This window comes from Gopherus evgoodei, chromosome 1, assembly GCF_007399415.2.
Source record: "Gopherus evgoodei ecotype Sinaloan lineage chromosome 1, rGopEvg1_v1.p, whole genome shotgun sequence".
In the NCBI taxonomy this organism is placed as follows: Eukaryota; Metazoa; Chordata; order Testudines; family Testudinidae; genus Gopherus; species Gopherus evgoodei.
Genome location: NC_044322.1, coordinates 15,263,530 through 15,384,577, shown reverse-complemented (window position 1 = coordinate 15,384,577; position 121,048 = coordinate 15,263,530). Strand labels below are relative to the sequence as shown.

At 45.4% G+C, this 121,048-nt stretch overlaps 2 protein-coding genes and 1 long non-coding RNA gene across 11 annotated transcripts; 2 read left to right on the top strand and 1 right to left on the bottom strand.

Annotated features, from left to right (window-relative positions):
- Positions 1 to 658: 658 nt before the first annotated feature.
- Positions 659 to 19,973, bottom strand: DDIAS (DNA damage induced apoptosis suppressor). 6 transcript variants are annotated; one of them, XM_030558409.1, is made up of 6 exons: positions 19,890 to 19,973; positions 15,380 to 15,508; positions 13,860 to 14,021; positions 6,016 to 6,133; positions 5,792 to 5,917; positions 659 to 3,451 (listed from the first exon to the last, which is right to left on the bottom strand). In XM_030558409.1, the coding sequence occupies exons 2-6, from the start codon at positions 15,490 to 15,492 to the stop codon at positions 917 to 919; spliced, it is 3,054 nt and encodes a 1,017-aa protein (XP_030414269.1). In that variant the 5' UTR covers positions 15,493 to 15,508; positions 19,890 to 19,973; the 3' UTR covers positions 659 to 916. The 6 variants fall into 6 exon arrangements, with proteins under 6 accessions (XP_030414269.1, XP_030414262.1, XP_030414279.1 ...); XM_030558402.1 differs by lacking the exon at positions 19,890 to 19,973 and adding an exon at positions 19,775 to 19,858; XM_030558419.1 differs by lacking the exon at positions 19,890 to 19,973 and adding an exon at positions 18,989 to 19,102.
- A 254-nt stretch (positions 19,974 to 20,227) lies between these two features.
- On the top strand, positions 20,228 to 97,174 carry PRCP (prolylcarboxypeptidase). 4 transcript variants are annotated; one of them, XM_030558372.1, is made up of 10 exons: positions 20,228 to 20,638; positions 66,339 to 66,479; positions 68,204 to 68,305; positions 68,724 to 68,905; positions 72,801 to 72,958; positions 74,955 to 75,127; positions 80,711 to 80,875; positions 81,894 to 82,081; positions 93,543 to 93,751; positions 94,976 to 97,174. In XM_030558372.1, the coding sequence occupies exons 1-9, from the start codon at positions 20,477 to 20,479 to the stop codon at positions 93,745 to 93,747; spliced, it is 1,476 nt and encodes a 491-aa protein (XP_030414232.1). In that variant the 5' UTR covers positions 20,228 to 20,476; the 3' UTR covers positions 93,748 to 93,751; positions 94,976 to 97,174. The 4 variants fall into 4 exon arrangements, with proteins under 4 accessions (XP_030414232.1, XP_030414228.1, XP_030414244.1 ...); XM_030558368.1 differs by having other exon boundaries at positions 93,543 to 97,174; XM_030558384.1 differs by lacking the exon at positions 20,228 to 20,638 and adding an exon at positions 31,148 to 31,223 and having other exon boundaries at positions 93,543 to 97,174.
- Positions 40,219 to 45,108, top strand: LOC115649460. Its single transcript, XR_003999822.1, has 3 exons — positions 40,219 to 40,295; positions 41,634 to 41,639; positions 45,097 to 45,108. It is a non-coding gene; the product is annotated as an uncharacterized LOC115649460 (long non-coding RNA).
- Positions 97,175 to 121,048: the final 23,874 nt, after the last annotated feature.

Genomic DNA, 121,048 nt, shown 5'->3' with positions numbered 1-121,048 from the left:
TAGGGCAGGTGGAATTTCCATGCTGAAAATAAAGGAAAGCTGCTGTTCAGGCAGATTTGGAACAGGAAGAGATCTGCATTTACACACTGCTCAGTGGCTGAGTTGTCTTTTGCAGATTGAAAAATCTAAGGCCCATAGACAGTGGATGCCTTGGAGCTCATTCCACTAGCCCCTGAAATAATGAAAAAAGTCTCCTACTGACTCATCTGACTGGGCTGGATACAGTTCCTGGTGCCAAGACAGGTGCATTATAAATATCATAATGACCTCCCTCAAAAAGACAAAAGCTAAATTGGTAGCAGAGATGGAACTGAATACAGGTCATCTGATGCCTAGTTCCAGTCACAGTACAATGTTTTAGAATGGAATTTATTCCCTCCTGTGACTTATTTCCTAACAAGTCCTAAAACAGCAAAGTCAGCCTTCCACAAAAGGATTTCACTGAAAGCAGAATCCAAGGCCTGTGTTTTGAACAAAGCAGGAGAATAGACTCAGACTCAAGGACTGGAAGGGACCTCAAGAGGTCATCGAGTCCAGGCCCCTGACCTCATGGCAGGACCATGGTGCATTCCTAGGGCTCTCTCTCTAGGGAAGATACAATTATTGGCAAAACAAGCCTTTGCTTGAACAGGCTTGAAAAGTAAGGTTGCATAGCCTATTAATGTTAAACTTTTTTTTCACTTTTTTTAGCTTAGTCATTTCATCCACAATAAAATAATGTGACAGCAGGGTTCTGTGTTCCCCAACCTCCGTGTAGGACAAAAGGCTTTGCAGTTAGGTAGAATTCATCTTAAAACGAGAGATGCCGAGACACATATGAATAATTAAACTTTTTTAAAATGTCTCTTTTCCTTCTCCGGCAATGCTGACATACTTCCAAAAATTAAACAAAATGAGGTTTTCCAAGAGCCACATACTAGAAATAGTATTTTTCTGTAAACAGTTCAGGAGACCAGCTAACTGCCTCATCCAGTCCACCCACTAAGTAAGTTGCACATGAACGGCTCTTCTGGGTTTCTGAGCAGGCACAAGTTCCAGAGACCGCATCTTTTAGAAGCAAGGCCTTAGCAGCATTTGTAGGTATAGGAGTTGTTGGAATTCCAGCTCTATTCATAGGATTTAATTTTCTGCTTCTTAAACATGTATCAGTTCTTGACTTTCCACTGCTGACTTTGTTTTCAGAAATAGTCTTTTTGTCAATGGGTTTGCAGATAGCTTGGCTCCTGGCTTGCAATCCAACTGTTTTAAAATTAGAAAATGCAACTGGCTGTAACAATTTTGTTGCTGATGGAGGGATCCATTCTTTAGAATCATTCTCTGGCACCTCGCTGTTGATAAATGACTGCTGTGAAACAGATTTACTAAGGGCTGTGTTACTTGATCTTTTGTGTTTCAGGAACTTGCTGGTAAGTTGTCTTACTAAAGTATTTTTAGTAGACGGCCTAGACTGTTTAGATTTGCAGCAGATTTTAGTAGGACTTTTAGATGTCAGTTTAGGGAGAACTGATTCTCTCCCCCTCTGGGATCTAAATTTTTGAAGAGGTCTTGCAACAGGAGTTGACTGTGAGTAAGGAACAAAGTTCTGGGTATCTACCAGATCAAGTTCTGAATCATAAAGTGAATAACTTATGGGTGTACTGTGTTTACCAAAAGGAGGTGGTAAACTAAGTGAGGATCTGCTCTCTGAATAGGTGCAGCCAACATCTAAAGGACTACACACTAATTCAGATGCTGTGTACTTTTCAGTCGAAACATTTTCCTGTGCTGAAGAGTTGTGAGACTTATTTGAAAATTCTACCATAGTTTCCATCTCTCTGGCACTAGCCTCAAAGAGGTCAGCAGAAGCATTATAGCTGCTTTTGGAGTGATTGGAGTTGTTTTGTAGCATGTCATTCTGGTTTATAGCTCTAACAGTATTTTCTTGCAATTCAGTTAATAGTTCTAATTCTCTCTTACACGTATTTTTAGCTTTGTAGGGAGCTGCTAAATCACAGCCCAGTTCCTGAGAGCTTGTAAGATCTGTTCTTAGGTTTGGTGGATAACTACAATTTTCTTTATTTTCCCAATCAGCTATGCAGCCATCATACAGAGAGTGTAAATGGGCGGGGTGTTCTCTCCTTTGTAAATATGAGATTTCTGCATCTTTCATAGTACACTGAAGGTTGGTGAAAGAATGGGCATTGTTTGAAATATTAACATTTGCTTTCTCAGATTGTAGAAAACTGCCCGCTGAAAGAACACAAGTTGCTCTAACTGCTGAGGACTGCGACAGCACTAGCAGAGGTGGGTCAGGTATAAAGTCAGACTCTCTGCCTCCCTTAGTACTTGTAGATAAAATGCTGTACAAAGGTTCACACTGTGATGCTTGGCCATTTACAGGAGTGAGGTGTGATTGATGGCAGGAGAGAATATGCTCTTTGCAAGTATTCACATTCTCTGCTAGTGGTGGGAACCTCCCTGTTGTGGTGGTTGATTTGCAGGCAACATGTACAATGCCTTGCCTACAAGATGTTTTGCTATGATTCTCATCCAACTCGTTTCTTTCACGAAGGGAACATTTATGAGCATTGAGGCCTACTGCGGATATGGTGCTCTGGTTTTCAATTTTGACTATGAAATCATTTAGACTTTCAGAGAACGGCAGCTCGTCCCAAATCATAGGGTCATCCTGAGAAGTTCCAGCTATACTTCCATGATTAAGAGACACTGCTGAGGAGCAAAAGGAATCATCTTTTATCTGACAAGGCAAGGAGTTCCAAGATTTTTCTTGACAGTAATCATGTCTGCTGATAATCTCTAGGCAAGAGTATTTTACCCCCAAATCCAATGGACTTTGTAACAACCTAGAGCTGTTCCTGGCAGGTGACCACTCTCTCTTTAAATGAGAGCAGCTCTCTAGTTTTTCAGTCGCAGTGATTGTGTCTGACCTACTGGATAGTGAACTAAATTCACTATCTTGCTGTTCATTTCTCTCATTCATAGAGTTACAGAGCTGCAAATCTTGAATGGTTTGGTCTCTCTCATGTAGTTTACACTGTTCACCAGCAGCCTTGCTCAGTTCTAAAGATGAAAAATCTTCTGTTGTTACCCACTCAACAGATGAAGAAGTCAGGCCAAAGGACTGCTGCCAGGGTACTGAAAAACTCTCTCGGCCCCTTGACTGAACAAAACATGAGTTGCTGCCAGAGCTACACAAGCTGCTGAGCTCACTGCTAGGCTCATCTATTGCAATGAAAGGACAATCGGGTTGCTGTGAGCTGCTGTGACTGCTCCGGAAATTAGCAGATTGCAGGAGCTGATGAAAGTAGCTGATAACAGTAAAGCCGGCAACAGCAGCGTTTGGCAGGAAGATCTGGCAGGCTGTAAGATCTCTTGTAAGTCTATTAATTCTGGAGCAGTTTGGCAAAATGCTGTCAGAAACAGAGTGCCCTCCATCATGGTTTTCAGAACTCTGCAAAAGAATTCATTACGTTTATTAGTGTAATGATTTGTCTGGATACAGAGGAAAATTTTATGGGGTTTGAAAGCAAGAAAGATCCAAACAAGTCCAGTCCACAGTTCATTTTAAAGAACTTCTCTTTTCATCAGGGTCTTTGGGAAAGAGAAAAACCTGCTGTCTCACAGCAGCACACCCTAGCAAATGAGCGCTACTGAAGCCTATAAAGGACATCCCACCCAGAAGGCCTTAGTTGCAATGATAGAAGGAATTTTCAGAGTGCTTGGTGAAAACTCAGTAGGAATTCGGGCAGAAGAAAAACTACTTCACTAGAGAAGGCCATCTTGTGAGGAGGGATGTACTGCATAACTGACTAGATGGCCACTAGACAGCAGCTCCCTTCCTTTGAACTATGACATACTGAGCAATGTTCAAAGCTGGGCACCCGTATACCCAGGGGCATGGAGGGGAGAGGAATATTACCTTGACCCCTTCAGTTAGGTCTAAACAGTGCTGGAGTTTAATAGTAAGATTATCAGAGGCGCCTCACCTGGAACTCTATTTGCACCCTCGTTTATCATACACTGGATGTAAACTGCAGGTTCAAATTTAGAGGCATTCTTGGAAAAAGAAAGGCATAAGGCATGTAGCGATTAAAACACCTTTAGTGTCTAGAGGAAATGCAATGCCACAGCTGAGCAACTGCCCAAATTATAGCTACCTGCAAGTACTTTGTGTCAGAAAACCCCCAGACTCTGCAGTTCTGCTTGTGGTGTTTAATACCACACTTAGAGGGAGGAGATATGGTTCAGAAGAGAGAAGTATGTGTATGTATGTATTGGTGGAAAGCACAGACTGCAGAATGATTCACAGATTCCAAGGCCAGAAGGGACCATTATGATCATTTAGTCTGACTGCCTCAATAGCACGGGCCTGAGAACTTCCGCAAAATAATTCCGAGAGCAGGTATTTTAGAAAAACATCTAATCTTGGATGGTCAGTGATGGAGAATCCACCATGACTCTTGGTAAGTTGTTCCAATGGTTAATTACTCTCACTGTTAAAAATACATGCCTACTTCCAGTCCGAATTTGTGCTGCTTAGTAGACTGAAGAGTCTATTATTAAATGTTTGTTCCTCATGTACATACTTATAGGCTAGGGTAATCCCTTTGTATTTGAGTCTTAGTTTTAACACTGCAGAGTTTAATACTGGTGTTTTGAGTTGGGAGCGGGCATAGTTGTGTACACAACTATACCCAGTCAGACACTCCTTAAACATCAGAGTGATTCTTATAATGTGAGCAGCCTCATTCCCATCAAAAGGACTGTTCAGGTGCATAAAGAGTACTCACATATATAAAGGGCTGGATAACTGGAACCTTAGTGAATAGCTACTCTCATAAAGCTGCTCTCCCAACTTCCACTATTCAGATACCAGGGAGATAGGTGCACTAGAAATACACAGGTCACACAGAATTCCCAGCACATCTGTGGGAGTGGGAGCTAACCAGTATCTCTCAGGACTTAATCTAGACTGAAATGTCTGGACTAACAAAACCTGAGATTACAAAAGATATAAAATGTTTAAAATAAAAATATAACCAACACCTCGGAGGTTTCTATTGAGCTATCAGTTTATAGTAGTGTCTTCGGATCTGTGGAGATCTCTAAACACTCAGATGCATAAAGGTCTGTGAGTGCAGGTGCTAAACTGTAGCAATTATAATATATTTACCACTTTTTATCTTGCAGTGTTCCAATGTTAAACAAAACAAAAAACCCCAAACAAACGAGACATTTGGGGAGAGAGAGAGATAAAGTTATACTATAGTCCAGGGGTTAGGGCACCCACTTGGGAGGTGGGAGACCTCAAGTCCAGTCTCCTGGCTCCAATGACTAAGATATTTATTCAAAGTGGACTAGCTTCATCAGGAGAGACAGACACACATCCCACGGCCAAGTGGTGAGCGCACTCTGCTGAGAGGCGTGGGAGACCTCTGTTCAAATCCTCTCCCCCCATTAGGCAGGAATTGAATTGAACTTGTGTCTCCTACATCCTGGGTGTTTGCTCTAGCCAAGAGACTAAGCATTACAATGGCGGGTACCTCCCGGCAAGTTTTGAACGAGGCCTGATTCGGTAGGCGTGCTCTGAGCAGGCCAATTGCATCAGACCCCAACAGGCGAGATTGTTCTCCCAGTTGGTGGACTGAAAATTTAGGTGCCAAGTGGCCTAAGGTTCTACAGACAGCAGCCGAGTGGGGTTTTGTGGATGGAAGTAGTGCCTAACATAGATGCCTAAATCTGGGGTTTAGGCTGCTAAGTATCTTTGTGAATCTGGGCCTTACTCAATTACATGGGAAGTTAGTAGCAGAACTGAGAGTGGCACACAGGTCTGATTCCTCATCTTGTGGCCTAGCCCCACTGCCTTCTTTGCTGGATATTTCAGTCCCCAGAAGACATCATACATGCTGCTCTGCTTCTATCAGTGAGAGCGCAAGATACATTAGACTCTCAAGACTGCTTCGTAAAATTTGCATGATTCAACTGGAAGCTAATGGATCAAATGTGGAAAGTTACCTTCACTCCAAATATAAATCTTCTCCCAATGAAACAAGTTTTGACTGCTTGAATTAACACATGTGGAGATGCATCTCTATCCAGCTCTCCTGATACTTGGTTAAAATCTTGAATATACCTTGAATGAAGAAAGCTAAATGTTAAGTACTGACATGGGACAGAGAAAGCTTTATGTAGTATTTAAATTGCAATGATTAGGGCACCCACACTAAAGATGGGGTATTGGGTTAGGTTTTTGAGCTACGCATAGAATGAAAAGATGAAATCTGAATAGGAAGTTAACAGTGACAAAGCAGTGATCTGCAGAGAATCAACTTAACTATCTGTCAATTCCAGATGATTCAGAAGAAAAGAAGTGACACACGCAACTGGAAAAAAAAAATCAGGTAGGGAAATAATGGAATAAGCAGAATCAGACAACTACATAAATTTGCTTTAGGACTGGCCTGTATGCAATTTTTATAGTAGTATAAGTATTTCTGTTAAGGGTGTGCTTTTACTGATAATTAGATTGGTACCACCCACAGTGTGGATGCAGTTATACTGGTATAAAGGTGACATACCAGAGTAACTTGTTGCCTTTCTGGTATAGGAATAGCTATACTGGTATTAAGCACACTTAGCGTATGTCTACACAATGGGATTATTCTGATTTTACATAAACCGGTTTTGTAAAACAGATTGTATAAAGTTGAGTGCACATGGCCACACTAAGCACATTAATTTGGCGGTGTGCGTCCATGTACCGAGGCTAGCGTCGATTTCTGGAGCATTGCACTGTGGATAGCTATCCTGTAGTTATCCCATAGTTCCCGCAGTCTCCCCTGCCCATTGGAATTCTGGGTTGAGATCCCCATGCAAAAACAGTGTCGCGGGTGATTCTGGGTAAATGTCGTCACTCAATCCTTCCTGCGTGAAAGCAATGGCAGACAATTATTTCGCGCCTTTTTCCCTGGATTGCCCTAGCAGATGCCATAGAATGGCAACCATGGAGCCAGTTTTGCTTTTTGTCACTGTCATCGTATGTGTACTGGATGCTGCTGACAGATGCGGCACTGCAGTGCTACACAGCAGCATTCATTTGCCTTTGCAAGGTAGCAGACAGTTACCATCCCTATTGCACCGTCTGCCATGCCATTGTAAATTGGCGATGAGATGATGGTTATCAGTCGTTCTGTATCATCTGCTGCTGTCATGGGTGCTCCTGGCTGGCCTTGCTGAGGTCAGCCGCAGGCGCATGGACAAAAATGGGAATGACTCCCCGGGTCATTCTCTTTATGTTTTGTCTAAAAATAGAGTCAGTCCTGCCTAGAATATGGGGCAAGTTTACTAGAGAACCAGAGAGCACAGCCGCTCCATGTCAGAGTCCCAGAGATCCCGCAGAAATGATGAGCTGCATGCCATTCTAGGAAGTACCCCTGCAACAACCCCACTTGTTGCTTCCCTCCTCCCCCAATCCTCCTGGGCTACCGTGGCAGTGTCCCCCCATTTGTGTGATGAAGTAATAAAGAATGCAGGAATAAGAAACACTGACTTTTTAGTGAGATAAAATGAGGGGGAGGCAGCCTCCAGCTGCTATGATAGTCCGGGCAGTACAGAAACTTTTCTTTAGACATGAAAGGGGGTGGGCTGATAGAGCTCAGCCTCCAGTTGCTATGATGAGGACGGTTACCAGCCGTTCTGTACCATCTGCCAGGAATGACCGGGAGTCATTCCCATTTTTACCCAGGCGCCCCCAGCCGACCTCACCGAGGCCAGCCAGGAGCACTCACAGGCTGATGATGATGATAGCAGACAGTACAATATGACTGCTATCCACCGGGAAGGGGATACTGGTGTTCAGCGCTGCAGCACCCTGTCTACCAGCAGTATGCAGTAGATATACGTTCACATTGAAAAAAGTTGAGAAATGTTTTTTTTTCCCCTTTTCTTTCTGGGGGGGGGGCGGAGGGGGGGGCGGGGAAGGGTGTAAATTGACAACATATACCCTTAAACACCCGGGAAAATGTTTTTGACCCTTCAGGCATTGGGAGCTCAGCCAAGAATGCAAATGCTTTTCGGAGACTGCGGGATAGCTGGATTGCTCAGTCCCCCCTCCCTCCCTGAGCATCCATTTGATTCTTTGGCTTTCCATTACGCTTGTCACACAGCACTGTGCTGTGGACTCTGTATCATAGCCTGGAGATTTTTTCAAATGCTTTGTCATTTCGTCTTCTGTAACGGAGCTCTGATAGAACAGATTTGTCTCCCCATACAGCGATCAGATCCAGTATCTCCCGTACGGTCCATGCTAGAGCTCTTTTTGGATTTGGGACTGCATCGCCACCCATGCTGATCAGCACACCATGCTGGGCAAACATGAAATGAAATGCAAAAGTTCGCAGGGCTTTTCCTGTCTACCTGGCCAGTGCATCCGAGTTCAGATTGGTTTCCAGACCAGTCACAATGGTGCACTGTGGGATAGCGCCTGGAGGTCACTACCGTCGATTTGCAGCCACACTAACCCTAATCCGACATGGTAATACCGATTTCAGCGCTACTCCTCTCGTCGGGGAGGAGTACAGAAACTGGTTTAAAGAGCCCTTTATATCGATATAATGGGCCTCATTGTGTGGACAGGTGCAGGGTGAAATCGGTTTAACACTGCTAAATTCAGTTTAAACGCGTAGTGTAGACCAGGCCTTATACTAATATAACTTTATCCGCACTAAGAGGGGGTGGGAGTTCTGCCATTTCAGGTAAAACAATATAGTAAAAGCAGTACAATGTTCTATTGTAGACAAGGCCAAAAATTAAAGCTAGCACCAAGCTTGAAATATAGCAATAAATTCACACCACACCGGGTGGATTTTTTAAAACAAAGTATTAAGGATACATTCTTCTGCTACAAAGTAATCAAAATGTACAGAAGCATGTGTGCACACAGACTGAGCCCTGGTCTACACTACAAACTTGTCAGTATAACTGTGTTGCTCAGGGTGTGGAAAATTCACACCCAAGTGATATAGTTATACCAACTTAACCCCTAGTATAGACAGTGCTATGTTGACGGGAGCGCTTTTCCTGTTAACATAATCATCGCCTCTCGGGGAGGTGGTGTACCTACGCCAGTAGTTCTCAAACTTTTGTACTGGTGACGCCTTTCACATAGCAAGCCTCTGAGAGCGACTCCCTTTACACATTAAAAACTTTTAAAATATATTTAACACCATTATAAATGCTGGCTGCAAAGTGGGGTTTGGGGTGGAGGCTGACGGCTCACGACCCCCCCATGTAATAACATTGCGACCCCCTGGAGGTCCCAACCCCCAGTTTGAGAACCGCTGACCTACGCCAATGGGAGAAGTTCTCCCATTGGAGTAATAAGTGCCATTGTGGCACTGTGAGTGCAGACAAGCCCTGAGACACTCTACACTCCCTATTCATATAAACTACTGCTGATAAAGGAACTAAAAAACATGGAATTGAAGCATGAGAATGTCAGTTGGTAAAAAGATGGTACCACATATTACTCTAATGATGATGTCTGCCTGACGGAAAGGTTATTTCTGGTGGAATTCTATGCCAAAAAATTAAAAATTCTGCGCACAATACTTTAAAATATGCAGAATTTTGCAGACTTTTATTTGTCAAAACACCACAATATCATCACACCAATTTCAATTATTTTTGGCCATTTATTTCAAAATACCTATCAGCAAGTATGTCTGTAACAACATAGACAACAAAAAAGATTCAGGAAATTGTTTTTGACAAATAGATTCCTTACTAGGCATATTAATACAGAACTCTGAGTAATTCATTTAAACTACAGTACAGAACCATTTTCCCCACACCCCTCAGAAGCAACGCAAAGGTTTGCGGGAGTCAGAGGTAACAGAGGAGCTGAGGAAGAGGGAAGTAAATTGCTGGGAAGGAACCTGGGTGTGAATCTGGAGGGTTGTTGGGTATGGGTGGGAAAAGTATGGAAGAGGTTTTTTGGGGGGGGTGGGAAGGGATTGTTAAGGAGTTTCTCCATACAAACCCTGGCTGACTCCTAGCCTCTCCCATTCAATCAGGCACATTTGCCTCTGCCCCAGGTGTCTCTCTGTCCCCATGTGTGTCTACACCTCCCTCCCCGCTATGGCCCTGTGCCTCCACTCCCATTCAGCCCCTGCCCCAGTCTGTACTCCCCCACTAACCCTTATGAGCCCCCTGTCTGACTCCCCACCTATACCCCATGCTGTCTGCCTTCCCACAGCCCCTGTCTCCTGACCTGGCCTGACAAGCTCTGCAAAGAAGGCAGCTCTCTTTCTTCCCTTGCTGGCCATGAGCTGTAGCTTTGTTCTATTGCCACAGCGCACTCAGGTGGGCAAAAGCTGGAATTGCAGAAGTTATTTTCTGCAGGGAGCTGGGGCTGTTCTTGCGCCATAGTGCCCTCTCATGGGCAAAAGGCAGAATGGCAGCAATGTTTCAGCAGAACCTTTTTTCTGCGCAAAAAATTAGAAATTTACAGGGCTTGTTAATTATGCACACACACAGTACTGCACAATTCCCCCAGGAGTAACAGGTGCCAGATTGGGATAAAAAGAAAGAATATTTTCCTAACCATTCAGAACATAAGACAAAGCGGGGTGCCACCACAACTTGTGTGTGAAATTTGAGAGAGGGAGAGCTCACATGATTGTTCATCAGCTTCAAGACTAACTGTAAGTACGTTATTAGAGAGTTAGCAAAAGATAATACAAATCAGATGGGTGGGAACGTATTCCCTACCTACGGGAGCTATTAAGGTGGTGGTTTCAGAAATGCTTGGCTTAGGTCCAACTCTGCTCCTATTGATCACATGCATAAAATTCTCATTCAAGTCAAATCCCATTATAAGATTTTTGTGGGCAGGATTTTTTATGCCCAAAGGGTGAAGCTTGTAGGGCTGGTGGTTCAGTTCTCAGTAGCAAGCCTGGGAATTCATTTCTTGCTAAATGCAAACCTGACCACTTCAGTGAAGAGCTACAAGACATTTTTTATCTCCATGTCCAAAACACAAGGTAGTGCAAGAGAGATATCCCCCAATGAGGCATCTAAATGATGCAGAAGTGTCTAAAAACCTGAAGAAAGCTATGTTAATTAGCAACTTGCCATCAGACCAGGAATGATCACTAATGATAAAGGGACATAAGGGACCAAAACTCTAAATGCAATGTGAGCCTCACAAAGGGCAGATAATACCTACCTTTGACAGAGATCCTTCAGGTCTCTCTCCTACACTTTGGCAACACTTGTACACCTGTCATACCAATAAATTTCATGAAATGAAATTGTGAGGTGCACCTCTTTGACAAGATCTTCTCAAATGTTAATGCCTAGTTTCCTAGTAGATGGATTAAGTTGCAGACAGTCAGATTCATGGGATTTGGTCTCTTAGGCCTGGTCTACACTATGCATTTGAACCGAATCTAGCAGCGTTAAACCGATTTAACCCTGCACCCGTCCACACAACGAGGCCCTTTATATCGATATAAAGGGCTCTTTAAACCGGTTTCTGTACTCCTCCCCGACGAGTGGTATCCCACAGTGCACCATTGTGACTGCTCTGGAAAGCAATCTGAACTCGGATGCACTGGCCAGGTAGACAGGAAAAGCCCTGCGGACAATTGAATTTCACTTCCTGTTTGCCCAGCGTGGAGCGCTGATCAGCACGGGTGGCACTGCAGTCCCAAATCCAAAAGAGCTCCAGCATGGACCGTACGGGAGATACTGGATCTGATCGCTGTATGGGGAGACAAATCTGTTCTATCAGAGCTCCGTTACAGAAGACGAAATGACAAAGCATTTGAAAAAATCTCCAGGCTATGATAGACACAGGCCACAGCAGGGACTCAGCACAGTGCTGCATGACAAGCGTAACGGAAAGCCAAAGAATCAAATGGACGCTCATGGAGGGAGGGAGGGGGACTGAGCACTCCAACTATCCCACAGTCCCTGCAGTTTCCAAAAAGCATTTGCATTCTTGGCTGAGCTCCCAATGTCTGAAGGGTCAAAAACATTGACTAGGGTGGTTCAGGGTATATCTCGTCAATTTACCCCCCTCCCCTCCCCGTGAAAGGAAAGGGAAAAAAATCGTTTCTTGCCATTTTTCAATGTCACCGTATGTCTACTGCATTCTGCTGGTAGACACGGTGCTGTGGCGCTGAACAGCAGCATCCCCTCCCCTTCCTTTCCCGATGGCAGACAGTACAAAATGGTGAAAAACCATCATCGGCCCGTGAGTGCTCCTGGCTGGCCTCGGTGAGGTCAGCCGGGGGTGCCTGGGTAAAAATAGGAATGACTCCCTGTCATTCCTGGCAGACGGTACAAAATGCTGGGTAACCGTCCTCATCATAGCAGCTGGAGCCTGAGCTCCATCAGCCCCGCCCCCACCCTTTCGTGTCTAAAGAAAAGATTCTGTACTGCCTGGACTATCATAGCAGCGGGAGGCTGCGCTCCTCTTCCCCCCACCCTTTAATGTCCTGCCTGGATTATCATAGCAGCTGGAGGCTGCCTTCCCCTCATTTTATCTCGCTAAAAAGTCAGTGTTTCTTATTCCTGCATTCTTTATTACTTCATCACACAAATGGGGGGACACTGCCACAGTAGCGCAGAGGGGTGTGGGAGGAGGGAAGCAACGGGTGGGGTTGTTGCAGGGGTACCCCCTAGAATGGCATGCAGCTCATCATTTCTGCGGGATCTCTGGGACTCTGACATGGAGTGGCTATGCTCTCTAGTAGACTTGTCCCATATTCTAGGCAGAACTATTTTTAGACAAAACAAAGAAGGGAATTACCCAGGGAGTCATTCCCATTTTTGTCCATGAGACCCCGGCCGACCTCAGCGAGGCCAGCCAGGAGCACCCATGACAGCAGCAGATGGCACAAAATGATTGATAACCGTCATCTCATCATCAATTTACAATGGCAGATGGTGCAATAGGGATGGTAACCATCTCTGCTACCTTGCAAAGGCAAATGAATGCTGCTGTGTAGCACTGCAGTGCCGCATCTGTCAGCGGCATCCAGTACACATACGGTGACAGTGACAAAAGGCAAAACAGGCTCCATGGTTGCCATGCTATGGCCTCTGCCAGGGCAATCCAGGGAAAAAGGGCGCAAAATGATTGTCTGCCATTGCTTTCACGGAGGATTGAGTGACGACATTTACCCAGAATCACTTGCGACACTGTTTTTGCACCATCATGCATTGGGATCTCAACCCAGAATTCCAATAGGCGGGGGAGACCGCGGGAACTATGGGATAGCTACAGGATAGCTACCCACAGTGCAATGCTCCAGAAATCGAAGCTAGCCTCAGTACATGGACGCACACCACCGAATTAATGTGCTTAGTGTGGCCGCGTGTACTCGACTTTATACAATCTGTTTTACAAAACCGGTTTATGTAAAATCGGAATAATCCTGTAGTGTAGACATACCCTTAGGAAGATCTTTAATGTCTCAACTGAAGTCTTTTAAAGTGTCCAGATAATATGGTGATAGGTGCCAAATAAATGCTTGTAACAAGTGGATATTTTCCCTGAGTTCTCCCTTACAAATAAATCACCATCTACCCAGATCTAATTTTTATCAGCTTACTGAGGAATACTGCTCAGATATCAAGTTGGCAAACAGGTCTAAGAAAATATTTTGAGCCACGAAACAGCCACACACACTGCAGAGCCACAAATATTAAAAGCCACAAATGTAGCCATACCCCGTCTATCCCCACGCACCCTTCTCCAGATTCTGCTAGGCTGAGGTTGGGGAAGCAGCTATATAATTAAAAAAAAAAAAAAAAAAAAAAAAAAAAAAAAAAAAAAAAGCATCCTTTACCTCTGCAGACATCCTGCCGTGACCCCAAAGAATGGCTCTAAAGAGCTTCCAAACACGGTAACGTCAAATAAATCACTAGTGCCAGCAACTTTTAGGGACAGCTTATACCTGTAGTTTGCATCCTTAGCTTTACCCGTGCAGCCACATTTTAGGCATTTAAACCTGGTAAGACAGTAGGAAAAATGAGCACACATTGTTAATTGATGGTATAGTAAGAAAGAATTTCTATCCATCAATAAATACTACCAGCATCATACACCTTGTACCAAATCAGAAATTTGGAGTTTTTTTCCCTTATTCTTTGCTCTTTATGGCCCCAATCCTGCAATAAGCTTAACAAAGGCAGATCCCTGTGATCATGCAAAGCCCCATGAACTTCAGTGAAGCTCCTTTAAACATTTAGTAAACATAAGCTTAATATACACTACCGGGGGGGTGGGGTGTTGGGGTTACTTTAATGGTTTTGGGGGGGGGGAAGGTTGCGGGATGACTGATTTCACTTTGAAATTCCTAGCACAGCAGTTTTTGTATTTTGAAATTTTTTTTTAATTTACTCTAGTATCTAGAGCTTTGGATAAATCAAAAAGATAACAAAACCCCTCAGATTTTAGAAACCTCCAATATCTGTCTTCAATATCTGACACTATGGAGATATTGAGCTTCCTAAAACTGGATGTGTCAATTTAGTATTTCCGGAATTCATTGTTTTCATGTGTTTCAGAGTCTCAGTGCCCAGGGTTTGCAGCACAGGAATCTGGATGTTCCACACATTTGTGGGAGTTTCTTGATTTTACAGAAATGGTACTGTGATTGCCAAATGCTGTGGAATAGGAAAGGGCAAAATTTGGGCACTGTCTGGATATATGGTGAGGAGGAGAAATCACACAGGAGGACCCCATGTTATGAGAGGAAGGATGGGGTTGTCTACAGTCACAGAATGAGGAAAGTCGAAAGGGTTCATGAAGTTCAAGAAACCAGCTCAGTTTTAGTCATCTTAAACTGAAGTTAAGACATCCAGGAGAAAGTGTCTATAGATGCATGATTGAACCCATAGTTCCTACTGGCATAAGAAAGCAGGAACTAGTGAATCTAGACTCCAAGAAACCTATGGAAAAGTAAACGTATTATGTGCTCAGTGCCCCATATTCTGCCTCTTTCAAATCCCGCCCCCCCAAAACTCTCCATTGCCATAATGCATACAAAAAACTTGACAACAGTTAAGCTACTAGTGTGCGCAGACCACTGTCATTGATGATCATGAGAATTTTCTCATTGTGCTCCCCTTCTATATTTTGTCTCCCCTGCTGTGTCATCTTATAATTACATTTGTAAACTCTTTGGGGCAAGGCCTGTTTTTGTATGGGGCTAAGAACAATCAGATCCTGGTCCATGACTAGGTTCCCAGGCACTAACATAATAGTTTTAAAGCAACTTTTTACAGACCACTTATGTATATAGCACCTGAAGTGTGCCAAGTGCTTTCCAATTTAACAATTAGCAATGCCTCAACCTGGACCTACCTATTAGAATCTAGTATCAGCTTAGAAAAGCAGTTTTGACAAGAAGGATACACAAAGCTGGAGTTTTGGACAGAAATTACAGAGGCAGCTAACAGTCTTCTCCTGCCATTCATGTGTTCACAGTGTCACCTGAAAAGAGAAACACAGAATGATCTGATGAGATTCTCATTTATGAAATTTTAACACAAACTTCTTTTTCTTAAAAATAAAGAACGATCAGGGGACAGGTGGACACTGGGCATTCAAGAGGCACTCGGAATATCACTAGGTTGTCCTTTCAATTGAGAATGAAGACCATAATTGTGCATTTTGATCTAACTGCAGACCAGCAAAGTGCACCACTAACTTCAATGAGGCACAGGTCTGTCCATGTGGATCTGATAGTAGTATGAGAAGCTAAATAGTTTCCTAACTAGTCTTAATTTTCTCTGCAGAATTACCAGTGTACTCTATAGTTCAGGAGTGGGCAAACTTTTTGGCCCGAGGGCCAAATCGGGGAATAGAAATTGTATGGCGGGACATGATTGTGCACAAAATTGGGGTTGGGGTGCAGAAAGGGGTGCAGGCTCTGGGAGGGGCTGGGGTTGAGGAGTTTGGGGTGTAATAGGGTGCTCTGGGCTAGGACTGAGGGGTTTGGAGACCAGGAGTGGGATCAGGGCTGGGGTAGGGGTGTAAGGAGAGACTCGGGGGGTGCAGCTTCCAAGCAGCACTTACCTCAAGCGGCTCCCGGACGCAGTGTATGTCCCTTCTCTGGCACTTATGCGGAGGCACAGCCAGGCAGTTCTGCACACTGCCCCATCCGCAGGCAGCGCCCCTGCAGCTCTCACTGGAGCGCGTAAGAACCAGAGCAGGGCCATGCCGCGGCTTACGGGAGCCGGGGGGTCCAGCAGCCAACCTAGCGCCCTGGCCAGAGCGGGACAGAGCCGCGTGGCATGGCTCATGGGCCGTAGTTTGCCCACCCCTGCTATAGTTAAATTACAGAAGGCACCTCTGTGATAAATCTATTTTTTAGGGGACTAACTCAAATATCCTTCTTTTGAGCAGACATTTGGCCCATGCAGTTTCAGTCTTGTGTTTCACCAAATTTAAACAATGCAGGTAAACTGGTTTGAATATACACATTTTTGCTCAGGTGCACTTTACTCTCAAAGCTGCTGTTTTCTCAAAGGGTCATTTAGCCATTCATATATGCTTCTTGTTATGCGGGTTTTTTAAAAATATAGGAATCTGTACCACAAGACTTCAATTCTGAAACTGCAGAGCACTCAAATCATTTCAGTGAGAGAGTCTATTTACAGAAATATTTCTTATGTATTTGACAGCAACAGCTCGTTTAAGAATAGGAAAACGTGATTGTAAAACTAAAGAGTTATCAGAAGGACTTATATAGATGAAGTCCTGCAAACTATTTTTAACATGAAATCAAATCAAGTTCAAAAAACAAGTTGAAGCATCTCTTTAAAATGTTTCATCATGATAAACATTTTTAATCCAACAGGGCAACACTTGGAATTTTAATGCTGCTTTTGTAAAGCAACCTCCTCAGTATACTGGCATAGAGAAAAAAAGAGCCTTTTAATCATATGGCACCATGAACACCTGCTTTTGACCCAGACAACAGTAAAATTCCAAATTAACATTTCAATATAGTTGGGGGCAAAGTTTTATCTACCCTAAAATATATTTGAGGATTTTTTTTTTAAGAAGAGTTAGCACCTTATACTGTGTACAGTTTTAATTAAAAACCCCAGTTCTTCTAGTTTTCTTCACTGAATTATCAATTTGTGGGTTACTACAGAGTAGAAATATCTTCTACTAATCAATATGAAAGACGTTGTTCCAAAGTTGTCAAATAGAAGTGGAAGACTTTGTTTAAGGGCCTTATTTAAGATGATGTATAGTTCTTCAGATTGTTAAAGTTCGTAGAATGGAGAATAGAGTGTGAATTTCTGAAACTGACAAACTGAAGTGTTCATATAACTGACATAAGCATTTGTACATTCAACCATTTAGGTATCCCCAGTGAGCTCCAAAGGTGCCATTTTTAAGCAAACAATTGATAATGGCAATGTTTAGGCATGATTGCTCACAATGAACAATACCCTTCACACCTTAAATAGTCTAATTAAAATCAAAAGGAATATCCAAGGGTATTCTGCTCCACAGAAGGGTAGAAACCATCTCATCTTATGCCTTCAAATAAAGGCACAGCCAAGCTACTTTTGAGCAGTGCGAGATGTAGAAATCAAGCTTCTTTAAAGGACTACACAGAGCTTTACAACTGCATCAGGAGAGGCCATAAAACTTCTCTATGCAAGATTCACTGTCATTGTACTATCCAAACCAATATAACCCTTTTGAAGATACACTAGCCACACCCCTCCCCCCAAAAACTTACAACTCTGAGAAAATGTTTTTAATAAATTCCCAGGTCCTACATTATCCACAGCATCAGCCTATAGCTCCTTCTGGTATGCATGTGTGTATGACTTCAAGGGCAGCGTTTGTAGATATAGCTATATTAAAATATTTCAAAAGAATATCTATTTTGTAAATATTTAAGGCCAAGTATCTAAATAATTGATGACACCTCCTCTGACCTTGGCCAGATCAGGCAGAGTGTATCTACCATTTTGGAAAAGTAAATCAAGATTTGGAACAAGCACCAGTTGTCATATTCAGGTTACAAGACTTGTTAACTTTGTTTTTGTATGCACAGACAACATGTCCAGTGCTGTGCAGATATCAAAGTGGTCCCAGCCCCAGAGAGTTTAAAGTTTAGAAAACAGACACAGAAAGACAAAATACATTGGGATATCAAATGACAGGACTGATATTATCCCTAGCATTAATGCACCAGAGAAAGATTTGACTGTATAAACATTATGTTCCATAAATGCTACCAAAACCACATAATAGTCTTGATTTCAAGAACAAATACACAAGAGAGCTACAGAACCACATAAAAGTCCAAACTTATTTTCTTGGTACATGGAATAAATTCGAGAGTTGACAAAAGAATGAGTCTGATCTTGTAACTACTTCAAATATGAAATTCAGATAGAAATCAATAGGAGTTTCATGCAGAGAAGTTGGCAGTATTGGCACCATGCAGTCAAAACACCGTTATCATCTATGCATTTTCAGTCTGCTAGGAAATAAACACAAATGCACACTCTGCACGGGAGACAGGGTGAGAGGTGGGGTGTAACATTTGCATTTTACAGGTTTGTTGTTAACCCCTCAGGTGCAGTTTATATAGAAAAACGTACAATCAGTATCAGAGGGGTAGCCATGTTAGTCGGGATCTGTAAAAAGCGACAGAGCCCTGTGGCACCTTATAGACTAACAGACGTATTGGAGCATAAGCTTTTGTGGGTGAATACCAACTTCGTCAGACACATGAGAGACTGAGTCAGCTTTAGTTGCTATTACCTGAATATCATTTTTGTCTCAGAGTGCTGTGCATCGAAAGGAACAGCCCTGGAGACGGCTGTATCACACAACTCTTTGACAGGCTTCAATAAGCATCCCCCTTCTCCAGGTATGTTATCCCCCCTTATAAATCAGTGTTTGGTGCCCTCTAGTGGATCAGTTCATTCCCCCCACCTTTCAGCCACGAGTTTATGGTGCTCATGAAGAAAGCAATACAGCTGAATCGGAACCTGCAGTACTCCTGCCATTCTAATCCTGAGACTCCTAAATGGGGCTCACTAGCTGCGCAGTTACCGTTTCTGGCATTTTAGACCAATCTGTTCCCCTGTTGTTAAAGTGAATGCTGATTAGGTCATGCAATGCTGCAATGCACGTCCTTCTCGATGCTGGTCATCCCAATTAACACACAGGTGAGCAAGCCACACAGCTAGGATCTGGCACCCCTGTAGCAACGGGCAGTGCGTCATTCTGACGCCCCATCTTCCTTACTGCCCAATGCTGCGGCTATACTGACAGTCGCTTTCTCTGCCGGAGATCCGGGCCGCGGGAGCGGTGGGGGGCACTTAACCCATGTCTGAGGGGACCGTGAGTGAACTGATGGGGGGGGGGGGTTAGGGAATTTGGACCCAACATCATCGGCTCCTGCCCGCGTTGGGCGCCCGCTCCCGCGCTGCCGGGGGAGGGACGGAGCCGTGGGGGTATGGCCGGGAGCCCCAGGCTGGAGCTAGCCACAGGCAAAGCCCGCGTATCCCGAAGGCGGGGGCGGCAAAGCCATTGCTGAGGCCAGGCTGGGCACAGCCCAGCTGAGGGAGCGGGGGCTCGGAGGGCGGGCGGAGAAGTTGGGGCGCTCCCGGGGTGGTAACGGCGGGCAGGAGGCGGGGTGCCAGGGACAGGCGCTGAGGGGGGCGCGGCGGGGCCGCTCCTAGGAGCGGGCAGACGGTTGGGGGTTGCTGGACTCACCCACTCGCGGCCCGGCTCAGGGTAAAGCCCCCCGCTCCTAACGCCCTCCATCCCCGCTGGCTCATTTAGCCTGAAGGGAAAGTGACGTAACACGCACACGCTCCTTCTCACACACCTATTATCGTGCAGGCCCTCGGCCTCCTGGGATAACACCACAGAAACTGATCACGTGAGTGAACGATCCACAAGGAGCCAATCGCTGCCTCCCAATGATCAGACCAGGTAGCCAATTGCTGCTCTTCACAGAGAACAGTCAAAGAATCAGCTGAGCCAAACACCACTTCCAAACGCAGCAGCCAATCAGAAGTAGCCATTCTCAGTTTTGCAGCCAATCACTGCAGTCAAGACAGAGAGACGCTCATTGCTCATCCCCGGAAATCCAACCACATCCTGGCATGCCCGGCCCGCGGACCAATCACAGCCGCAGAGCTGCGTGCCGGAGTAGGCCCCTCCCCCTGGGGGCGCCAGGGGCCCTAGGCTGATAGCTCCGAATCCCTTTCCCCCCCCAGGCATGGGGGCGGGGCGGGGCGCTGAGCCCCCCCAGCAGCCCCCCCGCCGACTCGCGCCTTCCTCCGCTCAGGTTCCCCGCCCCGGGATTCCCCTCTCGGCCTCTCCCTCCCCCATGCGGGGCCGGGCAGTGCCCCGGGGAGCTGCGGCCGGTATAAAGCGGGCGGAGCGCGGGCGGCGCTGCTCATAGTCGCTATGCTGGGGCTACCTTGGCTGCTCCTGCTGCTCGGCCTGGGCAGCGTCCGCTGCCCTCCGGGACCCCTCTCCGCCCTGCCCCTGGCCTCCCGGCGCGGCCCCCCGGGGAGAGCTCAGTCCCGCCCCGCCGCCCTCTACCAGACCCGCTACTTCCCCCAGAAGGTAAGCGCCTCCGCTCGCCCCGCCGGAGACAGCCCCGGCCTCTGCCGGAGAGTCCCCTCCGCTGGGCCAGGGTCACCCCAGCGTGAGGGTCTGGGGCCAGTCCCAGCGTGAGGGTCTGGGGCCAGGGTCACCCCAGCGTGAGGGTCTGGGGGGGTCCCCTCAGCTCTGGGCCGGGGTCACCCCAGCGTGAGGGTCTGGGGGGGTCCCCTCAGCCCTGGGGGGGGGTCACCCCAGCGTGAGGGTCTGGGGGGGTCACCCCAGCGTGAGGGTCTGGGGCCAGGGTCACCCCAGCGTGAGGGTAGGGGGGGTCCCCTCAGCTCTGGGCCGGGGTCACCCCAGCGTGAGGGTCTGGGGGGGGTCCCCTCAGCTCTGGGCCAGGGTCACCCCAGCGTGAGGGTCTGGGGCCAGGGTCACCCCAGCGTGAGGGTCTGCGGGGGGGGGGGTCCCCTCAGCCCTGGGCCGGGGTCACCCCAGCGTGAGGGTCTGGGGCCAGGGTCACCCCAGCGTGAGGGTCTGCGGGGGGGGGGTCTCCTCAGCCCTGGGCAGTCCAAGCTACCCCAAATCCGAGCCCCAGCAGGCGTCTCGTCCTGGAAGAGTTGCAGCCTGCCTGGGCTGGGGCCAACTAGCTGCAGGGGGGGCACTCTGGACTGAGTGCGGTTGGGGCCACCGGGGCTGTTTGAGGAGGCACAGCCTTCCTCTGCCTATTAGACATGCCGCCCATGGACATAACTTTAGTCTCCTTTTCCCACACACAAGCCCCCCCTCAGCTGTTTCTCCTTCTCCTTTCCTCCCTATGACTGGAGGGGAGTTAATGGGCCACATCACCTTGAATGGTCCTTTAAATATGTGTTAAGTATGTATCTAAACAATCTGTTTCATCTTGTATTGATCAGGGACACTCTGAGACTTTGTCTATACTAGAACTTACTTCAATATACCTTGCGTCACTCAGGGATGTAAATAATCCACATCCCTGAACAACATAAGTTACTCTGGCCTAAGCACTGGTGTAGATAGCGCTATATTGGTGGGAGAGCTTCTCTTGTTGACATATCTACCATCTCTTGTGGGAGGTGGAGTAACTAAGCTGACAGGAGAGCTATCTCCCGTCGGCTTAGAGCATCCTTGCCTGAAGCGCAACAGCAGTGCAGCTGTAGCACGTCTAGCATAGACATAGCCTGAGTGGCTTTCCCAGACCTGAAGAAGAGCTCTGTGTAAGCTCAAAAGCTTGTTTCTGTCACTGATAGAAGTTGGTCCAGTAAAAGGTAATACCTCACTCACCTTGTCTCTAATATCCTGGGACCAACCTGACTATAACAATATTGCATAGAAAATGGGGTGTCATAAACATACAACTAAGGGTAGCATAAAATCCCTCTTTACCCTGTAAAGGGTTAATTCCTCTTTTACCTGTGAAGGGGTAAGAAGCTTAGGTAACCTAACTGATGCTTGACCAAAAGGACCAATAAGGGGACAAGATACTTTCAAATCTTGGTGGGGGGGCTTTGTAGTCTGTTCCGTGTGCCTTTTCCTGGAGAAGCAGCAAAAAGTTCTGTGGCACCTTATAGACTAACAAACGTATTGGAGCACGAGCTTTCGTGGGTTAATACCCACTTCATTGGATGCATCCTGGAAACAGATCAAGGAAGCAAGCAATCCAACTCCATTAGTAGTAGCAGTAGTAGCAGCAGCGAAGGAATGTGTTAGTTTACTTTTATTTTGGCTTGTTATTTCCTTTGTAGGAAGAGGGAGGTTTATCCCTGGTTTTGTGACTTTAAGGTTTTGCCTAGAAGGGAGATCCTCTATGTTCTTGACTCTTGTGTTATTCTGTAAAGCACTTACCTTCCCGATTTTACAGAGGTGATTCTTTTACTTTAATTAACATTCTTCTTTTAAGAATCTGATTGATTTTTCATTGTTCTTAAGATCCAAGAGTTTGGGTCTGTGTTCACCTGTACTAAGTGGTTAGGATATTATTCTCAAGCCTCCCCCAAATATCCCCCCAAGTCCCTACACCCCCTTTCCTGGGAAGATAGCGCTCCAAGTGGCCTTCCCTAAATGTTTGTTTAAATCACTTGGTGGTGGCAGCATACTGTTCAAGATGGAATTTGTGCCTTGGGAAAGTTTTTAACCTAAGCTGGTAAAAATAAGCTTGGGGAGTCTTTCATGCGGGTCCCCACATGTGTACCCCAGAGTTTAGAGTGGGGAAGGAGCCCTGACATGGGGATAACAAGGTTTCACAACTTTATAGGACAAAGTATGTTTCTGTTCCCTATTTCTTATTTTAGCTTCTTAGCAACAAAGATCCTGTTTTGATCCAAATGGTCTCTAACACAGGATTGAGAGGAGAAAAACAAGTTTGGCATAATGACTTCCAGAATATTGTATAAAAAGAGAAAACTGAATTTGTGAATATGTCAACAAACGTCATAGTGTGAATCACAAAGCAGACTTTCATTTTTAACTCATTTTTGTATATTCACCACTTACAAAAATTCTCCTTTGTGGCTGAAACTTTCTATACTAGATCTCTGTCCAAAGAGGTACATTAAAAAGTTTGAGCAGAATCCGTTCAACAAGGAGTAAGTTCCATTGTCAGAGAACAAACTTGATACTTTAAACTTTAAAGAATATTTTATGGCATGTTGCAAATGGATAACTTCAGAAGAGCCACCTTGAAAAGTCTCAACTTTTCATATAGTAAGTTCTAACTAATCCCTTGGGTAAATTTTTTTTGTGGAAAGGCGGGAAAGACTATTAAATAAAAAGTTGCAAATGACCGTAGGGGAAAATCGCTTTTCTACAGTACAGTATTTCTGTGTTTAATATGAGTTTGACTGTGGAGCATATAAACACTTTATAGCACCGTTTGAAGCAGGATTTGTATCAGAAGCTTCACTGCTGAGATTCAACTATTGCTGAATCTGCTCTTTGTGCAACTGGGGAAGTATGCAATGGAATTATAAAGTTTAACATTAACTTCCTCTTTACCCATATTTTCTTACTTAAAGTGAGATCAAATGCAAAAAGCTTATGTTGATGGAGGCTGAAGTCCAGAATGTTGAGAAACAAATCAAGTAATGCAGAAGCTACTGTTGCTATGGGACCTTTAACTTGCATACCTTCCTTGTACAGTACTCAGAGTAGCAGCCGTGTGAGTCTGTATCTGCAAAAAGAACAAGAGTACTTGTGGCACCTTAGAGACTAACAAATTTATTTCAGCATGAACTTTCGTGAGCTACAGCTCACTTCTTCAGATGCACAGAATGGAACACACAGACAGGAGATATTTATACATACAGAGAACATGAAAAGATGGAAGTATGCATACCAACAGAAAGAGTCTAATCAATTGAGGTGAGCTATCGTCAGCAGGGGAAAAAAAACTTTTGAAGTGATAATTAAGATGACCCATAGAAGGTGTGAGGAGAACTTAGCATAGGGAAATAGATTCAATTAGTGTAATGCCCCAGCCATTCCCAGTCTCTGTTAAGCCCTGAGTTAATTGTGTCTAATTTGCATATTAATTCGAGTTCAGCAGTCTCTCTTTGGAGTCTGTTTTTGAAGTTTTTTTGTTGCAGAACTGCCGCCTTCAAGTCTGTCACTGAGTGGTTAGAGAGGTTGAAGTGTTCTCCCACTGGTTTTTGAATGGCGTGGTTGATGTGATTAGGTCCTATGGTGGCGTTCTGTTATTTTCTTTGTTGGGCCTGTCCTGTTCCACCGTGATTTTAACAATTTCCATCCCACCATCAACCTCAGCCTAGATCAGTCCACGCAAGCGGTCCATTTCCTAGACACTACTGTGCTAATAAGCGATGGTCACATAAACACCACCCTATACTGGAAACCCACTGACCACTATACTTACCTACATGCCTCCGGCTTCCATCCAGGACACACCACATGATCCATTGTCTACAGCCAAGCTCTAAGATACAACTGTATTTTCTCCAGTCCCTCAGACAGAGATAAACACCTACAAGATCTCTATCAAGCATTCTTAAAACTACAGTACCCACCTCCTGAAGTAAAAAAACAGATTGACAGAGCCAAAAGAGTACCCAGAAGTCACCTACTACAGGACAGGCCCAAGAAAGAAAATAACAGAATGCCACTAGCCATCACCTACAGCCCCCAACTAAAACTACTCCAGCGCATCATCAAAGATCTCCAACCTATCCTTAAAGATCATCCCTCACTCTCACAGATCCTGGGAGACCGGCCAATCGTCACTTATAGACAGCCTCCCAACCTGAAACAGATACTCACCAGCAGCCACACACCATACAACATAAACACTAACCCAGGAACCTATCATTGCAACAAAGCCAGCTCTGTCCACATATCTATTCAAGTGACACCATCATAGGACCTAATCACATCAGCCATGCCATCGGGTTCGTTCACCTGCACATCTACCAGCATGATATATGCCATCATGTGCCAGCAATGCCCCTCTGCCATGTACATTGGCCAAACTGGACAGTCTCTTTGCAAAAGAATAAATGGACACAAATCTGACATCAGGAATCATAACATTCAAAAACCAGTGGGAGAACACTTCAGCATCTCTAACCACTCAGTTACAGACTTGAAGGTGGCAGTTCTGCAACAAAAAAACTTCAAAAACAGACTCCAAAGAGAGACTGCTGAACTCGAATTAATATGCAAATTAGACACAATTAACTCAGGGCTTAACAGAGACTGGGAATGGCTGGGTCATTACACTAATTGAATCTATTTCCCTATGCTAAGTTCTCCTCACACCTTCTATGGGTCATCTCAATTATCACTTCAAAAGTTTTTTTTCTCCTGCTGATGATAGCTCATCTCAATTGATTAGACTCTTCCTGTTGGTATGCATACTTCCATCTTTTCATGTTCTCTGTATGTATAAATATCTCCTGTCTGTGTGATCCATTCTGTGCATCTGAAGAAGTGAGCTGTAGCTCACGAAAGCTCATGCTGAAATAAATTTGTTAGTCTCTAAGGTGCCACAAGTACTCTTGTTCTTTGTACAGTACTGTGCATATCAGTGGCTGTCAATCTTATTTGTTGAAAACCAGGCTTGGAATGGACTGGAGCAATGATGGCCATGTCCTGACACAGGTCTCTCTCTTTTTTGCTACCTATTATTTCTCCTTACTGTTCTTTTTCCCATCTTGTCTTTTATTTATTTTCTTATTCATTTTTGCTTTCATACGTATTTCTTTCTGACTTCTAGGTCTGATTAACACAGAATTTTATATCGGTTTAACTATTTGGGTTAGGTATGTGTCTTTTCTAGTGAAATAGTTAAAGTGATACACCACCCCCGCACCTCTGTGTGCACACATTTATACCAATATGAGGGTGCTAATAGCTTAATTCCCTTCCATGACAATAATAATAAGCTATATCAGCATAAGCACTCTTTTATAGTGGTATACTTGCATCCACAAGGGGAGATGTACTGCTTTAACTATATGGGTATAGTTAATACGGTACAATTTTTGTGTGTAGACAAGAACTTATCCTCCTTTCTTTGGTAGTTTTGAGCCCATTCTCCTACTCACTAGAAGGTTACATATTGAGAGTGTTCACTGATGCTGTCTGAAGCCGAGCTGAGTGTAATGGAGAAGGGAAGCTGGGGATGACAATCTGCAGTTTGCACCCACATTTGTGAGAGCTACTTTTATACAGCCAGCTATGTCAGAGGTCAAAACGAGAGGCAAGTGTGGCAGCTCTCAAGGAACCACTTACCACTTTTATTTGCAGATTGGCAGCAGCTTTGCCATGTGTTTGCGGGCCTGAGGGGTAGAGAATCTGGAATCATGCAGCTTTCCAGACCCACAGTGATCCTCTACTGCCTCCTAAAACTAGTCTGGCACCTTTCCCCTTCCAGGAATCCCACATCCTAGATTGGAAACACTGGAATGTGTATTAAAGTACTGTAGCCCTTGCAGGAGCTTGTAGCCTGCACAATGGTTATAAGGTGAAGGACTAGGAACATAACGCAGAAATGCAAGGGGCCCATAGGCCTAGACCTATGAGAAGAACTCAAGCAGTTAGCATGAGTGTAAGGCCAAACAGGCTGTGTAGGAGTAGTTGCTTAAAAGGGTTTGTGACCATGGTGCCTGGATGGGCCATGCTGAGAAAGGGCAGACAATGCCCAAGATTGGTGATTTATTCTATAATTAGATTCACCAATCCAGTAACAAAACAGCTTCTGTAATACCACACTGGTTAACCAGAAACCAAATGCAGTCCCCTTTCAGGCAATCTAGCCTTTGGCTTCCATCTAGACAGCCAACTCTAAGGGCTTGTGTACACTACCCGCCGGATTGGCGGGCAGCGATCGATCCAGTAGGGGTCAATTTATCTTGTCTATAGACGCGATAAATTGACCACTGAGCGTTCTCCTGTCGACTCTGGTACTCCAGCAGAAAGTGAAGCACAAGCAGAGTCGACGGGAGGGCATCAGCTATTGACTTACTGCAGTGAAGACACCACGGTAAGTAGATCTAAGTATGTCGACTTCAGCTATGCTATTCACGTAGCTGAAGTTGCATATCTTAGATCGACCCCATGTGGTAGTGTAGACAGCTCTAATATAGTGAGGGGTTACTAAAAACCTTATTCACCATAAAAGTTTTACTTATCCCAAAGGACTGGACACATTGCCCACCAGGCCAGTGAATTTTTCAGATTTCACCCAAATACATGCTACAGCCAATCCTTGCTAACTAAGAGTATGGTTACACTTGTAGCTGTACAGCGCTGCCGTGGGAGCGCTCCCGCAGCAGCGCTTTGAAGTGCGAGTGTGGTCGCGGCACCAGTGCTGAGAGAGAGCTCTCCCAGCGCTGCAGGTACTCCACCTCCCCGTGGGGATTAGCTTACAGCACTGGGAGCTGCGCTTCCAGTGCTGGGGCACTGTTTACACTGGTGCTTTACGGCGCTGTAACTTGCTGCACTCAGGGCTGTGTTTTTTCACACCCCTGAGCGAGAAAGTTGCAGCGCTGTAAAGCGCCAGTGTAGCCAAGGCCTAAATCTAAGATTTATTAATAAAAGAAAAAAGAGAGTTATATATGGCTTAGGGATCAATATAGATCCAAATGTGTGTAAAGTACTTAGGTCAGTTTCATAGCAGAGATGGTGAGGCTGCTGGTTTGTAAAAGACTTTCTGGAATCAATTTAGAAGGTCATAGTCCAATAGGTAGTCCATGAGAATTCCAGGGTAATCCAAGGTAACTTCTGTTTTATGGTTAAACCTTCCCTGTTAAAATTTAGGCAGACCTGAGATGTCAAGATCAGGCCCGGAGCTTTGTTTTATAACTCCCTAGCAAGCTGACAAGCCTCTTGTCACAGCAGGACCGCCCCAGAGGAAAAATAGGCAGTGCAGATGGTAGCTTTGAAGTTAATAGTCTGTTTCCTAGGCATACACAGATAAACTAGTTGCATTCATTCACATAAGGCAATTAGCCACTACTTCATTATGGCATAGATAATTAAGTTGAAGATAATATTGAGCACATCACCAGCCACTGACAATATCAGGAGGCGTGAGCCAGAGTGACATTGTTCTTTGACTACAAGAAAGGGACCAAGAGACTTTCTCTGTTAGATCATATGAACTGGAACTGTAAACTCCCTGAACATTACATCTCACCCAAATGAGGGTCAATCCATCCTCATCATCATATCCACTCATTATACTCCACACCCGAACATAGCCACTTTATGAACTTCATACCCTCGTATCTCTGTCTGTGCTTCGACCCATCAACCTTTTACCTCCAATTGGGGATATTGCAGATTATGTATTCCTTTTGCCACCTGTTCTTAAACCAAACTTTGCACCCTCGATAATCTGTATGTCATTCCCTGATAACCAGAAACTTCTGTGCTTAAACTCTGTACCGTCCACTCTTTTCTTAACATCATCGTAATAAAATTTTTAAATCTGTTCTTATTAGTTTCCTGCAGTATCTTATATCTTTGATCTTAAGGTTAACTGAACCATCCGCATGTATAATACAAAGCACTTAAGACATGAAAGGGAATTAGCATCTACAAGCTGACTTCTATTAGTGCAAATAAATAGATTAGTGATTGTTGGTCTAATATATTTTTTTTGAAATTCACATACAAGTAGATTGGCTTGATCACGTTTCAGTGCCTCCTTTAAGTTGTTATGGATGATACCCAAGTTGGCTGATCTGTCAGTATCACAGGGATAGCATAAGTAAACTATTAGTGACCTTAAACCACAGGATGGCATAAATACTTTGTTTCGCTTGTTTTGTAGTAATCACAAGTGCTGAAATTAAGGAAAACTGCTGACAGGTAACAGCAAGAAGCCAGTTTGTATCAGTTTAGGGTGTTTTTAGAGAGCATCTGCAGATGTCTCACTGCATGTAATCCTAGTAACCCAATCAGTGTATATGCTAATACATTTAAACTAATTAATATGCTAACCTATAAGATGAGGACACTCCAACATTATGAGGGTGAGGAATTTAAGATATGGCATGGGAGGAGCTACTTATACAAATGCATGAAGAACATCAGAGCCTATAAAACATCTGGTTTTTAGTACAAATTTAACAGCTGAACTGATGATCTAGAATGCCACTTATGGCTAGTATGGCTGAGGTGATGTTACTCTGAGAACTTTAACTTTGGTATTTCCTGATGAGCCTCTTTGCATAGTATTTAATAACTTTTAAAGTGTTCTCAGCAAAAGAGCTAATAAGATTTATGTCAAAGTTTTCTTTGCTACATAGTGCTTCTGGGGGATTTGATGCATATGTCTGATAGGCCCTGTTTCCCCTCATCACTCTTTCTGATTCCATCTTTCACAGATTTAAGCCTCTGTGCAATGGCTTGTACTGATATAATCAGGGCTTTGGAGCTGTGCTCCGGCTCCGCTCCAGCTCCAGGCAAAAACCTGTAGCTTCGCTTCTCCGGGCTCCGCTCCAAAGCCCTGTATATAATGCGTTATTTAAAACTTAAACTCTTTTCCAGCATTGGTTTGAAAGATCAGGTCCTATACATTCTATCAAGATCGTGAGACTACTATCTTTAGCAAAGGGTTTATATTTTCAAACTAATGCATGTAAATTGTGGGACAATTTTCAAAATGTGTTTTCTGCATGCAAGCAGCTTCAAGTGCTAATTCATACACGTTATAAAATAGACACACAAAGCCACCCAGTATGTGTGTAATTGGTAATGCTCTAAAACTCAAATGTTTGTGTCCATAAAATTGCATGTGCATAAAAGGGGAGAGTGCATTGAGACATGAAAATTTGGCTTTTTTTCAATGGGAACAATACAACTAATTCAGTTCCCGGCTGTATCAGATGCCTTCAGTACCATGGCTTACATTACAGTCAAAAATGCTGCTAAACCTAGAAGAGCTGGGGAAAGAAAGACCTTGAGGTCAGAACTGCAAAAGTAGGGAGGAAAGAAATTAAAGAGGAAAGGAGAAGACACACTATTGCTTCAGAAATAGTTCTTCCTGTCAGTCACAGAAGTTGCTCTGCCTCCAAGAGATGCATCAGGAACTCCGACACATTCACACTTAATGTGTTCCTTTCCCAACAACGCACAAGACCTAGCTACAATCTGGATTATTATTCATTATCAAGCCTTCACATTCACCTGGGGAAGCCTATGCATTCTGGGACCACCACCATGAGTGCTGGGATATGATGGTGCTAAGCATGGTCAAATGATTAGATAAAGAACGCAGTGTTGAAGTGTGACTGGCCGTTTAAGTCTCTGAAGCCTGGTCTGCTCTAAGAAATTTTGTTTTTGCTAGGGTTTTATTGGGGAAGAGAGGGGGAGCAAGGTTAAGCACATTTGTTTTCATTACAATGGTGCCTAGAGGTCCAGTGTTAGATCAGGGCCCTGTTGAGCTAAGCATTGTACACTTAGTAAGAAACTGTCCCTGACCCAAAGAATACAATATGAGTTGGTTTTGTTATTAAATTAGAAATTTCTATCTTTGTATGTGCCTGCATTAGGAAATTTCTACTAAAATTTCCCACTGGTGGAGCTCAAGTGGAGGGAAACTAAATATTTTTCTAGTTTAGGCACAGCTCAGGATGGGTTTTCTGTATATATATTTTTTAAGTTATAACATGATTAACCCTAAAATACCTTGTAAAATAAGTCATTGTGGGGAGGGAAGCAGGAAAACAGCCATTAAAAGGGTATGAAGCTTAATAGCTGTTGCCTATAAATTCCACAGTTGAATTGTATATGGCATGGAGAGTAGTGTATGTAGTAATCCTTCAGACTATTTGTATGGAAGGTAACTAAACATATCTTTCACTTCATTTTTGTCATCTGTTTCTGACTGTGAGAATTTGAACGCTTCTCTCAGATCTGGACCTTGCCACAGTCACTCCTGCCTTTCTGTCTTCCAGATTGGATTATTGCAGTGCTGTCAGTGTGGCTGCATTTGAAGCTCATTGGAAGTTACAGCTGGTTCAGAATGTGATAGCTACCTGCTATGTGATACTGTATTGGCCTCAAAGACTGTAATACACAATTCCTTGAGAGCAGCATTGGCTTCTTAATAATTTCTGGGTACAAGGTATGGACTCCATCTATCAAACCCAATATGGCATGAGTCATATCTACTTGAGAAACAGTCCCCTTTCCTATGGAGCGCTAAGTCTAACAGTTTCTTGACCTGCCTGTGTACTGTGTTCACAAGAAGGGAGTTCATAAATATGAAAACAAAAATGCCTTTAGCCCCAACTCTGGAATTCTCAATGCAGCATGATATTTTTGTGTGAATTAGTGTCTGGCTTTTTTTTTAAACAGAGCTGTATAATATAACTTGGCATGAATGTAGCACTTTTTATCCATGGATTTCAAACCAATTTACAAGGAAAGATGTGTGGGCAATACCTCCTTTTTGAACTGATAAAACTGAAGCACAGAGGCTAAGCCTGGGCAGAACAATGAATTGATGTAGGGTGTCCTTAAATCACATGTTCTTGAGATTAATTCTTTTAATTCCAGTAATTATGGTGCAATATTTAATTGGTACTGGTGATGGCATCTCAGAATAGTAACATGTTGAGAACAAATACGTTGGATCTCTTCATCACTGACAACATAATACAATAGGCTTTTAATTTTTTTGATAAAAAGGAAAAAAATCTGTGATTTTTGAAACCTACTTAGTGCTAATTAAAAGTAGTGTCACTGGTTAAAAAGAAGTGATAATTCATGTCTGTGACAAACACTATGTTGATTATATGTTTTATTCATCAAGTAGTTTATCGGAGTACTTGGCAACAGCTCTGCTGTGATTTCATAATGGGATTTAAACCAGGAGCTATAAGTGAATACGAGCTATAAGTGAATACAAGCTATAAGCAAAAACAATAGATTTTGTTCAGCAGATAGGCAAGTGCGGAAGTACTTGTTACAGCTTACCAGTGAATTTTTATTTTTATACACTGTTTATCTATGGGTCACAATGCAGACATCAACTTTTCAAAGTAAGCAGGAAACACTTAATTTCCTCACAACTTGCAGCCTCTTCCTTCAAGGGAGCAGTTAATACAGTAACTACAAAAGGCGGCAATAATCACCACTACCTCTTTGAAAATAAACACTTCCTCTTTCATGCACCAGCCGTTTTAATCATTAAAACTATAATAAGCAGAGGATGAGAATTGTGGATGACAGTGTCTTGATTAACGAAAGTTTAAAAAGCTAAACAAATGAAACTTCGAAGTGGAAAGAGGCCTTTCATGAACTCCACACACAAATTAGATTCTCAGATGATGTAAATCAGAATAGTTCTATTGAAGTTATTCTGATTTCCACCACTTGAGGATCATGCCCTCTGTTTAATGGTCAAACCAAAACTGAATTCCTATGTTGGTAGGGTTTCAGAGCCTGCTAGCAGTTCAAAGTGGTATTTAATGTCAACATGTTCTGTGTTGAATTCATTCTCCAACTGAGGGTATGGCTACATTTGGAATTTCAAAGCGCTGCCGTGGCAGCGCTTTGAAGTGTGAATGTAGTCGGAGTGGCAGCGCTGGGAGAGAGCTCTCCCAGCGCTGCATGTAAACCACATCTCTTACGGGTGTAGCGTGCAGCGCTGGGAGCCGTGCTCCCAGCGCTGCTGCCCTGATTACACTGACGCTTTACAGCGCTGTATCTTGCAGTGCTCAGGGGGGGTTTTTTTCACACCCCAGTTGCAGCGCTGTAAAGTGTGAGTGTAGCCAAGGAAGATCAAGGCCATATAACTGCTTAAGAACATGTTTGTGATGAGATATCATTGACTTAAATGTAGATGATTTGTAGCACATCCCAAATTGGGAAGAGGTTAGGGGCCACATGACTGTCTTTGAATCTGTTTCAAAACCTGAAGGAATGCAGAATGAAAAGAGAGAGATGGAATATAATTGAAACAGTGTTTGTTCTGCTTGATAACTTTTCTCCCCCCCTACATTCCCTTGGTCTGCCTGTTTAGCTGATCCCCTCTCAAAGAAAACCCGAACCAAAAAATTAAACCAAACAAAGGGTGAAAATATGGTGGCACTAACAGGATGTTTGCAAAACCTTCTTTGTTATATCCCTTTCTCCTTAATCTTTTGTCTGTTTTATCTGTTTAAATTGTAAACTCTCCAGGCAGAGATTCTCATTCTGTTTGTGTAATGCCTAGTGGAGTGAGGCCCCTGATCCCAGTGGCCCTTAAGTTATACCATGATATAAATAATAAAAATTTGACTCTAAGTCTGTTAGTAGTCAGGACAAAAATTATCTTAGCTATGCAGGAATTCAGTCACTTGAAATACCTGTGTTAGTCTGCTCTTTTCTGCAGTTTTACAGAAACTAATTCTTGCTTCTGAAACCTTGACCTGTACATTTTACATACTCACCTGCCCTTAACCAGGCACTCAATTACTGTATTCTGCAAACACTGCTCCACCTGTTGATTAATGCCACTCCCAGACTTCAGCTGTGCAATTATCTTTGTCTTATCACAAAATGAATTTAATCCCAAGATTAAAATGGAACACTTTGGAATTTATTGCTGATTTTCAAATAAGAGTAGGTTAGCTTTTTAGGACATTGTGATGGGTTCCTTCCGGGGTGCTGGCTGGAAAGGGATACCACTGAGCCCCTCGACCCACCAGCCTGGGCTCCCACTCACCCTGTAATGCTTTGACAAGCTGTAGACATGCTCCCAGTCTCCTACTTTCACTGGCACGCAGGGAGACACCGAGCTGTAGTAACATGGAGACAGGCTTTCTGACCAGCCCCTGCATGGGAAGGCTATACAGCTAGGCATTTACCAGCTTCTCAGACACACACCCTCTCTGGAGGCTAAACCCAAAATTATACCATCTTGAGCTGCACAGGGAACTGTACAGCATAAGCTCATAAAATTCGCCTCCTTCCCTCAGTGTGGAGAGGAATATACACAGCTTTCTGCCCCCAAGTTATGATTTCTACACACTGGTTTTAGACAAAACAAAAACAAGTTTATTAACTACAAAAGATAGATTTTAAGTGATTATAAGGGATACCAAACAGATCAAAGCAGATTACCTTGCAAATAAATGCGATCTAAGCTTAAAATACTAAAGAGATTGGATATGAGTAACAAATTATCACCCTAAATGATGATCGAGCAGGTTGCAGAGATTCTTAAAGGACAAACTGCACTTGCTTGCAGCTTGAAACCCCAGGTATTCCTTTCACAGGCTAGAAATCCCTCTAGCCTGGGTTCAGCCCTTTTTCCTCAGGTGTTTCCAGGAGTCTCTTTGGGTGGGGAGTCAGTGAAAAACCACAATGATGTCAATCCCCTGCCTTAAATAGATTTTGCACATGGCAGGAACCCTTTATCTCCAAACTTGGTTCCCCCAGCTGGTCAGTGGAAAAACATTGGTATTCCAAGATGGAGTCCAGTATCAGGTGACTTGGTCACATGCCCCTATAGGGTCACAGCAGCCATGAATCAGAGGCTGTTTGTTGCATCCTCAGGAAGGCTCCCCCATGGGAGATTAGCTTCTTCTAAGACCTATTGTTCTCCCTAATGGCCCTTCCCAACCAGCCATCTAGACTGATTGCATCCTGCCTAGTGAGCATTTCTCAGGTGTTAACACATTTGTAATAGATGCATAGACAATATTCCTAACTTCAGACACCAAAATGATACATGCATACAAAAAGGATAATCATATTCACTGAATCATAACCTTTTCAATAAAAGCAGCAAAGAGTCCTGTGGCATCTTATAGACTAACAGACGTATTGGAGCATGAGCTTTATCTCCTTTATGGCTTTAACAGAGCAATGTAGAGCCCTGCTGCAGCACTGCCAGAGTGGCAGCTGGTGATCTTTAATGTTGTATGGCTGTATGACTAATTGCTGCTTGCTTGTTGAATTTTATGAAACCCCTGTTTTAGCTGACTTGCCCAGTGGTTCATAGTCAAGCTGGAAGGGCATATCAAGAGGGGTCCTGCAGGCATTGGTCATGGGTCCTGTTCTGTTCAATGTCTTCATCAATGATTTAGATTATGCTATAGAGAGTACCCTTATAAACTTTGTGGATGATACCAAGATGGGAGGGGTTGCAAGTGCTTTGGAGGATAGAATTAGAATCAAAATGATCTGGACAAACTGGAGAAATGGTCTGAAATTAAATAGGTTGAAATTCAATAAGGACAAAGGCTAAATATTCCACTTAGGAGGGAGCAGTCATTTGTGCACATACCACATGGGAAATGATTGCCTAGGACAGAGTACTGCAGAAAGGGATCTGGGAGGTATAGTGGATTGCAGGCTAAGTATGAGTCATCAGTGGAAAACTCTTGGGGTGCGGGAGGACAGAATCATAATTTTGGGATGTATTAGCAGGAGTGTTGTAAGCAAGATACTTTAAGCAATTTTTCCACTCTGATCCATGCCAGTAAAGCCTCATCTGGAGTATTGTGACCAGTTTGGGGCATCACCTTTCAAGAAAGATGTGGACAAATTGGAGAAAGTCCAGAGGAGAGAAAGAAAAATGATTAAAGATCTAGAAAACATGACCCATGAGGAAAGATTGGAAAAAAATGGGTTTGTTTAGTTTGGAGAAGAGAAAACTGAATTGAGACATAAGATTTTAAGTACATACAAGGTTGTTACAAAGAAGAGGGGAAAATAGTGTTCTCATTGTCCTGTCCTCAAAGGTTAAGAAGTAATAGGCTTAAATTGCAGCAAGGGAATTTTAGGTTCGTACATTAGGAAACACTTCCAGTGTTTACCTACCCTGACATTTAGGAACAAATTGCCTATGGAAGTTGTGGAATCTCCATAATTGGAGTTTAAGAACAGATTAGACAAACACCTGTCAGGTATGGTCTAGCTATTACATAGTCTTGTCTTGAGTGGAGGAGACTGGACTAGATGACCTCTTGAGGTCCCTCCTACTCCTACACTTCTATGATTCTAAAAGTTTAGATTGCTAGACAGAACCAGCAACTGTTTTATAACTGATGTATCTGTTACTTGAAGAATCCTCCCTAAAGAAACTGGGATTCTGGGTCTAAAAGTTGTGTTGTGGAAAACCCAGTGCTGGAGCTTTAAGAACATATTAGTCAAATACCTGTCAGGGATGGTCTAGGTATACTTACTCTTGCCTCAGCACAAAGGGGTGGGCCTGATGACCTTTAGAGTTCCCTTCCAGGTCTATATTTTCATGATTGCACAGTACCTGTTCTGTGATTATACAATAAACTCTTCCTCATGATGCAAAGCAATTAACTTAATGGATATATGGGAACCTGCCATTTAAAATTCTGGTGATTCAGGTTTTGTAGGAGTGACAGCATTGCACGGTGTGTTCATAATGTGTGCCCCAGTCACTTACGAAACAATCCAGCTGAAAGGAAGTGTTTTACTACCCTAAACCTATGCTGATGTTTTTGGACCCATGTTTGTTAATCCTAGCTTGTAAAATTCTAGCAAAGCCTGGGAGTAATAATGTATCACACAACATATTTTCACCATGTCCAATTCGAAAAGATGCATTTAGGGAGACTATTTCTCTTTCCTGGTTTGTTTTGAAAGAGACTGTGTAGTGTGTATTACTATCTAATGATGTTATTTAACAATGCCTCCAACTGCTTCCCAAAACAAACAACGCATCCCTGTACCAAGATTACAGCTTTTATCAAATGTCACATCAAGGGTGAGGGGAGGGGTACCAGTTCACTTTCCTCATTCAAATCCATCCTTAAGACTTTCGTCTGTGACTCCCACAACATGAGCTTATCATTCCTAATATTAGCTATTTAGAAAAATACTGGTGATTGGTCGTGTCTCCATCTTGATTGTTCAATCTTCACATCAGTTGTCCCGGCTGTTCTGTCTAATATCAGATTGTAAGCTGTTTGGGGTAGGGGTTGAGTTTTTTCCCCACCTGTTGCCCGGTGCCTATTGCAGCTCTAAGCAATGCAAAATAATGCACCTTGATTAATCCAGCTTGGATGCAGGTAGGTTTTTTTTCTCCTTGTAGAAACACTTCTCTCTGGGGCCTTGTTATTTATTTTATATCAGACAGAATGTCCTAATTTAAAGTGTCACTGATGTGAATAGAAAGGAACATAAAGGCCATACTGGGTCAGACCAAAGGTCCATCTAGCTCAGTACCCTGTCTTCTGACAGTAGCCAATGCCAGATGCCCCAGAGGAAGTGAGCAGAGCAGGTAATCAAGTGATCCATCCCTTGTCGCCCATTCCCAGCTTCTGACGAACAGAGGCTAGGGACACCATCCCTGCCATCCTGCAAATAGCTGTTGATGGACCTATCCTCCCTGAGTTTATCTAGTTCTTTTTTGAACCCTGTTATAGTCTTGGTGTGACATTCCCCTGATGTTATCTGGACCGATGATCATCTAGTCACTCCAATCCTTGATTCTGGGAGCCAGCCTTAACCTGCTCTGCTGTGAGAACCCCCACTGCTGGGCTGTTCACGCACAGCCTCTGGCATGCAAGCTGCTTGGATTGTGCAACTGAATGACACTAGCCAATACCTCTGGTCCCAGACACAACCCTAGGAACCTCCTTCTTGCAGTGTCCAGTTATGCCTGCTGGACGCTGCAAGCTTATAAGAGTTCATCAGTTTAACATAGAAATTGATATGTACCAGGCTTGTTATCCCAAGGGAAGTCTGACACACTTCAGACCAAATGCACTGCTTAAGGTAGAATTAACAAACCAATTTATTAACTACAAAGATAGATTTTTAGTGATTATAAATCAAAGTACAAGTCAGATTTGGTCAAATGAAATAAAAGCAAAACGTATTCTAAGATAATCTTAACACTTTCAGTGCCCTTACAAACTTAGATGCTTCTCACCACAGGCTGGCTGGTTGCCCTTCATGCAGGCTGTCCCTTTTGATCAGTGCTTCAGTCACTTGTTGGTGATGTCTGTAGATGGAGGTGGAAGAGAGAGGAAGAACATGGCAAACGTCTCTCTCTTTCATCATGTTCTTTCTTCCCTCTTGGCTTTGCCCCTTCTCCTTCAGAGTCAGGTGAGCATTACCTCATCGCGGTCCCAAACTGAGCAAGGGGAGGAAGTGGGGGTGACTTGAGTCCAACAGATCCTTTGTTGCTGCCTAGGCCAGCATCCTTTGTTCCTGTGAGACTTGGCTGGGTTTGTCCCATACATGCCCTGATGAAGTGTGAACTGCCCCTCTGCTCTTGGAGAGTTTTTGCCTGGGCCTGTTTTAAGCCACAAGGACACATTTTCAGCCTCATAACTATATACATGAAATTCTCCCTGCCTGCCCTGGCCCGCACCACTCCTGAAAGCGGTCTGCACCACATCCCTGTGGCTCCTGCAGGGGGATGGGGTGGTGGAGGAGCAGAGGGCTCCATGCACTGCCCTCACCTGCAGGCACCTCCCCCTCTGCTCCCATTGGCTGGGAACGGGGAACCATGGCCAGTGGGAGATTTGGGGGTGGTACCCACAGGCAAGGGCAGTGCATGGCAGAGCTGCCTTCCTCACCCCAGCCCCAAGAGCCATTGCCGGACATGCTGGCCACTTCCAGGAGCAGTGCGGGGCTAGAACAGGCAGGGAGCCTGCCTTAGCTCTGCTGCATGCTGCTGCCACTCCAGAGCCACTCAAGGTAAGCGGTGCTGGGCTGGAGGCCACACCCTGTTACCCCTCCTGCACCCCAAACCCAATCCCCAGCCCTGAGCCCCCTGGTGCACCCATCCCGCCCCTGCACTCCAAGCCCTGACCCAGCCCTACGTTCATGGCCCTGCATAGAATCATAGAATCATAACAGCTAATTTAGACCCCATCATTTTATATATATATAGTTGGGATTATGTTTTCCAATGTGTGTTATTTTGCATTTATCAACATTGGATTTCATCTGCCATTTTGTTGCCCAGTCATCCAGTTTAGAGAGATCCTTTTGTAGGTCTTCACAGTCTGCCTGGGACTTACAAAACTACTCAGGATAGTTATCATCTGCAAATTTGGCCACCTCACTGTTTACCCCTTTTTCTAGATCATTTAGGACAAGGTTTCTCAAACGAGTCATGGCTTGTGTAGGGAAATCCCCTGGCAGGCCAGGCGGGTGTATTTACCTGCCCCATCTGCAAGTCTGGCTGATCGCGGCTCCCACTGGCTGCGAATTGCTGCTCTGGGCCAATAGGGGCTGCTGAAGCGGCGGCCAGTAAGTCCCTCGGCGCACGCCGCTTCCAGTAGCTCCCATTGGTCTGGAGCAGCAATCCGCAGCTAATGGGAGCCGTGATCGGCCAGACTTGCAGATGGGGTAGGTAAATACACCCACCTGGCCTGCCAGGGGCTTTCCCTACACAAGTGGTGACCCCTGTTTGAGAAACCCTGATTTAGGAATATGTTGAATAGGACTGGACCCAGTGCAGACCCCTGGGGGACACCACTATTTGCCTGTCTCCATTCTGAAAACTTAACATTTATTCCTACCGTTTGTTTCCTATCTTTTAACCAGTTACTAATCCATGAGAGGACCTTCCCTCTTATCCCGTGACAACTTACTTTGCTTAAGAGCCTTTGATGAGGGACCTTGTCAAAGGCTTTCTGAAAATCTTAAGTACACATATCCACTGGATCCCCCTTGTCCTCATGCTTGTTTACCCCCTCGGAGAATTCTAGTAGATTAGCGAGGCATGATTTCCCTTTACAAAAACTATGCTGACTCTTCCCCAACAAATCGTGTGACAGTTTTGTTCTTTACTATACTTTCAACCAGTTTGCCTGGCACTGAAGTCAGGCTTACTGGCCTGTAATTGCTGGGATCACCTCTGGAGCCCTTTGCAAAAATTGGCATCACATTAGCTGACCTCCAGTCATCTGATACAGAAGCTGATTTAAATGATAGGTTACAGGCCACAGTTAGTAGTTCTGAAACTTCACATTTGAATTCCGTCAGAACTGTTGGGTGAATACCATCTGGTCCTAGTAACTTATTACTGCTTATTTTATCAATTTGTCCCAGAACTTCCCCTACTAACAACTTAATCTGGGACAGTTCCTCAGATTTGTCACCTAAAAAGAATGGCTCAGGTTTGGGAATCTCCCTCACATCCTCAGCTGTGAAGACTGATGCAAATAATTCATTGTTTCTTCGCAATGGCCTTCTTGTGCTTGAGTCCGTTGATCCCACATGTTGTTTAGCAGGCATCCTGCTTCTGATGTACTTAACATTTTTTTTGCTATTACTTTTTGAGTCTTTGGCTAGCTGTTCTTCAAATTCTTTTTTGGCCTTCCTAATTATATTTTTGCACTTCACTTGCTAGAGTTCATGCTCCTTTCTATTTTCCTCACTAGGATTTAACTTCCACTTTTTAAAGGATACCTTTTTTCCTCTCACTTCTTTTACTTTGTTGTTTAGCCCCAGTGGCACCTTTTTGGTTCTCTTACTGTGTTTTTTAATTTGGGATATACATTTAAGTTGAGCCTCTATTATGGTGTCTTTTTAAAAAGTTTCCGTGCAGCTTCCAGGGATTTCACTTTTTGCGCTGTACCTTTTAATTTCTGTTTAACTAACTTCCTCATTTGTGTGTAGTTCCCCTTTCTGAAATTAAATGCTACAGTGTTGGGCTGCTGTGGTGTTTTCCCCACCACAGAGATGTTAAATTTAATTATATTATGGTCACTATTACCAAGCAGTCCAGCTATATTCACCTCTTGGACCAGATCCTGTGCTCCTCTTAGGACTAAACCAGGAATTGCCTCTCTCCTTGTGGGTTCCAGTACTAGCTGCTCCAAGAAGCTGTCATTTAAGGTGTCAAGAAACTTTATCTCTGCATCCCACCCTGAGGTGACATTTACTCAGCCAACATGGGGATAGTTGAAATACCCCATTATTGAGTTTTTATTTTTTTTTCTTTTAATAGCCTCTCTGATCTCCCTGAGCATTTCATAGTCACTATCAACATCCTGGTCAGGTGGTCAGTAATATATCCCTACTGCTATATTCTTTTTATTAGAGCATGGAATTACTAGCCACAGAGATTCTATGATACAGTTTGGTTAATTTAAGATTTTTACTTTATTTGATTCTACGCTTTCTTTCACATATAGTGCCACTCCCCAACCAGCAATACCTGATCTGTCCTTCCAATATATTTTGTGCCCTTGTATTACTGTGTCCCACTGATTATCCTCATTCCACCAAGTTTCTGTGATGCTTATTATAGCAATATCCTCATTTAATACGAGGCACTCTAGTTCATCCATTTTATTATTTAGACTTCTAACATTGGTATATAAGCACTTTAAAAACTTGTTACTTTTTAGCTGTCTGCGATTATATGATGTAATTGAATGGGTGTTTTTTTCATTTGATTGTTTCTCATCAGATCCTACCTTTTATCATTTTCCATCCTCTCCTCCTTTTACAAGGACATAGAGAATCTCCTTTAATAGATCCCTAAGGGATGTCTCTGTCCGAACCATGTGGTCCTCCGCACTTGTTGACCTTCCCCAAGTCCTTAGTTTAAAAATTGCTCAACGGCCTTTTTAAGTGCCAGCCATCTGGTTCCATTTTGGCTTAGGTGGAGCCCATCATTCCTGTATAGGCTCCCTCTTTCCCCAAAGTTTCCCCAGTTCCTAATATTAACCCCCTTCTCCCTACGCCATCGTCTCATCCACTCATTGAGACCCTGCAGTTCTGCCTGTCTAACTGGCCCTGCACGTGGATTTGGAAGCATTTCAGAGAATCCTACCATAGAGGTCTTGGACTTCAATCTCTTACCTAAACAGCCTAAATTTGGCCTCCAGGACCTCTCTCCTATGCTTCACTATGTCGTTGGTACCTACATGTACCATGACTGCCAGCTCCTCCCCAGCACTACACATAAATCTATCTAGATATCTCGAGAGATCCACAATCTTTGCACTAGGCAGGCAAGTCACCATGTGGTTCTCCCAGTCATCGCAAATCCAGCTATCTTCTATTTCTAATGATTGAATTGCCCGTTACTAATACCTGTCTCTTCCTGATAACTGTAGTTTCCTCCCCTGGAGAGGTATCCTCAGTGCGAGAGGATACCACAACATCATCTGAAAGGAGGGTTCCAACTATGGGATCGTTTCCATCTGCTCCAGTTGGATCTTCTCTTTCCCTGAGACTCTCATTCTCCTCAGCAGCACAGAGGCTGTCAGATCTGGGGTGGGACCGTTCTACTGTGTCCCAGAAAGAGAGGTACACAAATTAGACTGTCTCCCTTAGTTCCTCTAGTTCAGCCACTCTGGTCTCCAAAGCCTGTACACAGTCTCAGGGGGCCAGGAGCTTCTTGTGCTGAATGCACACATATGCCACCTGCCCATAGGGCAGGTAATCAGACATGCTGCATTGGGTGCAATAAACTGGATAGCCCCTACTCTGTTGCTGGACTTCTGCCTGCGTTCCCTTTTGACTCATGAAGCTTGTTCCTTTGTTGTTTTGTTTTTTATCAGGGAGTATTTTTGGCTTTAAGTGTAAAGAACGTTAAGTGTATGTAGCCACCCTCACACGCCTTCTGTAAACTCCCTCACAAAACTCCCCTGTAGGCTGCTCCTGTTATGTATATCACCGTATATTTCAGTCAAGCAGCAAGCACAATGCAAACACACCAAACACACCACAGGCAACAAACTTACCCCAAGGGTCAAGTAATCTTTCCTCCTTCACCTGAAGAGCTCCCTCGCAAAACTCCCCTGTTAGCTGCTCCTATTCGCTAGCTCATGAAAACTGCTCATGTATTGGGACAGTGCTTTACCGCAATTTTACACTTTTATTTGGTTCTCTGCAGCACAAACCTGTCCGTTGCTCGAAGATCGATGTGGTGGGGAGTGCTGTGAAGGGAGTGAGAGAGTATGTCTATGCTGCGGCTTGTGTTAGCTGACTTGGGCTCGTGGGGATCGGGCTGCTGGGCTATAAAATTGCAGTGGAGGTGTTTGGGCTCCGGCTGGCAACTGCACTCTCAAACCCCATGAGGGTATTTCATTGCAGTGTAGACACACCCAGAGTGTGATCTTACTGTGATTTCCACAGGGTTTTTACCTTAAATAATTAAAACCCAATTTTATTCTGACACTGCCTTAGGTGGCATGGATATCTATGCTTTTAATCAGACAGCCAAGGCTGCTTCAAAGGAGCGGGGAGTTTGTCAAAGCATGTAACCCAGATTGTCTTTCATTCTCTAAGACCTTCACTGTGTTGCCATTTACATTTTAACCGTTTATTTTGATTTTCTATAAAAATAGCCCTGCATTATGTTCTGCTCACTGGGTGACTTGTTTTTAACAGAGGCTAACGTGAATAGCGTTTGCTGCTTTCCTATAGTTTCCTCTGGGTATTTTTCAGTATTTTTCAGCCTGTTGTTTTCCAGGCAGTTTGTCTAAGCTGTGACACAGGACAATAGCAGAGTTCCTCTCCAAGATTTCCCTTTTGAGTGTTTCTAATCACAAATGAGACAAATGGGTGCTAGAAGCAGGTGATTCATTTAAACAACAACCACCTATTCAGAACAAGTATCAAGGCTACGACAAAATAAAACAAGCCCTAGTGAAGCAAGTGAAAGTATAATAACTTGCTCTTCTCGGCAAAGAAGACACACTAGCAGTCTGCTTACAGTGGTACAGTCACAGTTGACGAGGTGCTTCCTCGCTAAGTCCCTGTTCTCAGGGTTCTTCGAGTGCTTGCTCATATCGATTCCAATTAGGTGTGCATGTGCCGCATGCACATTCGTTGGAAGATTTTTACCCTAGCAACACTCTGTGGGTCGGCTGGGCGCCCCCTGGTGTGGCGCTGCTATGGCACCGAGTATATACCCCTGCTGACCCATCCGCTCCTCAGTTCCTTCTTACCACCCATGTCAGTTGTTGGAACAGTGGAGCGTGGCTTAGCTGATCTCCACCTCCCTAGCTATTCACTCGTTCTAATACTTACTCTGTATATAGTTTATTCTCTATAGTTCTAGTTAATACTTTTAATACCTTTTTGTAAACGTAGTTAGTGTATATAGTTCAGAGGGTTGGGGATTAGCCCTTTCCCTCACCCAGTGCCCAGGCCCATGCTTGGCTCACCGGGTTTCAAACTGTGCTCGGCTTGCCGCAGGCCGATGCCCACAGGAGACCCTCATGACTCCTGTCTCAAGTGCTTGGGGGAATCCCACCTTGCAGACAAGTGCTTGATCTGCAAATCCTTCAAGCCACGGACAAAAAAGGAGTGGGACTTTCACCTCAAGCAGCTCCTAATGGAGGCAACCCTCACTCCTCCACCTTTGGCACCGGGCGCCAGTCAGTCCGCACCGTGGAGAAGTGCCTCGTCGGCACTGAAGTGCACCGGCACCACAAAGGCATCTCGGCACCAACTGGCACCGGCCCAGAAACCTGCCCGGCACTGCTCCCTCTCCCCACGAGCCAAGAAGCTGAAAGCTCCTGCGGCTTCACTATCTGCACCGCAGTCTCAGCAGCAGCCTAAGTCGAGCTGCCTGGCACCAGTAGCTGCTGCAGCACCGACAATCTCAGCACCGTTGATTCCGGCCTCGCAAGGCCATCGAGTCCGGTGCCTATCAGCTCCCCAGCGCATGCCTCGGTAGAGCTCATCGTTCCCACCACACCAGAGACATTCTCTACGGCGAGGGAACTGATTGCATTAACAGAGCCCACCCTGCCTCATCCCCCGGCACCGCCGGTGCTGGTTATTCAATCAACAGGCAAGCCTGCCATGGTAAGACTGTCCTCGATCGGCACTACCGAGAGGCACCACTCAAGATTGAGGTCCCGCCAGCATTCTCGATCTCGGCACCGATCCCATTCCCAACGCCGCTCGCAGTCCCGGTACTGATCTCCATCTCAGTACCGGTTGTACTCGCGGCACCACTCGAAATCCCGCTCTCCGGCCCGATACTCCATCCGCCGATCCAGCTCCCGGCACCGTTCCCGCTGCAGCCGCTCGCATCATAGAGCTTCAAGATCCCGGTCAACCTCCCAGCACCGCGCCGGTCGCAGTCCCAGTCCTACTCCCGGTACCGGTATGGAACCCAGTACCACTCTCCGGTGCAGCACGGAGAACAGTTTTCTGGACGCAGGGCTCCTCCCCAAGCAGTCTCCGCTCCGCCATGGCCATCGGCGCATGCGTCTGTCTCATCGCATGCCGATAGTGCCTCCTGTGGGGATTCGGACGTACACAGCCGAGTTCTACATGAGGCTCCAGGTCCAGACCAAGGTCCTCCACAGTGGTCCTTTTGGACACCTTGGGCATATCACCAGGCCCAAGGTGAACCCACGGTACCATCACGCTCCGCCCCGTTGGAACATCACGCACCGGAGGCCACTGTTAGCCACCCCCCTCCAGCGGGTACAGATGGCTCTCCTTTGGCACCAGACCCTCAGGTCCTCCCAGACCCTGATGTGCCTCCTGACCACGAGTCCATACATGAGCCACTCGTCCCTGGTCTGTCATCTTCCTCTTCCCCAGATAAGGCGGTAGCCAGGACATCCTCTTCGGGCCCGCCCCCTATTGACCTCTGAGCTCACCAGGACCTTCTGAGGCAAGTCGCCTTAAATATCAATCTACAGGAAGAGGAAGTCCCTGAGGTTGAAGACCCTGTGATAGACATCCTGTCGGCAGATGCGCCAACTCGTGTGGCTTTACCATTCATCCGCTCCATTCAAGCCAAAGCGGACACCATCTGGCGATCCCTGGCGTCTATCTCTCCCATGGCCAGAGGGGTGGAACGAAAGTACATGGTGCCCTCCAAGGGGTATGAGTACTTATATACCCATCCTTCCCCATGCTCTCTGGTGGTCCAATCCGTGAATGAGCGGGAACGCCATGGCCAGCAAGCCCCCGCCCCAAAATCAAGGGAGGCTAGATGTATGGACCTGTTGGGATGTCAAGTCTACTCTGCGGGGGGCCTCCGACTCAGGGTGGCAAACCAACAGGCCCTGCTTAGCAGATATAATTATAATACTTGGCAGGCGGTGGGCAAATTCACTGAACTGGTCCCACAGGACTCCTGCCAGGAATTCCAGCCCTTCTGGAGGAAGGAAAGAAAGTTGCATGGACCTCCCTCCAGGCCTCACTCAATGCTGCTGATTCGGCAGCCAGAACTGTGGCCTCCAGAATCACGATGAGACAGATATCGTGGCTGCAAGTGTCAGGCCTACCTCCTGAACTGCAGCACACCATCCAAGACCTGCCATTTGAAGGCCAGGGCCTCTTCTCTCAGAAAACGGACCCTAGGCTGCAGAGTCTCAAGGACAATCGGGTGATTATGCATTCCCAGCGCCCTTACTCCCCCACCCAGGCCACAACAAGACTTTGGCAGAAGGCGCGGTCGTGGTAACCGCAGACGGCAGTCTGGACCCCACGGGGGCCACAATAACGGTCCCGCCAAACCAACGACGGGCCCCAAACTGAACTTTTGAAGGTGCGCCCGAGAGCAGAGCACCAGTCCTTCCCCAGGATCCTTTTCAGTTTTGCAACCGCCTTTCCTCCTTCCTCCTTGCGTGGACCCAATTAACCTTGGATTGTTGGGTCCCACGCACGGTAGAATTTGGATACCACCTCCAATTCATTTCACCCCCTCCCTTCCACTCCCCTTCTCCATCCCTCTTCAGGGACCCTCTCACGAGCAATTCCTCTGGCAAGAGATTCGAACGCTCCTCTCGATCGGAGCTATAGAGGAGGTACCAGAGGAGTTAAGAGGCAAGGGTTTTTATTCCCGATATTCCTAATCCCCAAGGCAAAAGGAGGCCTCCGGCCTATCCTGGACCTACGAGGACTCAACATGTACATGAAAAAGTTGAAGTTCCACATGGTATCCCTGGGGACCATCATCCCATCCCTGGATCCCGGAGACTGGTACGCTGCTCTCGACATGAAGGACGCATATTTCCACATCATTTACCCTCCGCACAGACGGTACCTACGGTTTATCGTGAACTGCCAACATTTTCAATTTGCGGTCCTTCCGTTTGGCCTCTCTACAGCCCCTCGTGTGTTCACGAAGTGTATGGCTGTAGTGGCCGCCTCTCTCCGTCGTCGTCGAATAGATGTCTTTCCTTACCTAGACGACTGGCTTATTCGAGGGACCTCCGAGGCCCAAGTCACCAGGCATGTGGCCATCGTCAAGGACCTATTCAGCTGATTAGGCCTGATGATCAATCTAGAAAAATCTACTCTAGTGCCCACACAAAGAATAGAGTTTATTGGGGCCATTCTAGATTCCAAACTCGCAAGAGCCTGCTTACCACTACCCCGATTTCAGGCAATAGTTTCAATTATAAATAGCCTCCAAGGCTTTTCAACGACCTTGGCTCGCAACTGTCTCAGCCTCCTCGGTCACATGGCCTCATGCACCTTTGTAACCAAGCATGCCAAACTACGCCTGCGTCCCCTTCAAACCTGGCTCTCCTCAGTTTACCGCCCAGGCAGAGATGCCATAGACATGGTGGTCACCATTCCTCAGAGCATTCTACACTCCCTCGACTGGTGGCTAACACCCTCCCTGGTGTGCGCAGGACTGCCGTTCCATCCGATGCAGCCTTCAGTGTCCCTAACAACGGATGCGTCATCTCTCGGCTGGGGGGCTCACCTAGGCCATCTTTACAAGCAAGGTCTCCGGTCATCTCGAGAGCTGGCGCTGCACATAAGCGTCCGAGAGCTGAGAGCAGTCCGCCTGGCACGTTCCAGCAACATCTGCAGGGTCATTGTATTTTATTGCTTACGGACAACACAACAGCGATGCACTATATAAACAAGCAGGGAGGGACTCGATCCTCCCCCCTTTGTCAGGAGGCGATCCAACTGTGGGAATTTTGCATAGCCCACTCAATAGACCTTGTGGCATCTATTGTGGGAGCTGTGGGGTTTGGAACACTCTGGCAGATCAACTCAGCAGATCTTTTCTGTCTCACGAGTGGTCGATTCATCCGGACATTATACATTCTGTTTCCCGGAAATGGGGCTTTCCCCACATAGATCTCTTCACTTCTAGCGAGAGCAGGAAATGCCAGAGGTTCTGCTCCTTCCAAGGTCTCACCCCGGGCTCGATATCGGATACCTTCCTAATCTCATGGAAGAGCTTTATGCCTTTCCCCCCTTCCCACTGGTGCACAAGTTTCTCCTAAAGCTCCGCAGGGACAAGGCTCGCCTGATCCTGGTTGCCCCTGCGTGGCCCCGACAACACTGGTACATCACGTTGCTCTACCTCTCGATAGCCGACCCAATCTCTCTGCCTCTTCATCAAGATCTTATAACTCAAGACCACGGCAGGCTTCACCACCCAGACCTGCAATCCCTTCATCTCACAATGTGGCTCCTGCATGGTTAACCCAATCAGAGTTACGCTGCTCTGCCCAAGTGCAAGAAATACTCCTGAGTAGCAGAAAACCTTCCACTCGGTCTACATACTTGGCCAAGTGGAAGCGATTTTCCTGCTGGTGTCAAGCACTGAATGCCACACCCACGGAGGTTCCCATCCCCACTATACTGGACTACCTCTGGTATCTTAAACAGCAAGGTCTCGCTACCTCTTCATTGCGAGTGCACTTGGCGGCTGTTTCTACTTTCCACCCAGGAGAAGATAGTTATTCTGTCTTCTCCCACCCTATGGTTTCGAGGTTCCTCAAGAGTCTGGAGCATCTGTACCCCCTAGTATGTTGCCCCGCCCCTTCCTGGGACCTCAACCTGGTCCTGACGAGGCTTATGTCTCCTCCATTCGAGCCATTGGTAACCTGCTTGCTCCTGTATCTGTCATGGAAAACAGCCTTTGTTGTAGCCATCACGTCGGCTAGAAGAGTCTCTGAGATTCGGTCTCTGATGGTGGACCCACTGTATACGGTGTTCCACAAATACAAGGTGCAGTTGCGTCCACATCCAGCATTCCTCCCCAAAATAGTTTCAGCCTTCCATCTCAATCAAGACACATTCCTCTCGGTCTTCTTTCCCAAACCGCATGCATCCCGTCGGGAGCAACGGTTACATTCCCTCGACGTCTGTAGGGCGCTCGCCTTTTATATTGACCGGACGAAGCCCTTCCGCAAAACGCCCCAACTCTTCGTTGCAGTGGCAGACCAGATGAAAGGCCTACCCATCTCTTTTCAGAGGATTTCGTCCTGGGTAACGGCGTGCATCCGTATTTGCTATGATCTAGCTCATGTTTCTCCGGGTCATATTACCGCACATTCTACCAGGGCTCAGGCCTTGTTGGCTGCCTTCTTAGCTCAAGTACTATCCAGGAGATATGTCGAGCAGCTACTTGGTCTTCAGTGCACACTTTTGCTTCCCATTATGCCTTGGTGCAACAATCCAGAAATGATGCAGCCTTGGGCTCAGCGGTTCTGCATTCTGCAGTATCTCACTCCAACCCCACTGCCTAGGTAAGGCTTGGTATTCACCTAATTGGAATCGATATGAGCAAGCACTCGAAGAAAAGACGGTCACTCACCTTTGTAACTGTTGTTCTTTGAGATGTGTTGCTCGTATCCATTCCAAAACCCGCCCTCCTTCCCCACTGTCGGAGTAGCCGGCAAGAAGGAACTGAGGAGCGGATGGGTCAGCCGGGATATATACTCGGTGCCATCGCGGCGCCACGCCAGGGGGCACTCAGCCGACCCACCGAGTGTTGCTAGGGTAAAAATCTTCCGACGAACATGTACGCAGCGTGTGCACACCTAATTGGAATGGATATGAGCAACACATCTCGAAGAACAACAGTTACAAAGGTGAGTAACCGTCTTTTTTCTGAAAAAATTTGGTTGTAAATTCCGGTGCCTCTCCTGTGTTAGAGTAACCACTGGGGTAAATTAATACTGTTCCCTGCCATATGACAAGGTATTAACCCTGTCTTGGGTCAAGGAGCTGGGCCAGGAAGTACAGTCATATCTTAACAGTTCTCCTGTATGTCATGCTATTATAGACTGATTTCCTTTTGGCACTTCATAAAATGATTTAATTTCCTAATCTAACCTTGGAAAATTAATTTAAGGTCTTAAATAAGACTTTAGCTTATCCTTATTGCCATAAGGGCAGACATAACTATGCACAAACACAATAGGAGTCCAGCCTTCTAGACTGTTTTTAAAAAATTGAAGCTGAGAGGAGGAAATTGAACAGTAAAATCACTGAGATTTTATAAACTTTTTAAAACCAAAAAATGAAAGGCAAATGCAGTTATTTATCATAACTACTTTGCACTTATTAGCACTTTAACATTATCTAATTGTCCTTGAGTATTTCAAGGTTATTAGAAAAGTTCATGATCCAGTGCAGTAATAGATGGAAATATATCCCAGTTCACCCCTTCTGGTAAATGGCACCCAACTTTTCTCATTCAAACAGATCATACTTGGGATTTAACTCTATTATTTAATCAATGGCATCTTCTACAAGTATCAGCATTCTGAAAAGAATACAACACCCATTGAAAAAAAAATTGGTGCACAAGTTGAAGCCCACTAACTTAAAATGGAAAATTAACTAAAAAAGCAACGTTTCAGTATTGCCAGCTCTTGTGACTGTTTTTTTTTCTGTCGTGACTCTAGCAAATTTGGGGTGTTTCATTACCTGTCTCATGAAGATGTGTTCACGTGTGGCCAGCTCATGAATTTTCCCTTATTCAGTGTGGCCGCTATCTCATATTATTACCAATGGATCACTTCACCTCTTCCCTAAAGTCTGTCTCAGCAGTTCTCAAACTGAGTCAGGACCGCAAAGTGGGGTCACAATCCCCTTTGAATGGGGTCCCCAGGGCTGTCTTAGACTTGCTGGGGCCTGGGGCTGAAGCCCAGGAGCTTTGGCCCTGAGTGGCAGGGCTCGGGTTGCAGGCCCCCTGCCTGCTGAAACCCCACCTGAAGCCCCTTGAGCTTCAGCTTTGGCCCCGCCTGCTTTGGCCCCCCAACTTGGGGCAGAGGGGCTCGGGTGGGCAGAGTCACCGAGAGCAGGTTCAGGCCCTGGTGAAAAAAAAATTTTGGGCCTCCCAGCAAGGGTTGACCAGCTAAACAGGGCCAGGGAAACTGGGCCCCCTTCCTGACCACTGGAGCACGGTAATTTGTGTCCGCTTCCCCCCTACTCTCGGCCCTGGGGTGGGCTGAGGCTTCAGTCCCCCCTCCGGGGGCCAAGAAGTAATTTTTGTTGTCAAAGGGGGTTGCGGTGCAATGAATTTTGAGAACCCAATGTCTATCTGCATCTGGAAGTGAGGCTGCCCCAATAAAGTCCCACAGTTTGGCAGCCACTTTGTCCATGGGCATAGCTTCAGTCTGGTTCAGGGGGCTGAGTGGGACACAGGGACTGTGAGGATTAGCCAGCAGAGAGACTGTGCAAGGTAGATGGGGGAAGAATGAGTGGAGCAGGAGGTCTATTTAGGAGTTCAGGGGAATGTGGAGGTGGTGGGGAGGTTGAGGAGTATGCAGAGGACAGTGTAAGAGTTGGGGGAGGGATAGCTCAATGGTTTGAGCATTGGCCTGCTAAACCCAGGGTTGTGAGTTCAATCCTTGAGGGGGCCACTTAGGGATCTGGAGGAAAAATCTGTACTTAGTCCTGCTAGTGAAGGCAGGGGGCTGGACTTGACCTTTCAAGGTCCCTTCCAGTGCTAGGAGATTGGTATATCTCTAATTATCATCATCAGATGGTGGGGATAGAGTGGCAACTCCTTCTGCCTGGGGGTAGGTGGGTAAGTGGGGGACCCCTCTGAGAAGCCAGGGTGGGCAGTGTTGCCAACTCTCATTAATTGATCTTCAGTCCCAGGATTTTGGAGCCCACCGTGGGAACTGTCATGATGACCCAAGACGCATCCGTGATTCAATCCCATGATTTTCAGGGCTCGGCACATGGGCAGAACTCTGTGCAAGAGCCTTGGGGCTGAGGACACAGACCTGGCCTGTCTTCATGTGTGCCCTGTAGCAGAGAGAAGGTCCTGGGGTAGCAGGAAGAAGGCGGGTGGGGAGCCGGGACAGTAGTGCTGCTGTATAGAGATGTCCCAGGGCAGCCGGAGGTAGAGAAGTGTTGCTGCTGCATCAAAACTGCTTGAGGAAATGGATGGCAGTTCCCATCTTCGGGGTCAGGAGAGGGTATAGGGGCTACAACTGAGCAGCCAGGGCGAGGTGTGTTTGTACGCATTAAAGGTTGATATTTCAACCTGAAATTCTCTCATGTGCACACGCATTGGCAAGGGAATAGAAGGGAGTTAAAAAGTCAACAACAAAAAAAGATTAAAACCATTTGATTATTTTTTTAAATGGTGGTTTTTGATCTTGAGGTTGGCAATACTCAAGTTTTAAGGGTAGATTTAAACAAAACCAAATTGGCACTGAGAAGGGAGAGAATTTCACCAAACAATGGGTGACACAAGGTGGCACTTGATCCTTTATGTGAACAAGAATGAAAGTATAAGCAATCTCAAAATGGAAGTACAGTGTGAAATCCTAGCTATTGTAATATAAAAGCTTGATTTCTACCTAGCTTTTATTCCCTTTCCCTCTTCCTCCCCTCATAAAAGGTAAATTGCATTTTATTTTCTTAACTACTGATGTGTCTTGTTGGCATAGACTTGGGGATGGTATTTATTATTTGTATTATGGTAGTACCCAGAAGCCCTAAACAAGAGTGGGGCTGAGTTGGGCTTGATGCTCTACATATACATCTCTACCCTGAAGAGTTTGACAGTGGTCCCCAAACTGTGGGACCCACACCCTGGAGGGGTGTAGAGGAACATCGGGGGAGAAGGCCACACCGGGCCTGGGCCAGCTCCCACAAGGGGACAGGGAGGGAGCATCCCCAGCCCCACTCTGTCTCCAGCCCCACTCCTGCTGCCGCCCCCACCCTACTGCTGGCCTGGGCGAGGGTGGGCATGGACACATGCTATTACTGGTAAGGTGGTGGGGCAAGAGAAAAGTTTCGGGACTACTGGTTTATGCTCTACAGAGACAGGACAAGCAAAAACCAGGTAGGGAAAACAGGCACAGAAAAGCAAAGTAACTTGCCTGAGGTCACACTGCAGGTCAATGGCAGAGCTAGGAATAGAACCCAGGTCCCACGAGTCAGAGGCAGGCCAATGACCACACTGCTTCTCAGAGCAGGAGGATATCCTCTGCCCTTCCTGTGTCTGTCCACAGTGAGGAAATTATTCAGACAGGATGAGCACTTGGAGGGTGGCTTTCTTTTATTTAGGTTCTTGTTTTGGCTGTTCACCAATGGAATCACTAAAGTAAATTCAGTTGCAAATGAAATATCCAACTATGTAAAACAAAGCTGTTATTGCGTAGAGGAATTCTGAAAGATAAGCCATCACAGCAATGCTTTAGAGTCCTGCCAGAATCTCCAGGGGGTACATAACATTGCAGTTATATACAGTAAAAAATGGGTATAATCTCCTCTGGAGGAGACTTAGAACTGAGATCCTGACTTTGTGGTCATTAAAGATCAAATGGGACTTCTGAATAGAGAAGGATTCTTAGTCCTGATGCTCTGTCCTGTTCCATATAGGTGGTTATACTCTGTCTATCACAGTAGTATGTAATTGCTTAATGCACTACAGGAAGACAATGTGACTAACATCTGCCACTTGTTTGTTCTCTCATCCTCTCCCCTGGGAAGTGGGGGATAGCAGCACGCGTATAATAAGACAAGGTCAAGGAAATGTACCTTGCATTTAGGTGGAGGGTGGTGAGATTTGTGATGGTCTGTAGTTGCTGGAGGATTTCATTCCACAGTTTCTGACCAGCCCCCAAATATGCTCTGACTCTTGCATGGGTGAGCTTTTACTCTTGTTGTAGGATGTTCCCCTGTGCCTAAGAAGTCAAGTTGTTGACTTTGGCCTTCACCCAGCTCCTTAGCTGATCTTTTAGTTACTGAAAATAGGTATAAGCTAGGATAATTATGTTCTGTCTACCTACATTTTCATCTGGTGATTTCAAGTGGATACAGTCCTAAACTGTTTCTGTGCACTGTTAAATAGTTGCAGTGCTCCATCTGGAGGTGGCTGCCTTTCAGCTATAGGTGAAGTGTATACTTAGGTAGCTTTTACCAAATGCTTTGTGTCCTAGATCAAAGGCGCTATGTAAACAATAAGATAATAAATATGTTACAATACAAGAATTTTGAAAACTCTTGACTTTTGAAATAGGGAGCCAATTCACGAATGGTTGGGTCATTAAACTAATTGAATCTATTTTGCTATGTTAAGTTCTCCTCACACCTTTTATGGGTCACCTCAATTATCACTTCAAAAGTTTTTTTTTTTTTTCTCCTGCTGATGATCATTTCAATTGATTTGACTCTTCCTGTTGGTATGCATACGTCCATCTTTTTATGTTCTCTGTATGTATAAATATCTCCTGTCTGTGTGTTCACTTCTATGTATCCGAAGAAGGTGAGCTGTAGCCCACGAAAGCTTATGCTGAAATAAATTTGTTAGTCTCTAAGGTGCCACAAGTACTCCTGTTCTTTTTGCGGATACAGACTAACACGGCTGCTACTCTGAAATCTGAGATGTTCTACATCCGACTCATTAACACTCATTTCAGAAGTGTAAATTCAGTGTTGTGGGTTACCATGGCTGTAGGTAAATGCTGAAGTTACACTTGGATTACTCTAAAACTGTAAAATACAATGCTGTTCTGAAGGTCTGGCTTGCACCGCTACTGTTGATGACTAGGCCTGTTTCTAACCAAGTTCTCTTAAGCTACGTACACTCAGTAGAAACTTAAATTTGAAGCCTATGTAGTCACTCAGGATGAATGTCTTCATACTTGTGCATTTATTAGTAATATCCCTTCTGGTAGCTATATTGTAATTATGGGTTCACTATCTGTATAACATTCTTACATACACAAATACGCAGTGTAAGATAATATAGACAATCTCTTGATCAGTGTTACAGATAACACTTTAGATTATGATGAAAATTAAAATTTTAAAATTCTGCTGTAATCATTTCTGTGTCATTGCTGCTGTTTTTGTTTCTCATCGTTTTCACTTTTAGATTTCCATGCACTAAGTGTAGTGTTGTTCTTTGGGCTGATAACACTACAAAGGAAAACCTGTTTTCCTTCCACTGGAAAAAAATTCATACTAAATTTTTTTGTAAAATCTATTTATCTTATCGCTGAAGCAGGCTTTCTAATCCTTTAATCATTCTCAAGGCTCTTGGCTGAACTCTCTAAAATTTATCAACATCCTACTTGAATTGTGGGCACTAGAAATGGACACAGTATTCTAGCAACAGTTACACCAGCGCCAAACACAGAGGCAATATAACCTCTGTGCTTCTACTTGAGGTTACCCTGTTTATGCATCCAAGGATTGCATTAGTCTTTTTGGCCACAGCTGATTATCCTTCACGACTTCCAGATCTTTTTCACAGTCACTGCATCCCAAGCTACAGTCCTGCCTCTTGTAAGTATGGCTTATATTCTTTGTTGATAGATGTATACTTTACATTTAGCCAAATTAACACGCATTATTTGTTTGCACTCAGTTTACCAAGCGATCCAGATTGTTCTGTATTCCATTAATTACCACATCCCCATTTTTCTGTGTCACTGCAAATTTTATCAGTGATGACTTTGTTTTCTTCCAAGTCATTGATAAAAACATTAAATAGCGTAGGGTCCAGAACAGTTCCCCACAGGAGCCACTGAACACATCTACTTGCTGCTGATTCCCTCTTTGCAGTTACATTTTGAGACCTCTCAGTTAGCCAGTTTTTAATTCATTTAATCTGTACCATGTTCATCTTATCTTGTTCTAGTTTCTTAATCAAAGTGTTGTGCAGTATCAATTCAAAAGCCTTACAGAAATCTATGTATATTTCATCACTGCTATTACCTTTATCAACCCAATTTGTACTATAAGAAGAAAAAATAAAGTTAGTTTGACAGGATCGGTTTCCCATAAACTCATGTTTATTTGCATTAATTATATTATCCTCCTTCAATGCATCATAAATCAAGTCCCATATCAGCTGTTCTGTTATCTTGCTTGGAATCTATGCCAGACTGTCAGGTCTATAATTACCCCGATCATCTTGTTTACTCTTTTTAAATATTGGCACAATATTAGCCCTCTTCCAGACTTCTGGAACTTTCCTAATGTTCCAAGACTTACTGAAAGTCAACGTTAACAGTCCAGCAAGGTCCTCATCCAGCTCTTTTAAAATTCTTGGGTGCAAGTTATCTAGATCTGCTGATTTAAAAATGTCTCACTTTAGTAATTGCTTTTTAACATTCTCCCGAGGTACTGGAGATTCTTATCTCCCTGGACATGTAGAAACTTTCAAACAGTTGCAACTTTAAAGTCAGTGGAAGTTGCATGAGTAAATCTCCCTTGCAGCACTTAGATAATGTATTTGATCTTTTGATTTTTAAGTTCTTTTGATTTCTTGACATTAATATTTAGCACTTGCATGTTCAAAGATTCTCTCCTGCAGTCCTCCTGTAATAAACTGGCTTAGCTCCTAGTAACTGGTCCTATTAAGGATAAGCCTGCTACTTATTTACTGCTTAAAGAAGTTACTACACCTCTACCCTGATATAACGCTGTCCTCGGGGGAGCCAAAAAATCTTACTGTGTTATAGGTGAAACCACGTTATATCGAACTTGCTGTGATCCACTGGAGCGCGTAGCCCCCCCCCCCATCAAGAGCGCTGCTTTACCACGTCATATCCAACTTCATGTTATATCAGGTTGCGTTATATTGGAGTAGAGGTATATTTTGTCACAAGTAGAGGTACTTGTGCTTTTGATGCTGAAGATCTGGAATTTGATCTCTGTGGCCAGATGTGTGATGTCTGTGTGTTCATATGGCCACTATTTGTTTACTCTGTTCAGGCCAAATCAAAGGGAATTTGTTTGAGTAAGGACAGCAGAATTGGGCTTATTAACTAACCCTCAGCAGTGCAGTGAGGAAGGTAAGTGGGGTTAATATAACTTTAGAGATAGGGGAGGAGAGAAGAAACATACAGAGCCCTAAGGGCATGTCTATGCACCATTTTTGTAGCGAGCCTCCCAGCCCAGGTCAACAGACTTGGGTTAGTGGGGCTCATGCTAGTACTAAGGGAGAAGTGTGGGCTTCAGTGTCGGAGTTGCAGCCCAAGCCACAACATAAAAGGTCTGTCTATTCGGCTATTCTTAGAGCTTTACCATGAGGCCTGCTAACCTGACTCCATCGAGCTGGGCTCGGAGGCTTGCTCCAAAATGCTGTGCAGACCTAATGTAGGTGATGGCCACGACCAAGGAATGAGTCTGCAGCAGTATAGACCAAGAGTCCTGATGCAGAACTGTCATAATGTCACTTGATTCATTAAAATCTTGGTCAACAGCAGTAATGAAAGAGGAAGGAAAAATAGAATTTCTTTCTCCATCAGTAATAAAAATCGAAGATACTCCATCAATAGTGCACTGGCAGGTTGGCCTTCTGCCTTGCATTTAGAAGGGACAGAAGAATAAAACCATATCAAAAGAAAATACCACTAAGACAAAACTCTAAAAAGAAAGTTAGCCAAAAGCAGGGGGAGGGGAGAGGGGAACTGAACAACTTCCGCACTTCAAACTAAAACATTAATTTTAATTTAAAACTCAGGATTCTAAAAATTTTAGAAAAATCAGATTCATTATTTTATGCAGAAAGATTCTTTTCTGTGTCAGAAAGTTGGGAATCTGCCAATTTCTGTACTAGACTAATGTTATTCCAGATCTTCCCCTTCAATTCATTATTTAGCAAGGAAAAACAGAACTCCTAGTACAGAATTATTTTAAAAACTTTGCATGTGTATAAATAAAAAAAAATGAACATTTATACTAAAATTGGCTGGAGGTTAACAATTCTGTTTCACAGGAACTTTCAGGGTTTTGAATTTTTTTGTTGGTCTAATGAGGAACAAAAACAAAACCTTTCAGGTATCTTTTGCAAAAGATGGAGTTGTCAGGGGAGGGATGTGTATGTATTTGTCAATGTCACACTCCATAGGGCAGTAGTTAGGGTACTAGCCAGGTTTAAGGCCTTGCCCTACCTGGTAGAGAGCAGAATTGTCAATCCCACATCACTCCAAATCAGGCAGAGCAGGGACTTGAACCTTGGTCTCCTACATTCCAGGCCAGTGTCCTAATCATCCACTCATAGAATCTCACTCTGTCAGGAAGGAGAGAAAGAAGTTTTGTGGAAACTGATTTCTCACTGGATCTCAAAATGGATTTTCTGTTACTGCCAGCAGAGTATTCAGTTTAGTAAACTATATTATTCTAATACTTCTTGGAAACTACTTATCAAATATGTTCTCTCTGAACCTGTTTAAATCCCCTCCCCAAAACCTGTATACTTCTAAACTGAGTATTTTCTGCTGCTGAGTCTGGTCCCAAAACGAATCAAGAACAATCTTATTTAACCTTTTTATTACTGCTTTGGCACAAAAAGCGGGAACGTGCTAATAAAGTTTGCAGATGACACAAAGCTGGGAGGTATTGTTAACACAGAGAAGGACCGGGATATCATACAGGAAGATCTGGATGACCTTGTAAACTGGAGTAATAGTAATAGGATGAAATTTAATAGTGAAAAGTGCAAGGTCATGCATTTAGGGATTAATAACAAGAATTTTAGTTATAAATTGGGGATGCATCAGTGGAAAGTAATGGAGAAGAAGGACCTCGGAGTAATGGTTGATCACAGGATGACTATGAGCTGCCAATGTGATATGGTCGTTAAAAAAGCGAATGCAGTTTTAGGATGCATCAGGCGAGGTATTTCCAGCAAAGATAAGGAGGTGTTAGAACGGTTATATAAGGCACTGGTGAGACATCATCTGGAATCCTGTGTGCAGTTCTGGTCTCCCATGTTTAAGAAGGATGAATTCAAACTGGAAAAGGTTCAGAGACGGGCTACTAGGATGATCCGAGGAATGGAAAACTTGTCTTATGAAAGGAGACTGAAAGAGCTTGGCTTGTTTAGCCTAACCAAAAGAAGATTGAGGGGGAATATGATTGTTCTTTATAAATGTATCAGAGGGATTAATATCAGGGAGGGAGAGGAGTTATTTAAGCTTAGTACCACATAGTACCAATGTGGACACAAGAACAAATGGATATAAACTGGACACTGGGAAGTTTAGACTTGAAATTAGATGAAGGTTTCTAACCATTAGAGGAGTGAAGTTCTGGAACAGCCTTCCAAGGGGAGTAGTGGGGGCAAAAGACATATCTGGCTTCAAGACTAAGTTTGATAAGTTTATGGAGGGGATGGTATGATGGGATAGCCTAATTTTGGCAATTAATTTTGGCACTTGATCTTTGATTATCAGCAGGTAAGTATGGCCAGTGGTCTGTGATGGGATGCTAGATGGGATGGGATGGGATCTGAGTTACTACAGTGAATTCTTTCCTAGGTGCTGGTTGGTGAGTCTTGCCCACATGCTCAGGGTTTAACTGATCGCCATATTTGGGGTCAGGAAGGAATTTTCCTCCAGGGCAGATTGACAAAGGCCCTGGAGGTTTTTGGCCTTCCTCTGCAGCATGGGGCATGGGTCACTTGCTGGAGCAGCTTGAAGTCTTCAAACCACAATTTGAGGACTTCAATAACTCAGACGTAGGTTAGGGATTTGTTATAGAAGTGGGTGGGTGAGATTCTGTGGCCTGCATTGTGCAGGAGGTCAGACTAGATGATCATAATGGTCCCTTCTGACCTTAAAGTCTATGAGTCTATGAATCACTTTACAATTACAGCACTACATTTTATTACATGTAAAATAATGGCACTGCAAAAAGTAGCAAGTCAAATATCAGTATACCATGACATAATCTATTGTCATCATTTGTTAGGGCTGCAACCCAACAAAGCCATTAAATGTATGCTTAATTTCAAGCATTCGTGTAGTCTCATTGACTGCAATGGGACAACTTGTGCTTAAAGTTAAGCACATGCATAAATAATTAACAAGATTAGGGACCAAATTAGTTGTCTAATTTATGTCGGGGCTCCTACCCGTGGATCAGGGCCCTGTAGTGCAAAGTGTTGAACAAAAAAGATGGTCCCTGCCTCAGAGTTCACAATCTAAGTATACGACAAGAGACCACAAGTAGTTGCAACAGACAAGGACAGCACTGGTCTGGATGGTTGGAGCACAGCAACTGCCCAACTGCTGTTAAGTTTTTGATAGGTGTGACAGCAGAGGAGGTGGGAGGCTGGTTCAGGTGCTACATCTGTTTAGTCCTTGGCTCTTGCACTAAGCCTCAACAATTAAAGCCTAATCGGATGGAGATTTGTGTGATGTAGACAGATGACCAATAGGAACTGGAGTGATTAATTTAACAGACAACTCATTTTGCCAGGGCCAAACAGCATCAGTTGGCAATAACTCACAAATAGGTCTGCTCTGACTATGCTCAGGTCTGGTGGCTGGTCCCTTGGGGACTTTTGCCAAATGGGCCAAGAAAAGCGTAACTAGCTCCACGGTGTCCTTCCATCTCCATCTTCACAGAGTGAGAACTTGGAACAACAGAGAATCTTGTCCTTCATTTTTACTTTTTTTTTTTTTTTGGTTAAATTTTTGAGGAACTATGCAAGTGTTACACAACTGATAATGAACAGCAGCAACTATACCAAGAAAAACTGATATCCCTCTTACAGTTAAATGAGTGATACCATAATTAAAATGTTTCATGCTTCATGACTTGCCAAAGCTAGAAAACTTTAGTCAACCAATGCAAGTTCTTTTCGGACTGGTACAAATTTTCATAGCACTGGTTCTGGACCAGAGATCCCTATGATCCCTCACAACCTGGGATATATTTCATCTGGTCATATTTGACTCCCATTGCCAGTTTGCTTAAACCATCTGACATTCAGACTTATCTTCTCAAGAAGCTTAAAGATAAGCTTCCTTGGTGTAGCTTTCTGATATTTACATCCATGAACATTAAATGGCTCAGACTTATCCTAAGGTTATGTCTGATCTTCTTTGTTAGACACCAAGACTAATCGTATGAGATAATGACCCCAAACTGAAACTATGGCTTTGGCAACAGCTTCTCTTCTAAACAAACAAACTGAGATTAAATACCAGAACTAAAACTATTCACAAGGGGTTCAGGGAAAAATATATACATCAAAGAAAGCAAAAGGATTAAATACTTGACCGCTGCTGATTTTATTTGACCAATGGTTAACCAGTCAATTGGCCAGTTATTTTTGGACCAGTCAAAGCCTTAAATCTAGTTCATAAACTCTCAGGCAAGGACTTTGTCTCTGTTTTCCATGTCTAAAAGGCAAAATGCGCACATATGGCATTATATGAATAGTAGAATGGGCCTGAGGCGCACATTCGCTCTAAACTTCCTCTACGTTCAATGCTGCTAAGGCCCATCTCTAATAACAGCACCCCCAAAAGTGAGTGCAGCAAAAGACATTTTGCAAACTTGTTAGGTTTTGAAAATAAACCATTATAAAATGTCTTTTTTTTTTTTTTAAATTCAATTCCTGATCTTGGGCCCAAGCAAAGCCTGGGGTCTTATCCCATTCTCTGTTCGTACCTACCAGCCTTTTAAACAGTGTGCGCACAAAGCTATGCAGTTTGCTATCTTGACTGGAATATCTGGGTTCTGGTAGTCTGGAATTAGGCTCATTGTTTGAGCTGCATGGGGAAGTTTGCACAGCAGCTGCTTATGCTCCGCATGGCTTGATCTAGTATTCAGGTGCCTCGCTTCCATGAGCACTAAATCTGCTTGCAAATGTTTTCAGAACAAGGGCCATGTTAAAAGAGCCCAGGTTTTATGGGGCACATGAGGGACTGTAGAGGCTGTATGTTAACGACAGCAGGCACAGATGTTCAGTCCAGCAGATGTCAGGTTTCTACCAGCAGCACACCATAAGCTACTGCCAGTGTCCCTGTTTTACTGGTCCAGCAGGGAGATTGACACAGAGAGATGAAGCAAAGATGCTGCTCTCTCCTAGAATAATTCAGAATGATCCAGTTACAGGCAACCCTCACTCCCAGGGTGGAAGCACCAAGTGCTGGTTTCTAAAGCAAAGGTGACGATGCTTTAGGACTTGGCTATGGTTGGAAATTCACTGAAACAGCTACTCCAGAATAGTTATCTTGAGATAAGCCCCCATGTGGACACTCTTATACCAAAATAAGAATGTCCACATAAGAAGATATTCCAGGATAGCTATTTTGGTAAACTTCCCAGCAGGGGTGGTACCAGCCTCTTCCTGGTGTGGGGCTGAGATGGGCTGGACCAAAAATTGGAGGAGGGGCTGCACTATACACCTTTTGGGCATACATGGGAGCACCGAAGCTCCCCTGTCCCCCCAACTAGGCCTGGGGAGAGCATAAGGGCTCTGGCCCCTTGCTGCCTTCACCCCAGAGTCACTCTGGGCTCTGGACCTGGGGCTCGAGGTCAGCCCCGCACACTTCACATTGCCTGCTGCCCTGAGGTGCAGCTCGGCTCAATTCCTGGCAGCCCTCGGACAGACATGGAGGTGGGACAAGACCCCTCACAATGTCTGATGGCCCCTGCCTGCCCTGCTCGCAGCAGCACCATCCCATGTGCTCCCAACCATGTGCTGCTTCATCATGTGCCAGTCTCCTCCTTGCAAGGTGCCTGCCCAGTTGGGACTCATCTCTTCCCCCACACTCTCTCTGTTTGGGGCTCTCCGCCCCTCGTCTGTGTCCCCCATTCCCTTAACTGCCTCCCCTGTCGGTGATCTCTGCTCCCCTATGCATCCTCCTCTCACTGCAAGTCCCACTCACCTATGGATCCTCCCCTTTTCTGAGACCCTCCTGTGTGTATGCTCCCTCCTTCCCCCTTTCTGATCCCCCTCCCCTATACATGTTCCCCTTCCTTGTTCTGTGACCTCCTCCCCTAACCAAGCCCTGCTTCTTCCCTCTGTGATCCTTCCTCCCTTATGCGTGCTCCTCCCCGTCTTTCTCTCTGCATGCTCCCTCCCCTCCCATTTGTTATTTCCAAGCCCTCACCCATTCCTTGTGCTCAGTATGTCTCCCTTACTTCTCACTGCTGCTGCTGGCAGTGGCGCTGCCTTCAGAGCATCGCCCCTGCTTCCCAGTGTAGATGGGCTCTCCAAAGGGTGGGGGAAAGATGTGTATAAACGTGTGTGTGTGTGTAAAGTAGCATAAATGAAGGCTGAACATTTCACCTCTGTAATCCAGGGTAAATTTTCAACATTATAAATAGGGCTCTACCAAATTCAAGGTCCATTTTGGCCAATTTCATGGTCATAGGTTTTTTAAAATTGTAAATTTCATGATTTCAGCTATTTAAATCTGAAATTTCATGGTGTTGTAATTGTAGAGATCCTGACTCAAAAAGGAGATGTGTGTGTGTGTGTGGTGGGGCTGGGAGGTTGTGGTACTGTTACCCTTACTTCTGCACTGCTGCTGATGGCACTGCTTTCAGAGCTGGGCAGCTGGAGAGCAGTGGCTACTGGCAGGTGCCCAGCTCTGAAGGCAGAGCTGCTGCCAGCAGCAGCGCAGAAGGAGGGCCTGGTATGGTATTGCCACCCTTACTTTTGCGCTGCTGCCTGCAGAGCTGGGCACCCAGCCTACAGTCGGGACTCTCTGACCGCCCAGCTTTGAAAGCAGCACAGAAATAAGGGTGGCAATACTGTGACCCTCCCCCCCAATAACCTTGCAACTCCCTGCAACTCTGTTTTGGGTCAGGACCCCCAATTTCAGAAATGCTGGTCTCCCCTGTGAAATCTGTGTAGGGTAAAACCACACACAAGACCAGATTTCACGGTCTGAGATGCGTTTTTCATGGATGTGAATTTGGTAGGGCCCCACTGATACTACTGCTGTCTTATGTAGAAAAACATCTGCTCACTCCCCTTACTTCCCGGAAAATTTTGATGAAAATGGGAGGAAAAATGTTTTTGTGAAAACATTCAGTGGAAAACTTCAACTCGTAATCAGAAATGAAAACTTTACCATTTTTCACCTGTAAACTGTTGAAAACCAAAAATATTTTAGCTAGGAAAACTTCAGTTTTGGGTTTTTAGTATTCCATCAAATATGTTCTAGGAAACATAATTCCTTGAAAATTTTCCATTTAGTTGAAAAAACTTTGTATTTTCCCTGCCACACATCTCCAAAAACACCTGTCAGAAAACTTTTGACCAGTGCTGCCATTTACCCCCTCACTCTTCTGCCTTCCAGTGTGCCCCATTTGTTTATTTCATACAGCTTCCCTCATTACCAAGATGTGACCCTAACAGCATCCCGATGCAAGAGTGCAAGGGGTTTACTGGTATCTGGTAGTGAGTTTCAGCTGGCCTGACCCAGTGTACCCCAATTCATTAATGTCATAAATTGTATCTGATAGGTGTCATGTAAGGTATCACTGAAAAATGAATAAGGTGCTGATCATTAATGGTTTTTCTGAGGTAGGTACAGTAAATGCCCAAGGGACCATACAAATAATGAAGGAAATGCAGAACTAAAATATCAGAGGGGTAGCCGTGTTAGTCTGGATCTGTAAAAGCAGCAAAGAATCCTGTGGCACCTTATAGACTAACAGACGTATTGGAGCATGAGCTTTTGTGGGTGAATACTCACTTTGTCGGATGCATGTCAGATGCATTGCTGCTTTTACAGAACTAAAATATGTTTACCAGACAAGTCTGGGGACTTGTCCCAGAGCAAGGACAAGCCATCATCTCCAGCTAGGTATCATCAGTCAATCACATCAGGAGGCCACTCATTTGCATCAGAGAGGGCAGGAACAGATCAATATACATTTTAGCAAATATAATTGGGAAAGAAACTAGCATGGAACTTCCTTTATCACCAGATCCCATGTCTCCTTCCTCGCAGCCTGAATTAACTTTATTTTGGGGAGTAACCTTCAGAAGAATCCATTTCAAAGTTTCACTGTCTTCGGGGAGAGAGCTTGATTGGGTGAGGGAGTCAGCCATCTTGCTCTTTGGGCATGTGGTAAGAATCTTACTTTGAATCAAGACTATAGTTTTGTTAAGTCTTAGGCCTGGTCTACACTAGGTATGTAAGATATGCAACTTCAGCTACGGGAATACCGTAGCTGAAGTCGACGTATCTTATTCCGACTTACCTCCCGTCCTTACGGCATGGGATTGACGGCCGCGGCTCCCCCATCGACTCCGCTACCGCCGCTCGCTCTGGTGGAGTTCCGGAGTCAACAGGGAGCACGTTCGGAAATTGATATATTGTGTCTCGATGAGACGCGATATATCGATCCCGATAAATCGATCGCTACTCGCCGATACGGCGGGTAGTCTGGACGTACCCTTAGTCTCTAGAAAGCATTTTTCACCTTTATTTGCTTGTAACTATTTCTAACTGTGTTCTTTATACTTGAACTCACTTAAAATCCTACCTCCTTTTGTTAATAAGCTTGTTTTACTTTTAATCTAAACCAGCCCAGTGCTGTGTTTTTGACTTACAGTGGTACGCTGCGAATTTTGTCTCTTTAGAGGAACGAACAAACCTTATTATCCAGGAGAGGGCTGGACATTACAGAACATGTGGTTTTGGGAAATCTTGGGACTGGGAGTGTTGGAGTCATCTAATTAGCCACTTGACTAATAGATACCAGAGTGTGGCTGGGGTGTAACAAGCAGCTGGCTGGAATCCAGAATGCTGAGCCAGGGCTGCTTAATACACAGACGCTCAGTGCGTGCTTGTCTGCTGGGTGTTGCTGTCCAGGCTGTGAGCCATAGCAGCAGAGCATTTAAGGCACCTAAGTTGATGGCATTCATTGGTTTGGATTGCACCCAGAACCTGACACAAGACTGTAATCAATATGGGACAAAGACTGTATTTTTTACTATGTTTGGAGAGCATCTAGCAAATGGGGTTCTGATCCCTGATGCAGGTCTTCTAGATGCTACTGCAATATCAATAGTATGGGAGGCCTGAACTCCTGGAGAGCGTCACCTTTAAATATGATGCTATTAAAACTGCGTATATCTTTTGTAACTGAGATTAAATTTCACTTCTGTCTTGAGTGTACAGCCTTCAGCCAACCTTGGTTAACTGTCTCTTGGAGAGGAAAAACTTTAAATCAGTTTCAGTGTATTAGAGTCAAAGATTCTTGGGTTTAATTATGTTTTTCAGTCTTGGTGAATCTCATCTTATGTCAGCACTTTTACTCCTTGACCTTATTAGACCTTTCTGAAGCTATTTGATGGTTTGTTTTTGTCTGTTCATTCCCACAGATTGATCATTTTGGATTTGATCAAGATCTTACATTCCAACAGCGGTACCTAGTAGCAGATCAGCACTGGAGAAAAAACAATGGATCGATTCTCTTTTACACTGGCAATGAAGGCGATATCACCTGGTTTTGCAATAATACGGTGTGTATAAAATAGATTTTTGTTCTCTAATATTCCTCTTCCTTTTACAGTGTGGCATATTAGTGGGAGACAGCATCGGAATACATATTTTAAAATCCAAGTCTGCAGTAATTTTGATTAAAATAATAGTGTTCCTTGAGGAACAGTAAGCTAAAAGAACAAACAAAATAAAGGAGTTTAGATCCTAATTCAAAGCCCATTGAGGTAAATGCAAATACTTCCATTGATTTCAAAGGGTTGTAAATCAGGTCCTGAGAGGAAGGGTGATATTGTGGTTTAGACACCGGACTGCTTATCAGGAGATTTTGGTAAGTCATCTCACATCATGTTGTTTTAGATTCCCCATCTGTAAAATGGAGTTTACAATACACCACTGCCTTTAGGGGAGTTGAGTCTAGATTCATTGTTCTTTTTGAGGTGGTCTGATACTAAGTTGATGATCACCATAGGAAAGTCTCTATTATACATAATATTAGTAACTGAACATCCATGCTGTCACACAGATGTGGTAGTTGGGCCAAGTAATCCTCCATCAGTGCACTCCATACAAGCAATGAAATTGTTGCATATAAATTAGCTTTAGAATTAGGCTGGTGATTGTGATATAAGAGGTAACTCAACCAATGTCTAGGACTGTCACCATGGCATAGATACATGCCTTGCTGCCACATGGGTATAATTCCTCAAGTCAAAATGGTTGAGAACTTAAAAAATGGGATGGTAACAGATTTCAAATCCTAGTGGTGATAGAACTTGGAGATATTCTGAACAAAAAGAGCTTTCAACCATGCTTGTAGCTATTTCCATCACTTCACACTGACTCAATAGATAATCTAGATATCAGACCATCACACCTCAGAGTAACGTTCTTGGAATCTTATTATATAGATTATAGACAGGACTTCTGTTTTTCAGGGTTAATTTTTAGCAATTTTTGAGTTTTACGTAGATATCCAAAAATCGGGTCGGGAGGGAGGTTGGGGACCTTCTCTTTGTATATACTGCAATATATACATTACTCATTACAGTAGTATATGCTTTAGCATGCAGCAGCAGGGACTATACAGACCAATTAATGCACAACATGTGACTGTGCTTTAGAAATCACACCCGCATAGTATGCATTACTGCTCCATGTAGACAAGCCCCTAGATACAAGTAACCAGTTCCAGTGTTGTTTTAATGTTTCCTGGATGAACACTGATTTCAGGGGGTTATTAATGTCAGGGATGTCTTATTGGTTTTTATCAGTTAAAACCGAAATCAGAAGCCCTCTTTATATAGTGTTTGCCGCAAAATGACATTCATGTCACCTGTAACTTAATCAGAATCCTGAGATGTGCATATCTTTATTCATAGATTTCCCATGAGCCACGTCCCTTTTGCTACAACAGTTATGGCAGCATTACCTGAACCGGCTCTGGTACAATATTGGTGTATAGCACTTTCCCTCACCTGATATGTTTCTCTTTTTGCGTACTCACATGCCCCATGCAGAATTTTGGCCCTGTGAATATTTTTGGTGATTTAGTAAGTCTCCATTACATTCTGTACCCGTCTAGTTCTCTTTACTTTTACTATCCTTAGACAATAGTTGAGTGACTAGTAACTGTCTCAGGGGCATCTTCCCTATTGAAGAATATGAGTTTAATGGGTATATTTAAATGAAAGTATGTATTAATTCAGTGTCTGCTCATTGTTTTAAACATCTCTTTTCCTCCCAGGGTTTTATGTGGGACGTGGCAGAAGAACTTAATGCCATGTTAATATTTGCTGAACACAGATACTATGGAGAATCCTTGCCCTTCGGAAATAAGTCTTACAGCGTAAGTGCCTTTTCCCACTCTGATCACCCACTGGTTTCAAGGCTGTTGAGAAGAATTGGCTGCTTCCTTTCTCCTTAAAATTCTCCTATGCTAGTATAAATCCTGCTGTCTTGACTCATGTGAGTAACCCTATTGACTACATAGTAACTACTTGCATGAGTAATGTGAGCAGGATTTGGCTACGTTTACTAATATGTATGGCAGGAGAGTTACATTTTCTATAACTGTTGATTCTATACAGTAGCTTTCAAAAGCCTCTAGGGATTTCTAGAATTATAAGCTACACTTGCAGAGATCAATTCACTTGTTGCCCAAATGTAGCCACCGTGATCCTCAGCAGCTTACAAATTGCAAATGGAAAAACAAAGATTGGTGTTTGAAAATCTGTCCCATGCTGTATAATATGTTCTTGTTTCAGGATTCCAAACACCTGAATTACCTGACGTCAGAACAAGCTCTGGCAGACTTTGCGATACTAATTCAGCACGTAAAGGAGACAATTCCAGGAGCCCTAAATGCCCCTGTGATTGCCATAGGGGGTTCCTATGGAGGGATGCTTTCAGCCTGGTTTAGAATGAAATACCCTCATGTGGTGGTTGGGTAAGTGCAGTTGCTGTGCTTAAACACAGATCAGAAATGGCACATAAAAAATGACCTGGAAATAGAAGGATTTGTTAGGAAGACCTAATCCTTCTTTGCATTTATAGTTTGCATTTATAGCTATGAATATTGTGGAGGCACTCTTGAAAGCTCAGAGTTAAGATTTTGTTAAATTTTTCATCTAAAACAGGGATTCAACCTCTTATTTTATTCTTCAGCCAATAACCATCTCTTCCAAAATTTACAGAACAGAATCTACCAGTTCGTAGTAATAGGCACCCTTCAGTCTCAAGAGGCCATGGAAATGCGCCCCCGAGTGGTAAAGAATTTACTCAGTTGGCTTTATGGCAGCTGCGACTGTGGCTGAAGAGAATCACTCGAGAGAGACCATCTCTGCTGCATCTATCACATATAAAGGCGATGTTTCGACCCTTTGGGCTCTGTCTTCTGTGCACTCTTTTCTCCTCTACTAGGCTGGACTGCTTCCTCTCGTAACCCCGGAGACCTTTAAGCTCTTACTTCCAAAGGCTGTGGTTTCGAGTGTGATCTTCCCAGTGATCCACATCCAGGTCCATTTCTTTGAGTCTCGCTTGCATGCATCCTTGAAATACAATTTTGGGCACCCTTTGAGTCTTTTTCCAGATGTCACTTCACCGTAGAGGATGTCCTTTGAGATGCACCCATCATTCATTTGGCACACGTGCCCAAGCCAGTGGAGGTGTCTCTGTTTTGAGGAGTGTTTGCATGCTGGGTATGCTGGTCCATTTGAGCACCTCAGTGTTGGTAATTCTGTCCCTCTAGGAGATTCCAAAGATTTGAGGAAGGGAAATACATATGAAAGCTGGCAGCTAGTGTTGACTTTTTTCTGAGGATTTTCAAGTAAACCTGTTAATTAAGTTCTAATTACTTTAAAATGATCCCTTTTAAGAAAATTGACTTTTTGAGTCTCCTGATTTTTTCAGGCTCCATTGTCCTTAAAAGTTGCAGATGGCAGATAAGATTTTGTCTCTCTCTGGGGCGAGGTAACTTTTAAAATTTATTAACAAAAAGAAAAAAGTGATTGGGATTTTTGGCATAACCCCAAACTCTTACTCGGTGAATATCTGAGCAGTGCCAATATGTTTTACAATGGCTATTTTTGTTCCTTGATGCAGCAAATGTAGTTGAGTGTGGGACTCTCCTCACCCCTGACGGCTTAAAGTGCAGGCAAGCTTTCCCTCATCTGGCTAGGGAAGAACTTCATATGGGATAGGCCAAGTTCATGAAACTTCACTTGGCTGCCCTCTTTTTTCTGAACGTCAGGTAAGGAGAAAAGCAAAGAGTCGCACTGGACTGAAAACTCAGCACCTCTGTTTATATTCCTCTTCTCATCATGAGGAAAGGGAGAGGCTCCAGGATAAACTATGGTGTTGGAGGGTAAGCATTTCCCACAATGCCATTGTGAACATAAGCTCTCTTCTTGGTGTCTAGAAGTAAGAGAAGCTCCTCTATATGCCCTCCAAATGCCTGAGCCAACCTTACCACCCTCCAGGAAACATGCAAGCGAGTTAGTAGAGTTGTTTGTAACTTACATGGTCTTTGCCTCAGCATGCAGTCTGCCCAGCTGTCCCAAGAGTTGACTACTGGATGCTCTCTTTCCTTGGACAGCTTCACAGTTCATCATGGGAAGGTTCTTTTGGTGACTTTGCTTTGCAGCATCTAAGCCTCTCCTGCCACAGAGCCAGCATCCATAGCCTTCTGGGGCTGTTATGACCTAGGCAGCCACTGCTATTTTGTATTGTATCAGACCCTAGTAGGATTACTGTATAGCTGTCGGGAAAGGATTGTCTTGTGGTTATGGCACTGGCCTGTGACTTGAGAGCTCTGGGTTCAGTTCCCAGTTCCACAGTAGACTTTCCATGTGACCTTGGGCAAGTCACTTAGCCTCTCTGTGCCCCAAAGTCCCATCTGTAAAATAGGGATAATAATTCTGCCACCCTTTGTCTGCCTTGTTTATTTAGATGGTAAAGTCTTGGGGCACAGACTGTCTCTTTAGTCTGTCTGTCTGTCTCTCTCCATCCATCTACAGTGCCTAATACACTGGGCCTGATCTCAGTTGGGGTCTCTAGACACTACTGTACAAATAAATATAAACATGGACTAAGAGCCTGCAAAATTTGTAAAAATGTTTGAACTAGCATTTTATTCATAGAGTCAAGGACTGGAAGGGACATCGAGAGGTCACTGAGTCCAGTCCCCTGCCCTCATGGCAGGACCAAATACTGTCTAGACCATCCCGGATAGACATTTATCTAACCTACTCTTAAATATTGCCAGAGACGGAGATTCCACAACCTCCTTAGGCAATTTATTCCAGTGTATAACCACCTTGACAGTTAGAACTTTTTCCTAATGTCCAACCTAAACCTCTCTTGCTGCAGTTTAAGCCCATTGCTTCTTGTTGTATCCTTAGAGGCTAAGATGAACAAGTTTTCTCCCTCCTCCTTATGACACCATTTTAGATACCTGAAAACTGCTATCGTGTCCCCTCTGTCTTCTCTTTTCCAGACTAAACAAACCCAATTCTTTCAGCCTTCCTTCATAGGTCATGTTCTCTAGACCTTTAATCATTCTTGTTTCTCTTCTCTGGACCCTCTCCAATTTCTCCACATCTTTCTTGAAATGCAGTTCCCAGAACTGGACACAATACTCCAGTTGAGGCCTAACCAGTGCAGAGTAGAGCGGAAGAGTGACTTCTCGTGTCTTGCTCACAACACACCTGTTCATGCATCCTAGAATCATGTTTGCGTTTTTTGCAACAGCATCACGCTGTTGACTCATATTTAGCTTGTGGTCCACTATAACCCCTAGATCCCTTTCTGCCATACTCCTTCCTAGACAGTCTCCTCCTATTCTGTATGTGTGAAACTGATTGTTCCTTCCGAAGTGGAGCACTTTGCGTTTGTCTTTATTAAACTTCATCCTGTTTACCTCAGACCATTTCTCCAATGTGTCCAGATAATTTGGAATTATGACCCTATCTTCTAAAGCAGTTGCAATCCCTCCCAGTTTGGTATCATCTGCAAACTTAATAAGCGTACTTGCTATGCCAATATCTAAGTCGCTGATGAAGATATTGAACAGAGCCGGTCCCAAAACAGACCCCTGCGGAACCCCACTTGTTTTACCTTTCCAGCAGGATTGGGAACCATTAATAACTACTCTCTGAGTACAGTTATCCAGCCAGTTATGCACGCACCTTATAGTAGCCTCATCTAAGTTGTATTTGTCTAGTTTATTGATAAGAATATCATGCGAGACTGTATCAATGCCTTATTTAAGTCTAGGTATACCACATCCACCGCCTCTCCATTATCCACAAGACTCATTATCCTATCAAAGAAAGCTATCAGATTGGTTTGACATGATTTGCTCTTTACAAATCCATGCTGGCTATTCCCTATCACCTTACCCCCTTCCAAGTATTTGCAGATGATTTCCTTAATTACTTGCTCCATTATCTTCCCTGGCACAGAAGTTAAACTAACTGGTCTGTAGTTTCCTGGGTTGTTTGTTTTTATTTCCCTTTTTATAGATGGGCACTATATTTGCCCTTTTCCAGTCTTCTGGAATCTCTCCTGTCTCCCATGATTGTCCAAAGATAATCTGACATGGCTGAAACTTCCACTTGCTTTGCACTCCATTTTGTGGAATATTTTTGCAAATGTAGGTATTGTTCATGTAATTCTCAGTCAAGAATGTCACAGATGAATTATAAGCACCTATTTTTAGAAGCTTTTAATTAGAAGACAGCAGCTGTGAAGAAAGTGTTGCCATGAGGACAGAGATTCATTTTTTTAGAGGTGCTAGATGCACGTGTCACCAAACAGTCTTGTCTTTCTGTCTCCATCTACAGAGCTCTTGCAGCCTCTGCCCCAATCTGGCAGTTTGAGGATTTGGTACCCTGTGGCACTTTCTACAGTATAGTGACAAATGATTTCAAAAAGAGCGGGCAGTGCTGCTCAGAGAGCATCCTGAATTCCTGGGGGGCCATTAACCGCATCTCCTCCACAGGTAGGAAGTTGGCAAGACCTTTCAGGAATCATGTTTTTTGAAGGATCACGAAGTTCAAGCAATTTGCCTAAAGAGAATCATTGTAAATTTGAAATTGCACAAAGTGTGAGTGATTGTCTCATGTGTATCATTAATTTTTTTTTAACATAGGCTTCATCTGCTGTTATGGGTTAGCTTTTACATTTAAAAAATTAACTTTTTTTAATGAGACCATTTGGAGTTGACTTTGAAAGTGGATGATGCTATCATACCACATAGAAACAGGAGACATTTGTTAAAGTAAACAACTACAGACAAAAAAACCAACAACCCTGATTTCCACGCTGCTCGAGTCCTAGCTTTGTCTACCTTGTTTTCCAGGGCCAAACCTTGCAATAGCCTAACACAGTCCATGACACATCTGCATGCTCAGTACTGTAGCTAGTAACTAACTAGGCTGTTTAAAATGATTAAAAAATAGCAGACCTTAGTCTAGATCTAGAGTGCTATGCCCTTTCCTCTATCTGGAATGGGGAAAAGAAAAGAGGTTAGCTACCACTGAAATGCTATTTCTGAAGTCTGCTGATATCAGCCTTTCAAAAGGGGAAGGTAACTTAAAGATAGATCTTGCTGATGGCATAGCATATGCAGGGCCGCCCAGAAGATTCCGGGGGCCTGGGGTCTTCAGCAGCTGGGGGTCCTTCCACTCCGAGACCCGCCACCAAGGTGTCCCGAAGATCCGCAGCGGGGACCCTCTGCCGCCGAATTACCGCCGAAGCGGGACCCGCTGTCGAAGTGCAGCCGGGTCTTCAGAGGTAATTCAGCGGCGGGGAGGCCCCGCCGCAGGTCGTTGGGGCACTACGGTGGCAGGTCGCGGAACAGAAGGGCCCCTCGCCACCGAATTACCGCCAAAGGCCCGGCTGCACTTCAGCGGTGGGTGCCACTTCAGCGATAATTCAGTGGCGGGGGGTCCTTCCGCCCCAGAGTGGAAGGACCCCCTGCTGGCGAAGTCCGGAAGCGGAAGAAGCTCCGGGGGCCCGGGACCCGCAAGAGTTTTCCGGGGGCCCCGGAGCGAGTGAAGGACCCTGCTCCAGGGGCCCCGAAAAACTCCCGTGGGGGCCCCTGGGCCTGGGGCAAATTGCCCTTCTTTGCCCCCCTCTGGGCAGCACTGAGCATTCAGTTTGTGCAAGTTTTATAGTGGTTTAAAATCCAGGTCCAAACCTTCCTGACCACTGGGAAAACTTCAGATCTGGAGTTGGCTCCAGATCATAATTTAAGGAATCGCTATCACATTCCAGCCCAGTACAAACTGGGAAGGAGGGCAACATCCTTAATTTCATGAGAAAAGGTGAAGGGAAGAGGATGGGAGAGCAGACCTTAAAGGTAAGTCTGTTTGTTTTTGCTTTTAACCTAGCTTAAAAATAAACAGGAATGGAGGAAGGAAAAATCTTAATTGGCCATTGCTCTATTTATCATTTAGCACTAGGGTGGAGAGATCAGATGAGATTGCAGCCTACCTAGAGCACAGGGATTTTAAAATTTATTTTCCTGTTCTAGTTCAGGATCCCACTAGAGAAACCAGTATTATAAATTAGTCTGTAAAAATGGGAAACTGAGTCCGAGGGATTCTTAACCAGTCAAAACAAAGGAAAGAAGGGCAAGCAGAGTCCTGTAAGTTATCTTGTGGCAGCTCTTGTACGTTCAGCCAGCACTTTCACTATATTAATATGTCAGACACCAGCCAGATTTACATTAACCTAATGTGCTTGATATGCACTATCCACATATCTCCAAGTAATCCATTCACTGAAATACTCACTGGACCAGATTCTGCTCTCAGGAAAGCTTGCGTACACATGAAGAAATTTCAGTGGATTAATTACATTGAGGGACTGGAAGAGGTTAAGAGAGAAGCTGCACTAATGGGCATGTTTCGAGTCCTCACTATCCATAGCCTTTATGATGTATGACTGACTCCAGGAACATTAACCACTAATTTGTGTGTCTTCTTGCTTAGATGAAGGTTTGAAGTGGCTTTCCAGCGCATTTCACTTGTGCAGCCCATTAAAAAGCAAGCAAGATGCTGCTGTGCTGAAAGCTTGGCTAAGTGAAACATGGGTAAATTTGGCAATGGTGAACTATCCGTATAAAGCTGATTTCTTACAGCCCCTGCCAGCTTGGCCCATTCAGGTAAATGAGTATCTACATTTTCTATAACTGATTCAGCTTTAGGCTGGGACACACTGATTTACTGCAAATTGCTTCTTTTAAAAAGTAAAGAAAATCCACATGATCTAGGAAGGGTGGGCAAACTATGGCCCGTGGGCCGAATGCAGCCCACAAGCTGTTTTATTCTAGCCCTCGAACCCCAGCTGGGAAGCAGGGTCAGGGGTCGTGCTATGCAGTTCCCGGAAACAGCGGCCTGGCCCCCACTCTGGCTCCTATGTGTAGGGGCCGCCAGTGGCCTCCGCTCTGCATGCTGTACCCGCCCCAAGTACCGCCCCTGCAGCTCCCATTAGCTGGGAACCACAACCAGTGGGAGCTGCAGTAACGGTGCCTGCGGATGGGGCAGCATGCAGAGCTGCTTGAGGTAAGCACCACCGGGAGCTTGCCCCCTAGAGCCTCTCCCCATGCCCCAACCCCCTGCCCCAGCCTTGATCCCCCTCCGAATCCCTTGATCCCAGTCCAGAGCACCCTCCTGCACCCCAAACTCCTCATCTCCAGCCCCACTCCAGAGCCCGCACCCACAGCTGGAGCCTGCATTCCCCAGCCTGGAGCCCCCACCCACACTCTGAACTCCTCATTTCTGACTTTATCTTGGAGCCCGCACCCCCAACCGGAACCCTCCCACAGCCCAACTCCAATTTTGTGAGCATTCATGGCCCTCCATATAATTTCTATTCTCAAATGTGGCCCTCGGGCCAAAAAGTTAGCTCCTAGATCAGGGATAGGCAAATCTTGCTACTGGAACACCCTCAATTCTGACTGAGTGAGAGTGGAGGGTGCTCCACACCTTTCAAGATTGGGTCCAATACATTGAATTTCGTTTGAATTAGAACTTTTTCATTCCAGTAAAGCAACACAGAAGATGGCTTCACTGGCCTGGTGAAGTAATGGGTTGGCTCAATGAATATACGTTGTTTATCAAAGGTCTCGAGAGAGAGCCCTGTCTAAAGGAATGCAATTTTGGATGCAATGAGGTTACACATGTAACAGGTTTCTGCTATATTTTCTCCTCCTGTCCCACAATAGATTTATAACCTGCTTTTGGTTGGCAGTGCTGTCCTTTTCTTTTGACATCAGGAAAGGGAATTTTAAAATCAGCTCCTTGTTCCACTTTCCTCTCCTTAGACCTTATCACAAACCTCAGCGTGCTCTGCTTTGCCAAGTGATCATGTAAAAATGCTCTTTCTGGCTCATCAGATCTGCTGCCTGTGTGTATTGGAGTCGCATCTGCTTGATTTTTAGTGTCAAAAATATGTTTAATTCTTTTTTACTCCATGTTGGCTCTGTAGAGCGAATCCTCCGCCCCAAAACATTTTTTTTTCTCTTTCATCATCTTGTTGGAAAGTCGCTATCGGTCTTTACTTCCCTCGGCTCCCCTCGTTATTCATACCTTCATCTGCTATGATCTCAGCTGTTGCCTTTTCCTCTTATGATCTTTCCAAATCCCTCTGGTCTTTAGAGGCCCGAAGTGCTGGAACTAGACTGTTCCTGCAGCTGTGTTCTGACCTCCTGGCTGCAGTTCTCCACATCCTCTCCCTTATTTGCCAGCCTACTTATTTGGAGTGCTCTGTGCCTCTGAGCCACTTTTTGGTCTTGCCTGCCTCTACTCTGCTAACCACTCAGTGAATTCCTCTGAGTCATTTTGAGTTACTGTGAATTACCAATGAAGTACAGTAGGTAAAATTAAAAGAAAGAAAGTCAATACCAGTGTTTATCCTTCATTAAACCTAAATTCTGAACAGACAAACTGTTGATCTCCTTTAGTCAGCAGACTTGGTTTTATATGCTACATAAGGGATTGATCCTGCTGGGAAAATCTTGCTAATGTGGGTAGTGTGGTTTATTTGAATGGGACCCAAGCACTTCTGCTCATACTGAGTAGTCCCTTAGGAATGGTCCCTTGGATTTGAGCATGAGGTACTACTTTGGGTGGGCAATGAAAGCAGAATCTGGAGACGAGTAAGGGATTTGCTGAATTGGGCTTCAGAGTGGTTTTCTTGTCACGTCCTTGCACTGTGTATTGTCATGTTGTGTGCATAGGTGGGCTTGACTTGCTCTGGCTTGTTAACAAAAGCTGAAACATGCATACAGAAATAACCACAGACTTGACTGGTGGAAGGGAAAAGAAAGGAAAGCGGGGGAGAATGGAAATTCACCTGTCCTTTGCTGCTCTTCCACCAGCATAAATACCCTCAGTTCGATTTCAGTCTCTTGTCTGTCTAAATAGAGCTTGAAGGATGCACTTCGCTGTCTCACTCCCATCCCTGAATTTGCTGTTCTGTTACTGATAGAGGGAGCTCAAAGGTTTGAGTGAGCCACAGTGGCTCAGTAAGATATGAAATAGAAAATCCTTCCTTCTGTTTGTCTTGGCGCTTCTAATGTATGCGGCCTCTCTGGGTGGCTTAAGCTGTTTAGGTACCTTTTATGAAATGTGAGCTCTAATGACAAAACTAATGTGATTAGCTGAGTGAGAAGGGTATTGAGAGCTTAGGGGAAGAAAACTGTTAGAATAGCTGAATGTGTCTGCATAATCCTTTCTCTAGTGTGGGCGGATGGTGCCCTCTGAGAAGTGATTGGTCTCTCTGCTTTCACCCTGGTGCTTGATCTACAGAAGTAGGGCTGTCTGCAGCTCTTTAGACTCTCATCTTTACCTTCTGCAAGGCACCAGGGCACTAGTGAGTGAGCTTTCAGTGCCTTTAACTGCTCAGGGGCAGAGCTGGTTAGTGAACTAGTCAGTGCTTCATTTATTATGGAAGAGGTGCTGGCGCTCAAGCAGTAAGGTGCTGGGTCTCAAGCAATTGTTTTACATTCATAACTGATGCAACAAGCCCAGAGGTGCCAGGGCTATGAACTGCCAAGCCTAGCGGTGCCGGGGCTCAGCCCTGGCAAGCCCTGGCCCAAACTAAGCACTGAAACTAGCCAATGCAGAAAGCTCTCTTAATAATGATGGCAGAAGAGTTGGTGACGTACTAGTAAAGACAAGGCCTAAGTGTCAGTTCTTGTCTCCTGTTAGCTAACACAAGGTAAAATCCTAGTGATGAAGCAAGAGTTAGCAGGTCAAAGTAGAGGTTAACTTGTGTTAACACTACTATGGGGCAGCCTGGAGTTGCCTGTGACCTGCTCACTCATGTTAAAACTGTGAACTGCCTGAGTTCGCAGGTCACAGACAACTCAAGGCTCCCCCATGGCCCCTACTTCAACCTGCTAACTTGTGCTAAAACTGGTAACTACCTCTTCTATGGTAGGATTTTACCTTGTATTAGGCACTCTGTTAGCTAACAGGAGGAAAGAACACATCTTACTGAATGTTATTCGCAGCCCAAAGGGAGCTATATTCTGCTGAGCACCAGTAACTCCCTTGAGCTTTGGGGGAGTTACATGTACTCTCCGCATCCTGCAGGGGGCTGAATTGCACACCTCTGCCCCCCATAAGTCTGTGGGAGAGGCTAAGAGGAGAGGAAAGCTACACAAATATCCCCTCCCAGAGTTTCTTCCTGATTATCTTTTCACGGGGACAGGGACAGGATTTGCACACTGCCCCCTCCCTCCAACACACACACACATTCCCACAATGAGCTAGGGAGCCTGCCCCCAAACCGTGTAGATCCCAGAAGGTCTGCAGGTAGCCAGAACTGTTGGCAAAGGCATCCATGTGACTTCACTACTGCTCTAGAGCCCTGGTGCATCTCCCCCAGTCCCTGGCAGGAGCGCACTAACAGAGATTCCCATGGCCACCCAAATGAGGCCTGGGTTGGGAACTGGGGTCTGATGTATGTGCCCTGACCCCCCCCCGATACTTACCATTGGGATGCTCAGTCTGTGCCCTTTCTCATGTAAATCCCATACTTACTGAGGGCCCTCCACAGAGCAGGAGATAAGAAGGGAGCTGTTATCAGGAGTCAGCTGCCACATACCTCTTCTGTTTGGGAAGGGGGAAAATCTGTGTGGAGGCAGATCATGGTGTGATGTAGGCCAGGATTTAATCCTGAGCTACAAACCAAACCCAGCATTGATTGAATTTTCCAGCAGGACAGTGCCTCCTTCCAATATGTTTTCCAGAGCTGAAGAAATAAAACAACTGCTAGAATGATTAAAAACAGTATCAATTTAAAAATGAGAAACTTCCCAATTTATGTTGATTTATATTACAGTAGCATCTAGAAGCCCCAGACATGGATTGGAGCCCCATTGTGCTAGATGCAATGAACTTACATTTTTAGGAGACGTTTTTCATCCCAAAGGAACCCCAAATTATTTATTAACTTTTCTAATTATAAAGCATAAGCTATTTTTAAAAAGCAAGGGAATTGGATGCTGTCAAGGCTGATTCCCCATTCTGGCACTTTGAGTGCAGAAGGTGAGGGTCTGCAAGGACTCTAAAAATTAATACTGGCCACTCCAGGCTTGTGTTAAACTCCCAAGGTTACAGCTTTTCTCTGACCTTGGATGGGTAGATGCTGCCACCACCAAATGGAGAACCCCTTGGAACTCAGGAAGGCACACTTGGGAATTCCTTCCTTTGGGGTACCCTCAAGCCCTTTCACCCTGCTCCAGGGAAGAGCCAAGAAAGGAAAACAAAGAAATCATCTGTTGTCACCAGCTAACTAAAAACATGTACACAAACCTCTTCAGACACAAAAATCCAAATTCTGTTAGTAAAAAAGGTAAATTTTATTAAAAACACAAAGAAAGAAAATACATCTGAAACGTAGGCTTTTGCTAGATTTAAAAAACCACATACAAAAATTAAACATCAGGAATAACCTTCTTGAGGTCCAGCCTAAAGGTTACAAGCTACACAAAAGCATTTGGGGTTTGCACAGAGTCCACAAGCCTTACAGAAATAAAATAAATAACCTTATTCTTGTCTTTCTAAACATTCCTGATCTACTTACATATTTGGGGGTTTTCAAATAAGTAGTTCTAGATATGATCTGATGATTTTCACATCTGGCCTTCAGCTTCTCACAGTGCAAGTGCTCCCCTGTTCCCCTCTTCCCCGGAGAACAACAGACCCACAAAGGGAAGTTTTTTCCCCACTTTTAAAAGTTCTAGCTTTCCCATTGGCTCTCTTGGTCAGGTGCCCACTCCCTTTTCTTCATCTGGAGACTTTTTTTTTTTTTTAACTCTTTACAGGTAAAGCAAGTAGAGAGCAGCTACCAAGATGGATTTTATAGCTAACGGGCTGGCTGGGTGTCCATAAAAGGGAACTACCCCTCCCCTTCATTTATCACAGATGCAGAAACCTCTAACGCAATATTAAGATTGTACAGTTGAAATAAAATTGGGAAACTCAAAATGTTGGGTACTAGCAGCAAAATAACTCAGCTGCATTACACATAATATTTTATATTTGTTTTTATGATTTAATATAATTGTCTTTGTAGTATATACCATAAAATTAAATAGGGTGTCCAAGAAATGCTGTAGTTCAGATTGACAAAACTTTCAAAAGAAAGCAGTGCACCATACCCGACTTGTTCTCAGGTTTGGTCAGTGTGTGTCAACGGCATCATTAGAGACATTTCCCCCTTTCTCTTGCTATAGGTAGTTTGCAAGTTCTTGAAGAATCCCAAACTGCCAGACAAATTATTGCTACAGAATGTTTTCCAGGCAGTAAATGTCTACTACAACTACTCAGGAGCTGCATCGTGCCTTAACACATCTCAGAGTGCCACAAGGAATCTTGGGCTGACGGGCTGGTACTATCAGGTACATACACAAACCTTTTCCAAAATGTCCAAAGTACCAAAGCTGCTGTGAATTCTCAGTTCATTCTGTCAGAATCTTTTAATGTGCATTAATATATGGGTGCAGATCCTTGGTTGCTGTAAACCGGCATACCTTCACTGAGAAATCAACACAAGCTGTGCCGTTTGCACCAACTGATTGTCAGACTTCATTTTTTCCAAAATCAAGCTCGTCTAGAACTCAATAGGAATGTGTCAAGGGATTATCATTAGCTTTTGTGAACAGTCCTGGCCTTCCCAACAAAGGAGTTTGTGTTAGATGATCTCTATGAATTAGACTGTGATCTTAAAACATTATTTCAGTCTCTTTCTGTGAAATCTGTTAACAGAATGTGAACATTATCTTGAGCTGGTATGTATGGTGGTGAATAGGGTGGAACCTTTTTAATGACATGAGTAATATGTCTTGGTGACCTGCAGATATGCAGTAGGGAAAATCGTCAAGAATTAAAATAATGAATGTTTATGGCACTTTTCATCTTTAGGGCAAAAAGCACTTGACAATGAAAGGTCAGTACCATTATCCCCATTTTATAGGTGGGGAGACTGCGATATATAGAGGGGAAGTGACTTGCACAAGGTCACACTGCAAGATAGCGGCAGAGCGGGGAACAGAACCCGGGGCTCCTGGGTGTTTGACAATTGGTTTAAGATTCACACCAACATTTGTATTAGAAGCAAACCTTTAAGTTCCAGCAGAAAAACCTGAATTTGAGTCCATGTAAATTTAAAAGGGTAAATTGATTCTGGTTTATTCAAATAGAACCACTTCTGATGTGTCATCTGGCTAGTGGTACTGAGGTCAGTGGGAAAGGCAAGTAGTTCGTGACTCAGTGTCTGCATTTTAATATGTAGCAAATATCTATTGTTATGTAAGGCATTGAAAGAAGTCCTCCTTTCCAGTACAGCTATAGCCAGAACTAACATATTTAAAGTGTCCCACAGAGTCCATTGTTACATTTTCCTGCCTTGCCTTCCAGGCTTGCACAGAAATGGTGATGCCAATGTGCACAGATGGTGTCAATGACATGTTTGAGCCTAGGAAATGGAACTTCCATGACTTCTCTGAAGAATGCTTCAAACTGTGGAAAGTGAGACCTCGCCCTTCCTGGATTCCTTCTGTGTATGGAGGGAAAAACATCAGTTCACACAGTAACATCATCTTCAGGTGAGCTTACTTCAGCTTCTGTAACAATCCCCCTCTACCAGCGTGAGTTGCTGGTGGGGATAGAATCTGGGGCTCTGAGCACCAAAACCACAACCCTCTACCACATTTTATGTCATCTAATGTGTAGCCGTAGCCAGGAGTCCCCAGCTGAAGTTGATGGGAGTTACATGTGCACCTCTGAAGGGTGAATTTGGCTTATGGCTTTGTGGAGTGTGGCTTTGTTTCTGTGAGGAAATGTTCTTGTCTCTCCACCTGTAAATGTGGTAATTGCCATAGCATCCCAGGACGGTAATGCCATCTAGTTCTCCAGCTAAATTAGAGCGCTATCCCTTCCCCGGTAAATGGAAGTCTAAAAAAAAAAAACTTCAACACCAGGAGTCTTTTGCCCCATCTGTCACCCTGAGTCACAGCCTCTGCTGTGGGCTGGAGCAACCTTCCCTCCCTCAGCTGAATACAGGAGAGCTGCCACCCACCCTCTTTTGAAAGCCTTATCTTTGGGCCCTGAAAATGGAAGCTAGCATTTGGGTCATGTCTCAAGCCCTCTGTTCTCTTGGCCAAGGCCTGAGTTTCTTAATTTCCCTCTGGGATGTTGACTGCCCAGCCTCACACACCCCCTTGTTGGGGTACTCCAGGAATACTGGTTGTTGCCAGCCCCCGGCTCTGCCTGTCAGCTCTGTCACCAAGTCCACATCAGCTTGCCCCTTCCCAGGGTTCCTTGCCCTTCTGTCTGTCTACTAGGTCTCTATCTGGCCCCCTTTGACCAGTTTCATTCTCAGGCCCTTTTAGCAGAGATTCTGGGGGCCTTCTGCCAGTCTACCTCTCAGTATAGAAACTAGTAGCCTAATCTTTTACAGCTCATCTCCTAGTCTTTGTAACATGGGGAATGATCTTTCTTTTAATAAGAAAATGAGGGGAATATAAATATAATTTGGAGTATAGACTCCAAACTCACAAACCGGCCCTCCTTTCCTAACACGAGACAACTTTCAGCAAACAACTATTAATCATTGTTTCTTAAGCCGCTGTCTAGATTTCTTCCCTCCCTTTATTTTTAGAGAGAGAAAGCTAGAAACTCTGATAGGGAGATCAGTCTTCCTTCTGACGCAGCACCCAGTGATTGCCTACCACTGGCAGCTCCCCGAGAGACTTCTTGTTTTATTGTTCAAGTTCCTTTAGAAAAGAAACTTCTTTAAACGAAAGTCAGAATTAGTCTTTGGGACCTCGTAAATAGCTGTGTATTTTAAAAATAAGGCATCCTGTCTTGAATCAGGGATTATTCTCAGGATTTCAGCCTGTGACTTTGGTCTCTTAGCTCCAAAAGCCTATTGCTTTTCTCTCTTATTAGTCTCTTGCTGTTCCTTCCCCAGCAGGTATCTGCTCCAAAGTTTAAAACTATGCTTTGATGGAAAACTTTCTTTAAATGATAAAAAAAAGAAAAAAAAACAACCTCAAATCATCTAGTTTAGTTCCTGCAAATTGTTCCTTGTTCTTAATAAGATTCCAATTGTACAGTATGATTCTGCTTTAGAAATTGACAGATGAGCAAACAAACATATTTAAAGTATGTTTAAGCATTTATGCCAGCTCAGGGCATTTGAAACCAGAAAAGCTTTTGAATGAAAAAGAAGTGCTTTACAGACAATACTTTGGACCACAAGCTGAGCTGTTTCCCTTTGGACAGGCATATTATCAATGCCATATATATATAGCACCTTTTATCCTGAAGGGCCACAAAGGATCCCTACACCCACCATGGAGATGCAGCCCCACATGGAGTAAAATGCAACATCTGTTTAACTGCAAAGCAACTGACACAACAGTTTTAGGACAGTGAGTGAAGCATACTATATTGGAATGGAACTGTTGGGTGGATTTTCTCCAGGCCAAATGTAATTACCCAAATTGGAATTTGGCCAGGATACTGGAACTGATGTGTCTACTCCTACAAAAAATGCGTTGAGATGCATAAGAAACAAAAATGCTCATGACTTCTGCCCTCTTATCCAAAAGATGACACCCTCAGCAGCAGTGTCCTAGAGCGCCGTGCTGAGGCATTAGTCAGTATTGATTCAGAGAAATCCCCAGCACCACTTCTGTATCTCCTTGGAGATCTTCCATCAAACTCTCTCAGCTTGTGAATGCTACTGAGACCACAGCCGATGCGGTATGGCTCTCCAGGAGAGTACACCTTTATTACAACTTTAGTTTTGTGAGCTTGGTGTTTGCAGCGACTCTTTCGCTCTCAGCAATTCTCATACCAGAGTGTCTTATTGGAAGCTATTCAGTTTTTCAGTTGTCATGGCATGAAACCTTGCATCGTGGTGGAAACCATACTTTAATCCCGTTAACACGTGGGATTGTAGAGTTTTTGTTGTGAGTGGCTTGTTTCAGAGTGGTGATGTCAGATTGTGAAGGCTCCTCCCAGCTGCTTCTCCTGGTCCCTAGGAGGGGCAAGGGGTGAGGGAGACAGATGAGACTGGTCTGAGAAGATGGGTTGAGAGCTTCTCATAGGGATGTTTCTTTAGGGTCAGGGCCCTTTAGGAAACTCTGTTTGCACTGTCAGTAGTGGGCAGTGATGGCAGGGTTAAAGAACCAATGATGGGGGTGGGAAATAGGAACGCTACACTGGAAACTTGATTTTTTTCAAGGCCTCACCAGGATCCTTGTAGATGATGATTTGCTTTGGAACTTGTCCCTCAAGAAGCATTTGTAACCATGTAGTGAATGGAGAGGAATAGCTGACTCCTGGATATTGTTTCACTTGGATAAAAATGAGTGTGTGCTTGAATTTATTCTCTTGTATTCTCAGACTCTTTACTTGCAAGATGCTCGGCAAAGCACTTAAGCTTAACTTTAAGTCTGCATTGAAGTAAATAGGACTATTCATATGCTTAAAGTTAAGCACATGCTTACCTGCCTTAGTGGATCAGGATCCTAGCACTCAGCACCTTCCAGGATATAGCACCTACTGAGCATTGTTTCTCAATCTACATCAGTGCTGCCAATACCATCACTTGGCACATTGGCCAAAATCGTGGATGGAGCAGCCAGACTCTCCCATGAAAGCCAGGGATGGTGTTGTTTTCCTGCTGCATGCTTGGATTTCTTGGTCCCACTCATGTGGAAATTAAAGTCCATGTACATTTTGGGTCTCTCAGCAACTCAACCTACTGTTGCTAAGGCCCTGGGCTGATTCAGGCGACCTTTTAAATCAAATGCATTTTGCTTATTGTGCAGCTCTGTGCGTTTTGTTTTGCAAATACAGAATGTTTTTTTTCCTCCTGAGCCATGTTAAGATTTATTGAAATTAGAGGTACCGAGAGAGATGCAAGACTTTCTGTATTTTTCCACTGAGGAAAAACAAACACTATAATTCAAACAAAGACGGTTACTCACCTTTGTAACTGTTGTTCTTCGAGATGTGTTGCTCACATCCATTCCAGTTAGGTGTGCGCGCTGCGCGTGCACGTTCGTCGGAAACTTTTTTACCCTAGCAACTCCAGTGGGCCGGCAGGTCGCCCCCTAGAGTGGCGCCGCCATGGCGCTCTATATATACCCCTGCCGGCCCGCCCGCTCCTCAGTTCCTTCTTGCCGGCTACTCCGACAGTGGGGAAGGAGGGCGGGTGTGGAATGGATGTGAGCAACACATCTCGAAGAACAACAGTTACAAAGGTGAGTAACCGTCTTTTCTTCTTCGAGTGATTGCTCACATCCATTCCAGTTAGGTGACTCCCAAGCCATTCCTAGGCGGTGGGGTCGGAGTGAGAAGTCGCGGCCCGGAGCACTGCAGTTCCGAAGGCCGCATCCTCCCTCGACTGCTGGACCGGGGCGTAGTGGGAAGCAAAGGTGTGGACCGATGACCAGGTCGCTGCCCGACAGATTTCCTGGATGGGCACACGGGCTAGGAAAGCCAGCGACGACGCCTGCGCCCTGGTAGAATGCGCAGTCACACGGCCCGTAGGGACATGGGCCAAGTCATAACAAGTCCTGATACAGGACGTAACCCAAGAGGATATCCTCTGGGAGGAGATAGGAAGACCTTTCATACGATCTGCTACCGCCACGAAAAGTTGGGGGGATTTTCGGAAGGGCTTAGTCCTCTCTATGTAGAACGCGAGAGCCCTACGGACATCCAGCGAGTGGAGCTGCTGCTCCCTGCCTGAGGAGTGAGGTTTTGGGAAAAAAACCGGGAGGAAAATCTCTTGGTTGATATGAAAGGCTGAGACCACATTGGGCAGAAAAGCAGGGTGTGGCCTCAGCTGCACCTTATCCTTGTGGAAGACCGTATATGGGGGGTCTACCACCAGAGCTCGGAGCTCCGACACCCGTCTAGCTGAGGTGATAGCCACTAGAAAGGCAGTTTTCCAAGAGAGGTAGAGCAGGGAGCAAGTAGCTAACGGCTCAAAGGGGGGTCCCATGAGCCGGGACAACACCAGGTTAAGATCCCAGGTTGGAGCAGGGGGACGGACGTTAGGGAATAAACGTTCCAGCCCTTTAAGGAATCTCGACACCGTCGGGTGAGAAAAAACGGAGCGACCGTCCGCACCCGGGTGAAAGGTGGAGATAGCTACTAGGTGGACTCGCAACGACGATAAGGCCAGACCTTGCCCTTTGAGGGACAAAACGTAGTCTAAGATTTCGGAAACCGAAACTTCCATAGGGCGGAGATTTCTCTCTACGCACCAACAGGAGAAGCGCTTCCATTTCGCTGAATATGTGGCTCTTGTGGACGGTTTCCTGCTGCTCAAGAGCACCTCTCTCACAGGCGTAGAGCAGCGCAGCTCTGAACCAGTCAGCCACGCAGGAGCCACGCCGCTAGGTGCAGCGACTGCAGGTCTGGGTGACAGAGGGTCCCGTGGTCCTGGGTAATCAGGTCCGGATGAAGGGGCAGGGGAACTGGGTCGGCTATGGCCAAGTCCAGCAGCATGGTGTACCAGTGCTGCCTGGGCCACGCCGGGGCCACCATGATCACGAGAGCCCTGTCCCTGCGCACCTTCAGGAGGACCTTGTGGACCAGAGGGAACGGGGGAAATGCATAGTACAGGTGGGTCGACCACTGGATGAGGAAGGCATCCGCTATCGACCCCGGCTCCCTGCCCTGAAAGGAGCAGAACGCTTGGCACTTCCTGTTCCCCTTGGACGCGAAGAGGTCCACCCGGGGATAACCCCACCTCCGGAAAATGGAGAGAGCGACGTCCGGGCGAAGGGACCACTCGTGTGACAGGAAGGATCTGCTCAATCGATCTGCCAGAGTGTTCCGTACTCCAGGGAGGAAGGAAGCCCTGAGGTGAATGGAGTGGGCTACGCAAAAGTCCCAGAGACGTATCGCCTCGTGGCACAGGGAGGAGGACCTGGTGCCGCCCTGCTTGTTGATATAGTACATGGTCGTCGTGTTGTCCGTGAACACGGCGACACAACGACCCTGAAGCTGATGACAAAACGCTTGACAAGCAAGGCGGACCGCTCTCAACTCCCGTATGTTGATGTGGAGCCCCACCTCCTCCTGGCACCACAGGCCCTGTGTCCGCAGGGTCCCTAGGTGGGCCCCCCAGCCTAGATCTGAGGCATCCGTTGTCAGGGATACCGATGGCTGAGAGGGGTGAAAGGGAAGACCCGCACATAATACGGACTGGTCTAACCACCAGCCGAGAGAATCTAAGACCTTCTGGGGGATTGTGACTAACATGTCTAAAGGTTGCCTTTGCGGCCTGTAACGACTGATAAGCCACAGCTGGAGAGGCCTCATGTGGAGCCGAGCGTAGCCGGTCACAAAAGTGCACGCCGCCATGTGGCCTAACAGGGTTAGACATGTCCTCACTGACGTCAATGGGGCTGACCGCAAACGTTGAACGATCGCCGCCATGGTCTGGAACCGTTGCAGAGGCAGCGAGGCCCTGCCCACAGTGGCATCCAAGACGGCCCCGATAAATTCCACCTTCTGCGTGGGCCTCAGAGTGGACTTGTCTGTGTTTATCAAGAGGCCCAGACTTGCAAATATGGCGGTGATCATGCGGACATGGCTGTTGACCTGCTGTTCCGACGTGCCCCGAATCAACCAGTCGTCCAGATAAGGGAACACGTGGACACGGTTGCGCCGAAGATGCGCCACGACAACTGCCATGCATTTTGTAAACACCCTCGGGGCCGTGGACAGGCCGAATGGGAGGACTGCAAACTGATAATGAAGAGCCCCCACAACGAAGCGGAGAAAGCGTCTGTGGCGCGGCCAAATGGCAATGTGGAAATACGCGTCCTGCATGTCGAGGGCGGCGTACCAGTCTCCCGGATCCAGGGATGGAATAATGGTCCCCAGGGATACCATGCGGAACTTCAACTTCACGAGGTATTTGTTGAGTTCTCGCAGGTCGAGGATAGGCCTGAGGCCCCCCTTGGCCTTGGGGATCAGAAAGTAGCGGGAATAAAACCCCTTGCCTTTCTCGTTTTCCGGAACCGCCTCTATAGCTCCTTTGCTGAGGAGCGTCTGCACCTCCTGCCGAAGGAATTGCTCGTGAGAGGGGTCCCTGAAGAGGGACGAGGAAGGAGGGCGGGAAGGAGGAAACGAAACAAACTGCAGGCGGTATCCCGTCTGCACCAGGCTTAAGACCCAGCGGTCCGATGTTATTTGGGACCACGCCGGGAGGAAAAACGAAAGGCGGTTTGAAAACGGGGGGAAAGGATCCATAGGGGAAACTGTTACCGCGCCCTCGGGCGCACCTTCAAAATGAAGGCTTAGGACCAGGCGGGGGTTTTGAGGAGCCTTGGTTCTGCCCCCCTTGGTTCCCAGACTGCCTGCGCCTGCCGTTCCTGCCGCGGCGCCTGTAAAGGTCCTGCCGCTGGCGGAACTGGGAAAACGGCCTACGTTGTTGCTGTTGTTGCGACCTAAAGGGTCTACGCTGCGTCACGGGGGTGTGCATCCCGAGGGACCGCATGATGACCCTGTTGTCTTTTAGACTCTTGAGTCTGGGGTCTGTCTTATCGGAAAACAGGCCCTGGCCTTCGAAAGGAAGGTCCTGTATAGTGTGCTGGAGCTCCGGCGGAAGGCCGGAAACCTGCAGCCAGGAGATGCGACGCATCGTAACTCCTGACGCAAGGGTGCGGGCAGCCGAGTCCGCAGCGTCCAAGGAGGCTTGTAAGGCCGTGCGTGCGACCTTCTTGCCTTCGTCCAAGATGGCCGTAAACTCTTGGCGAGCATCCTGTGGCAGCAGCTCCTTAAATTTGTCCACTGCCACCCAGGAGTTAAAGGCGTATCTGCTCAGCAGGGCCTGCTGGTTAGAGACCCTGAGCTGCAGCGCCCCAGCCGAATACACCTTACGGCCAAGGAGGTCCATCCGCCTGGCCTCTCTGGACTTGGGGGCCGGAGCCTCCTGGCCGTGACGCTCCCTATCGTTCACCGATTGCACTACCAGTGAACCGGGAGTCGGGTGAACATGTAGATATTCATAGCCCCTAGAAGGGGCCATGTACTTTCTCTCGACTCCTTTCGCTGTCGGAGGGATGGAGGCCGGGGACTGCCAGATAGTATTGGCATTGGCCTGGATGGTCCGTATGAAGGGCAGGGCGACCCTGGTGGGAGCATCAGAAGAGAGGATGGTGACAATTGGGTCCTCTATCTCCGAGACCTCCTCTGCCTGCAGACTCAGGTTTTGAGCCAATCGCCTGAGGAGGTCCTGGTGCGCCCTGAGATCCAGCGGGGGGGGACTGTTGGAGGAGGTACCCGCCACCGCCTCATCCGGGGAGGAGGATGATGAGACCCCAGGCACGATAGTGTCCAACTGAGGGTCTTCCTCAGCCCTCGCCTCTGCCTCCGGAGCCACAGCGGAGTCCTGCTGTTTGGACCCTTCGTCCCCTTCCGGGGAGGGAGGGGGGCGAGACAAGGAGGCTTCAGGGGCCCTACGCTCCGCAGTCGCCGGTCTAGCAGGGAGCTGCTGGGGGCCCTGGGCCTGATGGTATGCCCAGGGTGTCCAGAATCCCCACTGTTGTGGGCCTTGGTCTTGCAGCGGCGGATCCCCGAACAGCGCCGCCTGCCGGTCGGTGCCCAGCGCAGACCCACTGTCCGTCTGGGAAGATACGGACGGCTGTCTCGAGGGCCACGGCGGGGCCGACCCCGGATGGTAAGGGTCTGCGCGGGCCGGCACGGAGGATCGTCTCGGTGCCGGGGACCGGTGCCGGGAGTCATATCGGTGCCGGGACCGGGATCGGGACCGGGATCTATCACGGTGCCGGGATCCTGATCGGTACCGGGTGCCGCTTCGGTACCGGGACCTGCCACCAGCTCGGTGCCGGGAGGTCGACCGGGACCTGCCACCAGCTCGGTGCCGGGAGGTCGACCGGGACCTACCACCAGCTCGGCGCCGGGAGGTCGACCGAGACCGGGACCTGCCACCAGCTCGGTGCCGGGAGGTCGACCGGTGCGGCGAGTAGCGTCGGGACCTGCTCCTGGAGTCGCGGTGCCGGTGTCGCCGACTGGAGCCTGACCGCGACCGTCTCGATGCCGACCGTTGCCGCGAGTGCGACCGGTACCGCTGAGGGGAGCGGTGCCGGGACTGCGAGCGGCGTCGGGATCTGGAGCGCCCAAGACGTCGGGACCTGGATGGCGAACGACTGTCTCTGGGCGGCGCCGACAGCATGGGCTTGCCTCTGGACACAACCCGCACCGGAGGTACCGGGGGTGGCAGCCGAGTGGGCTCAGTCAGGGCAATAAGGTCCCGAGCCGAGGCGAAGGTCTCCGGTGTGGATGGGACCACTATCTCAACCCCAGATCTCATGGGGGAGCTCGGCGGCACCGGACTCAACGGACCCGCCGGGCCCGGAGTCAACGGTGCTGACGGTGCCGGCGGCGCCGCGGCCGATGTCGAGGCCTGGCGCTCAAGCCGGGTCTGCCTGGCCGGAGTATCAGACTTCGACGGCCTTGGCTCTGATTCCGGTGCCGGAGAAGGTCGGTGCCGGGGAGTCTTCTCGGTGCCGGAGCGATCCGGTGCCGGTGCCGATACCACGGCCTGCGAAGCCGACGGGTCAAGTGCCGCCTCCATTAGGAGAGTTCGGAGCCTCTGATCCCTCTCCTTTTTTGTCCTCGGCTTAAAAGCCTTACAGATGCGGCACTTGTCAGATCTGTGCGATTCCCCGAGGCACTTCAGGCACGCTTCGTGGGGATCGCTGGTAGGCATGGGCTTCTTGCAGGCCGCACACTGCTTGAAGCCCGGCGAAACAGGCATGAGCCTGGCGCCGGGTGCCGGGAAGGGCTAAGCCCCCGGCAAAGAACTACTTAACAACTATTTAACTAAACTATCTACTTAACAAACTAATTAACAACTATATGGAACTAGAGATAAACGATAGACAAGCGATAGAGAACTAGGAGAGCTAGGGACGTGGAGGACAGCTAAGCCGCGCTCCACAGTTCCAACGACCGACACGGCGGTAAGAAGGAACTGAGGAGCGGCGGGCCGGCAGGGGTATATATAGAGCGCCATGGCGGCGCCACTCTAGGGGGCGACCTGCCGGCCCACTGGAGTTGCTAGGGTAAAAAAGTTTCCGACGAACGTGCACGCGCGGCGCGCACACCTAACTGGAATGGATGTGAGCAATCACTCGAAGAAGAACAGTCAGTTTTTATTTGTAGTTCTTCAAGGTCAAAAGTTGGAGATAGAGATAAATGTTTTGAGTGTAATTGACTGATTTTTATGAAACACTATGGCTATGAGATATTAACAGACCCCTGTCCCTCTAGGCATCTGTGTGATGGTACCTCCCATAAGGCTTTATGAAAATATGCTTAGAATGTGTTTTATGCTACATATGCCATGTAGCATATCTCCGTAAAGGTTATGATCTACTGATTGTATTATTCCTATTTGTATGCATGTATCATTTTTGTATTCGAAGTTATAAATGTTATAAATGTTGGCTGTGTACTGGCTTGATTTCTAAATAACTTTAGTAGAACATTTGGTCAGTTCCTGGAGAAAGGAATGTTGAAATTAAGTACCTAATCAAGAAACACTTAAAGGACAATGGATCTTGGAATGCTCCAATCCACATAAGAAGTCTACTTGAGGCCGTTCAAGGTAGATTGTAAACAATGGATGGTACCATTGAAAACTGTGAGTCATGCATGGACATGTGACTTACCCAGGTGACTCCTAAACTCCATCTTGGAGCTGGACTTTGCATAGGAGTGAGGAGGGGGTCTTCACTCACGAGAGAGTCTATTTAAACCCCTGGGAGACCCCTCCATTTTGTCTTCAGCTGGCTAAAGATAGAGCCTCTCTACCCCCCAGGATACTTGAAAGAAACTGGAACAAAGGACAGTGGGCAAGGGGTGTGAGTGATTGCTGGACCCAGGCTAAAAGGAGATTAGTCTGTAAAAGGGAGCATTCTGGAACTGGTGAGGATTTTATCTGTATTCAGTTTGTTTAGAAATAGGATTTGCTGTATAGACTTGGGTAAAGCACATTGGACCTGATCCAAAGCCAGTGGAAAGCCTCCCATTGATTTCAGTGGGGTTTAGATTGTTGCCTGTAGGGCTTGAATTTTCAGAATTGTCCACCGTGGAGTCTCCAGCTGGGCACCCAAAATTCATGGGCACTTTGAAAAACTTGGACCTTTCCCAGTTGACCCATCTGTAAAAACAGGGAAGTTGCTCCATTATTTTTGCAGAAAAGGCATTAAAATAAAGGCCTAAATAAATGGTTTGGTACCGAAAGTGCAGAAGGGAAAAGAGAAGATAGAAGTATATTGACCTATCACTCTGTGACAGTCACTCTTATTCTGTGTTGAAAAGTATACCCATTTGAATGCAAATTTGCAAATGAAGATGGCTCAATTCCCCCAGTAAGTTTAAGTGAATGTAGGCTACTTCAGTTCATGTTTAAGCTGTTGCATGTTGTTGCTGAATTCTGTGAAAGAAAGGCCACATTCTGTCTCATGAGGAGCTGGATTTCACTGGGGGAAGAAATGTCTCCCCAAGGAGTTCATACAAATCATACTGAGCCAGAATGTGATACCCTTACACCCCACTGTGTGGTATGTTATTCCACAAGTAGCCCCATTCACTTGGGTAGGCCTAAGGGAGCCCTTCTGCTAGGAGAGTGGGCAGACAGGGCCATATTCTCCTTCCCTGTGGCTTCTTCTCATCTCCTGGGATCAACAAGTAAGGCCCCATTCCTTGTGTGGCAATCTGCGGTAACCTTTGCACTGAATTTTTCACTGAGTTGTCCTCATGAGATGTTCCTTTCCATGGCTTTTTCGTGTGGGAGGGGACAGTCTGGGCTGTAGTTAGTGGCAGAATGCTGAAGCAGAACACCACAGAGCAGGGGGATTTGTTGTAGAATTTGGGTCTATCCTGAATAATGAATCTCTGATCGTAACAGTGGCTGTTGAGAGACCCCTAGCTTTATCACACAGGTACTGTCACTCAGGATATTAACTGTAATCTAACGGGCTATATGGACTTTCCTTATAGCAATGGCGGATTGGACCCGTGGTCTGGAGGTGGAGTGACTCGGAATATCACAGACTCTCTCATTGCAATTGTGATCCCAGAAGGAGCTCATCACTTGGACCTGCGTGCCAGCAATCCCGGTGACCCCAAATCTGTGCTGCAAGCCCGGGCCTTGGAAGTTCAGTACATGAAGCAATGGATTGAAAAGTCCAGGCATAAGCACTAAAGTGGTACTGTAATAATGGTGGTCATTATCTCCATTGGCTTCAATGGGAGCAGGATCAGGCCCTTATTACAGAGTTCTATTCAAAACGTTGTTCACCCATGGTTCCTCTCTTCCTTTACTACCTGCTTGTCAGCACTGTGCCTTTCACTCGGGGGGGTGGGGGAGGGGGGTAGAGGAGATGGCTGTCAGTTGGACAAACCTCAATCAATAAAGTACATGGATTGAGTCACCCATGGTGGCATGCCTTCCTGTTCTGCTACTATCAAATGCTCCATTACATCCTCTTTGCCACATGCTTGTGTGGGGCCTGATTCCTGCAAGGCTCCGTGTATCCTCACAAAATCAGTTTCCAAAGTTAACGAAGTGTGTGCTTGACCAGACGCAGGGACCACCAAACTCCATGGCAAAGCTCTCACTGATTTCAACTGGATCTCAGTGTAGGGGCTGCGTCTCAGCTGGTGTAAATTGCCAGAGCTCCGACAGGAGTTCCCCAGCTGAGATCTGCCCTAGAATTTGCCCCTATCAACACAAACTGCACCTATGCTGTCTTCTGTGAGACACAGACTAATTAGTTAATACTCTAACCTGGAGAGTGAAACATCACATCTGTTCAGTTGCTGAGTATTGCCTCCTACAGGCAAACCCTTGTCTTTAGTGACTGCGAGTCTCTCCAAGCTTTCCAGCAGAACTTTTATTGTTTCCAGCCTCCAGTTAAAAACAAACCATGATAGGGAGCTGAGTTTTCATGTTCCTTTGGCTTCAGACATTTGTCGCCTCTGTACTGGAGAGTTACATGGGGATACAAACCACTTTGATATGGTGAGGGGTGGAGAGAGGAGCAGTTATTTTAGAGTAGGAACAGAACCACATTGGGATGTGATTTCATGGGCGGAAAGACTTTTCTGCTTTAAAAAAAAAAAAAAATAGTAGGAATCACCTAAATATTTTTCTTGTTTTCAGCAACGTCATAACCAAGTTGTCATATACTGTATGGTTGTTTCTCTTCTCTGCACAGAACAAACAGGACTGGCCCCTAAATACACTTTTGTTGATTAATTCTCTGATTAGCCATGCACAATTTATCACTTTTCTTCCTCCCTCACTGCTTCCCTTAGATCCAGGGCTAGGATATCTGCTGCTGCCAAAGAGAGAGGTGTGTATTTTCTTCCTTCTTGTTGCTTTCCCACAAACATTTTATTCATTTTTTGTTTGTTTGTTCGTTTTTCAGAGCATCACTGGGAAACTCTTTAAACTCTTCTCCTGGAGAGGAAACCTGACACAGTACTCATGCTAGCTAGATCATATTAAGTGACACATAATTGGGGCTAGACCTTGTTTTCTTTTCCTTTTCTGTGTGTTGATGAGATTCTGCATGGTCTGGTTGCTGATGGTGGTTCAATAAAGGCCTTTTAAAAATTGTTTGCAGGGCAAACTATTCAGAACGCAGCTAAACTGTTGGGACACCATTAACCCAAAGTGTGAGGCAGTGCTCAGCAGGGCAGGTGCTCTAGCTGGTTTTCTGTAGGGCTTCCAAAAGAGACAAACTGCCCAATTCATGGAGACAGCATATTTGGCATTAATAAATGGCTGAGGGAATCCTCTCACTTTGCAGCTTTGGCTTTGTTCACAATGAAAGACTTCTTCCAAAAGGCCCCCTTTCTAGGCTAACAGGACTAGATAATTTCATTTCATAAAGTCTCAACGCAACAAACAGACCCAAGGGTCTCTTAGAATTCCAGTTTTGTTTGTATTTTTTAGCCTAAAATACAACATTTCTTCTTACTCCAGGCTGCTTGTTACATTCCCACAAAATCCAGCATTTTCTAGGAACAAAATAGATCTTATTTTGAACCTTTATTTTTTTTGAAACACTCTGTACGTCTGGTTCTTTTACTGACAGAGCTCTTAGCATATCCTTGCTTTTGCTCCGCTGTTCTGGGAATGATTTGAACAAGGAGGCATTTATGTTCAGGTTCAGCAGTCTGGACCTTTCACGCTCTGCCTTTAGCAGGTAATCACTTTGGAGCCTATAAAGAGTAAGACCAGAGAAGCATCCTAGTGCAAGGGGAAGAGCTCTTTAGAAATGGACTAAAATCTGTCAATTATTAGTAATGTCCATTCAAATAGGTCAATTTTCTAGCATTATGAGGGGGGTGTGTGTGCACGCATTTTACAATAAAATAGTGGCCTTAACTTTTTTTTGTGTTAAAACTTTTTAGATCAAATAAAAACTAACCACATTTCCTATATCCACTGCCAAACAAAAGTTAAAACCTGAAGACACAATCAATAGTATTAAGATAGCATCTAGATTTATTTTTAACATGCTTTATTGGAGGCAAGAAAGGGAACTGACTAAGTGAATCTAAACGTTGGGAATGCACAAACCACTCATAGCCAAGGAGAGGATAAAGGCCTAATCCAGCTACTTCCGCTGACTGCAGCGGGAACATTGTCAGATCTAGAGATGATTGAACTAAAATGTCTTGAAAACGCTTTGGTTTTCAAAAACGACTGTCTTTAAAAAAATCTTTTTCCTTTCTCTCCCTCCATCTCAGCCTTTTTGCTATTTTCTGTAGCATTTTTGTTTTCTTTTTTTTAAAGGAACATTTCAGATTTTTTTTTCAGTGTTGTAAAAAGGCCTTTTTTTGACTCTGGCCCCCAAATCTTTATATTAAAACAATATTTCCATTAGCTTTATCCAGTCCCTTGCTCAGATTTCTAGAAGATGGTTATTGCTTCCATCTATTGTAGGCCCAACTCAGGCTGTACCGTTCTTCTAGTATCTAAGGGCTTGATTCAAAGCCCATCAGAGTATTTCCATACACTTCAGTGGGCTTTGGATCAGGCCCTTACCACTTTTCCTAGATTTTTAACAAGGTGACCAGTTCTCTGTTCTGCTTAACAGGGCTTTCTTCAGGCCTTCATCCTACGCACTGAAACTGTAGGTCCATCTATGTACTTATTTCCTTAAAGGATCTTTCAGACCTGGTCCAAGAGTTTGTGTGTATTAGGGAATGACCATCAACAAAGATTGACTACCTCATTTTGAAATGTAACTTTCCCTGCTTTTATGTCATGCACATTAGACTATCAAGAGCTGGGATAGGATTGTTACTTTCTTTGCCCAGCTGTATCATGACAGGACCATATTTCATGCCCTTCAAGAAGATATTCCCAGATACACTAGAAACACTTTTGTTCTCTGTGTGTACTGTGAATTTTTTTGTTTTAAGTATATGTTGCCTTTTGGGGGAAAAATGCATAAAATAAAGCAAATAATTTAAATTTCTAGGTGTAGCACTGATATGTGAATCAAAAACCAGTAACAATGGATCTTACAGCTAGAAGGTTTTGAAATTGAAATCTGTATGACAAAAATATGCTGTAACAAGTATTAAAGATAAATAAATGTGAATTTCTGGAAGTTGCTTGTTTCATTTTTAAAGTAAGCAGATTGCTGATATTAGACAGACATTGGGGTCTGTCAGCATTTCTGTAAGTTAGTTTTCTAGTTTATGCTTGAGCCCCAGATAGGGAAAGTAAGCTAAATATGCCGTTATTAAGTTATCACTGCTTTGTAATATCCAAGGGGTCAGGTGTTCAGATGCCCCAAACTGGTTCAAATAAGAAAACTGTTTTAATTCTTAACTGCTTGGGGGATTAGATGGTTCAGGAACTTGGTAATGAGCAAATAACCTTTTCCCCTCTAGTATGGTTTGAACCTAGCCAGGTGAGTGCAAGTTGCAATCTGATTGCTGGTTTTTGTTAGTCTCAATCCAGACCCTAATAGACAAATGTCTTCTCTCATACTACACTGATATGAGGGTCATGTAAGTATCTAGATAGACAAGCATCATGGAAACCACTAGTATTCTTGGCACTAATTGACAGTCTCAAATGCTGAAGATTAGATAGGACTGAGCAGGCTGAAATGCCATGTCACCCACAGGGTCATTCCATACAGACTGGGGCTGCAGGCTGCTGGGGAGAAGTTTGAATAGCTGCTATCTATAGTATACTGTGCTCATAGGTAACTTTAGCTACTTAAACCAGTAGTTTTCAATTGTGGTCTGCAGACCCCTTGGTGTCCTATAGATTATGTCTAAGATTTCCAAAGGGGTCTGCATTTCCATTTGAATATTTTTAGGGGTCCGCAAATGAAAAAAGGTTGAAAACCACTGACCTAGATCTCTAATACAGTCAAACCTGCATTGTCAAAGAGGCTACCAAAAAAATCTAAACTCCATCTCGAGGAGAAGCTATCCTGGCTGTGACACTCTGGACCTCAAAGTCGCACCCTGGAACCCCCATATTTACCACTGCCATATAATGATGCAATTTCTACAAAGTATGCCTTGTGAGATATCATATTAAAATCCTCCATCTATTGAACATTGTATGTGAAGTTATGAAGTATTGCTATGTATGTTACTGAAATATGTTGTGAGGTTGGAAACACCCTCAGCCAGCCTTTCAGTTGCAACAAAGAAGGGCCAGGCAGCGTTGATGGCCCACCAAGAAAAGAATCCTCTATCCCAGAGACTCCTTAGAGAAGGTATGTGTGCAGTTGAAACTGCTTGGCCAATGGGGGCAGCCCGACCCCCACGTCACAGAAAGGATCTTTCTAGCAGCTGGAAGAAAGTATAAAGAGGGACAGTGACATCATCATTTGGCCTCTCTCCTCCCCCATCTCAAAACATGGAAGAACATCTGCAAGGAAAAGACTTTGAACTGGGGAAGTTTGGTCCCAGTGTGGAAAGTGGTGCAGTCTGTATACAGAGGAATGGTAACCTGCTTTTACCATCTGTTAAAGTGAGACATTGCTTGATTGAAATCTTGCTTAGTCTGTTAAAGTTATTTTTGTTTCTAACTGATCTCTATGCCTGCTTAAAATTGATCTTTCTATAGTTAATCTGTTTTATATCTTACCCAGAACAGTGTGCAATAGTTGAAGTAGCTGGGGGAATCTCAGCTCAGCTTACAAAGGCTGGCACATGTCCACTTTCCTATGAGGAAGTGGCGAACTAAGTAATGAACTTACACTGGTCAGGCTTCCGTCCAGGGCAAGATGGTACAGCTCTGGAGTGTAAGACTGGGGAGTTAGGGGGCATTGGCTGGAGCCTCTCTATTGATGAGTGGCTGAGAGATCACTGAAGTAACTCAGCTGCGTCCCTGCCTGTGGATGGCTCTTAAGTGCAGAGCCTGTCGGGGCTTGCAGGTTCACACCAGCATCACAGTGAGAGGCAGCCCAGGTTGGTGCATTTGGAGGGCTTAGTAGTCCCACAGTCCAGGTTGCACCCCAGGGACCCTGTCACATAGGCTCACCTACTTAACAACAGAGAGAATAAATGAGAAAGTTTGGAACTGATGGCTTGAATTTGTCTTAGTAAAGAACTGGGTACCAGAATGCAGCAGACAAGGTTTATGGAAAGAGTTTTGAGGATTTAAGATTCAAGTGGAGGAGATTTCCAAAGACCCAGAAGATGGTTAGGCCCAAATCCCAATGAGAGCTGCCAAACTCCCATGCATGCCTTTGAATATCAGCCCAGCAGGGAATAAGCTCAATATGAGGAAGGATTGAGTTCACAAGCATGGAAGGAGGCTGGGGGACCCTAAATGAGGCCCTAATTAGAACATAACAGACTTCAAGTCCTCCAACAAGTAAAAATGAAGTAAAAAATGGCCGACTTGCCTTCCTGAGGCTTTGCTCGGAGAGCTGAAGGTGAAACATTACAACTTGTACTGTAAATACAGCATTCTCCCCTGAAAGCTCTAAGTGAAATTTGTCACACCCTGTGAAATGGACTCATGCTTTGCCCAGGCAAAGTTGGTAGGGAATAGTGTGTCCCACTGCTGGCTGGCATAGTAAATTTCTTCATTAAGGGCCAGAGTGTAATGCCCCTATTTATCTTAACTAGTGCCCAACGTGATGAGCAGTCTGTCTGGTCACTTGTGGAGTTAGATGCTTTCAATATGAGTCAGAGTATCAGAATCTGGCAGTCAGAAGGGGCATGTTACCACCCAAGTGTCCAGGCTCAAGAAGGGTATAAGATCTCTTACCTCTAAGCATCTTGGCAGCTACTGCCTTGTCTCCAGCTTCTCCTTCCTGGGCAAGGTAAGTGAGAAGATGATAGATGCTGTTGGAGTGAGTGCACTGCTCTTGGCTAAGATCCAAGAGCCTTTCCATTTAGGCTTCAGAGTAACTTACAGCACTGCAATGAGAGACTATCTCCCTGTGGCCATTGATGGGTTTGTCATCCATGTTCTTTCTACTCACACTCTCTGTGCCTTTTGATAAACTCTTCGTGTTACACTAGCCAATCATGTGCACTGTTAGGCACACACCAGGCATGTTCGAAATGGACTATTTTACAAATGTCATAGAGGGTTTTAAAAAAAAAAGGGACTTTTTAACCCTTCTGCCTCCTATGCAAGGTTTAGTTGCTATTAATCATATATAACCCCCAAGGGGGTTACCTAGATTCCTGGAGCTCTGTCTGCTGGCAGCTCAGGTAAGGGGAACCAAGGCAAACTCAGAGTCTGTCTGGAAACCGATAGGGAGTGAGATACCCCTTCCAGGGAGTTCAGGAAAGGGGAGAAGCCATTTTGGAGTCAGTCTGGAGCTATCTAGGGCAAGGGCTGTGGGGGGAGCAGGTGAGTCCCAGGGCTGCAAGCAGGGGTCTTTCCCTGCCTGCAGGTATATGGGATCTTGGGGAGCAATTACCACACAGGTGGGGTGCCAATTAATTTCTTTATTAGAGGAAAAAGGAAGTGGTGGGAATTTAACAATGAAATACGATGGGATGGGGTGTATAGGGTGTTTACAATAGACGATGGGGGGGTTCTTATTGAACAGTGTAGGGGGTTCTAACTGGGGTACAGTAAGTGGGGTTCAGCACAATGGGGTACAGTACAGTCAATAAGCGTATCGAAAGAAATGCAAAATAAAATGGTAGCTTCTATATAAAATGGTCAACAATCTTAGATAGAATGTATTAAGTGGTTAGTGGCCTTATACACAATGTAACACAATGGTATCAATGCAAATACAAAGTATATCAGAAAAGTGGAAGCAACGAATGGGGTGTTATAATTACAGGTAAAATGTGAATCACAATGCAATAATACAATATGGGTGATCAGTGAAATTATGCAATGTAACTGTATAAAAGAAAAGTAATGACTTAATTTGTGAGGCTAGGATAGCAGATAATCTGCAAGAGTGTACCTAAAGGCTGGGTCAAGGAACAGGAGGGGGGAGGGGAGTGAATGATTAGTGGAACTGATGAGAGGAGAGTGCGGCTGGAAGCAGTGAGACTTTGAAGCCCTGCAGGGTAAGGACAATGGAGCAGGGTGATGGTGATCTTCGGTAGGGGAGGGGCAGCGGAGAAGTGCCAAGAAGGGCTAGAGAGAGGTTTAAGCAACAAGCAGACACCAAAAACAAAGGAAAAAAACGGCAAAGGGTTTGGGAAGTTTCACAGGGGGAGAAGCAGCAAGGGGTTTGGGAAGTTCGGAGGGTGATGCAGACGCAGGGTGGGAAGTTCGGAGAGAGTGCAGATGCGGGGGAAAAAGCAGCAAAGGGTTATAACAGGGAGACATGGAGCAGCACACAGAGGGGGAGATTGGAGCGGGGGAAAAACAGACACGGGAAAGTTCAGGGAGAGATCGGGACAGCGGGAAGACGAATTTAAGCAGCAAAAACCTTATCTAGCTTAACCAACGACTAGGCCAAACAACAAATATCACAATTCTAAGCGAAACTATAACAAGCAACCTTACTGAGCAACAAAACAGTAAACTATAACAAGGCAGGTGAACTTACAAGCTCTACAATCTTAACAAACTATGACTTATTAAACTAAAAAAACAAAACCTATGGTGCACCTTATGCTATGGGGAAGTTAGAGAGGGCAGAGTGGTATGTGCCCAGGGTACAGCTCCCAAGGCAGCTCCCAAGGAAGCCAAGGGATGGTGGCTGCAGCAGTGGATACAGCTGAAAGTAGAGAGCCCCGAGGCAAAGCCCACAGGAGCAGAGCTTAGCAGCGGCACAAACTTATTTTTAGCGGCAAAGCGCCGCGGAGTTTGAGAGGTTTTAAGACACAGACCAAGGTCTAGCTTGAGTCTGTGTGCTGGGGAAACAGAGCCAGCAGCTAAAATAATAAAATAAAAGTAGGGAAAGTTTCACAGAGGGATTCTTACCAGTCCCCAAGGCAGCAGCAAAGGCAGAAGCAGAAGCAGCAGCAACATCAGAAGAAGCAAGGAGGGCTCGGTACAGTCTCAATAATCAGGAGATCTCTCAGGTAGCAATTCGTTCTTCGTGGGGGGGGGTTAAAAAACCGAGGGTACGCTCAAAAAATAAAACGAGAGCGGAGAAAGGACCCCCCAGAACCCCTGGCTGATCAGACCAGGCAACAATGCAGGAACCTTTCTGATGTTTGTTTCAAAAATGTCTGTTTTTAAAGGCAAACTCAGGCAGTTTTCCGCCAGTAATCCTGATAGGCTCCCTCTGTCACAGGGGAGGAGGCACAGGGAAAAGACTGCAGGTGAGCACAGAAACATGTCTGGGCAGAGTCCTGTGCAATAGGTGACTCAAAAGCACATGAGGCCTATGACTCATGCCCAGGATCTTAAAAACACAATAGGTCTTGCAGCTCTGGACATTGCCTGCCCTACACCAAGCCCAGGTTCAATGAGGTGATAACAGGACTAACCCTTTGAACAGGGCAGTGGTCCCATTTAGCACACAGCACAAGTGGCCATCCCTTTGAGAAGGGCAATGGCTCTTGTTAAACAACTTAAGGGGCCCTCCCTTTGAGAAGGGCAGTGGCCCTGGTAAACAACTTAACAGCCAGGGAAGGGCGGCCACAGGAGGAGAACAAAAACAAAATGGAGTATGGGGACAGCTGTAAGAAACAAAATGGAATAGGGGGGTAGCTGTAACAGACAGGGTCCTCCTGAGAACTGGCCTCTAGGGACCTGACAGCAGATCCCTCAGCTGGGGTTTTCCTTCTCCATTGGTGATTCCCAGTTTGTAGCATTTGCTTGGGAAATTTCCCTAGCCAGGCTGCGTTTGCCCTCCAGCTCCCTAGGTGAGACCAGTCACCACATAGTCAGATCTGCCCTGCCTGCTAGTCCAGGGAAGCTGCCTGCTGAGTGTGTGACTGGAGGCTTGGCTAGGAGGCTACAGTTTGGATGTTAGTGTAGTTGTATAACCTGCAGCTTGAGCCCTGTACCCCTTTGTGGTGAGGGGAAATCCTGGGACTGAGGCAGCCTGACTCCTGCCAGGAGACAGCAGCCCTTCCGCAGTGACTAAGGAGTCCAGCATCATCTTTGAACCTGAGGATCTTTCATGGAGTTTGTGAGTGCACCATCTTTTAGTCAGGGAATTTGTTTTGGGGACCCCCTACCCCCTGAACTGTGTCCTCAAGCCAGGGAGTAAGGGTTTGAGGATTTTATAACCTGCTGCATATTACGCCTGTGGAGGGTTTTACCACCTCCTCTCACTTGTGAGTCCTTTGGGCTGTACTGAACCCAGTCAGCCACACTGCTAAACCACTGCAGAGAATAATTTTGTGGTTATAGGTCATCAAGGGCCCCAGCAAAGTACATACCAACAGGATACTAATTTTACATTTGCTACATCAAGTCACGGGTATTTTCAGTGTGGGCACCGGTGACCCTAGAAATAGTATTTCACCCTGTTGTTGGTGTCACTAAGCATAACCCTACGTAACTCGGGAGGGTGGAAGGCCACAAGAGTATGGAGCCTTCCTGGTTTTAGGCCTCAGCAGACAAGAGTCCCTCCATGTCTGAACTTTAATCGACCTAAAAGGCCAGGTGTAACAGCCGTTATCAGTTGCAACAGTTCTAACTGGTCTAAAGCAGAAATCATGAAGCTTGTGCACCTTTAGCAGAAGGACAAGATAACTTGCAGAAGGAAAACTTACTAACGAGCTGCCGCGGCCAAGATTACTTAATGCACCTGCGCTTACGTAATTGCTACAGGGGGAGGAAGGAGAAGGAGGCAGGGGAAACGGGGGATTGCTAGTCAGTGAGAAAAGTTCTCATGGATATAAAGAAACAGACTGCTTGTTTTAGGTGTGCTTGATTTGAGTCAATCTCCCTGCACCGCTTTGAGATCTCAAATAAACTTGGTTTGCTTCTCCACCCTGGTGTGTTTATTGGCGCGGCACACCAGGCGACGGACCCCCCCGCTGTTGCTTGGCCTCAGGCAGTTATCTGCCGGCAACAGTTCTTGGCGCCCAACGTGGGGCATTGAGGCTAAAATTAGCCTTGCCTGGATCCCTTCTGGGGGTCGACGGATTGCGGCGACGACCGATGCCCAGCGCGCACCGGTGACTTCACCGGGGGCCTCGGCGGAGACGCAGTTCGACTGACCCCAGAGGGCACAACGGTGCAACGCGCTCGAGTAGTGGAGAAGCAGTTGAGGGTGACGGTGAGGAACCGGTCCCTTGGATAAGGTAGGAACAGTCCAGTGGTCTGGATTTTTGCCTGTTATGACCTGGGGACACCCAGTGTCACCCTAGTATATGGGGCAGGGACAGAGTACAGGCAGGGCATGGTGTACACCCTTAAAATGCATTCTAGCGAATTGGGAAGTGCTTGGATCAGATCCACTAACTAAAAGCAAACTAAAAAGTTCTGTATAGTAGACTGGCCTCAATATCAACTAGAGGACCAGAAAGGTGGCCACCGGAAGGATCACTTAATTATAACACGATCCTCCAATTACTCCTGTTTTGTCAGCAAATGGGTAGCTTCTGAAGCTGTGTGTATGGAGAGCTCTTGTAAAAATACCCCACTGTAGCTCCAGTTCCTCCCTCTGTCTGGCAGAGTGCAAGGATCCAAAAAGCAGGTTAGGGATAGTGCAGGGACAAAGGAGGGACCTGTCTAGAAAGGAGAGACCCTATGTCCTAGTGCACTCTCTCCCTGTTGTAGCTAAAAAGCAAGATCAGATGCAGAATGGTACTGGGGGCCAGTGTGAATGACTGTTACCGGAAGACGCCCAGAATACCCTGTGAAGCAAAAGCTCGTGACCAGGACTACTCTAACGCAAGCCCGGTAACTAGTGGATCTTTAGGAGGTCCGACCCATGGTGGGCTGACTTGGCCTGGCATCGTCCGGTGAGGAAGCTGCCTGGGTCTAGGAGTGTGTGTACCCATCTTCCCTTCCCCTTTCCTTTCCGTGTGGGCTACTGACAGTCTGATCATCTCACTGGATGCAATCAGAGTAAGCGGCGCCGTCTCCGAGAGACTAGCCGACGCTCTTTGCTGAAGGGAGGTGTAGGAGGGTCGTGGCCATCCTCGTTAACCTCTCCTGTGTGAGTACCCTGTAGGGAAAAATCCTTAGTTTATGAGCCGCTAGCGCGGACAGGGCACCCTCCCTGTGTGTGTATGTGGAAAATGGAGGGGGGGCAGTCTAAACATTCCACCTCACCCCCTAGGGTACCCCAGCATATTACATGTACGTACATTATGGTTCAACAACCTGCAGGTATTTAGAGAAATGGAATATTTACACACGTGAAAATCCATCTAAACAATGCCCACTAGAAGGTACTTCAATCTAGATAAGATCATACATCTAAGAGGAGCGTTTAATCACCAAAAAGCCCTGACACAGGGTGAGCAAATTTGTCTATTGAGGAAAGGAACGGGTTAATTTAAAAATCATCTTGGCCCAGGGATGGAAGGGGGGGATTGCTCTGCGTTCAAGGTCCAGAATCAAAGCAGACTATGCTAAGTACAAAGAAAAACTGCTTTCGGCCCCAGCTGGCTGTGAAGGAAAAAATATAGACAGAGGTGAACCAAAGGCAATACAAGTTACAGAACTAAGATTACATTTGCAAAGCTTAACTGTCCAGTAAGATCCAATAGTGTGCCTTTGTGACCCCGGAGCCGGTGTGGCTTGGTGACACTGAAGAAGCCGCAGGCAGCTGACCTGGACTGGAATCTCTGAAAGAGACGCTGCAGAAGATTCCAGGGTGCAAGAGAACAGCCCTCCAAAGAGCGGAAGCATGTTAGAAATTCTGGACAAGCTGTATACAGGATAATCTCCAGTCCACCTCTCCCCCCTTCTCTGAACATTATACACAGAAGTGGCCAGTCTGGATGTACGTGTGTGGGTATGAAAGGGGCTTGGGGCATTAATGTTTTCCTGAGTGATGAGGGAGCGTTCCCAACACTCTCCGTTGTTGTTTTATTATTTTATTAATGGAGCTTTAAAATACAGTTATATGGTGTGTTTTCTTTATCTTCCCCCAACGGTCCTGTAGTGTCAGCCTGATCACCTGACATGAGGGATAAATTGGTAACAGAAATTTGTCACAGTTTGGTGAGCAATTAAGAAGGGGGGGAGGAGCCCTGCAGAATTTACACCATCTATTTGTTTTACCCTTGTTATTTTGTGTTTGCTTTGCTTGGTACTGTTGGTGTTATATGTTGAGAACTGCATGAGTAAAAGTGAGTCCTAATAGGATAAGAAAACGCTATCTGGTTCTGGTTCTGTTCTGTTTAACCGGTTACTGTTGTTTTCCTGCTCTGTTCATTTGGGCGTTAGGAGTGTGGGCAGAACTGAACCTCTTGTTCGTAATTCCTCGGAGTGGAAGCCATGTGTGCGAGAAAGTTCTGAGGTTGAATTGAGATCCTTCTGTCCCGTCCCCTGTAGCGGTCAGTGTATAGAAGTGGGAAAGTCTGGCTTAGACTGTAATTCCCTCTGCTCTCTGTGTAATTCTCTTTTCTGTTTAAGTGTCAAACAGATGAATGAGTCTCTGGGTAAACCCTCTAAAAATAGTCCTTTAAATTATATGTTAAGCAAATGGCCTTTGCCCAATGGGCCATGTGTTTTTGTCCAGGTGGCAAGCCTCATGAAGGAGGACTCGGGGAGTCTTGTGAGTAAGAATGTTTAAGGGAAGAGACCAGGAGGGGTGGGGGCTAGATGAGAAGCCCACCCTCCTAGCTAAACTGGTAGTGGAACAAGTTGGTGCCCATGGAAGGGACGGTTCAGCAAGAAAAGCAGGATCGGGCCCAGGCAGGGCAGGCAACAGAGAGAGAGAGAAAGAGATTGAAAAGCAGGTTGAAAAACTTTAAGGGTGTAGTGGAAGGAAGGAGTCAGTAAGTGTAAGCATGGAGATTTCAGATACCCAGGACTTACTTGGAATGATGATTTAAGTTGATAAAAGTGGCTGTTGGGAGACAAGCAAGTGATTTAAGGGAGAGTAAGAAGTTAACTCTGTAGTTGCTGAACAAAACAGCAGTTGAACTTTGTAAAAATGCTAAAGAAAAAGAGTTTTTGGTGTCTGTGAAATGTTTGTAAATAAATTCAGGCAAAGAAGTTATTGGATTGCAATCATTTGGTTTGGCTATGAACAATTTAGTTGAATTAGCTGAAGAATGTATACAGTGTTATGTAATTAAAAACCTGGGCTGCCTATGAAACAAATACAAGAAACTATGGGGTAATTCCTCTGTTTTGCCTGAAGCCAACAAGAGTATTTGTATATTTCAAGTAATGATTGTCTGCCCAGAAAGGGTGGGTAGACCTCTTGTTTTTTTGTCTTTCAGATAATCAGAAAAAACTGATGCCAGCTGACCAGCATTCAACATACCATGCATTTACTGGCACAATAGAAATTATGTTTTGTGTTCTATGTTCTGTCTTGTGGTGTTTGTCTTGTGGCCGGAATTTTTGTGTTTAATATTTTTATAAAATAGTCTAGTTTAAAATCAAACAAAAAGGTTAAATTAAAATGCAGATATTTGTTTTGTTCAACTTGGAATACAAAGTGTTTGGATAAATCAGGAGAATGTGATATACTAAAGTCTAATGCATTTCCTCAAGAAAAAAAATTTCATTAGCCAAATTGTTAATTGCAAAAATTGTTGTTAAAATTTGCATACCAACAGTCTTTGAAAGCAAAGACATGAAAAGTTAACCCACTCCCCATATTGTACATGGGATCTTTCTGGCTACCTCAGATTTCTAGCCAGAGGGCTGGGGATGGTGGAAGGCTATTGGACTAGAGGTTGTATTGAGTTAACTCCTCAAAGTGGGTGTGCTTGTCCTGGCTTGTTGCTCCAAAGCTCTGTAATAAGGTTATTTTAGTAAAAGGGTGTGTGTGGCATATATTAAATAATAAGACTAATGTACTGTATAATGACAATGTTTATGTCTTCATTGTTGGGAAGAAGGTGTATAAGTAAAAAGTGGAAGTTTCCTTTGCAGGTTAAAAGAAGCCAAGAAGGGAAGAAGGACAAAGAACAGAATGAATTAACTGAAAAAAATAAAATAAAATAGCAAGTTCAACCTATAGATAAGACACTGACTCCATTCAAGGACACTGCTCACAGTTAAGACTTGGCTAACAACCAGGAAAAGGAGGGCTTGAATTTGCCCACACAGCTATGAGATTTGCAAAACATTGCCAGGCACTAATAAAATGTGTTAAGTTTCTTTTCTCACAGGTAAAGAAGGGCTACCCAAAGACCCTAGCAGCCCTGCCACTCCTTGGAACCAGGAGACGGGATTGATGTAAAGGTCCACCGACAAAAGACTGCTTTGGCTCCATGCTGGAAAGGCCCTTAAGTCCCGGTGACTACCAACGCTGCTGTGAAGTGCCAAAGACTGACTGCTTGGACCCAAGATTCTCACTGCAAAAAGACCCCTCCACCTCGGGAGAATTCTCCTACTGATGATTAGCCTATTTCACCTTCTAGCTCCACTGTGCCTTCTGGACAGTAGGGAAAAAGTACAAGGATGCTGCACCACGACTGTTTCGGGAAAGAAGAAGGAACACTCAGAAATTGGCAAAGTCCAGGAATTCCTGACTAGAAAGGACATTAAGAACTGACCCTGGTGAAGAAACAAAGAATTATACACTGGTGGGAGGACATTTGTGGGACCCATGTTTGGGAATGTGGTATTAATTGGATTTTGGGGTTTATTCTACAGGCTGCGCCCTGTGTTTTGGATAAATCCTTCAGCATATATATCTCTCTCTAACTGAATTTTAAATAACAAGTACCCAAAGAGTTTGTTCTGCTACTAGAAATTTTACCCGTATTGAAACCATTCCAGTGACTAATAATGTATGCTATTAATGGAAATGCCTTTTGACAGTACCTGAGAATAGTTAAATAACAGGTGTATTATAGTACTACACCAAGGAAAGATGGTATTGAATATCACTGAGGCTGGGAAGGCATTGCAGTGGGATCTAGTATGTTTAGGAATTCGGGATTTCCTGAATTACCAGCTGATGGCCATTTGGAGTGATCTTAAGTACCAGACTTGGCCCACTGCCCTTACAGACGCATCAGGAATACCATCTGATCTGTGATCATGGAGACATACTTGGACACTTCCTGGGTGGAAGTGTGGCTTCCCAGGGCTGGGTGTGCACCCTTATGGGGATGAATGCTGTACTTATGTCCCAGAAAGCGCACAGGATATTAACAAGCACATCCTGTCAGCCAAACAGGCTTTTGAACAGTTTAAGGCCCAGGAAAGGAAACCTACTCTTTCTGATTCCCTCTGGGGCTGGTTACTCAACCTGGGAGAACTAGGGGAAGGCATTGTTCACCTCCTGCTCACTGGTGTGGTGTTGTGTATTGTTACTCTTCTCTTGCTTGCTTGCTGTAAAGCACTCCAGCTCCCTAGAGCTTAATCACATGTTATCCTTTAAATGTGAGAACACTCAGCCAAAAGTTTGTTGAGTATTCTCAAAGGAGGGAGTTGTTGGTGTCACTAAGCATAACCCTACGTAACTCGGGAGGGTGGAAGGCCACAAGAGTATGGAGCCTTCCTGGTTTTAGGCCTCAGCAGACAAGAGTCCCTCCATGTCTGAACTTTAATCGACCTAAAAGGCCAGGTGTAACAGCCGTTATCAGTTGCAACAGTTCTAACTGGTCTAAAGCAGAAATCATGAAGCTTGTGCACCTTTAGCAGAAGGACAAGATAACTTGCAGAAGGAAAACTTACTAACGAGCTGCCGCGGCCAAGATTACTTAATGCACCTGCGCTTACGTAATTGCTACAGGGGGAGGAAGGAGAAGGAGGCAGGGGAAACGGGGGATTGCTAGTCAGTGAGAAAAGTTCTCATGGATATAAAGAAACAGACTGCTTGTTTTAGGTGTGCTTGATTTGAGTCAATCTCCCTGCACCGCTTTGAGATCTCAAATAAACTTGGTTTGCTTCTCCACCCTGGTGTGTTTATTGGCGCGGCACACCAGGCGACGGACCCCCCCGCTGTTGCTTGGCCTCAGGCAGTTATCTGCCGGCAACACTGTTATGTTGTATTTGTCTCCTGTTTAATATAATTATGTGTTTGTTATTTTTTGGAAGTCTTCAACTATCTGGTAAGTAAGTGGGGATTAGTCTGTAGTTAGAATTTTCCACCCAAGCTGCCCTGGTGACCCTGCCAGGAAGGAGCGAGGGAGGTGGAGGCACCGCCAAATAATTTCATAGAAAAAAAAGAAGATACACCTGGCTGAGTGGGTGGCGGGATCCAAAAGAACCGAGGCCTGTCCATCAAAACCCGTAAGCAGATTGGCATTAAAGGAGGTAACCAGGTGGAGAGGGGCGCTACACATAGAATCATAGACTTTAAAGTCAGAAGGGACCATTATGGTCATCTAGTCTGACCTCCTGCACAACGCAGGCCACAGAATCTGACCCACCCACTCCTGTATTAAACCTGTGTCTGAGCCATTGAAGTCCTCAGATCGTGGTTTAAAGACTTCAAGGTGCAGAGAATCTTCCAGCAAGTGACCCATGCCCCATGCTGCAGAGGAAGGCAAAAAAACCCCAGGGCTTCTACCAGTCTGCCCTGGAGGAAATTTCTTTCCAAACCCCAAATATGGCGATCAGCTAAACCTGAGCATGTGGGCAAGACTCACCAGCCAGACACCCAGGAAAGAATTCTCTGTAGTAACTCCAGATCCCATTCCATCTAACATCCTATCACAAGCCATTGGGCATATTTATTGCTAATAGGCAAAGACCAATTAATTTCCAAAATTAGGCTATCCTATTATACCACCCTGTCATAAACAGATAGTTAAGGGTTAATGCCTCTTTTACCTATAAAGGGTTAAGAAGTTCAGAAAACCTGGCTGACACCTGACCAGAGGACCAATAAGGGGACAAGATACTTTCAAATCTTGGTGGGGGGAAGTCTTTGTTTGTGCTGTTTATTTTGGGGGTTGTTTGCTCTTGGGACTAAGAGGGAGAAGACGTCAATCCAGGCTCTCCAAATCTTTCCTAATCAGTCTCTCATGTTTCAAACTTGTAAGTAACAGTCAGGCAAGGCATGTTAGTCTTATTTTTGTTTTCTCAACCTGTAAATGTTTCTTTTTGCTGAGAGGATTTTACCTCTGTTTGCTGTAACTTTGAACCTAAGGCTAGAGGGGGTTCCTCTGGGCTATATGAATCTGAATACCCTGTAAAGTGTTTTCCATCTTGATTTTACAGAGATGATTTTTACCTTTCTTTCTTTAATTAAAAGCTTTCTTTTTAAGAACCTGATTGATTTTTCCTTGTTTTAAGATTCAAGGGGATTGAATCTGGACTCACCAGGAATTGGTGGGGGGGATGGTTAAATTCTCCTTGTGTTAAGATCCAAGGGGTTGGATCGGTGTTCACCAGGAACTTGGTGAAAAAGCCTCTCAAGGCTGCCCAGGGAGGGGAAGGTTTTGGGGGGACAGGAAGTGTTCCAGACACTGAAATTTCTGGATGGTGGCAGTGTTACCAGATCTAAGCTAGTAATTAAGCTTAGAAGTGTCCATGCAGGTCCCCACATCTGTACTCTAAAGTTCAGAGTGGGGGAGGAACCTTGACATGGTGAGCAGTGGTGAGGGATTTTTTAGGAACCAAAAGTCTGTAGGATTTTTTTTCTCCTTTCTAGCTGCTTAGAAAGCAGCCTGGGGGCAGAGGTGTTAATTTTTTTTTAACAAGGGTCTTTGTTAAGAGGAGGCTTCAAGCTGTGAGCAAGCAGCCAGCAAAAGGAATTTACAAGCTGAATTGTTTTCTTTCTTTTTACCTCTCCGGTATAGCTAGTTAGAAAGTCTCTGTTAACCAAGCAGCCCTGAGCTGAGTGCATCCCAGTTTCAGTGAACTGCAGCGGGGTGTGGCCAGCACAAGAAAGCAGGAAAATGAGTACCAGTGGAGCAACTACCAAACTAGAACTAGCTAGGCTGGAAGCAACAGAGAAAGACAACGAACATAAGAGATGGATGGAACTAAAACAATTAGAAATTAATGCAGAATAGCCAGGGAAGAAGCGGCCCACAAGAGAGCTATGGAGATGAAACAAAAAGAGATGGAGGAGAAAGAGGCTGACCACTGGAGGGCTATGGAGATCCAGAGGGAGGCCCACAAGCAAGGGCTAAGCAGGATGTACCAGCCAACCCTAACAACACTTCTGCAGGTACTGTTTCTCAAGTGATTCACCCCATGAGCTTCCCACAGATTTTTCATGGTCCCTGCCAGGATATTAGTTCCCGAATCTGTAAGGATGTCGGAGGGCCAATCTACCCTGGCAAAAATGTCTGCTAAGGCCTGGCACACAGTTTTAGCCCTGGTGTTGCTTAGAGCTACTGCTTCCGGCCATCGGGTAGCAAAATCCATGAAAGTCAGTATGTACTGCTTTCCTCTGGGGGTCTTTTTTGGGAAAAGACCCATAATATCCACAGCTACTCGCTGAAATGGGACCTCAATTATGGGGAGTGGCTGGAGAGGGGCTTTGACCTGGTCTTGGGGCTTCGCCACTCGTTGGCACACCTCACAAGACCGGACATAATTAGCTATGTCCTTGCCCATTCCATCCCAGTGGAAGGACTTCCCCAAACGGTCTTTGGTTCTATTCATCCCAGAATGGCCACTGGGATGATCATGAGCTAAGCTCAAGAGCTTTACCCAGTACTTAGTTGGAACTACCAACTGTCTCTGAGGACTCCAGTCTTCCTGGTGTCCACCAGAAAGAGTCTCCTTGTATAAAAGTCCTTGTTCTACAACAAACCGGGATCGGTTAGAAGAGCTGAGAGGCAGTTGGGTGCTCCGTGCCGCCACCCAAGCTTTCTGAACGCTGTCATTTGCTTCGTGCTCAGCCTGGAACTGTTCCCTTGAGGCTGGAGACATCAGTTTCTCCTTAGACTGTGGATTTGGGCTTGGTCCCTCTGGAAGCGATGTAGGTGATGGGGTTGTTTTCTTTGATTGTGAACCACTTTCCTCTGGTGCACTATGTGATATTTCAGGCTCTGGCTGAGCCTCTTGGGTAGGTTTGCCCATTGGTTCTGCCAGTTCAGGCCTGCTGGTGCACTCTGGCGGAGTTGTAGATGGGTTTGTAAGCGTTGGAGTCAGTGCTGGCAACGGATCTGGTGCTGCTTGCTTTTACAGTTCCGATTCTGGGACTGGATGCACTATGGCTGTTGCAGTCATTGGCAGGGGATCCGGTTCCACCACCTCTGTCTGGGTCTCTGGTAACACAGACGGGGCCCTTGTGGACGGCTCAGGAACAGGGATAGGTGTGGAAGCTTGCTTGGCCTGGCTGCGTGTGACCATTCCCACCCTCTTGGCCAACTTCACATGGTTGGCCAAGTCTTCCCCCAGTAGCATGGGGATAGGATAATTGTCATAGACTGCAAAAGTCCACATTCCTGACGAGCCCTTGTACTGAACAGGCAACTCAGCTGTAGGCAAGTTTACAGATTTTGACATGAATGGGTGAATTGTCACTTGGGCCTCTGGGTTGATGAATTTGGGGTCCACTAAGGATTGATGGATAGCTGACACTTGTGCCCCCGTGTCTCTCCACGCGATAACCTTCTTTCTGCCCACTCTCAAGTTTTCCCTTCGCTCCGTGGGTATTTGAGAGGCATCTGTGCCTGGGGATCATTGGTGTGATTGTGGTGTAATGAACTGTAATCGGTTGGGGTTCTTGGGGCAGTGGGCCTTTATATGTCCCAGTTCATTACATTTAAAACATCGCCCAGCTGACTGGTCACTGGGACGAGGTGGGTTGCTGGAGACTGGTGAGGTGGGACAATAGGGTGTCAGGGGCTTTCCTTGGGTTGTAGGTGGGGTCTTGGGTTGCCCCCGGTGACAGGGTTTATTTTCGGTTTGCCCCCTCTGATATTCGCTCCCCTTGCTAGTAGTTTTTTTCTTTTCTGCTACTTCCACCCATCTGGCTCCAATCTCCCCCGCCTTGGTTACAGTTTTGGGCTTCCCATCTAGGATGTACCTTTCTATTTCCTCAGGCACACCCTCTAAGAACTGCTCAATTTGCATTAGGAAGGACAGCTCTTCCAGAGAGTTAGCATTTGCTCCTAATATCCAGGCATCCCAATTCTTTCCAATGTGGTAGGCGTGTTGGGTAAATGACACACTGGTTTCCACCTTAGGGCTGTGAACCACCAACAGGCATTTTCAGGTGTTAGCGCCATTCTGATTCTGGCCTTGGTTTGAAAAAGTTTCAATAATTCATGTGTTCCTTAGGCATTTCAGCCTCCACCTCTGCTAAGGGTCCACTGACCCGTGGCCTCAGCTCTATCATGTACTGGTCTGTAGGGGTGCTGTAGCCATGGCAGGCCCTTTCGAAATTTTCTAAGAAGGCCTCAGTATCATCACCTGCCTTGTAGGTGGGGAATTTTCTGGGATGGGAAACAGTGTTACCAGATCTAAGCTAGTAATTAAGCTTAGAAGTGTCCATGCAGGTCCCCACATCTGTACCCTAAAGTTAAGAATTGCGGAGGAACCTTGACACACCCCCTCCATAAACTTATCAAGCTTAGTTTTGAACCAGATATGTCTTTTGCCCCCACTATTCCCCTTGGAAAGCTGTTCCAGAACTTCACTCCTCTGATGATTAGAAACCTTCATCTCATTTCAAGTCTAAATTTCCTGATAGCCAGTTTATATCCATTTGTTCTTGTGTCCACATTGGTACTGAGCTTAAATAATTCCTCTCCCTCCCTGGTACTTATCCCTCTGATATATTTATAGAGAGCAATCATCTCTCCCCTCAGCCTTCTTTTGCTTAGGCTAAACAAGCCAAGCTCTTTGAGTCTCCTTTCATAAGACAGGTTTTCCATTCCTCAGATCATCCTAGTAGCCCTTCTCTGTACCTGTTCCAGTTTGAATTCATCCTTCTTAAACATGGGAGACCAGAACTGCACACAGGATTCCAGATGAGGTCTCACCAGTGCCTTGTCTAACGGTACTAACACCTCCCTATCTCTCCTGGAAATACCTCGCCTGATGCATCCCAAGACCACATTAGCTTTTTTCATGGCCATATCACATTAGTGGCTCATAGTCATCCTGTGATCAACCAATACTCTGAGGTCCTTCTCATCCTCCGTTACTTCCAACTGATGCGTCCCCAATTTATAACCAAAATTCTTATTAATCCCTAAATGCATGACCTTGCACTTTTCACTATTAAATTTCATCCTATTACTGTTACTCCAGTTTACAAGGTCATCCAGATCTTTCTGTATGATATCCCGGTCCTTCTGTATATTGGCAAAACCTCCCAGCTGTGTGTCATCTGCAAACTTCATTAGCACATTCTCACTTTTTGTGCCAAGGTCAGTAATAAAAAGATTAAATAAGATTGGTCCCAAAACTGATCCTTGAGGAACTCCACTAGTAACCTCCTTCCAGCCTGACAATTCACCTTTCAGTACGACTTGTTGTAGTCTCCCCTTTAACCAGTTCCTTATCGACCTTTCAATTTTCATATTGATCCCCATCTTTTCCAATTTAGCTAATAATTCTCCATGTGGAACCATATCAAATGCCTTACTGAAATTGAGGTAAATTAGATCCACTGCATTTCCCTTGTCTAAAAAATCTGTTACTTTCTCAAAGAAGGAGATCAGGTTGGTTTGGCACCATCTACGTTTTGTAAAACCATGTTGTATTTCGTAATCCAACTGTATAGGTCTCAGGAGCCATCATTGACCTAAAGTAGTTTTCTATACTTGGATGCTTTGTGAAAATCCAGCCATGTAAATTCCAAAATACAATCTGAGGAGCTTAACTTTAGGCTTTTATTCCTTTTGAGATTTTGGCCTAGGTATTAGTTAGGAGGCAACTTTCAAACTTTTTGACCAATGTGCGTTTGTGCAGTGTCAGCCTCCGGCAATGTTAGTAACAGTGAAGTGTAGTTAAGTCTCATGTGGTGCCCAGTGTTTTCACCCTGTTGTCTAGATCTGTTCTGAGCAGGCTCGCGTGATCCAGTGGTAGAAGTGTCCATGCTCGCTGCAGTAGAGTGCTCACCATTTGTACCCTCGTGGTCCCACTGCTCGAGTGAGGATTTTTAGAGAAAACCCGTCGAGTGAGGACAAGAGCAGCAAGGTAGTTCCACAGGAAATTCCAAAATAATAAAATAAAAATTAGTTCAGAAAAATCTAAATTTCCTGTGGGCTGGGACTGCTGAAATGTCACATAGAAAAAGCTAAAGCACTGCTTCATTTGGGCATTTTTGAAAGATTTCAGAGAGACCCCAGCAGCACACTGCAGGAAGGGGATGGGGGGTGGGGAGGAGAGAGGGCAGAAACCAGCAGCTTGCCAGGCAGCTCGAGGAGCCTGAGACTTGGAGAGCTGGGAATCCCAGGCCCTGGAAGTCCTGATCCTGCAGCAATCTGCCTGGCAGGCTGCCCCAGAAGCCTGGAAATCTGGGTGTCCATGCTGACAATGAACAGAGAAACTGCATAGCTGGCAATAATTTTCTGCCTCCCCTCCCACCCGCACCCCCCTCCCTGTCCACAAAAGATGAATTTTTCTGGATGAAAATAATGTAGATGGAAAATTCCCAAATACTAGCTCTACTAATCATAATAGTGTTGTATTGTGTCTGTGTTACAGTCTGTCCTAGGGGGAGGGATAGCTCAGTGGTTTGAGCATTGGCCTGCTAAACCCAGGGGTGTGAGTTTAATTCTTGAGGGGGCCACTTAGGGATCTGGGGCAAACTCAGCAGTTGACCCTGCTAGTGAAAACAGGGGGCTGGACCCATGATCTCTTAGGGTCCTTTCCAGTAACATACATCATAAGTATCAGAGGGGTAGCCATGTTAGTCTGGATCTGTAAAAGCAGCAGAGTCCTGTGGCACCTTATAGACTAACAGACGTATTGGAGCATGAGCCTTCGTGTGTGAATACCCACTTCGTCGGATGCATAAGTTGGTTAAACTGAAGTCAAGATTCACAAGCTTGTTTGAACATGCTGGCTCAACATGTGGGGTAAATCAGCGTAGTGTGGACAGTGCACTATGTTTCCATTTACTTGGCTTTAAGCCTCTTGGTATTATACCGAGTGTCACCTCAGTGGGGAGCAAGTGCTCCTCAGACGAGATTCTACCCCACTGTTCTGTCCCCTGCAACCTCCCAGAGCCTCCTTTCTGATGTGGTTCTTCAGCATTGAGCTGGGGTAGAGGTGGGGCTGAGGGCAAAGCTGCCCAGGACTCGGCTGCTTTACCCTTTGCTGATAATTTGCAAAATCTTTTAGTTCAATCTCCTGAGTTTAGAAAGTAGGTGCAGTGAAACGCTGAGACAGGGAATAGCAAATCCCTTCCGTTTGGCTTGTTGTTTTCTAATGTATGTGACCTCTCTGGGTGGTTTAAGCGGTTTAGGTACTTTCTATAAAAAGGATCTTTTAATGACAAAACTAATGTGATTATCTTAGTGAGTGTGAGAGGGGTATTCAAGGCTTAAAGAAAATCTGTTAGAATAGCTGAATGTATCTGCTTAATCCTTTCTCTAATGTGGATGGACAATGCTCTGGGAAGCAATTGAGCTTTCTTTCTTAGAGTAAATGCCTGGTCTCCAGAGGTAGGAACTGTTTGCAGCTTTTTATACCCTTACGCTTCACCTTCTAGAGAATACAAAGGCACCGTGGAGAGGGGGAGAGTTTTCAGAGGCCAAGCGTTGCTGAGGCTGCCTTGGGCTAATTCCAGTAAGCTGTTGAGCACCCTCAGCTCCCCTTGTCTACATCAATAAGAGAGGGAACTCAGCATCTCACAGGATATGGCCCACTGTGGGTTAAGAAACCCTGGGTTTGTTCTTTCCCCCACATCAGGCAGCGGTAAATATATTAACACTTTCAAAAAAGAAAGCTATGAATACGATCTTTACGGGTGTATGGAATCTGACCAGGGTTAACTGAATGGACAGATGATTTTACTTTGTTTGTCTGGGTCCTCAGGACAGCAGCATCTCCTGTCCAGAATAATTGCAGCATTGCAAGGTCTGGGAACAGGAATGCGGGGAAATGGCATTCTCCAGGGCCCACATTTTCCAAAATGACCACTGATTTTTCAGTGCTTTGAGTTTTGGGTGCCCATCTTGAGAGGTGCTGAGCAGCCACAAATCCAGCTGATGTTTTTGGGAGCTATGGGTGCTCAGTAGTTGTCGTGAGATATGGAACTGCGGTCTGTCGTAACCAGGATGCATTAATTTTCAGTTGTTTGCTTTAATAACAGATGTAAACAAATAGTTTTGAGTTTCAGCTTTGCCTCCCTTGTTTGAGTGACCACATCCTATCTAGAACTCTGGACAACACATGGAGACACCTAGAGCTGAATAATACAGTGCAAGTTGCTATATTGTTAGAGAACCTTTGGAACTAAGGCCCCAGAGATCTCAAGCTGGGCACCCGAAGTGGATACTTTTAAATCTGCTGGTCTTGTTTCTGTTGTGTTTCTTGATGGAACCTAGGCTGGGTCTAGGATGACCAGACAGCGAATGTGAAAATTCAGGATGGGGGTAATAGGAGCCTATAAAAGAAAAAGACACAAAAATCAGGACTGTCCCTATAAAATTGGAACATCTGGTCACCCTAGATGGGTCCCTTGGGCCCTAGGCTGCCTGAGAATGGGTTTCTTGCTCCTCCAGTTTGGCTGCTGCATTGGCAGGTCAGTGAGTTGTCTCCTCTCTCCCACCCCCACAGCAGAAACACAGAGAGAGGGGAGTTACTCCCAGCCCTTAGGTCCTCCTAGACAGACTCAGCTAGCTCTATGAGCTGCTGAGGTTACATGCAGGGAGTGTGCGTGGATTAATCTGTGTAAATAGGACAATATTCAAAGACCTATGACGAAGCCCAGATAGCGTCAAGGTCTGACTTTTTTTGAGGGGTGCAAAATAAAAGTATTAAACAGCCTCAGGAGCACCAAAAATATTCAGATTCTCCGCCATAGGATACTTGTACAGTCAGTAACAAAGCTAAAGAAAGCCAAATAGAACTCATAAACTGGGAATGAAATGTTTTCTTTTTGAACACTTCAGTTCTTACACATTTTCTGCAGTGGACATCTCACCAACAGCCAGGGCTACTGATTGATGTTTTATACCAATTTGCTTTCAGATGATGTTGTATATAGGATAGATTTTGGGGACAGCTAGGTGTGGGGGGGGGGGTAATGTGGGTAATATTCTTTGGGGTGCACTGATTGTAAGTGTGTGTTAGTGTTAGGTAACCTCTAATCTTCTGCTGCAGAAGGGTTGCCTATGTGCTTGTGCTGGAGTCCAGGCACAGCTTCCAACATTTAGATAAGTTCTATAAGAACCAGCCCTGGGAGGGCAGGGAGCTGGGTCACATTCTCCCACCTAGCAGTGTGTGTCTCCTGACAAATGTTAGCATATAGAGCTTCTCACCTGAACAGTTAAGGGTCCCAATGACCCTTTGAGATAGGTGAGTATGTACTATTGTTGCCATTTTATTTATGGAGCAACTGAAATAGCTGCAGACCCTGGATTTTGACTTGGATTGTGTGCCCCTTCTGGCTGAGTAGGAAGCTTCCTTATGTCCTGGTGGGGCTGCCCAGATGTTGAAGCTAGAGGAGTAACACAATGCTGCATTTCTGCCTCGTGGATTTTTTTCCCCTCCTATTTCATAGAATATCAGGGTTGGAAGGGACCTCAGGAGGTCATCTAGTCCAACCCCCTGCTCAAAGCAGGATCAATTCCCAGACAGATTTTTGTCCCAGATCCCTAAATGGCCCCCTCAAGGATTGAACTCATAACCCTGCATTTAGCAGGCTAATGCTCAAACCACTGAGCTATCCCTCCCCCCGCAGCAGGTGGGCTGAGCCCCTGGTCTGTCTCTCCAAGCACTAACACGCACAGCTGAGCAGATGTAGGGAATATTATGATTGGTTGCCAAGCCAACAGCAAATTACTGCACCTCTTCCCCTCCCCCCGACCAAGGGCACTACTCCCTGCTAAAATTGTGCCTCTGGGCACAATCTAGGCCAGAGGGAGAAAGTGTGAAATAATATTAGTACCTTAACACAGTGCCACCAATGCAAAAATAGGACTGGGGCATTAGTTCAACAGTGATTGAAAGTGAGGAGCTCTCTACCTGTTGAATGATAGACATCACTTCCTACAGTACCTAGTTGTTCCTTTGAGGTTTCATGTCTACATGCCCAGATGCAGGGTGGAAGAAAGAATTAGCCCCATTTTTTAGGCAGACGACTGAAGTGTAGAGAGAACAAATGATTTGCCCATGGTCCCACAGGAGCTCTGTAGCAGAACTGTGACCTGAACTCAGATCTCCCGAGGCCTAGTTCAGTGCCGTATCCATCCTTCTGCTCATAGATCTGTATGTCTCTTTCGGTGTGCAGCTTTGAAAACTGGCCTGCTCAAACGTGCCGTCCAAGATTGAAACGCACATCTGAGGGGAAATGTGGCTTGGTACAAATCCAATGACGACCTTTCCCTACAGACGAAAGTCTGACGTTTTTGATTTCCACTGTCAGGGCCTTTAAAAAGCCTAGGCTCTTGTGAACCAACTTTGATGAGAGGGGTGCTCTTACCTTTTCTCCTCAGAGATAGTCAGCATTCTCTGTGTAAATGAGACTAATAAATGTCGGGGCAGCAGGAGGTGAGTGCAATAAAGTGAGAGAGCCTGAGTTATAGTGGTAACCTGCTGAATTCCTAGGTCACAAAGTAATTTACAGAGCAGCCCTAATGTCATTCAATAATTATTCAGACAGCCCAGGCCCCAGGGTGCCCAGTCTCCTGCTGATTATATTATTAATACCATCAACAAACAGCAGGATGTTGGTGTGAAGAACAGAAACACAACACAGGCATCTGAGCTAAGGAACAAATGGAGACCGATATTAACAGGTTGTTTGTACCAGCACCAAAGGAGTAAAGAGAACACCAAAACCCTTTCCTGACAAGTCATTCAGCAAGTATCGCCAACTCTCCCTTATGTCAACAGCGAAAATCACTCACCACCGTTTGCAGGGGAAGGGGGGGTCAGGGGGCAAGAA

Coding starts and splice junctions, on each gene's coding strand:
- DDIAS (XM_030558409.1), bottom strand. CDS start 15,492: ATGAATGGCAGGAGAAGACTGTTAGCTGCCTCTGTAATTTCTGTCCAA. Junction 14,022..15,379: donor CTGATACTAGATTCTAATAG/GTAGGTCCAGGT, acceptor CTGTCTTACCAG/GTTTAAATGCCTAAAATGTG. Junction 6,134..13,859: donor ACGGCAGGATGTCTGCAGAG/GTAAAGGATGCT, acceptor TCTTCATTCAAG/GTATATTCAAGATTTTAACC.
- PRCP (XM_030558372.1), top strand. CDS start 20,477: ATGCTGGGGCTACCTTGGCTGCTCCTGCTGCTCGGCCTGGGCAGCGTC. Junction 20,639..66,338: donor CCCGCTACTTCCCCCAGAAG/GTAAGCGCCTCC, acceptor TCATTCCCACAG/ATTGATCATTTTGGATTTGA. Junction 80,876..81,893: donor TGACGGGCTGGTACTATCAG/GTACATACACAA, acceptor CTTGCCTTCCAG/GCTTGCACAGAAATGGTGAT.